At 47.1% G+C, this 123,209-nt stretch overlaps 1 protein-coding gene across 1 annotated transcript; it reads right to left on the bottom strand.

The window, feature by feature from the left end:
* Window positions 1–9,807: 9,807 nt before the first annotated feature.
* On the bottom strand, window positions 9,808–93,310 carry ADAMTS9 (ADAM metallopeptidase with thrombospondin type 1 motif 9). Its single transcript, XM_075158694.1, has 40 exons — window positions 92,858–93,310; window positions 92,355–92,737; window positions 90,915–91,077; window positions 77,520–77,806; window positions 76,462–76,545; window positions 76,239–76,360; window positions 75,789–75,829; window positions 75,563–75,668; window positions 73,437–73,583; window positions 72,430–72,571; window positions 72,106–72,210; window positions 67,314–67,459; window positions 60,434–60,615; window positions 60,202–60,338; window positions 59,458–59,575; window positions 59,099–59,194; window positions 56,181–56,347; window positions 55,943–56,072; window positions 55,240–55,366; window positions 53,278–53,488; window positions 52,358–52,522; window positions 51,042–51,206; window positions 50,048–50,167; window positions 48,487–48,591; window positions 48,177–48,344; window positions 47,697–47,981; window positions 46,875–47,036; window positions 46,105–46,281; window positions 32,272–32,439; window positions 26,979–27,152; window positions 20,894–21,064; window positions 19,212–19,406; window positions 17,104–17,236; window positions 16,764–16,858; window positions 16,511–16,605; window positions 16,283–16,416; window positions 14,701–14,792; window positions 12,621–12,725; window positions 10,424–10,518; window positions 9,808–10,090 (listed from the first exon to the last, which is right to left on the bottom strand). Exons 1-39 carry the CDS (start codon window positions 92,949–92,951, stop codon window positions 10,429–10,431), a joined length of 5,787 nt encoding a protein of 1,928 aa, XP_075014795.1. The 5' UTR covers window positions 92,952–93,310; the 3' UTR covers window positions 9,808–10,090; window positions 10,424–10,428.
* Between the last annotated feature and the right edge of the window lie 29,899 nt (window positions 93,311–123,209).

Below are 123,209 nucleotides of genomic sequence, written 5' to 3'. Positions count from 1 at the left end.
AGGGCAGGTGCTGTGGTGGCCGCAGTGTACCCAGGCTGCCCTAGCCCTCGTGGCTCAGCAGGTCTGGTCACAAGGCCTGCAGAGCATCTCAGTCCAACAAGCACATTGTGCTATGCCTCCTGGTCAGATAAATGCACTTCTTCAAGCAAATTCAGCCTCCGGCAGCAGAAGGTGGAAAGAAGAAACCCATGTTGCTGCAGAGCTGTTCTGCTTGCCCGGTCCCAGGGTACGTGCCCAACCTCGCAGCTGTGCTGAGTCTCACCTGGTAGCGTGCTCCACTGCTGTATGTGGAGGAAAGGAGATGCCATTAGGGCTCTGCTCTCCCGGTGACCTCCATCCCCTTTGGGACACCAGCTTGAGCAGTAGCAGCAGTGAAGTCACTCGTGTCCAAGCCCAGTGGGCAGTTCTCACCACCCAAGAAGAGGAGCTGCAGGTCCACAGCAGGAGCTGCAACCAGGGGATGGGAAATATGGGGACAACTTGTGCCACCAAAGACCATGGAGTCTCTGCCTCCAGCTGTTGCCCAGCACTTCTGGATGGGAGTTAGCTGGCAGACACAACACTTTTCTGTACGGAGCCAGGAAAATTTGCTACTCATTCCAGAAAAGTGCCCCCAGCTCTTCTCTCCTGCAAACCATGCCTCATGTTAGGAAATCACCTCCAGAATACCTGCAGAAAGCTCTTAGCATCCCTCCATCAGCTCTGACACACCTGTGCCTCCTATGGTCCAGCCCTGACGGTCAGCACCAGGGCAGCAGCACCAACAACAGAAAATACTGGAGTTAGGCAGAAAGCAGCTCTCTTTCTGTCTGCTGGATCCGTATCTTCTCCCCTCTGCGATGTCAAGGTGAATTTGGCTGTTACGGACCGAGTCAGTCCCTTCGCAGTTCCTCCTGCCAGCAGCCTGCGCAGGTGAATTACAGCGCAACATGAATCCTGTTGCCATCTAGTACCCTGAAGGTAAAAAATGTCCGACTGTTATTAGGCAGTTATTGTCTGAAGCCTTTCAACAGCAAAAGGAGGGCTTAAAAAATGCCTGTAAGTGCCACAGCTGCTGAAGGAGTGTGCTGGGGACCAGGCATCTATTTAACCGCATAGTTCTTCCACCAAGCCTCCTCCTTCCTGGGTAAACGTGCCCTCATGAGGGTCTTTTAGGAGGGAAACAATTCAGTGTTTCCGCTCATTCTGGCTTCGAGATTTGCAATTACTGCAGGCAGAAAAGGCTGTGCATAAACCCCAGTTTCAGGTGGGGTTATGGAATTTCAATCTGTGCATAACAGGAACCCAGGCCGGGATGAATCATGCTATGTTACTTCAGTTTTAAATTTTTTTTGCACTGCGTAGGTTTTTCTAGGGCATATTCCATCAGGCACATACCGGTCAAATTCACTTTGAACATTTATTACACTGTTAGTCTGTGGTACACACACTTCAGATGTCAGAAACTGTAACAAAGTGGGCTTAGCAACTTAACAAAACCCTTCCATCATTTCTGCAGATCGCCATACATTTTCTGAGTGCTCTTTATCACAGCCATTTGACTACTATTTTTTTTGTTAGATTTGTCAGTTCTGAGGTATTTTGATTAAAACCGCACTGAGTAATTTCACCTTTTTTCCTTCATCAATACAGTAATTTGTAAATATCCCAGGAATTTTTTTTTGTCCTCCCACCCAGGAATGCAAATGGCCATTATGTGCTCCCCAAGGTATCTCCAAATAACCCTTCTCCTCTTAACCTTAGGATTTTATTGTGTTAGTTGCTAGGTAACTGAGTAAGATTTATAGCCATCTATTGTTAATTTTGAAGGCAGTCTTCAATTTCCCCGTAAATAGCATTTGGGAGTTGGAGTCCACACCAATAAAAACTTGCAGCCCAGTCCCACTCCGTGGAGAGGAGCACCTGCTATGAAAGACGGAGCCAAGCAGAAACATAAAGCTTACGCCCTCCTCCCAAAAAAAGGGCCCAGCCCCTCTCAAAGCGGGCAGGCTGCGCACCGCTGGGGTGCTGGAGGGACCCCGGGCTCCCCCAGCCTCTGGTGCCGGCGTGGCAAAGTGTCGGCGCTGGGGCATGGGCTGTGCCGGGCACTGAGCGCATCCCGGCTGCCGCCCCGCTCTGCTCCCGGCTGCTCCTCTTCCAGCCCCCTCGTCCTCAAAATGACAGCGCTGCAGCTTTTGCCCAGAACTGGATTTCTTTGCTGTCAAGCTCAAGACTCCCCAGGCGCAGCTCTACCTCCCCTCTCTCTTAGAGGAGAGGTGGGTGGTAGATGGCCCTGGTTCATGCAGTTCCTTAACGCTTCTCAATTTGAGGCTAAACAGAGCAATCAAGTGGGGCTCTGCCAATTTGCACAAAACCTCCTTGCGCTATAGCAACAAGTCATTTTCTACTATCCCCCTTCTTAATGCCTAGAGCTCTCTTGCGATCCAGCAGAATTATTTGCTTTATGCTGTAAATTCACACTCCTTCCATGCTGCTTTTGCTTTTCAGGACCATTCCTGAAGATGAGAAAACCCAAACCTATTTGGGGTAACTCGCAGAGAGGCAAGCGGCAGCAGCCAAGGCAGGAGGTGAGTAGCCGGAGTGAAGCCATCCTGCCCTTCGCTTCCCACGGCACTGGATGTTGCTCAGTCCCTCACATTAATCATGCGTTTGCCATCCCACAGGTGGAAAGGTCCTTTTATTTATTTTCGTTAAGCTGCTTTATTGTCTCTTCTCATTGGGGAAAAAGAAAATAGCCTTTTTCTTCCCGTTTCACAGGATTGAAACCTGCTGATAAACGGGGGAGTGAGATACCTGACAAAACCAGACTGCCAGTGGTTGTGGCGGGGCGGTAGCTCAAATCAGGCAGAAGTTAGGTAGCTGCTCTAAGGGACAATTCAGAAAACTATGTCTATGGTCCTTGAGATGCCAGAAATGGTTTCTCTCCTGGCCACCAACGTTGTCAGATTTTACATTTGTGCTATTTTTACCTGCTGGAGATACTGGTTCTTTGGCCAAGGCAAACAGCCCAGGACCTACCTGCTGTCTAAAGCTTCCAATATTCCCAAGTTAAATACTTCCATACATTTAGGTTCTTGAAAGGCCCAGGCCATTAGGAATGATCAAATGGGAAAATGCCATTAGTGAAATCTGAACGCAAGTCGTATCTGGAAAGCTTCACATACCACTTGCACGACGTGGAGGAAAGCCGATGAAGAGGAGGATATACTCAGATTATCTCAGGCACCCGAGGAAGGCAGCCTCTCCCGGGGCGGGCATGCAGCTCTCGGGGGTTATTCCAGGTGAGCTACGCATCGGCACAAGGCACACCCACAGCCTTTTCCACGTAGAGTGGGATGAAGCTGTAGATGTTGACAGGAGCTGTTGGAAGGACTTTAGGACACCCCACGTAATGCAGTTCGGTCAGCAGAATTTAGGAACACCTCTAAAACACATATCTGAAGGGCAGCATCTCTCCATTTGCCCCAGCTGGATGGGGACAGCAGCTCAAGCGAAAGACAGCAGAGCGGTCGCTGTAATGCCCTTGGCTGGGGTTTCCTTAGATCATCTGTGCCACTGGTCCGGGCAGATTGTCCCCCGAGACACCTGGATTTGAAGAGACCTGGTGTGCTCAGGGATCCCCCGGGAAGAGAGCAGTGAAGGAGGGAGGAAGACAGCAAAGTCTTTCAGCAGCTGAGCCCCAGCGCAGACGAGAAGAAAGGCCGCTGGCTTCTGCTCTCACAAGGCAAGGCTCAGGCTCACCGTGTTATTCCCTGCTGCTGCCAGGCGGCAAACCTCGTGGCAACTGCTGAACTACACCTCCTTCCAGCAGCTTGGCCCGCGCCATATGCGGTTTATTATTTCAGAGCTCAGTTATTTGCCGGTTCAGCTAATGCGGGTACTTTTTATCTGTAGCTGCGTTTTCTCAAGCAGGGCTAGATTGCCACCGGTGGGTACGTGTTTGTTCTAGCTAAGCTCCGGCAAGGCGCCAGCCTCAGGGGCAAGTGCACAGCTGCATGCTCCCAACACCACAAATCTGGCCCCTACCCCAAAGGACTGGTCAAACCCGAGACCCGAAGTTGAGACAACTTCATCCGGGGAGCCCAAGCCATGCATGAGGCCAGAGCTCCAGCCCCTGGCAGCAGCTGGTACCTGCTTGCATCCTTTGCTGCAGGCAGCTTCGCTCACGCCTGCCGGGGGGATTACAGAGGCATGGGAGCAAATAAGCCCCTGCTCATATTTGCCAGTCACTGAGACCTCTACCGCAGGTCTGCCTGCACAGCGGCTAACCTGGACACGTTTGTTCTTGCCAGTTTGCAGGGAGCCATCCCCGCTTCTCGTGAGCGGGAGCAATTAAAGCATTTCACAGCAAATACTCCTTTCTGCGTGAGGGTGGGGGAAGGCAAGCAGTAAGTAGTGAATAGCTTCAAAGGGAAAGGTCAGCAAGCCAGCGAGGATGGATTAGTAAAGGACAATGCAGCAAAGACCTGATTAATTTAATTGCTCATCCGAAATGGAGTCACAGATTAAAGAAGGATGAAGAAATTATAAGCATATGAATGGAGCCAAGTAATGATTTTAAGGGAGAAAATACGCAGAGCCCTGCCTTCCCCTGCACCCTCTGCCCTGCGTACAAAGGGATTTGTATTCAGCGATTACTCCAGACTTCTGGCTCTTGTCCTCACGCTGTCTTCTCAGAGATGGAGGTACCGACTACCGATTACCAATAAATGTTTCAGTAGCTGCAGTTTGATATCGCTGCTGGTGGCTCAGATTGAGCAGGAGCATGAAAGCTAGGCATGTGCCTGCACCTGCGAGGAGATGTAATGTGGAAACCGTTTGGGCTCTTACACTCCCAGCAGAAGGTTTTCCTGGTGGAAATGGATTGACGTGCATGGCCTCAGCCTCTGCACTTCATATCCAGCCACTGCCTCGAAGGACCTGAATCAGCTTCACAAAGGAGAAATGTATTTCTACCTTCCCTCGGCTTAAAATGGTACCTACATCAGATCTCCCTGTACTTACAGTCAACAGATCATGTCTCCAAACACTTCAGAAGTAATATTTATAGCTAGAGAGAGGCAGAAGTCATTTCATGGAAAATTTCACAGGTTCGTTGTTGGTTTTTTAATTGGAACAAACAAACCAACAAACCCCCAGGAAATAAAGTATAAAAAGCATATGGGTTAGGTCAAAACACTATTCTCTTCTCATTTTGATTTTTCAAAAACTGTGCCTTATGTTTGGTAATATAAAATAGCTGAAAAATTAAGCCAACTTTGAAGTGGAAACTCAGACTCTTCTGGGAAGGCCAAAAATGACTTCTTAGCATTCTTCATCTCGCTATTGCAAAGAGAGGTCAGAAACTTGCCAACTAAATCTGCTTGTGGAAGGCTACAATTCCGATTGCCTGGATTACTCCAGCGCAGGCAAAAATACTTGGAAAATACTGGAGTGAGACCGACAGGCACCACGTTTGGCCACCGGCTCCTTCCTCCTGCACAATGCAAGCTGGAGAGCTGCCTCCAGGAATTCGTACTGCAAAAGGACTCATCCCCTCCCACTAAATGACCAACAGCTACTAAGGTTAGCGACTTCTGGATGAACTCGAATGTATTTCTTCAAAAGACTTGATCTGAAGAGTTCTCGATTTGAAGAGGTCAAGCGATGGGAGAACTTACCACGTGGGCTGAGCTGCTTCAACTGTTAACGACTCCTGGGTTTGGTTGAATTTCTGTGTCTTTGCCTGGTAGATAGAGAACTGTCTTACCTCAATGCTCTTCCCCCGGCAGAAATGCTTTCTCTAAGTCACCCTCAATTGTCTGTTTGGGAAGAGGAGTCGTGTCGGAAAGAGCCAACAGACCTGGAAGTGCCTCAGTGGACAATTGTCTTTCAAGCCCAGACTGCCCTCCTTGGCCTTTTCTGCCTCTCCCCATTTTTCAATACGATTTTCAAAGCATGGCTATGCAGGAGAAGAAGGTTTTCTAGCAAATGTCCTGAATTAGGACTAGCTCCTTGAGATGTGCGTTTCCAACAGCCTTCAATAAAATGCATTTTATTTTTCTATGGAGGAAAAAATGCCCATTATTGGGGCAGAAGGGAATGTTGAAGAGATGAAGCAATCGCCTCTGTCTCTAGCGCAATTAGTCCCGATAGGCCATACAACGAGGCTGAAGAGTGCTGTAATTTTTATAGAATAACTGATTTTAAGCATCAAAAGTGTTAAAATGACCCTTTCATTATACAGGGCTGGAAGGGTATGATTCAGGGGCTGTGCACAGACCCCCTGTTGGCTTAATTCCACAGCAGCCCATGTTTAAAGCTTTTGTAATCATTTATTAAAGATAAATGATGGAAAAGAAAGACACCTTTAAGATACCGGTCATTTAAACTAAGAGTCAAGCTTTTGAAATACCGCATGTTCTGTTTTCTGCATCTGACAGTGTTTTAGACACTGTGAGAAAGGTATCCTCTCTCCTTTTGGATTAAAAACATAGAAGCTGAAAAAAGCTGGAGCTGCCAGCTCTGAGAGATCTGCTGCATTTTCTGAGACAAAGCAAGAGGAACATACAAGGGAGGACAGAAAAATGCAACTTCTTCGCTCTTACCTGCAGCCTCTGGGGCAGAGGTGATGTAAGGCTCTGGCTGCAGTTTGTTACCTGGTGCCCTCCTGGGAGCCGGTCCCCACGTTTTCTTCCTTTTAACCCAAATTTCTTCCACCTGAATTTTCTTGTATATTTGATACTATTTTTTCAAACTTAAAATTCTAAGTTGATTTTTTTTGCGAATTTCTTTAAATAGGACTGCTAGTGGTGTGGACCAGGTCCGGCATCCCAGCTCATCCTTCAAAAACATTTGCAAAATGAACTGTTTGGCTCCCTTCTCGTCCCATGGCAAGGGGTGTCCCTGGTGCGCGGATGGCAGCACCGGTCGGTCACCAGGCACCACCGACTAGCGCATGGGCCACCTCTGAGGTAAGCTCGTGTACGTTCTGTACCTCGGGCCATTCCTCCTCCGGACAGAAGTTGGGAAGCATCAGTCTATCCGACCGGCAGGGCACGAGTGGATGGCCGTGGCCATTCTCCAGGATGGTCCCCAGACCACAGACTCCAACGCGGGCTTGGGGCAGGGCTCCATATAAACAACATTATTGCCTTCCCTCGTTCCTTTTGCATGGGACAATCAAACAAGGAACCCGAAGCTTGGAAATAAACACCAGCACAGAAAGGAATGTTTACCATTCAATGTATTATTCCCTTGTGTACAAAGTATTTTGCCTCTATAATAGCACACAGGTATTGAAATACGATGGCAAATGCAGAAAGACCATACAGACATGTCTTACAGGTCTTTTCATTTCCTTTGAGTATAAGCAGAAAGAAAAGAAACACTGTACAGGAAAGTGCTTGCAAAAAAACCCCCAGTTTGTAGAAAAATAATGGCATTGATATACAAAACCCAGAGTTGTTTCCGGAACAAGAAATTTCTAATGTCTCTGGTCCTCAAAGTCTGTTCCTATTTAATGAAGCCCATTAATGAACCACAGGATCAGTGCTCTATCATTTTCTTCCCTTATAGTTTATTTAATATTTTTTAAGGTTTCTCTTGCTCTGTTAATAGCTGCTATGAAACTATATGGTAGAAATGAATGTGTACAGGTCAAAATAATATTTCTTTTTATAAATAGCCATTCACTTCATTAGAGAAAATATAATAAGCCTGTACTTCCTAAGCACCACTGTTTCTTTCTAAAGTTCATAGTGCAATTTTCCCTTTTCCCCTACTGAAGTTATACATAAGCAATTATCATTAAAAAATCACTATTCCATTAGTACTCCTTTCCCCTTTCCCTTTTTTCTCTTTCTCTTTCCCTTTTCCCCTTTCCCTTTCCCTTCTTCCCTTTCCCTTTTTCCCTTTTCTTTTCTTTCACCTTTGAAATGGTATTTTTGGCATTTTTCTCAGAAAGGTAGAATGTATTATTGTTATGCGTAGACGTACAACATAGGTGAAATATCAGTCTTTCTAAGATAGGATCATATCTACTTATGCGCTATTAAGCCAAAAAACCCAAATTATGGGCAAGGGTCTCATTCTTTCCTCTAAGTCTGAATATTAATAAGAGCAGCAGAGGCCCACACAAAATGAGTGCAGAGCACCGGTTCTTTAGCTGCTGCACTGTAACGCAGCCCTGCTCGCCTGCGAGATGTCTCCCAGCTGACGGGAACGCGTCCATCCCCGACTGTCAGGCTGACGGGTTTCACTCTGAAGGCTGAACACAGCCCGGCGCACGCATGGGTTAGGAATCCAGGGATCGGATCGTTTATCACTATCGATCCGACTGTTTTGTTACAGACTGATTATGCATCCTTTGGGGAACTCTGCAAAAGACTCACACAAGATCCCGAGGTTGGGTTTGTTAACTGTTTGCATCCAAAATTGCAAGACTTATCTGAAGTAGCAGAGAAGCCTCTTCAGTTTTCCAAACTGCTGGCAATTTTGTGCTGAAAAGCTTCCTTTCCGTGTACTTTGTGCTCCTGGCTGCCCCGATATAAGGCGATGGGGCAGCATCTTCCTATCGCTAAGTAAAATTGTGGAGAAAGAGATAAGGGACATAGTCATAGACTACAAAAATAATCTGGTCACATCACCCCCGTTCAACGTGCTACGAAGCTCTGCGAAAACATGGCGTGCCACAAGCGGCGGGCTATGTACAGGCGGGAGCCATCGCACAGCCGCGTTCTGCGCTATGGGAGCCATCTCCTCGATGTAAAACCAACCAAAAAAAGCCAACGCTAAAGGTCTGGTTGTACACGGGATGGCGGATAGGCAAGGAGCGCAGATGCCTTACCAGGAAGATCCGAAGCAACAGAGAAGTAGGCGTAAAGCAGCCTGTTTTTGAAGGGGGGGGCAGAGTTATCTGTAAGTACAGAGCGATCTTGTTGGAACGCGGCAGAGCCGGCGCTGAAGCCTCCCTTTGCAGATGGTCTGTGAGTGAGTAGGAAGCCGGGGAAACGCTGCAGGTGCCTGCAATGGGGTCCCCCAGCCAAGAGAAAGGGGCGGCTTGGCTGGGCGTGCTGTCCCCCATCACCCGCCGCAGAGCCCACGGTCCTCGCCGGCCCCGCGGGGAGATAACACGGCGAGGACGCTTTCGGCTTCACGTTAGGATTTTGTGACAACGTCCGTAAGAAACCGCAGCGCTTCTCAGCACACAGCCCAGGGAAACATATGGCCTGATCAGCCTGGCTGGGATGAGTTAATACCCCGCTTCCAGATGGAGCCAGGAAGCACAGTGGCACATGCAATTAGGAGACAAATACATGTTTTTTTAAAAAGCGAGTTCACTTCAAAGCCCTACGAAAAAGGGGCTCGAGCTGAAGATCCGTCTGCAGGAATTTTCCTAAACCTCGGGCAGATCTTAATTTAGCTGAATCGCCTGACAATTTTTTCTGCTTTCTTCCTTTTTTCACTGATAAAGGCACTGGATTAACTAAAACTACAGAGCATTAATAAATATCATGTTAGCACCAAACCAGTGCTTTTAGCACTGGCCACAGAGGTCATGTGAAATTCAAAACATACCTAAAAGATAAAGATTGCTAATGCAACTAGCACTGTATTCATTGTCATGTTTTCCTTGAGTGCTGTCGGCCTAATCCCTAAAAATAAAATTTAAGCACATCTTGTCTATTTTCCTTACATAAAGACAGATTGAAATGCCAAAAATACCCCTATGCAGATTGTGTAGCACCGTGGAGGGCCAAAGCAGCCCGTAACTGAAGGAAAATTACTGATTGAAAGTAAACAACTGAATACAGTGACAATAAAGTATCACTTGTCATAATGCTACATATAATGTAGAGTACGCAAAATGCAGTGGTTTGACTGCAGGATTTAACAATAAAAAATAAAAATAGTAAAAGCAGCCTTAATATAATGATTTTACGTACAAAAATATTAAATCAAAATAAATAATTCCAAACATAAATATTATACTGTACATTAAGAATATGCGATCTATATACACACATAAACAGATAAAAAAAGTGGAAGGCAGAGGTATTGCATCGCTATCCTTCATCCATCTCATCTCTGCTGGCTGCTCTCGGAGAACCTGGAAAATACAGACAAGGTGCACGTTAGGGTCAGATCATCAGCTTCGCCTCTGAAACCCGTAACTAGAGACATCGGCACAAGAGCGGAGCCGAGGCGGGTGCCAGCGAGGTGGGAAGTGTGTCTCCAGTTGACGGTGTTACTCCCACAAGCGTTACTGGGGGAGGCGAGGACTGGGAGCTCTGGATCCCATCGCTCCCTGGATGCGGCGCGGGGTGGGTGGCTGTCACCGACGCACTCGGTACATGAGTGCTTTTGCAAGCGTGGCCTGATCTGCTCCTTCAGGAGGTTTTCGGGAAGATTTCCCTTCGTGCAGAAGCAGCTGCGAACTCACCATCGCTATAACACCTGAACGTCGAGGCCTGTTCCAGATGATGGAGTACATTTCCCACAGTAACCGCCACATTTTCCTACTACTTTGGTACCATCCTGCAGGCAAAATCAGAAATAACATCTCATGTAAGGGCTTAGGAACTCCACACTGTGAAAGGGCCAGATCCAGGTTATTCTAGCCAGGATTTTTAATAGAAAATGTCTTGGAAGGAAAGCAAATTATGCCTAAATCAATCTACAAAATCACCGTTATATTTAAATATATGCAAATGTAATTCCCTTTAGTGCTACCAGGTCAGATGGTGAACACAAATAAGAAAGGCTAGTTTTGATCTATTACATTGAGAGATGCCCAAGGAGAAGGCCATTTGGAGGGATATCTCAAGGGTATCTGCTTTCTCCAATTTGCCCCAGAGTGAATAACTGTAATGAGTGGAAAACTTGGATCATGCAAGAGAAAAACCACATCCAGACAACAACAGCACCTCCGTTGTGCCTGAGCACGTGAAGGGCACAGGAAGGATATTTGCAGGCAACACCAGGAAACATCCATTTGGAAAGGAAAGGCCTGGAGTGGCTCCAGAGCCAAGACGAGAGGGCAAGCGATGGGGTGAGGCTATGCCACTTGCTAAGGTGCCGTCCCCTCTCAGCTCTGCCCACAGCCAGAAGAGCCAAGGGAAGACGCGGAGTGGTCCTGGGGTTGGTCCGGTCTCCAGGAGAGCCCAGCAAGCGTGGTGCAACTCCAGTCTTGAGTCAGGAGATTAACACCTCCACCTGGCCTTCCTCATCCCACCTCTGCAGAGTCTTTCGCCTCTTGGTCATTACAATGGACAGACAGTCCTTGCAGGGAATTCAACCCTCAATTACCAGAAAATTGGACTTAAGTGCAGGACAGGCTGGCACAAAGCATTTATTTTTAAATGAGCTCCATCCTGCCCTTGACACTATTGATCTGTGATTGCAGCAGGCTGCTATCATCTCTTCTCGCTATGCCTTTCTTTCTGCAGATGCTGCAGGCAATTACACCCCTGGAACAGAGTTTGACAGATGCCACCGGGTGATGGAGGTAAGAGTTGTCTCTTAGACCCCCTGTCCCTTAAAGTCTGTTTTAATTCTGCCAACCGTGATTGTGGCCGCTCTCTGCAACCCCAAAGTCGGCTGCCCGGGCTTCTCCTTTCGGAAGGGGAGAAGAACAGCAAAGCACCTGCCAGAACACACGGATGGGGTCTGTGCTGGTCCTCTTGCACTGGAGGGTACTTTGCTGCAGCATGGTCGGACCAGTAGCATTTAATTCTCCTTTAAGAGCCCCAGCACTGACGAAGCTCATGGGCTCAAGGGGTTCCCCAGAGCCAGGGAGATTGAAAGCAGTACAGGAGAGGATATTTTGCAAATTGCTTTTTGTTAGATGATTATGGTGACCTCCTTAGGAGAGTTTTAACAGGGGCAATCGGGATGACTCACATGAAGCAACAGCCAAAAAAGCAGTCCCGAGGTTCTCCAATTTCAGAACATGACACAGGAGCAACGGTGCGAAGGCACACAATGGCAAAGGGGCAGGCAAATTAAGCCGTACAAGTTCAAATTTGGCTGTGGAGTGATTCTGAAGGCCTACCTGGCTTACCCAGAGGCCTCAGGGTCAGCAGAGCCATGGGCAGGGGACGGTGCCCCGGGGTGCAGCGTGCTGTGGGGCACCCCCAGCCCACCGGAGCTCGGGTGACTGGGGTCTCTCCAAGGAGATAAACCCAGACCAGCCCGTTGGGAAGGTCCATGTCCTCCATGCTTTATTAGCAACATTTTGGGAACAATTCCTCCTCGGGGCACTCGCCTGGCACCCGGACCCTCTCCGGCAGGTCAAGCCCCGCTCTGCAACCCTGACCCCGTGCGCCCCGGTCCTGCCTGCCGTGTGATGCACGTTCCGTGCCGGACATCTCAGACAACTAATTAAGGATACGTCTGCCCCACAGCACTCAGCGTTTTCAGCTTCATAGTTAAGCAGGCTCACTAATTAATTGCAATAACTCAAATCAAGTTAAACCTGTTAGGGCCCCCCCATCTCACATACAATTACGGGCAACACTTCATTTCTGATGTCAGATGTTAGATTTTTGTTAGCCTCTACTTGGAAGATGTTGCCATGAAAGACAACAATTAGAAACTTCTCATGAGCGGGTATAACCGTAATTAAAATTACAACTTACTGGGGATTTTTGAATTTCCGACACTGCGTAATTCCCTTGTGAGAGCCACTTTGCCGTTCCCGTTAAGGACAGGCCTGTCCCATAAAGGTCTATGCTGAAGCGACCCTAAAAAACAAGCAGATGAGCCTGGTTATCCCGAAATGCCGTGCTTTTGCCACGGTGTCACTTTTCTACCAGGATCTTGCTGGCAAAGTTTTCAATTTTCTCCATCGCTCTGATAGTGATTAGCACATACTGTACAAATCACAGCATGTCTCGGGTTAGGAATTTCCTTCTCGTTGGTGGCCGCAGGGAAGGAGGGGCTTTATCTTGGTTTTTCACTGCTTTTTCTTGGGTTTGCGCTGCTTTTTTGCAGTTTGCCGGCTGAGGGCATTCTTGGCTTTTCCATGGCAAACTGCGGAGCCTGACGTGCTCCAGCAGCTGATGGGAAAGGTATCCCAGGGCTGCAGCCACTCTCGCTGTTCCCTCCTCAACTGGAGAGGGCACACTTGTCCTTATTTTCCTTATTTTCCACTGGGCTTTTTTTTTTTTTTCCTCCCCACAGACTTCAGTAATATCAAAACTCTTTCATTTGTTTATTTCTTAAAAATGTCCTTCACTTCATTCCACCCTGTCTCAAAATGCATAAAACGGGTGGAAAATGAATGGCTATGTCTGCATCCAACGCAGAATCCCCCCAGCCTTCCCCTTACCCCCATGGCAGACCCCAGCCCTGCCTGTTTCTGGACCCAAGGAGGGATCCTGTGGCCACATCCCCGGGCTGACCCGCAGCCCAGCACGGCCGTACAGTACCAGATGGCTGTTAGCTTTGCTCCCTGCACTTGCTGCCTTGGGAATGTTGATTTTCTGCAAGGAGCAAACTGTCTGGGCCAGGTGGATGGATATTAACATTCATGAGCCCTCCCGAGGTAAGAAGTCAATCCCTAAGCCGCTGAGCTGTGCAGAAAAGTGTCAGCTCCGAAAGTAGGGAGGGAAGGAGATGGAGAGGTTTGCCCTCTGCCGTCTGTTGCTGCAACTCCCTACTTAATGCCCTTTGCAAATATGGTCTACCCAATGCCTTGGACTATCCAAACATACCATTTATCATCCCCCAGCTCCACAGAAACTCGGTGTGCTGGGGACATGGATCAAGCCACCTGTAGCACAGTGTTAATTAGTCTCCTAAAGACTTTCTTGAAAGCATATTTCTTCCAAGAGATTGGGCTAGATGTCCTACATCGCCTCCTGAAGCTACTGAGGATGCGACTTAGCACATGCCCAGCTCTGTGCTTTTGTGGCCGGGCACCTCGTGGTGCTGGGACGGGCTGGATTTGTCCAAAGGGCACTGCCTTCGTTTTGTCAGTGTTTTCCCAGCCCCAAAGTGGAGTGAGTGATGGTCCCACCGGCCTGCTGTGAAAATAAGCAGCAGGGCGTGGGGATGGTGGGACAGCGGCTGGTGGGTACCATTGCCATCTGACTGATGGAATCTGTCGGTCCACCAGCAGAAACCCGACCTGTTCCTGCCCTGCAAATGCCCTCTCCTTCTCAGGCATGTCCCCTTGAGCTGGTTTGGCAGGAGTCCTGCTGTCTTCTCCATCCAGAGAAGGTTATCCCACCCATCTTCCCACACCCTGCAAACAGCAGTTTCAGCAGATACGAGACTGCGGAAGGCAGAGGCAGGGTCCCAGGGCATCCCGATGGCCTGATTCACTACTGCTCTCCCTGCCCAGCATTTCCACCAAGCCCTGCCACGGACTGATGCCCTTACCTTCGGCTACACATGCAAAGCTCAGCCCTTCTCCCACAGCTTATTTCTTCTTCCTTTTCTCCTTTACTGTTGACAGTTTGAGCACCCGCAGGGGGCTGCGGGAGCCCTGGGGAATGTCCCTTAGCCAGTCCCGACACTGGTCTGATAATAACCCGACATTTTCCCGTGTGGAAAATGGAGAGTGCTTTCTGCACGGCAAAGGGAGAAGTTTCCGACCACTGAGATGAGAATGTGACACTCACTGGTGTTGGGCTGATGAGATCAGCAGTAATTAATAGAGGGCCTGGACAAAACAAATGGCACCAATGCCTATGAAATGCTATTGTCAAATACCTGCGGGCATTTGGCTGCACTGTAGCAGTCCCCAGCAGTGGCATAAGGAACGGGTCGTCCGTCATGTGTCCGTGCAAACTGTAAATCAGTCGCTGTGGAGAATAGTTGGTGAATAACACGGAGAGAAAGATGCAGGGAGAGAGACAAAATAAATGTAAACATGCTCTTCGCTAACGTTTAAATTCAGTAAAGCTGGCTTCATACATTAATCTTGAGAGTCAAGACTGCTGGATTCTTAATATTAAATCCCCCAATTCATCCCACATGTGACTCCCAGCACACGAGCACTCAATTTAACAGGACACTTACACGCTCAACGTCTACAGCTCCGTTTAAGTACATCGGTGATTTAGGGCCTAGGTATAAATAACAACAAAACTCGAACCCATGACTTGGGTTTTATTGCTCTATCAGAAAACTCCTCACTTTCAAGAAGGCCACGGGACCTCCTAAATCTCCCTTTTAAACGAAGGCAAGCAGCCGTCTGTGTGCTCTCCTGGCTGCCCCAGCCCAGGGGTCGGGGTTTCAAAGGGAGTTGGGGTATTTGGCTCTGGAGGGATCTGAAGTAACCCAGACTCATTTAGATGGGGCTGTGAGATAGCTCCTGCCTGACAGAGGCAGGTGCCCAGCTCCTTTTGAAATTCAAAGGGCGCTGGTATCAAATTCCCCGAGGGTGGTTCCTTTGAGATCTCTACCTAGGAGCTTTTACAGGCTATTAGTAGCTTTTTACAGATTGATAGACTGGGAGGTCTCATGGCTTGAAAATTAAGTGATTAAAAAACCTTATCAGATAAAGAGTCATTTTACAAGGAAGGGTTTTGATTTGCTAAAAAATCTCTGCTATTTACTGAATGAACCCCCAACAATATGTTGTATTTTTAAAACATTTGTTGGAAACTGATAGCATCCCTGGAGTCAGGGGGACTGAAACCATAACCCCATGGGATGCTGAGGGCTCTCCGGCGGCGGGATGGCTCCCAGCTCCCATGAATGACAAGAGAGGCAGGGCATCACTTACATTGCACAGCTACAGTCCCCTCCTCCCCTGCAAATCCAGGGCCCCAGCTCCATCACTGTCCACACAAGTTATCTGCCCGTGGTCCGGCTCTGCCAAGAGCCTCCTCCGCCCTGGCCCCGCGGGAGCCGCATCCCGACCCCAGGGGAGGCCCCCGCACTGGGATCTCCTGACACGTCTGTGTGTAAAATGGGGGGCCAGCTCCCCCTTGGTTAAGCTTTCTGCCTGAGTCCAGTCTGAAAATAGGAGACCAAATGAAATAAAATCCTTCAGAAAATACACTGGCCTGCCGGAAGCAGCAAATATTAATCCTGTATAGCAGATGCACCAGCGACTGTCTTAATATTTTCCCGTATTACAGAGAAATAAGACGAGCATCTCGGACACACTTGAGTTGCAGTCTCTAAGTGTAAAGCAGCAAACAGGTGACCAAGTTTAAAAGCAGCTTTTAAGAGGAGAGCTCAGGAATATTGCCCACGAGAGTACTACTGCTTGTTTGTAGTTACAGCTATATTTGTGTAAAATAAACAATTTTTTTTTTAATGGCAAGGCCCTGTTTTTACTCACTTATTATTTGCATAGTGTTCAGGTCCAGCCTTACTTTGCTGAAGGTGGAAAACCCAGCTGCTGTGTAATCTTTCCTACACTGGCAGTCTTCTCGTCTGCTCCCGTTATACGGACATTCAGTCGGGTTATGCAATCTAAATCAAAAGAAAACCCTTTCTACTCATGACAGGAAAATATTGCCATGGAAAACAAAAATATTGTGAAGCTCAGGATTAAGAGATTTCTTACCTGTATCCATACACTTCCGAAAAATTCTCTGCATCCCCATTTACCAGGGTCACGTACTCCTTTGGGCTGTCAGTCTGCATCCCAGAGCAATACACCTGAGAGAGAGAGGCCAGAATTTTGTCAGGCATCATGTGCAAAGGGATGGCCAAGAAAACTGAAGGTAGAAAATCCAAGAGTGGAAGCGAAGAGCACACGCAGGGTCCTCTTCACCTTCGGAAAATGCATTAACTATCGATCTGTTGCTGAAATGCACCTTTAACGTCTTTCCTTTGACTTGAAGGAAATATTCGCCATCTTCAGTGACACCTTTGAGATTTTTAACGTCTTTGCAACTCCTTGGTAATTCACCTGAAACAAAACAGAAATACTTGTAGTCACTGAGCAACTGTACATCAAAATTTCTTTTGTAACACTGCGAGGCATCCAAAGCATCAAAACACCTTGTTTATTTTTAAGAGGTCTCCCTGAGGTGCCTTAGCGCTTAGTTGGATGGCTCCCAATGCCTGGAAATACTGCACATCTCTAGGAGTTTGATGGGAACAGATGCTCAAGCCACGAGAAAGGCAAAGGAAGGTGCAAATCCGCAGACTTACAGTCATGGACGTTGTGGCATGTCCTCCTCTCTTCGGGTTTCAGATCCGCATGGCACAAGCTGCTGACCTGGTCATCGTTTGTCAAACACTGCACCGACCGGTGCATGACTCCAACTCCACAGGTGACGGAGCACTGCAAGACAGAAGGCAGAGATGCGTATTTTATCTCCAGGGCTTCTGGGCTCCAGAAGAGCAGAGACAGCCCGTTTCCCTTGTATCAAGAGACAGCAGCAAAGGCCCCAATCCTGCAAAGTGTTCAAACACAGACATAATTTTAATCAAACAAGTAATCCCTTTTATTATTAATCCTTTCATTATTATTATCGTCATCACTAATTATTTCAAGAAGACTACTGAACTTCGCTCAGCACTTAAACACTTTCCAGGATGAGGCAGTATTGGTTAAGGTGAACCATGAGCTCACGTGAAATTGTTTATTTTTCACACTAGGAAGGTCGTACAAGAGAGAAATGTTCACCAGAAGGCCTGAATGGTAGAAATCCTCTCCTGGTGGCTGGGAGACATTGCTTGGGACTGACAGGGGCCTCTGAACAAACACGACATTGTTTGTTTTCTATCCAAATTGAACCAAAAACCCCACAGTCTCCAAACCCTCTCTCCCCTCGTCCTCTGGAAAAATGGCTAAATCTGCGCAAACACTGGGTCATCCTCAAACAGCCCAAATCAAGGGCAATCTTAGGGCTGAAATTGCAAAAGTTACTGGAGCTTCGGAGCAGCAGCCGTCCACGCTGGCTGCCGCTGAGCCTGGGCGATGGGAGGTGGGAGCGTCCTGCTTCCCCCCCGTGACTTGTTCTTTCAGTACTTGAGAACTGAAAATCAGCTCTTCCTGCAGGTACCAGGTTAGGCTGCCAGGAAAATGATGTTGCTCATCTATTTAGAAATTATTAGTCTAAAGGAGCACACCATGAAGGAGAGGGTCTTCAACGGCTCATGGTATTCACAACTTGGCGTTTACTCTTTATCAGGTCCAAATCCATAAAACTTAACTAAGGAGCTGAGCAGGACTCTCTTTGTCCATCAAAGGTGATGGTAGTTTATATTAAATCCCTTTGAAAATCAGAGATGAGAAGGGTCGTGGCACTTGGTAGTCACTGGGATGTTCAGCAGCCCAAAGCGAGGAGAAAGTCTTGCTCTCTGAAATGGATACTCTTTGCAATGAAGTTGTATTAACGAGTTGGTCATTTTGAACTGAAATTCTAGGGGAAAATACCAATTAATTGAGGCTGAGCTCTTTGCTCTAACTGCTCTGCCCTGACTTGCAGGGAGGATCTGAAGCTTCCTATGGGGCAGGAGGAACTTAGGTTTCAAACAGCTCTGCCATTTACTGTGACAACTTCCACTACATTTTGCTTGACTTGACCCTTGTTGCCTTGTAAAGGTTTGACAAGTTCCTACAAATGCCTGAGCTGGGTTAATAAATCAAATTTATGGGAGAAACACCACATTTCAAAGAATGCCTGAAGCCCAACGAAGTGAAATGTTATCACCTTAACTAAAATTTGATCTTGTAGTTCAGGCCCCAGAAGAGGCTCAACACGAATAACTTTAGCAGAAAGGCTAAGTTCTTTCCCCTGCCCTGTCCCAGCATTTGTAAGAAGAAGGGGGGAGAAAAAAAAAAAAAGAAAGAAAAATCCTTTTAAGGCTGAAATTACCCGTGTTTTGGCCTTTTGGTGGTTCCCAAGTCTTGCTCATATACATGGCCAAGTGGGATCAACCCCAGTTGCCAGATATCCATGGATCCCTCTAGCACAAGGCTTTCAAACCCTTATTTTCTGGCAATGACCCCACTTTCTGACTAAGCATTCAGCATGACCATCAACACTACCCCAAATTTTGGCTATGTCCGAATTTTCATGAAGATCATGACTCTACTTGTGGCTGCTGGGACTCCCCCATATGATGGGGTTCACTCTGGAGCATGGAGCCCTACACACACCGGGGCTGCCGCTGCACGAGGGTATTCATTGCATTAATTTATGCAGCTCTTAAACATTCGCCCGCCAAACCTTCAGACTGTGTCCCCGGTGTAAAGAAAAATAAGTTTGTTCCAATTTTTTCAGTTAAAAAATGAAGTTTGCCAAACTTACGCTTCCCCAGTTGCCGACGCGCCAGGATGCCGAGACAGGGCACTCCCCAAGGTAGCAGGGCTGGATGTTGGGCGGCTGTGTGCCGGGGCAGTTGACCGTGTTCTGGTACCCGTACTCGTAGTGGTCCTTCCCGGTGTAAATCTCGCTGCAGGACACCAGGCGCTGCCTGTATCCCTTCCCGCACGTGACGGAGCACTGCGGGCAGAGGAAGCGCCTGTTACGCACGGTTTGGGAAGGCTGCCTGAAACGGGGAGGAAAAGCAGGCTTGCCAGCTTTTAACATGGCAAGCAGCTCCGAGGGATCACTAGTAACTATTTAAGCCAGCCACGAGTATTGTGAGTGGCTACAAGTGGGCTGGTGTCCGACACTGCCTTTGAGCACCCAATTCCTCCCTGTGCTGCTCCTACCGCTGCTCCAGGACCCTCTACTCCAGGTTGGCTCCTGGGCACAAGTTATCTCTCCCCAAGGGCAAAGAAAGGAGCAGAATATCCTTGGGAACTCAGAAATGCCTCTATTATTTGGGTTTTCTTTTTTTCTTTTTTTTTTTTCCTTTTTTTTTTTTTTTTGCGATGGGATGCACAGAGAAAGAAAACAGTCAAGATTGACCCGGTACTTGGCAGGAACTGGAAGAAAGGGAAGGTTTTCCTTCTAATTAGAGGACAAACAGTGCTTCTGCCCACCTCACCAAAAGGCTGAGCAGGAGCTGGGGCGAGCTGAGCTGAGCTGAGCTGAGCTCCATGTCTTGTCTTCATGGGCCCGAGTGCTCCCAGGGGGTCACAGGCGGTGGGAGCGGGTAGAGGGTGTCTGGGCAAGGGGCAGCCAGGGCTCCAGCCTCACAGGCACCCTAATATTTCTCTTAGGAAACTACGCAGGAGACCAGGCTGCTCCAAGAAATTCTCATCTCGCCGCGTTTCTCCCCCCTGCGCTATCTCGGGTGGCTTGTATCTCCTCCCCCTCAGTCCCGGCATGTTTTCTTTTTTCCCTTTTCTTGTTCTTTCTTTTTAATCAGTGCTGTGTCAGCAGCTGCCTTGTCATTTCCCTCTGCTGTTCCTCCAAGTGGAAAGTAATCCTTCACTCGCTGCAGAAGGAAACAGGCTGAGATTATCCCGGATCCTCCTGCATGCAGCGCCTGCCGCAAAGAAAACTCATCCATTTTCCTTGCCGAGCCCTCTCCCAGCCGCGAGGGCGAACCTGCTGCCCTCGCTCACGCCGGGTCCTCGCTCCTGCCAAAGATGGCACCGAGGAAGGACGTGTCCCCATGGTCACATCCAGGCTCGCCTTTCCCCCAGGATGCTCACCTGGACCCGCACACAGCTCATGGGGCCCCGGAGCTCCCTGGGAGGGCAGGGAATAAAACCAAATAAATAAATAAACGAAATAAAATGGCACAAAACCAAAGAGGGTGTCTGCTGGATACGATATGCTTTGGAAGAAAACTGCCTCTAGATATTAGCTAGGATGACTCTGCTGGCATTTACTCTTTAATATCCTGGTCTTCTCCCACAGCCCTGCTCCTTTCTCTCCAGCAGGGAAATTGCACACAGAAACAAACCAAAAAATAACAATTAAGCCACGCAGCACTGCCCTGCCACTGTCGATTTGGGTTGCAATACCTCAGCGAGGCCGGAGGCGAGAGGAGAGCGTGGCCTGGTCCCTGCGTGGGGCTGGAGATGGGGACTCACCTCCGACCACTCCCCGGTGATCCAGACGTACTCGCAGGGCGGCAGCCCGCAGCTCTCGATTTCGGGGGGGCGTTTGCTAGCGTCACAGTAGCCGCTGTTCTGCACCCGCTTGTTCTCATCCACGCAGACCACCTTGCGGTACCGAGATGCCTCCCCGCACGTCTTCATGCACTGTTTGCAAGAAACAACGGCTCATGCAATCCACGAGGGACTTCAGCAAATTAATCCGCATCCGCAAAGCGAGCGAGCCCTCCTCCCAGCAGCCCGAGTGAGCGGACGGCTCTGTGCCCCACGTTGGCATCTCTCGTTGGTATCACCTGGGGGCAAACTTGAGACCCGGACCCCGCTCTGCCAGGCGCTGCGGGAGCATCCAGTGACAAATTGCTCCCATCCTCTGGAGGTACCAAGCCAAATCTCAGGTGTAGGGAGAGAGGAGAAACCGAGGCAGCAGGTATTGGGATGGGGTGGATGTGGGGTCCAGCTGTGATGGGACCAAGACATGCAGGGGTGGGCATGCCGGGTCGGGAGATGGGGCAAGGGGGAAAGAAAGGGGCCAACCCCCATCATTTCAGCCCCTAGTAAATACAGCCGCTTGGAGAACGGCAACCCAGCCATCCCCCTTCCCAAATACACGCCGTCGCACCCTTGGCTGTGGCTGGTGTGGGGGGAGCCCCTTGCCCGGTCACTGCCAGCGGGCGAGCAGCCGAGCTCTGCCCCGGCACGGCGTGGGGGCACATCTCTGCAACCGCTGCAGCGGAGGGGGCCCTACGGATTTACTCTCTTTTAAATGTTGCCCTGCCTGATATTAAGAGCAACCTCTGCTAGCCGAGCACAACTGCTCCCCGGGGGCTTCTGGAGACTTTAAGGACTCGGTTCTTTCTCTGCTCGTCTTGGAAAAACCAGCCCGGCCGTGGTGCTGTGCTCCTGGGAGCGAGTCTGTGCTCAGAGCGCATCTTACAAAACACACAGATAAAACAAAATAAATCAGCGTAAGAGCAGCTGTCTGGATAAAGCTGTATTCTCTTAAAGTTATCGCCTGTGATGGACTTCTAACACTTTCAACTAACTGGATTAACAAGGAGAAAAAAAGCATGAAAATAATAATTTTATATAACGTGCAGGAAATGTCTTCCCCTAAGGAAAAGGATAAAACACTCAATCAGACCATCCCTATCTGTACAGAAACACCGTCTGAAGTCACCTAGGCTCGGAGGACCGTGCCAGTTTAATCTAGTTAGAGTCTCACCCTCCGAACATTGTTTCCAGCCCCCCGACGCAGCTTCTGCTCTCCTGGCTGCCCCACAATTAGCAAGATATTAGTGGGTTCAGCTAATTGTGAAACGCAGGCACTGTCAGGCCCCCGTTTCTGTAATTAGCTGTCAGAACCAAGATTGCAAATTATGTGAGAACTTTGAAAAATCAGGTCAATCCGTGGCAGGAGCAGCAAACCAGGAGAGCCGCGGCGAGCGCAACGTCATGTTGATCGTAAATATTTAGTAACCGTGCAAAATGGAGGGGGACGGGGAAGGAGAGGCAGCCCCACAAAGCAGCATTTATTCCGAAGGAATAACTTATGAGCTCTTAGGCAACAGTCAACATTGCAAAATCCGCAGTCTGCCAAAAGACCCCAAGGGCTTCGTGTGCTTTCAACCTTATTTACTCTCTTGCTTTAAGTCCTTGGAGGGGAAGCTGCTTGTAGGTCTGTGCCGAAGCACAGCGATCCTACAGGGGCTGGAGGAATTTGCTGGAGTGTGATTTCTCCAGAGAGCAAACAAACTGTGCTGTATTTGCCCTTCTCTGATACCTCCCTATTATATAAGTAAAATCCGAAAGGGGGTTATTGCACGTGAATAAGGCATCACGAGCTCCATCGTCACGTAGCTTCCCTGAGCGGCACCTTTCAGCGTGAACCCCGACCTTCCCGCTCCCTCCTAACGAGGGACTCTCCGGCAAGTTGGGAGCGGGGCTCTGGGATGTTCAAAGCTCCCCTTGTCTCTGGTTTGGAGTACACCAGCCCAGCGTACATCAGCGCAGGGTGAATCGTTCCAGTTGACGGCCAAACGAGGCACCTCGCAAGGAGTGGGAAGAAACAAGGCTGATTTCGTCTCCTTAATTAAATATTAAGTAATTAATGTATATTTAAGCCTAAATTGGCAAAGTGCATTGGCTCACGCTTAATTTTAGGAGGGTGAATAATCTCTATGCCATTGACGGGTCTTCTGACATTGGCCATGAAGAGCTATCATATCAAAAGCCCATCCTCATTTAAAATCATTAGTTGCTGATGAGACATTGACACTCTCAAACACACGCCAGCCTGCTCTGGGTTTCTCTGCAAATAATGGTCATATGGCCAAATAAACCTGAGCCAGCTCTGTGCGTTTTGTCATCATCAGTAAATTAAAGTTTGATTATTTGTATTTTTGGGGATAACTGGCAATTAAAATAATCCCACTCAGATATTAAATACGGCTCAAAGACAGTGAGACCATCATAAAACAAATCAAAGAGAAACACTGCAGAGGTTCCAATCAGCCACCCCAAGGTTATAAAACATTATTCACATAGAAAGCAGACAGCTCAGCTAGCATGAAAAGGCTATTTTTCCTTTTAATAAGGTGATAGATTTTGTATGAAATCTCATGTTCATGACCGATCTAAATCTCACATAAAACAGCAGGGCCAGGGGATAACAGCCATTGATAGCAAGAGCTGAAAACCAGGTCAGGCATTTGACAATATTTGTCTCTCTTGCCTCATTTCCCAAATTTTGAACTATTTTCCTGGCAGTTCAAATTAAGGACCATTTCAAGCACTTCTGCAACTGTTTTAGAAGAGTAATAATAATAACTAAAAAAACCCCAAAGGCATTGCTTTGCGAAAGCATTCATTGTTTTCTTTTTTTTCCTAAATCAAAATCTGAAACAGAGATGAAATGAAACCCCACGCCATGAACGCTTCAAACATGCCTTGGGTAGCTCTGCTATCCAAATCGGGCAAGAATGGCATGATTTTCCCCCAAACAGCAAATGCTGAAGATTCAAGAATCACATTGCAGCTTCCAGAGCTGTGCATTGTCCTTCCACAGACGTTCATATTAAAAAAAAAACAAACCCTTCTCTCTCCCAATTTTCCCTTTCTCTTTGTGACCCTGGTCTGGGTTTTAGTTTGACATAAGCAAGGCCTCTTCTATTGACTTTCTTCTCCCTGGTGCGGGCACTGAGAACAGCTAATTAATGGCGATACACCAACAGAGCAATAAACAGTTTCCAATAAGTTCCCTATTCCTTTTCATTGGCAAGACCAACTTTTTTCTAAACAACCACAACAATAAAAAGGAACAATAAAAAAAACCCTCTTGACAGATTCCCTTTAAAGATAAGAAATCAAGAACAAGACAGCACTGGGATGTTATTTTACATTCCACCTTTCCCTTCAATTAGGGTCCATTGCTGTTCTCTGCTCAGAATACTAATGCAATCTGTGCCTCCTCACTATAAATAACATGCGGCCAGAACTTATGGCTGGGGAGAAGGCGCTATTACTTTTTTTCACCGGGTACATCAGAACAAAATAAGAAGTGCTCAGTAGAAGAACTGCTTGGATTCAGCCACCGGGCAAGCTCACATTGGGCATCTCCGGCATGTTTCTACTAATGATTATTTATGGGTGAGGAAACTTCCAGGCCACCCCTCTAGCAAAGCTCCCCTGGGGAAAAAAAAAAAAAATCTCTGTAACATATTAAAAATTTCCCCAGTGCAATGGGGAGCCCTGGAAAACTTAGGAAAACATCAGCATCCACCTCCCACCAAGGGCTTGGCAGGGTGGGAGCAGGCAGGGGTCTCTTGCCGCTGGTTTGAAAAGTTGCAAAAATAAGGGAAAGAGGGCAAAAGGACGGGGTAGGAGCCATGGCTTTTCAGGGCTAATTACACCGTTGGGTAAGGACTGCAACTCCATGCTGTTTGGTGACCTACTTTGCCGCCTGTAAATTTATTAGCTGAAGAAATTTAACGGGCTCTGTAAAAGCAAAAGTTCATTGCAAGGAATTTGCTGGAGCCCCCTCAGCTGTTCCTATGTTTCTTTTCCAGGCTGGGATGCTTCCGTCGGGTACCATTGCGCGCTCAGCTGGGCTTTGCCTCCCGCTGCATCCCATCACACCTCGGCTCCCCGGCGGGTGGGAACGGGGCACGGTCCCCTCCGGCCTCTTGTACTCGTGGCCGCGTTACATAGGATTATAAGCTCATTACAACTTCCCAGCACCGCCGAGAGCGGGGAAGCGAAGCTAAACTTGTCTGTACCGTCCCTGTCAGGCCGAGGCACCGCGGGCGGGGGGATGTAGATAACGGCACACAGGCGGCTGCCTGCAGTCTGGGGAGCTCCGCGCAGCCGCCAGCCAAGGACGAGCTCGTGGGGAAGGAGAGATGAGAGGAAAGCACATGCTGCCTTAACCTTGAATTTTTTCGTGCTGCAGCGGAAAAGTTGCGTAGCCTCTGCATGCGTAAAACGCTTTTTCTCTCATCAGTAAATTCGCTTTTCTTATCCCCCTCCACTTTTTCTTTCCTTTTTTTCTTTTTATTTAATGACACAATAGAGGCAGGCTCTGGAAATGTCTGCGAACACCAAGACTTTGAGCAGAAAGCCGGCGGTGCCTCCCCATCTTTTGTTACCGGAGCAGGAGGCCCTGATTTGCATTTACACCACGGCCTCTTTACACTGCTTGGCAGGGGAAGGGACCTCGACCAATTTTGTCCCCGTCAAAACCCCCCTGGGCCATGCCGGAGCAATATAAACGCAGCCTGACTGCCAGTGAAAGCCGGGCCCCCGTTTGATTAATATTTCTGCTGCTCCCCGGAGCTGTGCACTGCAGGCGTCAGGGTGACCAGGATCAGGCTCTGATCATGCACCTCCAAAGTCAGTGGGATCTTTGCTATTCCAAGGGTGCAGGATCGAGCCCCTGCTGCCCTGCTACTGGGGCCAGCAATGGTTTTGCAGGGAGGCTGATGCACCTGGTGGGAGGGGTCTTCTGCCCCTCTCCATCCCCTGCATCCCCATAGAGTGCCCATGATGGGCAATTCCCTTCTCCCTATGTGACGAGGACATCCTCTCCATAGGAGCGGTGGCCGTGTGACACGGGAGCCAGCTCCCCAGAGCTGGCAGCTCCATTGCCTTTCCCATTTCCAAGGCTGGCAGTCCCTGCACCGCAGGGAAGAGCCTGGGACAGTGGGACAGGGATGGAGGAGAACTGGGGCAGGACTCTTTCACCCAGGGATGGCTAAAAACGGAACAAAACCAGAATGAAAATAATCATTTTGGTGCTTGCTCTGAAGCCTTTCTGCCAAAACCTGTTGTGCACCCAAAGCCTCCCACAGTACCCTGTGGGCAGCTGATGGGAGGGCTCCTCCTGCCCAGAGTCCCTTTGTCCTCCTGCCACCCACCAGACTCGGGCCCACCCACGCCCGCAGTGCAGGTGAGTTGGAGTCGCTCCCTGAACCACGGGCGCAGCAGCTTTATCCCCTTCTCCAGCCTAAGTGTGAACCGATGCCGGTCACTCAGAAAAGCACCATTCTCCCGTGGGAGATCTCATCTCAGCGCTGCTCGTGGCTTGGCAAAAAGCATGGACCCAGAGCTCAGCGAAAGGCGGGAGCTGTCAGAAGGAGCCGGGGTAACGGGGCAGGAAAGTGGGAATTACCGATGTTCCCCAATTCCTTCAAACCCTCACGCACGGGGCTCGCTGCCGGAGCAGCGTGGCAGGGCTGGGTCCGAGGGGAGCTCAGCCTCCGGGAACAGACCCAAACCCGCCCTCCCCAAAACCTGCTCAATATTTGCATAGGTCCCAGCCAAACGCAGGGCAGCACAAAGCAATACATCAACCCTGCAGAGGTATTTCTCAGCTCCCCCTTCCAGCCGGCACGCATGAGCGTTTCCTCTGCTTTTTTTTGGCAAGCCCGGGCTGCAACCCCCAAACCCCTCCGGCAGCGATCTCCGGCATCGGCGGCCCCCCCGTCTCCAGCATCATCCCGCGCCGCACGCTTGAAAGCACAAGTGACGTGACCCCGGGGAAGGGCGGAGGGGGGACCCCGCTTACCGCTTGCCATTCGCCGGCTGCCCAGCGGTGCGTGGGGCACGCGGGGAGGTGGCAGTCCCGCTGCGGAGGGGGCCGGCCGGCCGGGTCACACTCTGCCTCCTCGGCCGCCTTCGGGGTGCCGCTGTGGCAGTGCACGGCGCGCCGCTGGACGCCCCGGCCGCAGGACACCGAGCACTGGAGGAAGGGACAAAAGGTGAGTGGCGGTCCCCGTCGCAGCCGTCACGGTAAGTTGCCGGGGTTCGCCCTCTGCTCTGTGCTCAACGGCAGCGCTAGCAATGCTCCAACACCGGCGTTTAAACTTCCAGGTGAGGCTCTTCATTCCACGAGGGGAAAATTTTGCAAGGGCAGAGCAGACAGCTCCGCTGAAGCCAGCGGGAATTTTTGCCGTTGGCTTCAGTGGGGTCAGGATTTCCCGGAGAGGATTTATGTTGCAAAAACCTCTGGAGATAGCGGCATTGCTAAACTATCGCAAGGCTCTGCATATTACTTCTCAGGCACTCAGCTCAAAAAAGTAATAGTTCAAAATATATCAAATGCCACAAGTGTCACTGGAGTGGACTTTAATGAAACGCAAACTCAAATCATATAGAAGAAAGTCTGGAGCAATAGAGAGGTAAAGGTACGATAGAGCTGCGATTTCTTTCAGCATGCAACGAAACATGCACGTGCACACGAGCTAGGGAATACTGTTAGTTTGGGAAAATAAGTGTCTTTTTTTAAATTAACTGCATTTCACATTTCCTTCATTACACTGTGGGTACATTTCTCCCCACTCCTAGGCATAGCAAGAAAAGCCTGAATTTCTCTGTTTCTCAGACATCGTCAAATTATTATCTACACTACAATGCCTTTAACAGCTTGTTTTTTCTTCCATGCAACATTTCTTGTTGTTGTGACTGCACACTGTAAGACATTTAGCAGTACTTAACTTCTCTCTGATATGGGTTCTTCCTGGCTAGATCTTAAAGTATACGCTATAGATTTGGAATAAAAAGAATTTGCATTTATAGAAGAAAGCGTGTAAAAATCAAAGGTATGCATTTAAAACACAGCTATTACGATTAACCATTTGCTGAATTAATAACTAATGTAAGCAACCTTATTACTACATCAGGAACTAAGAAAACAAGTTTACAGCCTGTTATTGCAATACCATAAAAGCGAGCCTTCTTAAGGCAGGGAATTAAGCAGCGCCTAACGGGAAAGCAATTCTCTCTTCTGCAGAGTATTCCTCCGTAATGCTCCATTTGCTTAACTATCCGAACATCCCATAAAGCCAAGAGGACCAAAGAAAAGCTGACTGTGAATATTCGCCTGGCTTCAGATATTTGTGAGAGGGTGGGAGTTTTTTTGTGTAACTTTTGAAAGTAGGAGTGAGATTTCTGTCACTGGTGATGCAAATGCTTCCCAAATGCTGCACTGCCTCCCTGTCATTAACAGCGCTGTTTGTCCTACACATTCCATAGGGGACAGTTAAACTGAATAATGGCTACAAACTTGAAGAAACATATACACCAGGATGCATACCATGCTCTAAAACGCCTTTAGGTTTGCATCTATCACCCACCTAAAAAGCACATGCCCGGGTATGTTACAGTAAGGGAGAGCACCTCACGCCGTGGCTCTGTCACCGGGGGCTGTGCTGCATGTGACACCCGGGTAGAGCGGGTCTGGGGGGGAGGAGGCTGGTCCCTGGCCGTGCCGGGCAAAGCAGGGCACCGGGCAAAGCTTTAGACTCGTTTCATTGCGCGCTTGGGGTGAATCTTTGCCCCCATGTAAGCCCACGAGGACAAATGCTGCACCCTGACTGAATCGGTGGGAGGACGCACAGCGGGGGAGCGAGCCCCCCCAGGACCCCAGGCCAGGGCTGCCGTGTCCCAGATCGTCCCTTGGAAGAGACTTGAACTCCCCTCCTGCAAGCGAGCAAGCAAGCAAAGAGCTTTTCCTTGGGCTAATTGCAAGAGCGTACGCAGGGCAGGCTTTTCCTCGCTGAACAGGCTTCCCAAGTGCACTTGGTGCGCCAGATGCCATCCAGCCACAGCACGGGAGACAGAAACACCAGCGCGGTCCCGGCCGGAGAAGACGAAGCTGCAGGTGAGCCCAGCCCTGGGGAGGGCTGCGGTGGGGCTGACCCGGCCACCCCAGGGTATTGTTGCTGCCCGAGCACAGAGCCCTGCTGAGGAGGGGGCAACGGCTGCTCCCAGCTTGGGCGAAAGTTGGTGAGTCGGGGCCACGCGAGTTTCCCAGCGGATCGGGCATCTCCTTCTGTGGGGTGCTTCCTCCTGCTGCCTACTGCAGCAGCAGTATTGCTGTGGCTCTGGCTGGATTTATGGCTGGCTTCAAAATAACACCGTTATGCTCTATTACAGAGGCAAGAAAAGGTGAGTTTTAACACCATTTTCATCCTAGCTATTTTAATGCAGAATACTGGTCAGCCAACCTGTGTCTACCTTGGGGAAATACAGCCGGCTGATGCTGCCAGAAGATATGCAGTTTGGCGGCAGCCAACTTGTGCTGTACTTATATATTCCCATATGGGATGCCACAAGACAGGCAGCCTGTTTGTCCTTTCTATGGAGCCTATATGTTTTCCCAGGAGTGCTCCTTTCTCTGCTAAGAAAGTCAATCACCAAACTGCCGAGTGCCAGCATGGGGAAGCTCTACCTGATGCTCTACCTGTGTTTTTAAGACAAGGCTGGATTTCAGCCTGTAGCTGAAATATGAAAATACCAAACAGCAGAATAAATATTGGTATTTTTGCTAAGTGAAAGGTAAATAGCCATAATTGATACCACTTAGGAGATGGAAACACATTAAATCTGACATTTCAGTGCAGACACAAGCACATCTAAAACTTGGAGAAAAAGCCCTTTTTCTTCCCTTCTGATTAGTACAGATACGTTAAAAATGCTTTGCTGCAGGAAAGTGGATTCGTAACAATCTAGAAAAGAATTACCCAGCTTCTGAATACAAAACATCCAGAGAGAAAAAAACTTGGGAGCGGAGCACTTGGCTCAACCGGCTGGGATTAATTTTTAAACCATTCCTGTATTTTTTAATCCTGATTTTTTTAACCATTCCTTTTCCCTAAAGGAAAAGAAAAAAAACCTAAAAGAACATGCAACAGGTCCTGTGCACGTATAGCAACAAGGAGGATGCACTTTTATGGGAAAACCTTGCCTTATTTCTCATGCAGACTTTTGCTGGTTTACCCAGGACAAAAGGCACGCAGCTCACAGCAGCTCAGCTTTGGGATTATCTTTCGGAGGCAATGAGACCTTCAGAAAGCTTTTTTGATAGTATTTAAGTGCAAACTGATCATGGCTCCCTATTTTCAACAGCGGCACCGGTGACGGGGAAGGTGACGCGAAGTTTTCGTGCCCATTTAGATCCTGACCTACTGGGTATTCAGAGTGCCAAACCCCTGCCTCTTTCCTAGTCTTAACGAGAAGTTCAGCACCCAAATCCACCTCGGCTCTGAGGCGTTAAATCTTTTGCAAAGCCGCTCAAGCCCCGCACACCTGTGGCAGGGACGGCCATGGCGGTGCTCCAAACTTCTGACAGCCCCGCTTTTCATCTGTCGCAGGTGAAGAAATGCTGCCAGCACGCGTGAGGATCAGGAGGCAAGGAAGCCATGTCAGAGCATTTCATGTGGCTTTAAAAAGCCCAGTTTGATATTGCAGAATGGGTGTTTCTACCCCTTTATTTTTTCCCCAAGCAAGACGCCGGCTGGCTGAGCACACACAGCATCAGGGACCTGGGCTGAGGAGCTGCCCCGCAAGCTGGAAATGCGCTGCCTATTCTTAGTCTTATCATTAGCATACAAATATTCCTTAATTGCCTAGTCACAAGAGATTACCTCAGGCCATAAATCACCTCATCCTCCTATTAACTTGGGTTTCTTTCTCCGCTTGCATAAAATGAACTCCGTTCATGCGGTGGAATGTTGGGAATTTTAAAACGCTTAGTTTTATCAATTAACATTAGCGTATTTTAATGCAATCGACAGACCATTGCATTATTATGTTTACAATTATTAGCTGTAAAAAATTGTTCTCAGGAGCCGTCACTTTAAATAAGGTGCAAATGGGATATGACAAGACTATCTAATAGCCTCATGTTTCTTTTCAGTCTAGCTTCCTGAATAAAACAGAGGTTCCAGTCCTGCAGGTAATAAAGGTAACAATATTGACTTAATTTTCAGTATGGGAGCAGTACTGTGCACTTCACAGGGCTACGCAGGGCTACCTGGGGGCTCCCAGCCATACCTTGGGTAAAGGACCCAGACCTCAGTAACTGAACCTCCACGGTGAACGCACACTTAGCCTTTACACACATAACGGCAAATACTGCTATCCTATAAATGCAAAGGTAAGCAATAAAAAAAAAATACAAGTCTGAAAACAATCATAGAACATCAATGGGTTTATTGTCTTTTTTAATAGTTGACATTAAACAAGAGTATGCTGTCCTAGTCCTAATGTTTGTATGGGTGCCTGTAACGATGTTAATGGTTTATCTTTCAGGGAACTCACATACAGTGAGAATTGGTGTTTTGTACCTTAATTTGGAAGACAGATCACAAGAGAACATGATGTTTTACAAGTAACAGTTCATTTAGTCTGGGATTTTCAATAATTCTGCTGATTAGCACACTAATGAGGTAGAGGGAAAAGCAAGGTTCAGAGATAAAATGTGATGCAGCAGATTCAAGGTGATGACAAAGACATTATTTTCAGCAAAACAAGGATTCAAGCTATGCTTTCAGCAAACAAGATGCTTAATAACTCCAAGCACTTTCACATTTCCAGCAGCCTCTACTCTATGCATCAGTGTCTGACTTTTTAATGAAGCAAAATTAACTGATGAGCTTGTTAAGAAACAAAAGGTAGTGAAAAGCATTTTTAATCAACAGCTTTCCCAGGAAGCTGATAATAAAATTAATTTCAGATTTCTCAAAACTAAGGAAGAATTTGCTTGGGACGTGACATAGTTAAATAATAAAGATATTAAAAACATGAATAAATAGTAGATTCTCTTTAATATTATGTACAAGGGAATTTGCTTTCAGTTAGATACTAAAAGCAAGTTGCCATGTTTTCAGCTGGTACAAATCAGTGCTGCTCCACTGCTATCCATGAAGCTACACTGTTTTACTCCACCTGAGGATCTGGCCCAAAACTTTTACCCTTGAAAAATTCAAGAGGACAGAAGTGATGGGAAAAACAGCTTCTAACCAACTGGATGGAGGAACAGTATCAAAGGGTGCAAAAGGGTATACAACACATCTCACCTGTCCCCAATCTCCTGCTTTCCACTTCGGACATCTGCCCCCTCTGCATTTCTTTTGCACATTGGGCTTAGCAAGGTGCTTGCAATAATCTTCTTCTACATGCCTCCCTTCCTTTGACAAACAGTACACATTGCGGTGCTTTTGGCCCCTTCCGCAGGAGACAGAACACTGTAAATATAAAGTAACAACAGATCAGCTTTCACGCAGAGCCATCTACACGGTTAGACATGGGCCGTGGCCACCCAGGGCATTTTCTTTTAACTGGACCAAAAAGCACATCCCCAGGTCCCTGGCAGCCTACGGGGATACGGAAGGGCAGAATTTAACCTCTGGAAATGCTCCCATTTGCACTTAATATTGCATGATATTCTTGGTCAAAGCCCCCCAAAATGCCAACACCAAAATAGAGAAAGCAGCTGACATTCAGCAGGGATAACAGGCTGGATTCCTGGCATTGCTCCAGTGGTTTCAAAGGAGCAGAGTCATCTTACAGGGATCAAGGCAGGAGCCCTCAGCATCTACTTAGAAGAACTTGAAAGGAACCGTTTCCATTTACCTTGGCACAAAGGGAGGTCAAATGTTGGTAAGTCAGGAGAGTAAAGTGCGATATACACCTTCACAGAGGGAAATAACTGCACAAAGGACAAGGCAGAAGAGAAAAATGCAGTCTTTCCGTGTCCTTGCTGTTAAAGCTCATGTTTGTTTTACCAATATAGACTGATTTACTTTTTTTTTTTTTTTTTTTTTTACTAAACAGACTGAAACCAGGACATACTCATCCTTAAGATTTATGCTTTTTGAAAACAACTCGGAAGGTGGCAAGAAGGCAGAGCCCAAAGAATCAAAGCAAAAAGCAAATCAGCAGGTATGTTAGCTGTAAACTTTGTAGTAAAGCAACTAATTTCAACCTCCCTCTGCAGGTTCACTGAACTTTTTCAAATGTGACCACTTCTGGCATGCAAACCCCAAGCAACTTCACTTTGATTTCAGATTAGTCTCCTCCAAAATATTTAGGAATCAAAGGGGTCTGGAATCACGACAAGAATTTAATATGACAGTTTCGTGTAGAACAAGCCTCTTACTCAGCATGATGCACCCAGAGACTCGGCTTCAATTCTTCATTACATGTTATGCAAGTCACTACATGCGATGTCACAAGCGTCCTGGTTTAATCCTTGAGCACAAACACACTGTTTCAACCATCTCTCAATATAAAATGTTCTGCTTTTTTTTTTCCAGAGATGAGGCTTCTTCCTTTGTTTTGGAGCCACTCCATCAGTGTATTTCCTAAGAAATAAATTACAGCCCAAGCTCTTCCCAGCCTATGAATACATTTGGAACCTAAAAAACTACAATGTATATATGTAGCACCTCTGGAAGATCCATTAGAATAGAAATTTGCATATGCATTGACAGCTCTGATTATTTTAAATTACAGCACTACTTCCAACTCAATCAGCCGCTATTGTGTTAAGAGGTACACAAAGAACCAGCGAGAGAGCAGTAACTTGCTCCGAAATGGAAAAGTTCAGACCAACGTGGAGAGAAATGGATGTAACTCATAAGATCAGACATTGCTGCTTAAAAGCTTGCATAAGCGGTGTTCTGAAAAAGGTTGTTTTCCTGCTGCAAGACTATTACAGACCGATAAAAGGTAGCTGACGTCCCTTGCCATCAATAGGGTTTAAGGGCCGTTAATGATGCTCCTCTGCAGAGGCGGGAAGCCAGGCCAAAAGATAGGCCAAAAACCCCGAAGAGCAACATTCAACCTTGCACTGAGAAACAGAGGAAATGCTGTCCCTTGTCCTAAAATAAGACTTTCACGAGTTACCCATATTCATAAACTTCACGTTTTTTCTTTAGTATCAACAGCAAGAAGATTGAGTTAATGTTATTCTATTTTTAGAAGCCTTCAAATTTCATCAGAAGTTCATTTTTTCATTCTTTCTACGTCTCTCCCCGGGCAATGAATGTCAGCAGCAAGAAGGAAATGTCAAATCCAATCAAACCCAGTTATAAACTTCTAATACTTTCATCCATTTACTTCTTTGGACTAAACGCCAGCACTGACACTTTAGCAAAAATTCAAGTGCTCCTCAGGAAGCGCCTCCATGCAGGTTGATGCCACTTTACTGCGACAGCCAAAGCTAGAGAGTAAATTCAGACACTTGATCAGGACCCTCTCTTGCCCCACATCCCGAGCCGGTACAGCCAAGCGCATCTTTCTCTAATTTAAAAAAATACATTGGATCCGCTACTTATTCTAAAGGAAGAATAACCACATTGTGCAACAACGCGAGGATGTTTCTGGGGACCTGAAGTTGGTTGATAAATATTTGATCTCACAAATAACATGGTGCTAGTCATTTCCAAAATTGTTATCCCCCTTCTACAAATTGCTTAACTTTGGCGTCGAGCCTGATTCTGACATTTATCTCACCATCAAACAACAAGACTGCATGCATACCTTGGTGCACTCAGAGGCTGAGGAATAATTTGCCTAATTTTGTTACTACTTAAATGTAATTCCCAAGACACTGGAATTAATGATTTCTATGTCTGCCTTTAATATAAATCAAAGTTAGGCAGCTGTGCGTTTTTAGATCTAAGCCACTCATTTGCTTTCATGCACATGTGAGTTACGATCTCATTTGGACTGACAGAAAAGAGAGTTTGAATAATCTAATGTAACCAAGTATCAGAGACTGAAAAGTCCTTTGCAAAGAGTCTACTTCATAACTGCCTTCTAATTCATCTCAGGTATTTCCAACTTCTATTTGGCACGTAGGTTTTAAGCATATGTGAGCCACATGCAGAAAATAATTTAATAGTGGGTTTCATCTCAACGCCGCGTGACTTAGGGAAGCAATACACCTAGCTACTGCCATCAGCCCCAGCGTTTATTTCGGACCTGGAGAAACTTTGCATTTCATTAGCAGAACTCTTCATCGCCGCAAACGCTGCCGCCCGCTTACGGTATCTATCAATACCAGTGCCATCATAAGGTAAGCTTTGACCTTGCCTTCTTTAAAACATTTGAAAAGCACAGAGAAAACCACTCCTTTCATATTCTTCTTTCTTTTTCTTGATTTCTTTCCTATGCCCCACCTCCCATAGAAAATACCTCAAAGTACTGGGGATGGACGGGTGGAATAACAGCCTCATCCAAGGCTCTTTGAAGTCAACAGAAAGACTTCTACGGGTTTTAATCACTTCTGGATCCAGGCCTGAAGATGTAGCCAAGGTATTGTATTGACTTTTTCCACTCACCAGCTTCCTAAAGGCAAGAATCACATGCACTGGGGCGTGCCCGTGGTCAACCCGCCTCTGCCTCCCCTCAAGTGCTTGAAAACGTGTCTCTGAAACGCTGTTTCCAGCCTGTGGTAGAGGCACCCCTGGGTGAACCTGGGAGGATAGCCAGGCATGGAGGATGCTGCGAAAACAACACATTGTGTTGTTTCTTAAAAAACCCAAGATGATTGTGGCACATAAAATAGTAGAGAAGTACTATTTAAAAAATCAGCTATAGCCATTACACTGAAGACCCTAGTAAACCTTCCTCTTGTTATTATCTTTATTATCTCCTAAACGACCGCAGTCACACCTGGTGCTTTACAGGGAGAATAAGAACAAAAGGACTTTCCTAAAAGCATTAGGATCAAAGCATTTGAGCACAGATTTAAGGGTGTTATGTTTATTGCATGATTAGTTTTGTTAACATGCCAAGAACTGGGGATTGGCATGCTGCTGATTTTTTCAAATAAATATACTGCCTCGTTTAAATAAATGCAAGAAAAAAGTTTAAATAAATATGACAAAAATATTTCCATATCAACTGTTTCCAGAAAGGTCAGAACACGATGCTAAATCTCTCCTGCAATGCATCGCTCTGCTCCAGCGCAGCAGCAAGCCTGTGTTTTTGTTTCCACAGAAATTTGTTTTCTGTTTCAGAGTTCAGGAATAACAAAGATTATTCTATTTTACCAAGTACGTGCAAATCGCTTTAAACTAACCCTTGCTGCCTTTCCTGTTCTGATATTTTGGAAGATGAGGGTACATCTTGTTCATTAAGACCTCTCTAACATAGGAAGGCTGCTACCTCATTCACCGGGCTGGTAGCAGGAAAAAAAAACCCAAAAGCTCTTAAAAATTTGTATAAAATTCCTGGCTGGTTGGGCCCGGGTTCTGACCCTCCTGCAGGAGACCGCGACCTGCTCTTCTGCACGGAGAGCTTGTGCTGCGGCTGTGCCGCTGCCAGGCTGAGGGCTGGGAGCCAGGTCGGTCTGGCACCGAAAGGACCCAACAACCCTGGGCACAAACGAGCAAATCTTGGTGAAAAGAAAGAGGCAGCAGAGCTATGGAGCGGCTCTGCTTCTCCTTAATCTTCTGCACGGAATGGGCAAGCTCAACATGGGGCAAAAAAGCAAACCACCAGCAAGAACCTGGGGACATTCTCCCCCAAAAGTGAAAAGTTTCAGAAAATGCTGTCGGACCACTTTTCCAGGCCCCCATGCATCAGCCGGCGATTTGGGAGGTATCTGAGATAATGAATGCAAGCTGCGGTGATCACCAAATGAATTCCCAAAGATAGGTATGCTCTGATAGCTCACCAAGGGCAGGGCTGGGGGCTGGGAAGAATTAGCCTAAAAACAGCTTTATCAGATTCTGCCAGGAGCAACTTTTTTGGAGGAAATTAAAATCAATCCTTGTAGGTTTCGATTTCCACACATTAAGGATTATATGGAAAGTAAGCGCTTGTAAGTAAGCCCTCGTTCATCCTTTCCAACAATCTGAGCTGAAACATGTGCCAGATGAAATAAAACAGAAAAACAACAGAGCCCTACAACGCTTTACACCCCCTTTCCGTGAGGGGCTGTGCTCCTGGATGTCAGCAAACTTCTCCAACTACGAGCAGAGCCCAACCATGCACCCTCACAGTTACATTTCAGCATCCTATTAGTCGACATCAGCTCTTACTATAACTCGCGCCGTTGCTATCAGATGCTGAAATCACAGCCGTATGACATCTGTACCTCTGAAGTCTCTCGAGCATGAAGGACCTCAGAAGACACACCACCAAGGAAAGCCTGGATCATTTCTCGCCAGCTGAACCTTTACTAGAAGTCTTAAAATGCCTGAGCCTTTGTGTGTTATCCAGCAACAGAGGCTCTGTGCCATCCAAACCAACTTAATTAGCTTCACAACAGCAAGGTATTTTAGCAGGTAATTGGATTCGGTGAGACAAGCAATGGGCTTAAAACAAGGGTGCAGCTCCATGTTGTGGTTTCTCCAGTGGCTGTAGCACTTCAGGAGATGTTTAGGAAATATTTGTTCCTAGCTGCTTTAAAACCTTGTTCCTTCCACCTTTAGCATGGTCTCACGCCCGGCTGCATCGGCACACTAAGACCATCCCTGCAGGGTGGGAACGCGGCGCACGGGGCGGGATTCACCCAGCTGGGCTTTCCTTTCCTGCACAACTGTAAGAAGGAGCCATACCTTAACACACACAGCTGCAGAGAGCATGGGGTCATGGTGATTTTAGCTGCTAAGAGACCAGAAAATACATCTGATTTTTGTACATTTAAAAGGGAAGAGTGGGCTCTACGTTCAAGGGAGGGCAACTGGACCAGAGACCCGAGCAAAACAAACCAAAGCATTGCACTGCAGTTTGGGAGAGGCTTTAGAAATGCTTAATCCATGCTGACTTCCCAAAAAAACGGGCGGATTGAGAAAAAAGACATGAACATTAGGGATTTTGGAGTGTATGGTCGAAGCATGTGTGTGAACATTGTCCAGAACCCCTATGGAAATGTCCCAAGGAGCCCTCGGCATGCAGAAGAGCAGGCTGTGCCCCAGTGTCCCTGAGGAGCGTTCCTCGCCCTGGGCACGGGCGAGAGGGAACACCCATGCTGGCTCTCGGGGCAGTGCCCGCGGGGTCTCCGTCCTCCCGCTGCTCTGCTCTCAGCTCTGCGGCAGAGTTTCCCAAGTGATTGTTTGCAAAAGGGAGAAATAAAATGATCCACTAAACCTTCACCTTCCTGCTGCCAAACCAAGCTGCAGAGACTGGCCAGGGACCTGGGATGATGTCTCATAACAGGGTAAAAAAAAAAAAAAAAAAAAAAAAATGGAGAGGGGAGGAAGGGAGAACTTCTCAAAGAGAAGGATACAACTTGATGTGTTGCTGCAGCAGAAAGAAGACACTGGTGCGTTTGGAGCCTGTTCCTCCAGCAGCACAGACTGCCCCACAGGAAAGGATGCTCTTGGGCTCTTTAACTCCTGCAAGATTTAAGGCTCTGCACACTGAAGTCAATACGATAACTTCCCTGAGCTGGGAAACCTCACAGGATATACGTGAGAAAAGCAGCTCACTGCAGCAGGAGAAGCCATGCATCTCCTCTTCTATGGTGTCCACCTAGGAAGCAGCACCTTCTCCCCCTCTTTCCCCCGCCCTGTTGTTACATCCCCTGCAAAGGCTTCACCAGGTGCAGAAATCAGCAGGGCTGTGAACACACAAAGCTGCCTCAAAAGCTGCATCCCTGCCCTGCTCCACGCTGTATAACTTGAACAACAAACAAGCAAAAGCCCCCAAATAGCCACTGCAGGTCTCTCCAGGGAAGGAGGCGTTAGATAGCATTTCCTCAAATCAGGAGGAGATGTGTGAGCTACCCAAGGACGCTGGTATAATGGGATGTGAAAAGCACTGATGAAGCCTATTTTCCATGCTGTGGCACTTCTAAGAAAGTAGCAATTGAAGCAGCAAGCAGCCTAGGCTAACTGACACTTCATATTTTTAGTGAACAGCTGTATTATAATGCCATTTAGAAGTCCCATTCAAGAATAGGATTCCTCCGTGTCGGATGGAATGAAACACAAAGTAAAGAGCTCTCCAAGGGACGTCAGCCCTATTGCACAGGTGTGTGTCACACCGGGGGGTTTGTAGGAGCGCTGGGCGGCTTCTTGCTCCTCGGTTTTATACAGAAAAATCTTGGCTTTATGCACTAGGGATCAAATACTGTTTATCAGCCTGCATACGGGCTTGGGCATCAGACAGATTTTCATCCATGCTGCTTGCTCACTCGCCTTCCCTGTGAGTGAGTAAAAATTAAAACATGACTAGAGCATTAAGTGCCTTTGGAACAAGGTTGACTACATCGTTTTGCCTTAATGACTGCACAAATCAGTCACCAGGAAAGTTAGAAACACAGTAAATGTGCGTCGCTCATCATCACGCATCCGTTTCTAAATGCTGCAATCCCTAGGATCTGAGCAACAGCAATTATTGCAGTTTGGGGTACACAGTGTGAGTGTGGAACGTGGGCAAAAAACACACGCAGACCTCCCAGCGCCCCGCTCAGGGGTCTGCTTGAAGATGCTGAACTTCACAGCTCATCCTCGAAAGCATGTTACTGCTCTAACGTGTCTCCTGCAGTCTAACACGTTTCAATTACCGCACTCAAAGCCGGTGCTTTGGGAGACAAATGTTCCCAGCAATTGCCCTTTTATTTATTGCTTTATTTCTCCTCTGTGTGTGTGCATATGTGCGTGTATAGGAGGTCTGCAGACTTTACGAAGCCAGCAGCCACGGATGGGTCAACCAAGACTGAAGCCAGTCATCGCCCAACAGCAGTCCCACCACTTGTTGTTCAAGTTCAGGCCAGCTGTGCGCAGCCTACAGCACGCCCATCTCATTGAGAAAACCTGTAAGAGGAGGTGCAAAAGGGCAACCACACCAAACGCAGCCAAACAGCCGCTGTACTTCTTCGGGAGGAGAAAGGCAAGTATTTTACAGTAAGTCAGTATAGAAACATGGGTTGGACTGTACATGGTAAGAAACATCAGTCAATACTAATGGAGTTACCTGCTCTGACTGGCAGAACTTGGGAAAGGCTGCAACATCTGGGGGCAGGGGAAAGAGAAGAGTTTCAAGATACAAGAAAATAACCTTCCTGAGTCCGACCCCTGGTCCGGCTCGCATCTGTCCTGGCAGTGGCAGGAGAGCAGACGAGACTGGCCGTTCTCTGCAGCTCATTACCCTGGCACTCCCCCAGCGTTCCGTCATTGGATTAAGGGAGGTTAGAGGGGACACCGCTTTTACTTCTCCATCGGACTAAAAGACTTAACCACCAGGGTCAGATCGCAATGGGTGCAAAGACTAACGGGTGCCTGCAAGGGAGGAGTGTGGATTGCAACAGCTGAGCATGAAGTTGCAGGAAATCCGTCCTGCGAGGAGCTGATCCAGCAAAGCACTTAAGTGCAGGCCCAGTGTTAAGCACACAGTGCCGCAGGGTGGTCCCTCACCTCCAGCGTAGCAGATGGGCTTCGACGGTTGTGTTCCTGCTCATGGACCATCAACACTAACAAACAGGAGACAGCAGAACCGATAGCAAAGTATACCTATAAAGTTCTCCTTATTAAAGGAGAAACAGAAGTGGCAATAAATGTCCGGTGATGATAGGCAAACAACAAAAATGGAAAGGAAAATAAAAATTGGAGATTTTAGAGTAGCAAGAGAGGAATAAAGTGATGTTCCTCTGCAAGGTAACTGGGCACCACTGGCTTCACCCACCTGTAATTGGCTTAGAGCCACCAGCTGTGGCTCTGAGTCTCAGCAGGGATGGTGGGCATTGAGCCGAGGAAAGAGCCACAGAAGCATCCATCATTGCTGCCCCGGAGAAGCAATGGGTTGAAACTCTACAAAGGAAACCTCAACTGCATTTACCCTCTGGGATGAGCTCCAAGAAGGGCACGAGACAGTGAATAGGTGGATGGTAAGACAGCTGGCACGGCTCTGCCCATCCCAGCTATCAGCCAGGGATTTGCAGTTTTGGAGGGTGGCTGAAGCTGGGCACCGGCGGTGGGATGCTCTGGGTGGGTGACACACAGCAGGGAGTAGAGGACACACAGCAAACGGGTCTGGTTTGCTTTTTTTAAACAAAAGCAAAAGAGATCTGCACTGTCAAAGGCCTTTTTCTGACCGGGGAACCAAAGCAGACAACTTCTTGCCTTTCATCAGCACACCAAACGGGCAGTCCCTGGAGTCGGTTGGTCTGGGTGATCCTAGAGGGGAGACAGCCAGGAACCCAAGAGGGACAACAGCCTTGGTGGGCCAGCCTAAGCATACAGTAAACAGCTTCGAGACAGACACAGCTTCAGACAGATGGCTGGGGATATCCATAGGCTACCAAGCTCTCCTTTTGGTCTGGATCAGTTTTATTCAATCTTCACTAAGGCATCTATTTCTATCTGTTTTTCTAAAGGTATGCAAGCCACCCAGTGCATCCCTCTGCCTGGGTTATGGCTGCTGGGACCATACGTGCAGCCTTCCTCTGCTGCGGCAACATTTGTCCTTCGCCCCCAGGCTCTCGGGGTAGGATTGTTTTTACTAGTTTTCTGATAATACCTGGCACTACAGAGAAATACAGACTTGCTGTCGCAGTCTCAGAGCCTGAACCAACATCACATGAATGAAGGACGGAAAAAGCAACGTGAATCACTGAGTGACTGGCGAGTTCAGCATGCCTATCACTTCATTTTCAAGGGTGGCTTTGTTATTGCAAAAACACGTGTAAAGAATCATACAGCAGCTCAGTAATGCTGCTGTCACAGCAAATTCATTTTCTGCAGAAGAGAGGAAGAGAACAGCAGAGTTATATACACTTGCAACCAAACCTGCCCCGGGTTATCACTTCTGCCTTAGCGAGAGCTGACATCCTGCCTGCTAAGAATATTATCAGAACAACAACATGGAGAATATTGCTGTTGAACAGCCTATTTTCAGCCAGCTTCATGGGGAGGGCATGTCATAAACAACACGTTGGGGACTTTGACAGAATTAAATACAAATAACCTGAACTTTCCATTGACACCAATTTTAAGATTAAAATTCCTGAGCGCCAGCTCCCTGACACGGATGTTGGCCAGGCAGTCCTCCCGCTTCCCACCGAGTCCAGAGCCCCTTCCCCGCTACCTGCATCCCTGTGCACAGCCAAAGAGCCCTGCGAAGCCATCAATGCCAGCAGCTTCCAGCTCCAGCTAAGGGGATACAGCGTCATTGTCCTAACCCAAACCTCAATTCACATCAACAATAACAAAGTTTGGAGCTTAGCCAGCTAATATTCTAATTATTTTATGCTAAGCTTCCAATTCTTCATTGTTAGATCAAAAGGCCCTCAAAGACTAAGATACCAGCATTTCTGCCTATTCGATAAACAGCTGGGAAGCACACACCGCCGTTTTGCAAGCACGAAGAGCTACACAAGCATTGCGTTAGCAGCTAGAACCTCTGATACCCAAGAGCAGTAAGTACCTGACAAAGAAGATTATTTTAAAAATTATAATAGTCTTTAGGGGGAAAAAAAAAAAATCAAGCCCTAAAAACCACCCACCAACTGATTTTCCAGAAGTCAAATTCAAATGATTACTGTCCCACTGCAGTGAAGTCCAGATGACTCACCCGACTGAACCAGGACAGGGTGCTGCGAGATATAATTGTTTTACCTTATCTGTGCCCATTTCCTAACTCGGAAAGAATGAGAAGCCCATGACAAGTGAAGTCAGCATTATGCATAAATTGTATCAGGTTACAGCTGTATATTATGGTAAACTCTACAGCACCAAAATTTCATGGAGATTATTGCAAGGAGCAGATCTGCTCCAAGAGAAGTGGGTTCAGCCCGGGGTTTTAAGTGAAGCGATGGATAATATTCTCCGTGAGCATCTCCCTCGTTCCAGAGAACATGGCGAGATTTCCTCTCAGTATTCAAGAGCATGTATGGAGATCTGCGTTCATACCATAAGGCATTCAGAGGAGAAAAAACACTCTCTGTATCCCGGTGACAGTCTCTGCATGTTTTCTAAAGCATTATTTTAATAAAAAGGTCAGGTCTATGGCGTACAATTCTGCAGTGTTTAAATACATGTTCTTAAATAAGCAAGGAAATAAAGTGTCACCTCCTCGTAGTCCCCTGTGAACATACATTATAATGACAAGGCATCTCACCAGTCTCCTGTTATAAAATTATCGTTTACATACAGAATCTGTTTATTCATTTAATTATCTCTTTAAAAACTGGATTTAACCAGTCAGATAAAATCACTTGTTTACTGTCTAAAATCCCAGTGGAATTTCGCCTGAGGACTGAGGGTTGGACTCTTCAGATTCTCTCTGCTTTAATTTGTGTGTATTTTATAGTACTAATTTCACTGAAACTTGAGTGAAGCTAAGCCAATCAGATGCTTGCAAGAAATTAGTTATCCAAACTTCATAATTCAGACACTTTTAACTGTGTTTTTTTAATTATTGAGAATCACAGTTTCTCTTGGAGAACAAAGCAAGTAAAAGAAAAGCAAGTCAAAAGATGGGACATTGCGGTACCATTTCAGAAAATTTAGTAAAAGTTACCAAAACTACTTAATTTAGCAAAAGACTCAAGAAATCATTATACAAATTCATTTATGATTACATTCTACTTGTCTTTAATTTTCACTGTTCAACATTAACATTAAACATCGTAAATGTATGCAATATTTATATAAAATTAAATAACAATATTGGAAAAATAAATACACTTTTACATAAATACATAAATCCATACTGCTGAAAAGTTTCAGCTAATACTATACTCTTGTTTCAAAAGTGACCAAAAAAAATATGGTAGTGACACTCCATCCCAACAGATGAAGTATGTACAGCTACAGAATGATGTTTGCAACCGAGGACAGAGCTAAAGCAAATCCAGGTGATACCACACTAAAGAAAAAAATTTGGACGTTACTACCTACAGTAGTAGCACGAGGTAGACATATATGGGGAGTATTTTGCAGGAGGGACACGAAGCCCTGTTGACCCCATAGATACAATTCAGTCTTCAAACAGCTCTGGGGTCCCCTACGTCAGAGCCAAATGACACCTCGGTAGCAGACCTGAAAAATCAAGTCATTTTGTGGCAACGACTGGGGCCGAGCTCCGCAGCCCCTTCGCCTGGGGAGGCCAGGGGGCTGCGCGCCCTGCGGGCAGCCGGGGGGAGATGCCCCTGCCCTCTGCCTGTTTGCCCGCCGTCCCATACGCTTCCCAGGAGACCGAGCAAGGACAACCCACCAAGGTTAACACAACTTAGTAGAGTCAAGGGAATTTTTCCTGGGTGAAAAAACCCAACCCCAACCCAAAATCCAGGACTGCACCCTGCATTTCCAACACGGAGGAGCAGACGCAGCCCTGGAGCCTGCTCCTGAACAGCTGTGGAGGCTGAACGCTGAGCGACACCAAAATGCAACACAACTCTGTCCACACCTTTGATTCTTGCAAAAGGTCCAGCACCGGTAACAGAGGTTGGCAGCAACTCCCAGCCGGTAACTCTGCGGGGAAGCCACCGCAGGGGTTGCTAGCTCTGCTTAGCTCACCTCGCTCATTTTTAGCACCAACTATATCAGCGTACAAGTGATACATTAGCACCTCAAATGAAATATTTCGTATCACTGTCCCTTGTACTGGTGAAGCACCGTATGAAACACCAGTTCAGCAGTTTTATGGCTATTGCGTAACTCACTGAGGTATGGTAAAAATACTGAGGAGCGTTACGGAAGGCATCTGCGTTACCGAAAGCACCCGCAGAAACGAGAGTGCGGTTACGTTTTAGCGAGATGACTTTTCAAACCATGACAATTAAGGAAGTCCAATACATTACAAACAGGCCCCCTTTTTTTTTTTTCCTATAAAGTGCTTTTGAGTCAGATTAATTTTTTTTTTTTTAAATCTTCTTCAAATGCTTTTACAACAAAATACACAATAAAGGTCGACATTTGTTTGAAGGCCACTCCAAAACCGGCAGGTCCGTGGATTCCAGCACGCCCGAAGCGGCCCAGGCGGCACTCGCCTTGGCGCGGGGCTCAGCCCCGTGCTGCGCACCGGGGCCCCACGCCGAGCAGAAGGTGCTGCTCTGGGCAGGGAGAATTTCAAAGCTGTGGGATCCAAAATAGCATCCCAGCCCCCTGGCTCAGGGCTGCTCTGCCATCGCAGGAGCATCTCTGTAGCAGACTCCTCCAGCGGTAAAGGAGCAGCGTAAGGCAACTCTGCCCCAAACGCTGTTGTGTTATTAGAAAACTCCCAGGGTTTTAAGCCTTCCACCACCTTGCTGATCCCTTGCTGACTTAATGGTATCTAGAGGAGCAGCTGGAGGATCAGGCCAGGCCATAACTTTCCAGAACCAGAGAAATGCACGAGAATAGCTTACAGGTGCCTTTGCACGGTACATCACACTCGTATTATATATACCCGGGAAAAGAGATAGAACACGGGTGTGAACGCACATGTGTTTCTATATAGCTGTGTGTGGGAGCAGTAGGGACACGCACACACATCTATATGTATTTGTACATGCTTGGGAGTTGATGCAGTTTAGTACACATTTTCCCCTGTCGTCTTGCTTTCGGCAGAGAACATGAGACTGGTAAACCAGTAGGTGCACAGTGCAGTATTACCATTAAATATCAGAACAACTTCACTTCAATGGAAATGTACTGCTTAAATGCCAGGTTTAAATCCATATGCAAAGAACTCAGTCAGAACCAAGACTCACAATGCACAGCGCTCACAGAGTGTAATAAAATGGACAAAGGTGGCTACTTAGCAGAAAGTGCCTTTTAAATTAAAGGACTCGAGCTCCCCTAATGTAAGCCCTTCCTGAACAGGTGTTATTCTGAATATATTGTCAATAATCCTCTTTAAGTGCAGTTTTAAGACACGAAGCATTAGCACCTTGGTTTGAAGCAAATTAAATCTGTTGTTACGGGATATCCACAAAACTGTTCACAAAGAGAAAGAGTTTATGGTCGTACCGAGCTCCAAGGACCAGCGCTCCAGGCAGCATCTCTAGGACAGTCCTGCACATTGCACTGCTCTCTGTCCGGTGGCTTGTCAAGGATTTCACAGCTCAGATCTGTAAACCTTTCTCCATTCGGGCGCTGGCACACCACCAGCCGTGTTCTTGTCCCTGCCCCGCATGGCTTCGTGCACTGGAAGTCAGCAGAGGACAGAGCAATCACTGCCTGGGCAGCAAAAACACTGCCGACCGGTCGCTCGAAGCACTAGCACCTCTCAAGACCTGACGGTTGTTTCTGTTCCCAACCAACCCACTCCGGCCAAATCCCCCCAAACGCTGCATGAGCCTCAGATAGGGCATCAGCCGCTTCAGCTTCTCTCTTCCTAAAGCTGTTTGTGCTGCTCCACAATGATATTGCCAGACCCAACGTGATACTGGAGGTTAACGTCTCTAATTGCTCATGTCAGATGAATTTTCAGAAGGGAGCAGTGGTTTTGTTAAGAAAAAAGGCCTTCAGTTAAGCTAGACTTCTCTTAAAAAAAAAAAAAAAAATCTCAATTTTTGTAGAATTTGCTTTTGCCTGGGAAGAAAATTTTCCCATGAGAAATGGAAAGAAAAACACCATCAAGCAGTTGCAAGGGTTCACTCATTTATCAGAGGCTGCCTTTCGTGCTCCCATCTTTCTAATAAATGTCACCGCAATATCCCCTTCTTCTCCCATTTTTCAGCCACCCGCTAATGAAAGCCTTCCCCTGCGCAGGGAGCCAGGATGAACGGTGCACTCACCTCGCCCCAGTTGCCATAAGCCCACTGAGGACAGGGGCCAGATTCGCACGATCTCTGCTCCATGGGTTTGCTTTTCTCATCGCAGTTATTTGCGGTGTATCCGTTTTCATCCTGGCATACCACGACCCGCCGCTGGAACCCCCCCGCACACGTGCTAGAGCACTGGAAGACACAATTGCCCACGGCTTCATTGAGTCCAGGAATAATTCTGCATTCCCAGCTCCTTCCCAGTGCTTTGCACCGTGGGAATAAGCAGCTAGAAATTTAATACAGCTAACAGGCATTATTAACTTCAAAACCCAGCTATTACTAATAGCAGCTCAATGACTTAGGTGCTGAGTAAGCAAAGAAAATAAACATGAGCCTAGTTTTAAGCAGGTGAGTAATCCCCACTGCCTTTAATGCCGTGTTTGACATCCCATTTGTGCTTAATTCTCTTTAGGGACTTCTGTGATAAAGCGTTGCAAACTGGCTGGGGTGAGAGGAGCTGGCATCACGGCTCCGCTGTGCTTTGGCAACAGCTCTGCACAGCTGTAGATGTCCCGGGAGACGGCTCAGAAGCAGAGGTTGGCCTTTGCCTCATGGAAAATGATGCCGTCAGCTTTCTGACTGGAGAGCCTTGAAGATATGAGGTGTGAGAGGCTGAGAAGTGATGCCTGCACTTGTTCGTGTGAGCAGAGAGCAGAAAGAGGGGAAAAGGGTCCCTCTTTTCCCTACGTGGTGATGTTAAGAAAAGCCTGGATTAGCCCAGGGGAAAAAAAGAAAAAAAAAACCCACACAAAACAGAAAAACAAGCAGAAATAAAAAAATCAGGGCACTTACAGCACCCCAGGGGCCAATCCTCCACTGATTGCCTCCTGGAATATCTGCACGGTTTCGGTTCGGGCTGCCTCCGGGGTGCAGTTTCAGGCGATGATCCGGATAGAGGAAAGGGTGGATGGGCCTGCCGTAGTCATGGCTGTTTGGATGACAAGGAGACATGGAGCAGTCTTGCTCGGTGGCAGGGAGGTCGTCTGGATCGCACTCACTCCTATCCACCAGCTGGTCACTGTAATTGATGCAGATCACTTGTCGCGTTGCCTTACCTTGACCACAAGTCACCGAGCACTGCATTACAGTGGGAAAAGGAGACAGAGTCACATTTCCAGCTTTGAAAACCAGGCAGACAGCTATTGCGAATAACCAACAGCAGAAAACCTTAATCTCCCCAGTTATAAAAGGGCAAGCGAGACAGATTAATGACACACGTTTCCAGCAACAAGGTCTATAAGGCTCTCCTGCAGGAGACAGCGTGATGCTTACAGAGCTCCACTCCAAGGCCTTCCACTGCCCGCACGGCGTCACAGTGCACATTTCCGTGGCCGACGGCTTTGGGAGGTGGAAACAAGCTGACTCGTCGGCCACCGAGCCCTGGTCATCTCGACAGCTGACGTATCTCATCCGGGTACCCTTCCCGCACGTTGCGGAGCACTAGGGAAGAGCAACAAGCACTCCACTAGAAAGTTTCCTGATATATACGAGGGCTTTGGAACAAAAAGTTGGTCAAATGCACTTAAAAATAACACACTGCCTACTGTAAAATAATCCTGAAAGTATTGCAATACATGCTTACCGGTGTCCAGGATCCAAATCTCCACTGCGTCCTGTGAATGCCCGATACGGATCTCTTGGCTTCGGGACTATTTGGATGGGGAGGACATGCTGCTATTTCACAGTCCTGTACATGAAATACAGAGGGAAAAGAGGGAAATAAAGAATTTGCAGACGTTTCAGTTAAACCACTTCCTCTTTAATGTAATTATCAACCACACACAATGTCTTGAAAATCTGTGACCTGCATGCTTGTGTGTTGGCAGGCTTTGAATCAGCAAAATTTGGTATCAATACCCCAAGGGCTTCATATGCAGAACCTTGGTGGACTTTTGACTTATTAGGAACTCTACAATAGGGATCCCCATAACCATGTGCCATCTCCATGCATTAAAACCAGATGTTTTTGAGGCAAAAGATGAAAGTTCATTAAGAGAGTTCTGGTATGAACACACATCTGCAAAGCAGCAACTTTATCTCCCTTCAAAGCTCCCTTCCTTCAGCGCGAGACCTGCAGCCCACTTAATAAAGGTTACGCTGCTGAGCTGATTGCAGCCCTTTGATTCCCTGCAGCCCACCAGATATCCATGTGCTGATCTTCACCACACACTAAGCACGCAAGGTTTTGGGGACAGGCATGTCATTCTGCTCAGCATTGGCACGGTGCCTAACAGGAGGGTTCTGGTCCTGCCTGGACCTCCTGGGAGGTCTGGCAAGAGAAATGATGAATAACCATGACTTTACTCCATGAGCCTACAAGTAGTCATAGCCAAAAAGGAAATTAATACTGATCGTCACTGCAAGGGAGAGAGCGGCTCTTGACAAATGGCATAAACGATTTCCGCATTGCTGTGATTTTACTTACACTGGAGATGTGCGTGCGAAGTGATGGCTGATGACAAGTGGGTTTGTTACCCCTTGACTATAGTGCAATTGGTCTCCATACATGGGAAAAACAGCCCTTTCCTAAATGTTGTGGCCTTAGTTAAACTCCGTGAAGTCATGCGGGACTGAAGCTGGGCAGGGCATCAGCACTACGACTTCCCTAGATGTCAGATGGTAACGTTCTGCTTTATTCAACTCTTTCAGACACCATGGACACATCCTCTGCTTGAAAAGGGAATTTACACATTTGCTTCCAAGTGCCAATGAACACAGCATGGAAAGCCTCTTCAGCAAATTTGCAAAGGGTGTGCAACATTTCTCAATTTATCCAGCCAGGGGAGACGCCTCTGGAACTGTAGCTGGCACATACGCTATATTGTCACGTGCAGCAGACAAGAAATGGTGGCCCCTAATTGTCACTTGTACCACGCAGCAACGGTCCTGCAGCCAAGTGAGCCCGGACTGCAGCCAGGCATCCCAGACCCCGTGCAAGCCGAAGGAAGTGTACCCTTCTATTCTCTGGTTGTCTTCCCATGTTTATCTACTGCTACTTCTTCAGCTCATGAGCTCTTAGAGGACCAAGATACTGCTCTGCATGGGCAGAGCCTTTGCTGCAGCAAGACATCCCCTGAAGTTGCAGCCCGGATGCCTCCGTATGCACGCTGGCAAAAGATGGGGAACAGGACAGCAGGATTTACCTGGGTGTCTGTTGGCCTGGTTGCTGCATTACACTCGTTATCATCCACCACTGACACGTAGGTGCCCACGACACACTTCACCGCTCTCATCTGGTAGCCTTGGCCACAGGTCATGGTGCACTGGGAGAGAGAGACGGGAGAAAGAAGTGTTGGGTCTGAGTAGCTGCTTCAGTTAGGAAGTATTAATCAGCCCAGCCTGTGTTTAGGCACACAGCATGAGCAGCAAAAATAAAACCCAGCTTCCCTTCTGGTTTCTCTCCACTTCATGCATTTTAGCTTTAAATTAGGTCAAAGTTTTAATTCACTATGCCCACCAGAGCCTCGCACGCTTCACTTGCTTCCTCGGGAATGAAGGTGCGAGTGTTTAAATGACATACTTTGCTGCACACAGTAAATCATAGTCTGGTAGAACCTGCATCATATCCTCCTTTAAAACTGGTTGTTCAGCCCCACGGTAGCACAAGCGGCTAATGAATAATTTTGCTGATGGGAAATAAGTCTGACTGGGACAACTGGTCTGGGTTTGTTGCTTTTTTTTTTTTTTTTAAAGTCAAGAGCTAACAGCTTTGTGGAAAAGGAGATGCCAGAACACTCCGGGAGAAATAAGCAACTTGTATTTTAACAGAAAAAAACCCTCACCAACCCAGAAACTGGAAAACATTAAAAGCAACAAAAGCTATGCAATGGGAGCAGCTTTTCTGTGAAAATTAGGCCGTATATTTACGTGCTTAAATATGGATTTAGGAGTGTAACTTTGGAAACCCCTTTTTTGAAAATCACCGCCAATTTAGTACGGCGCAGACTAAATTTAGCACAAAGGGCAGGTACTGTTATTGCTGCCCATCCACTGAGAACAAATGAACAGAGAGCTGCTTTGGCATGCAAATCAATTAACACAGTTATGCCGCTGAATTTGGATGAAAGGGAAGCGCCCAGCCTCGGCCACCAGCACCCAGGTCCCACCGGTCCGAGCCCCGCGGCGGCTCTGCGGTACCTGGCCCCACGGCCCCACTTGCCACGAAGCACACTCTTGCTGCTGGCACGTCTGCACTGACTCCGGCTTCGTTTCGGGATCGCAAAACCTGTCGTTTAATCGATCTTCTCCAAACTGGCACCAGATCTGGCGGTGTTTATGCCCTTTCCCACAGGTGACCAGGCACTGCGAGGAGCAAAGCGCAAGCTCAGGCAGTGCTGGGGATGCGCTGCCAGCTCAGCACCTGCCCCGCCGCTGAAAAAGAAACCTGGAGACCCGCTGCAAATCACCAATTAAAAATGGTGCCGAGAGGCGGCTATTTAGCTAATGACCATGTGCACTGGAAAACACGCAAGTGTCTTGCAACGAGATGGGATTTTGCTCTCAGGAGATAGTCCAGAGCAGAGGCTGGAGTGTGGAGAGCACAGCCAGGCTGGGATGCTTCAGCACGGGCAAAGCAAGAACCATGAAGGCTCTTTACTTCCAGCAGCTGTGAGACGTAGGGCAAAGCCACAGCACTGCCCGATAGGGCTTCAGCTGTGCACAACTTGCAGAAAAATTTGCTCGACTCTGAGCGTATGCAATAAGGGTCTTGGCTCCTGCAAGCTGTAAGCGCCTCTTCCACTGCTCCGGCATGGCTCGGGCTGGCAGCAGCTCGACCCAGAAGACAGATATTTTGCAGAGAACAATCCCTGTTCCCATTTAATTGCTTTCATTATTTCCTAAAAGAACATGATTCACAGAAACAAGAGCTATTTGGCCACAAAGGTGAGGAGCAGCCTTTGGAGACCGTTCTCCAGCATCCCTGGTCCTGCTGCAGGGAGAAGACTGTCAAGATTCGGTTTTGTTGCATTGCGAAGGACAGCAACAGCAGTGGAAGAGGTAATGGTAATAAACAGCAGGGAGAGGGCTGAGCAAGACATTCGTAGGGTGAAATCCCGCCCTACAGCCACAGCCAGAGCTGCCGGGACTCGTGCAGATGATCCTAAGGGAAAATGAGGGCAGAAGGTATTTTCCTTCCCAAAGCTGCAGAGGAACCGTGGAAAAACTGGGGAGAAATTACTGCAGGCTTGGAGAGGCATTAACCCCCTGTGGCTCTGCAGAGAGGAAATCGGCCACTTGACCAGCGGTGACACGGCCAGTGGCTTGGCTGCCTGCCTCAAGCCTCCTGTGCACAGGCTTGGGCAGACCTTCTGCAGGAGGCACGGTGCCACCACTTGCAGGCCATGCAGACAAAACACGAGGGATGAGCAGGGACAGAGATATCTCTTTGCAGGCACCAGCCCCTCAGCGTGGAGGACCAGCAGAGCGAGCCCACCCTGGTGACCAGCACCTACCTCGGACCAGTCGCCAGTTTTCCACTGGGGGCACAAGAAGTCGCTGCATCGCTGCACCGTCAGCTTCTCCTGCTGACTGCACTTGCTGTCATCCAGGACGTCGTTGTAGGTGTTCACGCACATGGCTCGCCGCCGCCGCGTGCCCCCGCCGCAGCTCTTGGAGCACTGGGAAGGAGAGACACTGAGTAAATAATTTCTGCCATTCTATTACGAGCTGAGAGCCCATTTATTTCCTTCTCCCCCCCTTGCAGTCAGGACTGTGAAGAGACTGCAGAAAACCTCCGGAAGAACAATTTGTACTTTAAGTAACAGGCTGTTACTTTATATATTCCTTTAAAAATCCAATCTTGCTAAGCTTAATAAAATCTCGCGGCAATGAGTTTCACAAATTCATTTCGGGTTATAACCCCATTATTACTTGTACAAGTGTTGCCTTTCAGTTCTCCCAAATGGCTGTTGCTTGTTCTCATTTTAGGAGAGATTAATTCTCTCTAACCAGCCTGCCCCCCTTCACTGTGCCCTCCCGGGCTCGTCATTCTCTCGGTGCTAGGTCCGCATTCAGGAATATTCTTGGCCATGGAAAAGTATTCTGCTAAAAAGTGTAAAGGAAAAATTTCAGAAGTCCTCCACTGATGGTAACACGACCTCCTGGCTCCTGCCAGCGGGGCTGGCTGTGATGGGGGAAGACAGACAACAGGGCTCAGCCTAACGAAGACAGACCTTGGGATCCTTAAAAGTGTAAATTCATTGCAGTGGCAAACGAGGAGTACCAGGCTGATCTGGACTACAGTGTCCTCCAGAAAAAGCAATGGAAGCAGAATCACTGTGGCCGACTTCTATATGCTGTATGCAACCTAAAGAGCCTGACAGCCCCATGCGAGGAGAAGACACTGTCTGCCGTACCGCTGAGCATCCCTTACCTCGGTCCAGGCCGAGTACCGCCACCCTCCCACGTTACAGTCTCCAGTGCACTTCTCCCTCGTGCTCGGCTTGGGCTGGCTGCTGCAGAAGCGGTCGTCGACCTTCTCTATCTTCCCCTCCAGCCTGCTGTACTTGGAGCAGTAGATCTCCAGGGTGCGGTACCCCAGCCCGCACTGGGCCGTGCACTCGCTCTTCCTCGCGATGTGCCACCTGAGCCGAGGAGAGCAAACGTCAGCCCCGGTGAGGCAAAAACCCACGAGCCCACGCGAAGGCACCTGCCTTGGAGAGGGATCGGAAGAGGTGGAAAGAGCTGTGAGGCTCTGGGGCTCTGCAGGTAACGTGCTCGGGGGTGTTTGGCATACATAGGGAATATATGCTCTTGAATTGGAAGTTTTGGCTCTTTACAGTACTTCCCAAAGCTCTGTGGCTTTCACAAACATGAAGCAATTAACCCTGGCATTGCTCCTTGGGGGAAGGAACTGTCACCAGGTCCCTCTTATGGGCAGCAAAGCCACAGTGCGACCCTGCGGGACCACGCAAGGCAGCGGGGAGAGTCCGTGGCCGAGCAAGGAGTAGTGCTTTGAAGGCTTTCTGCCCCACGTTCCCCTGCAGGAGAGCCACCTCCGCCTCTAGAAACTAAAAGCTGAAAAATACAGTGTCAGAAAACGATCTGCACAGGCTTGAAAGGTGGGACAAGGCACTCCACACAGCAGGACGCCTGCAAAACAGTTTCAGCTCTCCGAACTGCGAGCGAATGACTTGCTCCAAGACACACGAGCCCCAGAGGTGTCAGCGGGGATGTGGGGTGTTCCCTGTGGACAGACAGACACCCACCCTGGTGCCTCCTTCCCGGGATGGGCAGCAAGGGCCGGTGCCGGTGGCGCTCAAGGGGATACACCCCTGTTTTACACCAGCCCCGGCCCCAGCTCTGGCAAGAGATGCTGGACACGAGGCCTGATCCAGGGAGATGTCGGAGACCCTGGAGTCCTCCGGAGCCGATTGCCCCCCGCGCCTCGCAGGGCTGGCTCCCGGGGAAGGAGGCAGCGACGTCCCCTGCGGGTCCCGGAGCCCCCGGGCTGCCAGGAGCGCCTGCGGGGGAGCGCAGAGCCCCGCTCCCAAGCCGAGAGAGCAAACTTCAGCACAGCTAGGAGAAGAATAAGATCAAGGGGATTTGGAATCAATAGCGCCTGAATGGCAGGAGCCCTCACATCCCTGCCTGCTTTTCAAACTCCTGCATTTGCCCTTCTCAAGTTTCCAACCTGTTGCAATGGCAACAGCTGTTACCGCGACAACCCAACCTACAGCCGCTATACAGCCCCTATAGAGCCCCGGGTCTAACACAGCCGGAGAAACCCCTCGGGAAACGTGGCCATCTGAATTGCTTCACCAGCAGCCGTTTAATGCCACCATATTTAAGCTCCAGAAAGGAAAACAGATTGCTTTTTAAAGGAAAGTGGGTTGTGATGATTTAGGCCATGCCCCATCAATTCCAGCTCGCCAGAAATTGTCTGGGGACAGCCCCAAACCTGCTCTACACTTAAGCCTATTCTTCGCTTTCAGTAAGTGATGGTAAATCCAAGTCTTAGTTACTCTTTCGCTTTGAGTGTATGTTTTTCCCTCTTTGCAGGCTGTTTGTAGGATGGTGCTGAGCATTTCTGATCCAGGCAGATACGAATTTCAGGCACTGTATTGCACAGGGAGATTTTTCAGCATTAGGTGAACTTTTTTTTTAGTTAATACTAATTTAATCCAACAGGAGAAAATGTAGAAAAGTGCCTCTCAAAACACAGCTGGTGGGTGTCAATCCCTCTTGGTTGACAAAGAGGCAACTGCTAATCCTTTTCTTTTTTTAAATCTAATACAGGCTGGTGAGAAAAGGAATTACGGTGAGAGGTGAAAGGAAAGAGGAGTAAACAATAAATACATGATGTAATGTATACACACGGCTGAGTAGAGTGCACCTTAATTCACATTCTGTGCTACAAGGCTCAGTGATGGGGTCAGGCTGGGGAATTTGATCACATCGCTGGTCCGACACCGTGAGCTGATCCGACTCTCTCGTACACACGGGTTTCCTTTTTCGTTCTCCTACACAGAAAAAAAATGCACATTGTTTAAGTCGTACAGGAAAGTGATCAACTCAGTTATTTCTCTTACTCCTTTTATAGCAGCAATTAAGAGACATTTAATTATGCTTTTAAATCTCTTTCAGAAAGAGGGAGGGGGTTAAGACTCTCTAAGAAGAGCAGAAGGGGTTTAAGGCAGACGAGATGGACGCAGGCAGAGCTGCAGCACGCCTGCAAGGATGGGCTCTGCACGTTTAGCAGGGGGGAATGACCCAAAGCAGACACCGATGCCTTCTGCAGCCTTAGGAAATGCCAGGTAACCTTTTCTGCGCTTGAGCTTCCTCACCTGCAGACCAGGTTGCAAGGCTTACCTGGCTGAGAGGGGGCTGTAAAGGTGCCTGCTCTGGAGCTGAGAAGCAGCAGAGCAGCGCTACACCTCGTGTGATAACAGCTACCACTACAGCCCAGGGAAACAATCACGCCCATAAGGTGAGAATCTCAAAGAAAGCAAATGGAGAGGGATTTAACAGCACTGCCCAAATCCCAGACGAATCCAGGACAAAACTGTGTCTTCTTTAAAGCCTTCCCAAGCACCCACCTTGGCAGAGCTTACTGCAGGGCTGCCACGGGCCATACGCATTCCAGTAAAACTGCTGAGGTTTGTCCTCAATGGGGATATTAAACGTGTAACGAACGTCGGGATTGTACAAATTGCCCACTGATAAAACCTGAGGGGAAAAAAGATGAAGCAGAGTAAACCAACAGACTTCGCTGCCCACTGTTTTCAGTCCAATAATGCTGGGCAGACTTTTCCACACGCACAACATATACTTCACCTGAAGCGTTATTTCTTGCTCAATCCGATCTGTAGAATTAATCCTTTCAATAGTATTATCCGATCCGCTGTATTCGATCACAGCATTCCCAACTTTGATTTCCCTTTTAAACATACTGACGACAAAGTCTCCATTTAATATAAAGTCTCCTTGACTGTTAGATAAGGCTGCATAGGTGCAAAAAACAAGAACTAAAGACGCAGAATTAACTCATACGTACACAATAACGTGGGTCATGCGCTCTCAGGGCTCCCTTTCATTGGGGTGGGAGGAAAAGCCCACTGGGACTCGCAAACAGAAAGGATGTGAAGAGAGAAGCAGAGCTCTTACAGACATTGTGCCTTCTCCTTTTTCCACCGGAGAGCCTCATTAAAACGAAGGCTGAATGCCTGAAGTTGTTGCTAAATAGTTCACCCGGGGCAGAGGGATACCCAAAAGGCATGCCGGGGTCTGTATCCCTTCGTATACCGCAGAAATAACCCTGCCCAAATCTTTTTGTTAGCCATGCGGATAGGGTGGCTTCCCTGTTGTTTCCAGGTGTGTTTTTAGGGTAAATGCATGTACCCTAATTGCCCAAACCCCGTTTTCTAGTAGATAATTACAGGGAGTTTGGTCAGTATCTCACCCTCTCCCTCCTCCCCCCGTACTTTTTATTATTCCAAATCTTAAGGTATGTGAAAGCACTGAAGGCTTAAAGCCTAAATACTTTATAAGAGGAACAGTTTCCTGAAAACAGCAGTCTGCTGCACAACTTCACACTAATGCGATTATGTAGCTAATTTCCTAAGTTAGTTTCCCCACCATTTCACCCATCACAGCTACATTACCACAAAGCCTCTGTACTGAAAAATCTAAACACCAAAACACCAAAGGGAAGGTTTTTACACCGAATGAGGAGAGATAATGAAGCAAAACACTGCTCGGTAGCAGACAGACGTAGACAGAGAAAAACTCACAAAGCAGACGCGATACTCAACCAAATTTCACACTTTGGAGGCTTTAATGTCATTAGGCAGTAGTAAAACTCATTAAAGGATTCCTTCCCGTTTACTGTATCTCCTACAACAGTAGGTACACCTCTTGGACTTGATGACAACATCAAATTCCTCCTAAATTGTTAAGGAACTACAAGGTTCACAGTACCGAGGGCCCAAGATTTCACACTCAGTGAGCTGCAAACTAAGCGGACACATGCACACTTCTCATTTGCTGCTAGTCAGGCCTAATGCGAAGAGATGCTTTCCCAGCAATATTAAAGCAACATTAAAGAAGATTTGACTTCATTGCTTCCCAAGAAGATTAAAGGCCCTCCAAGAAGAGCTGAGAAGTTCTCTGGGGCTCCTTCTGGGATGAACCAGTTTGAATAGGTACACGGGGAGGATTGTTTTTCTAGAAAAGAGGAAGAATATGAAACGTACCTCCCTCCCCCAGGACGGAAAACTATCACACCTCAGTAAGGTTTTCTTGGTACTGATGTGCATTCGTGCTGCACCACCGCATTTCATTGCTGTGAATGTGCAGAAACGATGCAAGGCGGCTGTAAGAACGGCCGGGTGCGTGCAGGGACAGACAGCCTTGCATGACCCTGGCCTGGGAGTGACGACAGGGAGGACCCGCTCAGCTTTTTGCATGAATGAAGGGTCCAGCCACACGGTTGGCACTTCAGAGCGACAGCCAAAGCTGTCAGCACCGTTTCCCTTTGGTGCACAATAGTCTCCTCTACTCGTTTCTCAAGTGAGTTCCTTTACCCTCGATGGGCTAGGAACCGCCAGCCTCGTCCCGTGTTTAACATACCCATTGCAGCGAGCGCTTAGGCTAAGCCCCATATTTTGCAAAAACACTCAACAACGCAGGGATTTTACAAGATGAAACGAGATGAAGTGCCCTGTCAGAGATGTAAATACGGGACCCCGCGCTACCGGAGCGCAGCTGGCAACGTCAGGCACGGGGTGTGCAAGAGAGGAGGAGCAGAGCTGGGAGAGCAGCCATCCCCCTGGGACTGCAAGGGGCCACAGCCCGAGTCCCTGCTCCACCAGCGGCCCGAACAGACGCTGAGGGACCCAAACAGGACTTCATGGCAAAACCAGCCTTCGACTGGCAGGTGTAATATCAGTCGTAATGTGCGTTCGTGTTATCTCCGCTATTGAACCCAAACAGAACTCTCTATGCGGTGAATTACTGATCAGCACGGTGGAAAAGAGACGCGTGGCCATGCTAAAAGCATACGTGCGTGCAGCAGACTGGTCTAACACAGCACCACAAGCATTTTCATCTGCCTCTAGAGACATACCCACAGATTAGAGAAAACAGTGACCATGAATGTTCAACAGCCAAAGGCCAAGTTATTGTTAGGTTTAAATCAAACCAACATGGTGCAGGGTATTTCTTTACAGTTACATATCACTGTCAGGCAAGGACAAGAAGGGCTCAGTCTAAGTGAAATCAGAATTATTATTCTCAGAGGAACAGAAAATAATTAATCTTTGGATTTGCTTGTACACACGTCTTTCAGGGTATGGCATATTTACTCTCCAGCCAAGGCACGGTGACAGCAGAGACGTGTTAAGCCGCGATGAGGAGACTCCAGCAGAACTCAGAAGCCTGTTTGGTTCCCAGCTTTGTGTCTCAGCTCCCACCCACGGCCCAGGCTTGATAGTCCTTCCCAGCCCCAGACGCTCTACGGGGATATTTCTTATAATCTGTGAACCTCCCAAACTTTGCATCAAGGATGGCATGAACAAAAAGAAGGAACAAGGTAAGGCTGACTGTTTGGTAGACATATGAGATAAATTCTCGATAAGAAAACATCTCCCTTAAATGAATTCTTCATCCTCCCCAGCAGAGAGCAGCCAGTAGATATATCACCACAACCAGACAATAAAGCAGACTTCTGGACTGAAACAAGGACTGCAACTCACCCAGGTAGTTGTCATCCTCTGGTTTCCCTGAGTAACTGTGCTGACGCACATCAATATTAGTTGCACCAGCTGGGATGCGGACCACAACGTTATAGCCTGGAAAAGATTTAACAGAAAGTCAAGGCTATTACACAGACATTTCATTTGCTTTTTACGGGGGGAAGGGAAATGAGCAAAATTACCTCACATTACACAAGCTGATACTTTTCATTTAGGGATAACTTAAATAGTTATAAAATGGAATATGCTATAGCTAGAAGGATTTTGCATTTTACATCAGTGCTTTTGTAGATTAAGTGTGGTAATGGCTTTTATAGACCCACATTTTTCACTATAAAGTTTTAGCAACAGATTCTTACCATAATGCACCGTGTTAAATGTGCCTGCAACAGTTTTGCATGAAGAATTATCCCCACCACAAACACCACATTTATCTCTTCTTGCTTTTGAATTCAGCACATGATCACATCCAGCTTGCTTTAAGAGAAAAATTGAAAAAACTAGATTGAGCAAATACAGACCAGAACAGCATTTACAAACCTCCCAATTAAGGCACACAAAAGCTTTGTATGCAAAAGGCTGCCGTGAAACAAATTGTTTTGCTTCCCCATATTTTTCCGCTGATTTACAGTGTGGCCATCCCACACCATTTTCAAACAAAAGGCTTTTTTACAAAGTTGAGAATCAGCACTGCCATTTGCACCAGGCGATGCCTTCGCTAGAGAAAACTTCTTGCATCAATTGTTCCCATAGAGAAAAGTGTGAAAAATAATTGTGAATGGAAATGTGAAGTGCTCCGGGGTCTGACCGGGAAGAACCGGGGCGGAGCACAGAAGGAAGCATCATTTGGATTCAGGCTTGGTCCTCCACAGCCCTCAGTAACTCAGGGCAGATGAACAGACATCCTCCACGCGTGGCTCTTCTGCAAATCTGGAGGTTGGCACAAGCTTCAGACCAGCCGGGGCTCGTGGAGCCTGCGGATGCCGCCGGCAGCCCCGGAGCGAAGAGGGCACGCCAACAACCGGGTGGATCAAAGCGCAGAAGAGCCATCCTGCCATGCAAAACTGCAATCGCCCTCGCTAAAGAGAAGGGAAAATACTTACCCGGCAAAGGCCCTGCACGCAGATGTCATTCGTGTCGGGGCCGCAGGGCGTCCCGTCGATGACGCGATCCCGCAGCTGGTAATACGCTGTGTTCCCCGCCACTCGGCAGAACAACTTGCACCGATCCTTCATCAGGACTGGGGATGGGAAGGAGGAAAACCAGAAGCACGTTATCCGAATGCCATCACCCCGACGCGGTGACGCAGGATCTGCATCCCCCCCTGCCACTTACTGCCGCTGTATTTGGGAACCCAGCGCACGTTCGTGGGCAGCCCGTTGATGTTAAAGTGCTTCCCATCGAAGTCGGCGCACTGCTCGTCCCGGAAATCCTTCTTCAGCTTTGAGCACGGTTCGGTGTTGCAGGATTTAAACTTCATGCGACGACCCACGCAATATTTCCCACCGTTTTTAGGCCTGCAGAAACAAGAAAGAGAAGCTGGCTGGGATCCGGGTGGAAACGAGATGCAATTGCTGTTCTGCAACCTGTTCAGCACAGTTGGTATTTGCAACACCATTTTGATGGCTCTGTCTACATCTTTGCATGTCTTTTAATTAATATCCCAGGCTGACAAGCAGGAAAGATTATGTAGGTGTCTAATAAAAAAAGACCATATACGCGATGCTAAAGAGGGATGAAAAAGTGAATATTTGCTCTCTGATGAATGAAGCGGTAGTGAGAGAAGCCAGAGAGGAAGAGCAACATCTTGCTCCCCATCTGAGGATTTAGTTTCACACTGAGGGATCCCATACGGGGGGACCATCCCTCCACAACCCCATTGGTCCTATGGATTTGGTGGCTGAGAGTTTGCATCTGATCTAGTGGGTGGAAATAACTAAATATCGCGGCAAAAAGGAGAAAGGGCTTCCCTGCAGAGGCTGAAAGGCCAGCCAGCACTTAGTCCTTCAGGATTTCTAGTCCAAAATGGTAGAAATGGTAATGCTAGACCCTTTTAAAACAACTTTATCTCCATGTATTCCAGAAAGCACCAAAGACAGCCAATAAATATTTCACCCCCATTTTGTAGTAGGATGACTCTGTTATAAACTGGTGAGCTTGATATCATCCAAGCCACATAAAAGCCAGCAGATAAGCCTAGGAGAAATTGTCACTTTGAATTTCCCGACTCCCAGATTCAGGGCTGTAGTCATAAAACTATTTTTGTCCTTGTATGTAGACGGAGCCTTTGCCAGATAACAACTCACTTTGGGGACCGAAAAAGCCTCTCCCACTCCAGCCGCTGTCAGCAAGGAGCGAGCTACACGTGGACGGTATCGGAGGAGCCCAGCAGAAGGCACTTTTCTGGTGAGAACTCATTTTCAGCTATGGTAATGCTGTGAGGAAAGTAGCCTTGGGATACAAGCTATCCTATTTACTGTCTGTTCAAAGAACATTTCTTCTAGGAACTCGGATAAGATTTCATATGCCCATCTACGTGCAGCCTTCTATGTATATAATGAATTGTAATAATAAAATAGAAAAGGATGCACTGTGCTTTAGATGTTCCCCCACCGTCTCTGCTGCTCTCTCCTGAAACTTCAAATGAAATTGGGAGGGCATGGTGGAGGCTTCTACAAGCTACCACCATCACATGCATAATAAAAACTGCAGCACCACCCAGGCAGCTTTGCTTTTCCCTGATGTTACAGAAGGAAAGATACTGGAATCTGGATGAAATGTTGCCAGGGTCAACTTGGGCAAAGCTGTAATTATCCAAAAAGGAAAAATTATATCAACTAAAACCTGCACGCAAGGGAGATGAAGTTAACATGCATCTCAGCCATCAGCATGGGAGAGCCTCCACCGGCTGAGGTTAGCCCCAGCCTCTCCCTTTAACAGACAATTTCAGAGGAGTCAGCGGAGGGCAAGAGCATCCTGAGTGGCCAGAGCCACCGTGTCCTGACCAGGGCAAGTGTACGGAGGCAGAGAGTGGCCCTCGAAGCTCAGGACAACATCTGTGCCCAGCTCCAGCCTCTGCTGCAAAACAACCACTGAACCTACATCTTCTACCCCACACCTGAACAAAACAAGTGCCTGCGCTAGCAAGAAGTGCAGATCAGAAAAGCAACTCGCTGGGTGCTAAGTCCTGGCACCCACATCTCCTGCCTTTCACGGCTTTCCTTCAGGATCGGCTCTGCCTCGCCCTGGGACCAGATGCCCATGGGAGCCCCAGGGATGCTGGCAGAGCGCATTCTCCCTTTGAGCCTCCTCGGGAAGGAACTCGGTTGGCACACTTGGGGACCCTCCAAAACGTGAACCGACAAGTGATAAACGGGAACCACCTCTGCCCTTAGCACGGAGATGCCCACCGTAAGCTCTCCACATTGCATGCAGCCAGCATCTCCTAACATAACAGAGACAGAAACCCCCTGCACACGTATGAGGTCTCTACACACCATGAGTCAACAAGTTCCTACAGCTGAACGCAATTTTTTTAGCATCTCTGCACATCAACCACCTAGGAAGCCCAGCAGTGCCTTTTCTCCCACAAATAATTTTCACTCTTATGTTTGAAAACTATTTGTGACTCAAGTAGCAGAGTTCCTGTGAAATAAAATGGGGAGACAGAGGCACACGGAGGGGCTTGCACTTGCCAAAAGATTACTTGCAAAGCGGGGAAGCGCAGGCAGACTTCCCACCACCCCATCAGCACCACGCTAGGGATGCTCACAGGTTTGGCAGAAGGAGTTGCCTCCTCCAGCAGCCGCGGGCGAGATGCAGAGCACCACCAGCTACACACACGGGATTTTTCTTGCCAGCATCGTCTCCTCGCTGAGATATGCGCTGCCGTGGTGCAGACCCCTCAAGTCCCACCTTAAATGCCGAGCGGTATGATTTGTCTTTAGGCACAGCCCCGGAGCCATAGCTGGTAACATCAGCTCTACCTGCTCCGAGGGCGACACTCACATGCCATCTGGAAACTAAACGTGTGTCACCTGCAAAGGTTTCTGGTGCTTGCAGTTAGGCAAGTAACAGTGCTAAAAATCCCAACCAACCGCACAGCGCCTGGTGCAGATTTCAGTTTACAGACTGATTTCACACCAGTTCCTAGTGGAGCCAAGTCTGAAGCCGGTTGCTACCGATTTAGTCTATTCTCCACCTTGGTATGACAAACAACTTGGATTAATTTAACTGATTACACTTGGGACTGCTCCAGAGCTAAGCCAGCGCAGCAGCCCCTGCGGATGCATCCCAGGCTCCTCCTGCCTCGCAGGCAAAATGGTGATTGCTGGGGTTTCCCACCGCCGGAGCCCATCCCACGGACTATTCCTAGGCAGGTACATTATCCACCCCCAGCTACAAAGGGACATAACCCGACCATCTCACTGCACAGCACCTGGGGAAACCTCTTAGCTGTGGCAGCAGCACACTCCAGACCTCGGTGAGCCCGAATCATTCATGGGGGAGTTAACAGGATTCATCATTTTCACTTCAAAAGCATTTATACCGCAGCAGGACTGTTGCAGTTCGACAAAGGCTCTAAATTATGCAAACCTCTAGCAGGGCATTTCTTTAAAAAAATTGCAATTACAACATTTTTATGGTAAACATGCTGCTTCCAATATAAATTAATTTAATTAAAGTGAGACTTTTAAATATTAAGTTAGTTAGGAATAACATGCAAGAGCCTTTTTTTTTTTAAGGGTATGTCTAACAAAATCCAAAGATCCCAAGCTACCGTATAGTTTCTTTTTCTCTAGACATGACCCATGAGATTGAGACAACATTGAACACGTGGACACACCACAAACTGAAGGATGCTAAAACTTGCCATCGTGTTGCAAACTGTCAGCTTTGTAACTGTGGCAGTAAATCTCCCCGCAGCCAGCGTTCGGGGCTGAAGCACACTCATGCTTCTGACATTTCAAAACAGCCCCAAACCACCCTGACAGTTTTAGGGTGTTTTTAAACCAGCATTACTTTTCACAGAGTCTGAGTAAACAGAAAGGGCTGACCCTGAAAAATAAGTCAGCTTCATATAACATTGATTTTCAGTGTCATGAAGAAATATGGGATACTTCACACTACGTACTATTTTTATGGATAATCATCAACGATGTACCGCAGAGGCGGAAGGGAAAGCAGTGCATGCCTAGAAACCTCCGCGTTCTCTCTTGATTTCCCTTCTCTTTGAATCATCTATTTGATCAACAAATGGCTGGTGTGGATCCGCTTTCTATCTAGCACCGTTCCCTTTACAAACTCCTGTGCACACCCCAGCTCCGCTGTGTTCCTCCCAGCACATCTTAAATGCTTAATGCATCACCTGCAATTACTAACCTTGAACATCTTCACGTACAGCACCCGACTCTCAGTGCCCCAGGAGCACCAGGCAGAGGCACCTCACTGGGAAGCGCAGTTTTGGGGGTGCTTTGCACGTGCTCAGCCCCGAGGGCAGCAGCTCTGCCCAGGGGCACTCAGGCTGCCCCAACGAAAGGACCCTGGAGACCAACTACGGGGCACGTGTGTTCACCTGCACGCCTGCCTATGTGCCTGTGCTCATGCAGTGACTGCAGAAACATCTGTGAAGCCCTAGAGTGCACAGAGCAGGTTGAGATCTCCTTCGCAGCATCCCGGGAAGCCCTGGGACCAGCAGAGTTATCTATAGACGTGTTTACATGTCAAGCTCAGATGGCTTTCAGCACAGGTGGATACTTCTGTGATGAACTAAAATGCAGACGTGATCAGACTCACATCTAGAGATAATGCTCGCTCATCCAGAAAGCCATTCCTGAAAACAGGGCTCCTGGTATCGACATCTTGGGAAATATGCCTTTTCCCCATAATTCTGCAGCTATGCCTTGCTTTGAAAACCAGGGCGTGCACCACAGACCCCCTACGTGACACACTGCAGCCGTGGGCTTTGTCTGTACCAGCCAGCCTCGAATTCCCAAGTGGGCAATCTTGGTGGGAAGGGTCTGGTCTGGTTCGCTAATACATTCCTTCAGTGTATGTCAAAACACAGTCTGCTGCCATTTCAGAGGCTTACAGCTTCCTGCAGCCCTGCAAAATGCTCGTCCGCATAGGTGTCAGAGCACATTACAAACAGAGGCAGGAGCTGCAGCCTTATTTTCTGTACCGTGGTGGTGGGGGGTTCATTTTCAATGCCAGATTTAACACAATATTTTATTGGTGTGCAAGATACCACCCCAGGGTCTTCATGCTCCAAAAAAAAATTCTTAAATAAGCTAAACCGTCTTTGAACATAAAAGACTTAATGAAAACTATTTCAGATGTTCCTCAAGGTATCTGGGTTGGTTTTCCTGCCTTCTACAACAGAGGAGAAACAGAGACTACACCTATTCTGTATATTTTTGAAGTACTTTGAAAAGTGGGAGAGGCAGGAGAGTACCCAGCAGCGTCTCATCCACTTGCATCGTCTCAGCACCCCCATGATAACGGGGATGCGGATGGTGGGAGCCCATGCTATGATGTCAAATTATGGGGACAAAACAACAGAGTCGGTGTAAAGCTCTGTGGACGGTGCTAGGACAGACGACTCCCCGTGGAGACTTCACGAGGGGTTGGAGAAGAAGCCAGGGCCAGCTACACGGCTCTTGAAAGGGGGCCTGGAAAATAACCACTATTAATGATAAGCGCAGGGGATTTCACAGGCAGCTTGGTGCCTAGCGTGTTTAGGTGCTTTTGCAAATCCCAGCCTAAGTAATATGCCTCATGAAACACCGAGATACAAAACACAAGCTATAAGAGAAGATGGAATTTAAAATCCCTTGGCTAGCCTTTAGGATAAAGGAGATTTTCTATCACAAAAAGCTATCAGTCCAAACAGATGCCTCTCTAGAAGATGGGAATACATCTCTCTGACAGCATCCAAGGGTTTGGCAGCATAGCTATTTTTGCGTGTGGAAAGATATTTTATTTTTGTATCTCCATGGCCACTAGAAGACCATATGGCATGTGCTGACTCAGCACAGCGAAACGAGAACTCCTTTGTGCTTGCGTGTTTCTCAGCATCATTTTAATTAACGTGTGGTGTCTGACTCCCTTAGCCTCAACCCTTCTCTCTCGACACTTGCCCAGCCGCCCTGAGCCAGCCTCTTCTGTCACTTCAGCACCGGTGCCGCACGCACAAGCTCTCCCTTCTCCCATTAGCAGCGATGAAACCCTCACTGGCGCATCACTAATGGCAATTTCCTTGGCAATAAGCTGTCCAACACCAATGACGAGAAAGTGGAACGAGCCTGCTCAATCTTGCTAAGACCCCTTGGTCCAACCAGCTCCGCAGACCCCTCTCCTCTCCGTGTCTCAGTCCCAGATGAGAGCCTGGAAAGCACCCTGCCCCCCCCTTCTTGGGTTGAGAGGAGGCAGTTAAATAGAAACCAGCACAGTTCACAATTTATGTAAACAGGCTGTTTTCATACCAGTTGCCCAAACTATTACTAATATTTTGCTGGCCACACATTCATCTTCCTGAAAGCCCACGGCAAAATTCCCTGCCATTGCAAGGGGTGCAGGATTTTGCATTCCAGGCTGACGGCAAACATTTTTGAGTGCCACTTTTTAATGGGGCACAGATTTCTGCTGAGGTTTGGCTAGTCTGCACCAGCTGACGTGTAACCGTATAAAGGATCAGCTGCAAAAGCAGTCAAAAGCTGCAAAAACCAGCTAAAGCAGGAGTAAAATGGTAGAAAACTCTATAAAGGATCTGGCCTGTAGGAACAGCTGCAAAAGCAGCCAAAGCAGGGGGAAAATGGTAAAAAATGGATAAAAACATGGCTCCTTCCCTTCTCCCTCCTTTCTGATCCACAACTTTGGAGGAAGAAAAACACCTTTGGGAGTGGGACCCCAGCTGTGCCTCCCGAGGAAAACAGGAGGCAATAAACCCACGCAGAGAGTAGCTTTTTCCTTCTCTCTCCGTTGAACGGATCCCTTTTTAGTGCACTTTACCCACAAACGAAATCTGTGACCGGCTCCTCCTGGGTTCCCGTGCTGCCTCATCCCTGCCAGGCAAAGCCACCCGTCCCTGGGGCAAAGCCACTGGTCCCCGGAGCACATGTGGGCTGGGGACAGCCGAAGGGGATTTCAGCCCATGTGGGCAACCCACCTGCTTTTCCCCATTTCACCCACCGGCGCTTCCCCTCCGTGCACTTACTCAGGCCTGTTGCACTCTCGTATCGCCGTCTTTATGCCACCACCACAGGTTCTCGAGCAGGTCCCAAAAGGGCTCCACGTCCCCCACGCTCCGTCTATCACCGGTGCCTCTCGCTCTTTGGGCACGCACATCCCAAAGCGGCAGTGCTGCATGCAACGGAGAGAGACGGGAAAGGTGGGTTTGCGTTGCTTTTGCATTACGAGCCGACCAACAGTGACCAGCCTGGACGACAAGACTCAAGCTTACTTATTTCTCAACCACACGCAAAATGCAGCAAAGATTTTGCAATCAAATAAAATTGGACTTCTTTACTTTTTGTCTGTCAGCCCCATATTTTTCTTTCTCTGCACCCTTAAATGGAGAAGCGAAGGCAAGGTGCTGAGCCCACAGGAGTGATTTATGGGAAGACGACTGAGGACAACAGCAACCACCAAATATTCCCTGTTTACTGGTGCCGAACAGCACGGCAACGCTCGCGGCACTGGCTTTTCAAAAAGCTGCTTATCTGATTTCCTGGAGAGCAGCAGGAACCGCACTGTGTCAGGGGAGGAGACGGGCCAGGGAGAAAACACCAGGGAAAACGCAAACCTCCCCACAGCTGTACAAAGCAGGAAAGGAAACTTCCAAATCCAAAGGGCAAATAAAATAGAAAAATGAATTCCTCAATCCAAAGTATTTTTTTTTCACTCAGCCATAACATGGGACTTGCCAAGGCCTGGCCTACACTTCTGTTTTCCAGCTATAACTCTCGTTTTCTTTTGTTTGGAAAACTGGCTTAAATTATCTTTCCAAGCCCCTGTCCCCCATTTTTATGGTATAAATTGTGTCCCTTTGGGGTATGTTTGCTAGTTCGACTACACAGACTTCTGGAGAGGTGAGATCTAGGGGACAGTCACCTTCTGGCCCCCCCAGAGGGGATGGAAAAGAGTCCCCAAGACCCGCGAGAGCAGGGCTTCCCTCTCACCGAGCAGCGCTCGCTAAAGCAGACTTAAACCCAGAGTCATGCTCCTCTGCTGGCGGATGCCTAAATCTTTGCAATTATAGGAAGTCCAAACATTGCTGATTGCTCACAGATTAGAAGAGGTTACAGGCTTAAAGAAGAAAACATGTAGTGCATCCTTAAAATATTCCCTTGCAATATTTCTCTGCACCAGATGCTGTTCAGGCAGGGAAACAGCTGACGATCTTTACGGCAACGGGGTCGAATTTGCTGATGTGCCGTGTTTTTCCAGCCCTTTCACTAATACCGGAACAAGGTTGTATCGAGACACACCGTAAGTTCACCCCCTTTTTTAGACATCCTTATGAATCACCTTAGAGAAAGCGATCTAGGAAAACAGAGCAAAGTCAAGCTATCATGGGGGTTGTGCATCCAGCTCGTAGGACACCGGCTCCACAGCACGTTTAATGCCTTTTGCCCACGATGGCCAGCTTGCCACGTTGCTTTGCTGATGAAGAACGCTGATCTCGGATGCATTTGCCTATGGGCATGGTTTTCAGGACGGCTGAACAACTCGTAGGTTGGGCCTTAAATGTGGTGTTTGCTCAGAGATGAGCGTGGTCTCTAGGCTGCAATGTGCCCTGGGTTTGCTTTCATCGGAAGATTTGATTCCCCGGATAGAAACTGGCTGAAAAATATCTGCTACAGTAAAGGACAGGAATAAAATAAGCTGAAATGCCTGTTCCTTTGCTGCAGGACAAACCCTTATGATGCACAACTCCTCCTGGCATTTAGAGAGTTCAAAAACTACAGGATGGGGACCTCTATGCCAGTCCTGTACAGGGACAAAGAGGTCCAACAGCTATCATTAACGTCCAAAAATACATGACACCAATCCAACAGTGCTGTCCCGGTGGAGAACTTCTTGCAGCAATGTTGATGCTCACAGCTAAATATATAACCACAGTCATGCCTGGCACCACTGACCCAGAGAAGACGACTGAATAGCTAACTAGTGAATGTACACAGCTAACAGACCGTGACATGACCTATATGTCTCCCATCCGATGGTTGAGAATTAACCAGGAAATCACCTACGTCCCTTGATTTTATTAAAAATTGGGGGTTTGGAGTTGATGGTAAATCAAAGGGGGGGGGGGGGAAGAGCAGCTCTTTTAAATAAACAGCAAGATTATCTTATGGAAACGCAATGGTGCTTCTTGGAACCACACTGTGAATAGTCTGGCTGTGCAACCTTCGTGCCTTTTGTATTTTAAAAATAATTTCTATGTTGAGTTACAACAGAAAAACTAAAAAGCCTGCCAGGGTTCTCTTTCCTATGAGCTTACAGATCAGAGAATGAAGAGAATAAAAGAGGTTTTGTCTGGAGCGAGTTCAAAATAACTTAGACACACAGTTGAGCAGGAGAGCAATGGCAGGGACGGGAGACACTACAACAGACTTTCCTTTCCTTTGTCTTGCTACTGGAGTCCCAGATAATTCACCAAATCCAGCTCCCATCCTTGGGCTGACTTTGGCTGAATAGATTAGCAGGGGGCAGACAAGTGCTGTGAAGCTTCATGCATGCATAACATATAGGCTACCTGCTGCCATACGGCAGGAGACAGAAATGATTACTATTCGTCTACTCTTCTTTTACCATTCTTTAAACAACCCTGAAAACCACAAGAGATAGAGCCCAAGTTTATGACCCTCTTTATTTTCTTTCAGTGATTTATTTCCACCTGACAATGCACTGTTTTACACAAAACACTGTAAACCACCACTACTGGTGCTCACCCAAGCAAAGGCCAAACTGTGGGCTGGGCTTATTACTTGATTTAGCGATATCAAATTCGGTGTCCTCACATGCAAAATATGCATAAGCTAATACTCCCATGTTGGTTTAGTGTCCTTGATTTAAGAATAAATTTAGAGCCTGATTAAATCTACATCCCAGTAGTTTTAGCTAGATTTTTCTTAGCTATTCAGGCTCCTCATTTCCAAAGATATCTCCATAAAAAATGGCATGGTATTTTCTCCATCTGCCAACCCATATATCACGGGCTTTAAACATGCAGACTTGAGGCAAGGCATTAGTCAGCGAGCAGCAGTTTGATGGGGCTCCTGGCCACAGCAGAGTATCAAAGTAGTGATTTATTCAATGACAAGCACTCCAGACTCGCACCTCAGCACTTCATAAGCCCAAGTAAACACTGAGGAGAAGAGAGTTTTTGATGATCCAAACCTTAAGCTTGAATTAGACCAACACACAGATACAAGAATTACTCTGTAAAGCCTTTTTGTGAGAATACATTCAAATGCCTGAGCACGAGTGGACTGCATTAGCTTTTCTTAAGAGCCCATCTGCTCTCAGCTGAGAAGTCCGGGTCACACTTGTCTAACTTGTCTAAACTTGTCAAATTCTCTAAATTTGTGGACTGAAATGTTTTTCCTTACACGGTCGTTATTAAGAGCCATGCAGCTGGACACTGCCTCTGGGATGACATGGCAGCTCTGAGGAGGTGCTAATCTGCTCATTGCAGTTGTTTGCACATCACTCTGGCCATATCCAAGGGGAACGGCAGGTTTGTCGGAACAAAATTGCAGCCCAAATTTTGGGAATTTCAAGAAAACAGTTATTTCTGAGCTTCTAACGGTGAGCAGACCCCAAGCTCACAAATGGAGAAGTTGAAGACACAAGGTCTCAAGTCAAGGGGACTCCACAGATGCCTAAGCTTTATCCTGAGTCTCAAAAAAGGGGGGATTTTACATAAAAACATTAAATATTGGTGCACTACTGGCTCCAAAGAGTAGCACAGGAACAGGATTTCCAACCACATCTCTAATGCACATTCTCAACAATAAACACAAATGTGTTGACTGCGCTTTTCCCTAAGAAAGGAAGGCAAATTGATACATTATGCCTATTATCTTGAAGGAAATCAGTCAAGTGTCATTGAACAATTGATTTTTAGACACATGCAACAAAAGACTAATTACCAAGCCTTTACGGAAAATTATATCTCAAATAGCATCCAGATATTTTTATTAAAATACATTTGAAAGACTATGAATTAAAATGTTGACACTTTTTAAAGAAAATTTTAACTGTTGATCATTAATAGTCAGAAAAGCAAATTTTTAAGCTATACCTTGTAGAATTAACATCACACTTTTTTTACTAGACATAGATGGAGAATATTTTTGTTCAGACAAAAATTCTGAAAACTAGTTAGCATTTCTCTTCAAAAGCTTCAATAAAGTATCACAGTAAAATAAAAAGAAAAATCCTCTCAACTATTTTTCTCCAGATCTGGACAACTAAAAACTAAATACTTATTCTAGAAACCACAATACTAGCTGCAAACTAACATTGCACATGGAAGCTGAAAGTTTCTATGAATTACTGCCAAAATTGTTCCATACAGAAAATGTCAACTAGTTCTATATTTTATTCTGAAGTTGTCAAGATGAGAAGCCAGTTGGCAAGTTTATGTTACACAAAATTACTAATTGCTCACATCACATAGGAAATTTCTAATAAAAGCCTAAGGAAGCTTTGCAAAAGTTTTGCTCAGGAGTTCACTCGAGGGCATTAATTTAAAAACATAAGCACTCCAGAAGGAATACCTGCTTTAAACAATGTTATGCCAAGCAGTCAATTTTAATCACATTATCTGGTGTAGAGTTGACCCATGCATAGCAGGCTTAAAGCACACAGAGCTGCTTTGGGCTTCCACCCTTGCAGTCAGAAGCTGTGCCCCATACAACTGGCCATTGGGATAGGATGATTTTGCCTGAGCCCGGGGAGACATAGCTACGAGGCACGAACCACCAGGTATTACAGACCTTTCCGGGCTCACATTCTGTCCCATCAGCCCAAGGTGTGTGCTGGGTACGACATCCCTTGTGCGCGCCATCAATGTTAATACACCAAAGTCGCCGACACTGCATCTGCTTAAGTTATTGAAAAGATCAAAATATTAAATAAATATGTGCTACATGCCTTACCAGATAGATGATCCTTTATGAAATTATCCCCCTAAGACTTATCATTAATTCACAAGCTTGACAATAATTTGACGGCTTATGAGCTTCCCATTCATCCAACCCCAGGAGGCCTTATTTTGCCCTGGCAACACCAGAAAAACCAAGGTGTGGAATTTCACTTACCATATACGGGCACACTTGAGAGCCGGGTCCAAAAATTAACTCACATTGTTTGTTGACGTCATAAATCAGCCCCGGGAGCTGCTGAGGCAACGTGTAAGTTCTTGATGAAGGTTCATCAAGCAAACACTCCCCATAACCAGTGCTAGAACACAAAGCAGAAAAATGGTGTTAAACAGGAGGCGATGAGACTAGAACCCGTTGGTGTGTACCCGAGTCAGCCCTAGATGCACACCACATTTGCCATATTTAACCAGCACTACAACAGCCACTGCAGACTCAAGCAGAGGAGCGCAGGAGGCTGCGTTACCCATTCACCACCCCCCCCGTGCTGTGCTAACAACCATCCACCACAGTGCAGTCAGCTACCCTGGTAAAAGCATTTCTGAGCACGCATGACCTGCATTTCGTTGCTGAGCATGCTCCGGTATATATTTAGAAAGAAAATCATTGATTAGCAGAAGAACCGCCTGAGGGACTGAGTTCCTGGATTTGCCAAGACACCATCGTGGTTCTCATTCTGCTCCCCATCACAACACGTGGGAAGGCATCATGGCAAAATGGGTGATCACTGTGCATCAAACTGACCCGCGGGCTCCTGGAGCAGTGTTCCCACCATGGACTAGTGCCAGGGCTTTATCTTGACCTGTGGAGCAGAAAGGCAGATTCAATCTGCCTCCTAAAACACAGCTCCGAATCTGGGCCACAGGGCTTGGAAAACTCACTCTTCAGGTTCGAGGAGAACATACATTCCTTAAAAGCAATGTCCATGGGGACAGACTTATTCCTCCCCATAGAGAGGCTGGTCCTTGCCAGCTTATCACGAGGCTGAACTGGCAGGAACTGGATGCCAGGGGTGCATTCCTGCTCGATGTAAAGGATGCGGGCACGCACAAATCCCTCTGATTTCCTCCAAACGCTGCACACTAGGATTTCAGATTAACTGATGAACCCCATGGGACGCATGCACATGTCAAAACAGCCTGACACATGCACATGCAAGGCCTTACTCTAGAAATTCAGTGATGTATTTCCTACTGCATTTTGACCACATCCAGGGATTGGTGTAGAAGTTCAGTGTTGGTGCCATGACATGCTGTTGATTTTTACCTCCATCTTCTTTGCACTTATGATTGTCATCGTGTGGCATGTTAAATCTAAGGGAAAAACAGCAGCAAAAAGTACAGATAGTTAAGAGGCAAACGTCAAGTATTTAGTATAGCAAGAGCAACAGTCAGAACTAAACATAAGCAAACCCAAGAATTTTTCCCAGATATGCTACTGACAGATATCACAGACTAAAAGTATTAATATGCACATATTCATAAGTGTCAACAAGCATTGCTCAAATTGGGTTCCTAGCACTTGTCTGCAATAAGCTACGCAGGACCCCGGTAAGCTCTCCGCACCACGACTGCATATATTTAGCCAGGCAAGTCCTTGAGGGAGCCTGGAATAAGATGCAATTTCAGCTGCAGTTTCCTTTTCAGCTGACAGTCGCTGTCCTGCAGGCAGGCTGGAGTTTAGCCCCGCCTTCATAAAAATGGCAAGTTCTCTGGAATTAAGCCAAAAAGCCAAGAGTTGATCTGGGGGAATAAGATTCTGAAGGAGACAAATGACTTGAGCTCACCGACCACCGCTGCCTGAAGTCCCTCGTGTACGTAGGCAGCACCCTACGCTGGCTGCAAAATGTTTTCCAATGCAGCTGAATACCTTGGGCCACGCTGATCCCTCATGCTGGTGCCTAAACCCTATTTAGGGATAGACTTGGCTCCTGTACTTCACGTGGTAGGTTCACAAAATGCCATCAAGCATCAATATCAGCAGAAACCCACGTAAAGTTTGCAGCACATGACATATTGAAGAATGTGGCAAATACGCTAACAGAGAGAGAACAGCTTAAAGCGCTTTGCTGTTTGAAGTGGAGAAGGGGAAATGACCCGGTGTGATCCTGCGTGGAAGGCTGAGGAGTTTATATCCCATTAAGATTACCTCCAGTGAACCACCTTTTCACTCTGCTCCCTGTAAAAGAGCAAAGAGGCATTTCTTGCTCGGGAGCGCCGCTAACCCTCCGGCAGCGCTGGGGCAGCATTAGCGAAGGAATTAGCACAGGTTAGGTGTGAGGAAGGCCAAACCTTCGGGGACTTTCTGTCAGGAAATCTCATTTAAACTAATACTACTGTGGTTAAAAATAGACCATCTCAGCCAGCTCTCCGTGAAGAAAAAGGGAGTTTAAAACAATGAGAGATCTGTGCCCGAGTACTCATCCATCCCACACCTAGAGACCTCCACTGCAAGCCAGGCGTGAGGTGGTTTGGGACTGAACCGGCTGCCTAAGAGTTGTAGCCGGGGGGTAAAGGATTATGTGATCTAAGATGATTTTTCTCACTACCACTCTCAAAAAAAGTCAAAATCAGTTAAAAGAAATTTCCACTGGAGGAGGTGCATCTTGAATGACAGTATCTCTTCTGGGGATGTTCAGCAGCATGAGATTTTCCCTCGTGAAATAGTTCAGGAGGTGGGCCAGGCTCCCTTATACACCCCGACCACCAGCCATTCGCCCTGGGTACGATCCTCCCTTCGCACGCAGCTGCCGCGCTGCCTTCAGTAGCACCACGCGTGGCGGTGGGACAAGCTGTGGCAGGCTGAGGACCTGCTCTCGGAGGAGACTTCTGTCCCAAAGGCCAGGTGAGATGTGCCCGTGCCCCTTGCCCTGGTCCTCCCCGAGGCACCCAGCACCTCCCAGCTCCAGCCAAAATCCTGGCTTGGCCAGGATATCATGGCTGCTAGGGCAGGTCCTACTCACAACTCCGGATGTCAGAAGATGCAGTAATAACGGACATTTTTGTTAGCTCTCCTCCCTTGCTTGGGTGTTGCTTGGGGTACCCTGTCACTCATCCTCCCCAAAATGTGGGTGTGCTGGTATTCTGCTCTCAGATAGGCTCCGGAGCACCCCCCTACCTCCCAGAGTCACACCACCGCTTAATCTTCCTCAGTGATGCATCTTCTACCCAAGTATATTTATCTCCTCTCAAATAATGAGGCTCAGCAGGACCAAGTCCTAGCCTGGCTGGCAAGCCCTAGCTAGCATAAATCTTGGGCAATTTAAATGTAAATGTATTTACATAGAACATACACATGGCCAAGTTCATGTGCTATTGTGAAAGCAGTGCTCAGTCCGTTATCTTCACTAATTGAGCAGCTCCTGTATGGGTCACAGACTGTGCCCAGCTCTGCCAGACCTAGGAGAGAGCAAAGAGGTTTACGATAGAAAAAGAAATGTCGCCCACGGTTCAGCACAGACAACTAAAATTGTCACTACAAAAAAAGTTATTAAAAGACGAAGAAAATGTTTTCCTTACCCAGAGTATCACATTTGTCGTGCGCTCTACAAATATCCTGTCTGAAAGCAGAACAGACCTGACACATTAATTTTCAATGCAGCAGTGAGCTAAGGTACAAGCACAATAAAAACAACATCCAAAAGCAATTCTTGGTCCTCCAACGGACCTTCTCATGCTGGTTTGCCACATCGTCCAGTCAGAGTCTGAACCAACTTCCTACCATAGTCAGAGTTTTTCATCTTATGTTGAACCATGGGCAGACCTTGGACAGTCCTGAACCTCTCAAAGTCATCTACTGCTATGGTGGACACATTATCCCAATTCTGCTCACAGTTACGCTGCGCCCACAATTGCAAACATCATTACGCCCACATCAAAACCCAAACATTTCCCATAGCTGCATATATTACATGCTGACAACCTCTGACACAGGACTGGCTACAGTCTTCATGAGAATATTCACCATACCTGGTAACAAGCACGGCTGTATCGTGTTGAAGGTGACTTCCTTCAGGGTGGTTCTGGGATTGCTGCCATTGGCAGAAGTTTTTTAATGTTGTCTGGGCATTGTAAGATATTGCAGGACCATCCTAACAAGCAACACACATAAAGCAGGTATTTTAATTATTCATCACAAGGCTCGCTACAAGTGCCACCATCAAACAGAAGGAGAAGAAAACCACTTCATTACCTGTTCATTATGTATCACGACCAATTTCACAATAACAATATTAATTAAATTTCCAATGCTTGGGTCTTTGTAGATAGAAGCCACCTGTTTAAAAAATATTCAGATTATTGCTAACATTCAAGGAAACAAACAATTAAGACAACACGCATGTTTTCTATTTTGCAACCGTTTTTCTCCTGAGCTGCTCTTCTGCCCCTCTCGGTGCTCTGATGCTACTTGGAAAGACCTCCTGGCAAAAGCACAATTTTAGAATGAAACAAACCTGCTGGTATCACAGAAGCTCAACATTTCCTTTTGCTTTAACACACACTTCACCAAATTACAGGATCATTCTGCTCTGAGACACAATGACCACCAGCCAAGACTGTCAAAAGCAACTTATTCTCTCAAGTGCCTCATTTTGACATGGACAGTTTTAGACCACATAGTCACTGCTACCCTCTAATAGGATGAAAATCACTCCAGTGACACAACTATGCTGGACACACACTTCCCGGCACTCTGCATCTACAGAGCTGCCTGTTTGGGGACTGCACTACTGCATCCTAGTACCAGCAGCTACTAAAATGCTTGTCCTCAGCCTGGAAAGCCAACCCTAGCACTACGCTAAGGACCAAGGTGACCACAGGCGGCTTCTCCTTTCAACAGCAAGGGAAGTCAGGCAACTGCATAACCTACTAGCATCAGTCCCTTGGAAGGCGCAGTCCCCGAAATACCTTTTTAATTCAGCTGCTATTTCACATGGGCTTAAATAAAAAGAAGAATACAGAGCGTGTGGATTAAAGGGCCAGTGATACTTCTTGTGCTGCCTGGGATTTGGAAAGCTGGAAGGGAGAGGTTTGGGAAGGCTTAGGAAACGTGATGGGTTTGGGAAGGAAGACGACTACAACCGGTGTTCCCCAGCCAATTTTACCAAGCTTTACCCTAATCCCAGCACTACCTCCACGCCTAGCTGAGGCAAACTGATGGTATTGCATAGGAACGCAGCAGAAAGGAGGCTCTGTGACCACTAGAAAATGATCCGTGGGTGAATCTACTCCCCTTAGTGGAATACTCACTATTGACATTAACGTTAAGACATAGTGCTGTAGGTTAGCTCCGTGGTAGGCGACCATCCTGCTGTCAGCCACCACCATCACTTCCACAAACCGAGGGTAGGAGAGAAACCGCTTTGTTCGTCTGTGACTCTTCTTTTCACTGATGTTCCCAGTCTTGTTGCTATCTGCAGAAAATGAATTCACTTCCAGGCTGTGTTTTAATGTCTCCATGTCAGATAATATGCTGCTTTCTGCCCACTGTCTTCTCCAGTGTTTCCGTTTGTTCTTTTTGTGACTGTGTTCGTGATCTATGATTAAAAAGCAGACAAAAACATCAAGTACATTCTGGAGTAGAATTAATACCACATGCACGTTATGTCAAAATACCTATTTATTTCAACCAAGAGTTAGCAGCCTTGTTCCAAACAGCTCACCAAAACAGAAGGACTATGTGGAAGCCCACCATGTAAGCCAATATCTAAGGCTTTTCTTAATTTTTAAAGGCTTAGGTAATCTTACTGAAGCCAATGGCACTTAAAGGCGGACGTTCACGTAAAGGCTTTCCTGCAGCAGAGCCGTCTCCTTGCTGGCGCAGGAGGGATGGAGCCTGGGCTGCAGTTCCGTTTAACGCGACGTGAGCCCGGTGATGGTAATTAGCCACCGCAGCGGCAGCGTGAGGATTCTGGGCACGTCCAAGGTGGCCAGGAAATCGCAGGAAACAAAGGTCCAAATCCTGTATTTCTAACTCAGGCATGAAGGACGGCAGGATTTGGCCTTCATAGCGAAGCAATTATATATGATTTATTTCTGTCTCTAACAATAACATGGCTGGGCTTCAATTCCCCCCCTCCCTTTATTATTCTGTGCTACGGGAATGGTAAAGGTCATCTAATAGCACAGCTGCCACTGGGTAAAGAATAGAATTCAGGAAGTTTCACATATACTGCTTTTGATATTCAATTAGGCCAAACATAAAAGCAGCCTGAAAATATACTCCATGCTAATACAAAGACGACAAAGTGAAGGGGGAGAACAGGCAAATAAAACATATGGAACGTGTACAATTAAGATTTACCATCTGATTAGTATGTAATTATAGCATTATTTAAATGTAAGAGCAAAATCAGTCTTATTTGATGCCACTTAATTTTTAATCAGTTCATCATAGGAAGTAGCTAATTGAATGTGATTCATCCACAAGAGACTGTTCGCTTCTGCATTTAATATAAAGCTAGATCTGAACTACTCATCTAAGACTCCAGGCTACAACCCTCACGCTCTTTGTAGCTTTAGTTTAATTTCGTCATGGTGGTGAAAAATATCACATTTCCTTATCTGACCCACTGAGTAGGTTAGAGGAAGCATAATATTAGGGAACAAAGGAATAGTCAATGCTCAAACAAGATTGAAATGATAGGAAACTTCTTAGCTATTTTTCCTGTGTAGTTTCCTTTTAGGATATTTTGTAATAACGTCCAAAAAAAGAAATATAAAATACATTCTCTAATATCAAGGCAGGCAAAGGGGTTCGGCCAGCTTCTACCTATCTGAAAAATACTATCCTTTTGCCCTATGTGTAAATAGGCAATAGAGTATTTAAGAATTAAATCCTCTTTACTCTGCACTACCTAAATCCTACAAATTCCCCTTTCTCGATATAGCCCAGACCACCTTAATACAGCAGAGAGTCCGCAGTTATTTGAGTAAGAATTCGAGAAAGCCAATGGCATTTGTGGTTATAATTGGATTGCCCTAGTTCCTCTGCACTAATCAATGCCCTTGTGTTGGCAAGGTTCTGCTCTCATGCTGGCACGGCTTCGTGGGCAACCGTGACATTATCCCGACTCGTTCAGTGCCAATCAGCGCGGGAAGCCAACTATGCATACAAATAACTTAAAGGTGAGAAGACGACCAGACCGAGGAGAAAGCGCTAACCTCAGGCCTTCAGTCAGTTCCCCTCCTCTCTGCACCCTCAGCCAGTCACTTAAATTTCTCTTTTAAACAACTAACTTCGAAAAGAAGCAGGTGCTCAAGGAAAAATGCGTTAAGGATGGGGAGATGCTCAACAGGGCTCGCGCGAGGCTGAAGGCAAGGCTGCGGTGCGAAGGCAGAGCTCTGCACCATCCACTGCCGCAGCTCTGCAGAGCCCCAAATGGGACCACGGGGCTCAAGCGTCTTCTCCTCCGACCAGCCTGGTAGAGGGAGGTTAGATGGCAAAAGAAGAGGGAAATGCAAAGGATTCTTTGAAGAGACACCTGTTATACAGGAGGTGTTTAAAAGAAATTAATTGATATCCACCAGGCTTGCACTGAAATCCTGCAGCCAGTGTTGTCACACGCTCAAAAAAACAAACCCACCCAAAAACCAGAGAGGTCCACGTGAAATGCCAGGTCTGGTTCCGAGAGCCCCGACCTGACCCACCACGCTGGAGAACCAGAGCCCAACACAGCCAGGTATGCCCAGCACAGCGGAAAAACTACCTTTCTTTCTGTTGCAGAAATCTGGCACGGTGTCAGAGAATCATTTAGGTTGGAAAAGACCCTTAAGATCATCAAGTCCAATCGTTAACCTTACACTGCCAAGTGTCGGTACCGTATCAGTGTACTTCCCCCGTCCAGCACACAAATCAAGTCAGCCACATCATCCCTTCAAAAACCAATGTATTTTTTTCCAGGTATGAAGTCACTCCAACGCTTACAGCACGCTATTTGGACAAGTCACATATAATATGTCGGCCAACCTAGTTGCTGTAAAACCAAGCACAAGTGCGTGGGGATACACTGCATGTAAAGCCACTCCTGGACTTTGATAGTAGTGAACCGTTATCTTCACCCATCTTTCTTGCATAGAACTACACTCAGAGATGGTGCACATTCAACTGTAAGAAATTAAACACTAATGGCAGCGTGCCGCTCTCAACTCATCCATAAAACCCTGACCAGTATTAACGGGAGTTGCACACAGGCACTGCCAGAACTCCACGTGCCCGATGCTGTTGATGTCTCACTCCGTTACGATGGCCACAACAGAAATGCTCTTACTGAACGGTGCAGCATGCTGCCATTTAACCAAGCAGAAGTGAAAATCTCTCACGTTACACAAGAAAACTGCAATTGTACAGCGACAGCTTCCTACTGCCACACACAACACCAAAGAAGGGTGTGATATTTTTCCACCTGGTTTTGCTTTTTTTTCTATTGTGTTAATATATTAACAGAAATCAGGAAGGAAAATGGTTTGCTTGGCAAGCTTTCAATCTCTACAAATGACCTGAAAAACATCTGCCTACACATGGCAGTAATTGGATGGGTTTAAGTAACAAAACATTTTCTTTAATTTGCAGAAAAAACAAAACGCCAATGAGTAGACAAACAGTTTAAAACCACGCAAGCTACAGATCAATAATTCAAGTACTAGGCAAACCTATGCACTGATTCAACAGTTAATATTCATTTAAGAGGTGGCTAAAAGGCTGCTGGAATAATGTCCATTTACTGCTTGTTTTACTAAGACAGCCTGAGGTGTTTGCACTGTCTTTAGACAAACCTGGAGGTGTATGTTCATTTTTTTTCCGCTTGGTTTCTTCTTTGTTACGTGGGACTTGAAAAGGAGACCCAATCCTGTGACAGGGATATTCCTTCCTGATGGCATCTTCCCACCCGTGCCATTGATTTTCGCTTGCGCAAGAAGCCTCAGCCCAGAGCCCATTGAGCTGACTTATGGATGATTCCTGCTGATTAATGGACTTGGGATCTATCCCCAAGGGAGAAGGCAGGGGAGACTCAGGCCCTACACGAGTACTTTGCCTGCATGAGAGGGTGACAGGGCAGAGCCAGGGACTGCTTTTGAAATAGTAGCTATTGTTATGCTAAAACCGAAAATGAAAAGAAAGAGCGATCGCTTATCCCAACGGTTCTAATCCTTTCCATTTCTACATTAACCTGTCCTTGGAATAGGAAGCAATTTGCACAATTAAATAAGACATGTGGCAATGCAAGCAGTTCCAGTTCAGCTCCAAGTTCATGAGAGCTGCACATAGCAGAGGAAAAAAAAAAAAAAAAAGAGGTGAGAGACAGCAAGGGGGGGGGGAGGCGGGGAAAAAATCTATTTCCCGAGCTAATAACATTAACATTCTTCCTGCTAGAAAAGGAGCATGGTCCTTTCAAACCAACTTACTATCATACCTTTTGTGAATGTGTGACCTAGGATTTTTAACACAAAGTTTGCGGCTCAGCGGTTGGCCCATGACACTCCTAGACCTGCTCTGATCCAGCTGCGCAGATGATAAAACCATCGTTTGGAAGTTAATTATTTATTGCACACCTCCATAAAGCAGATCAAAATTCAGCCGAGCTGCAGCCAGTCGGCGTGTGACCTGCCTCCCTCGACACGGGCAGGAGCCGCGGCAGCAAACCCTGCCCAAACGGTTTGGTACGAGCTCTGGCTACAGCTGGCTGGCCTGAATTTGCTGCCTGTGGCTGGTACAACAGCAGCCACTGAAGCGACTGCCATCGCTTGGAAAAGAGAGGCAAGAGGCAAAATGGATTTTCTTCATGCAGAGGACAGACTGGTTGAAATCAAACCACATTTTTAGGCTCTTCTTGCCAGGAAATGGGATGGAAGCCGGCTCCTCTTTAGGACCAAAACAGGTCCTAAGCTGGACCAAAGGATTTTTCTAGCCCTGGGTCTGTATTAATTCTATATCGATACGTTTTATATCTCTATCTATCTTCCAATGTAGATATATCTCAGATGAATTTGCATGAGGGCAAAGTCTCCTCTCTCTTACCGTTGGTGTGTTGTTGTGGCCAGCATAGCCCAGAGCTGAATGCTCCTTCGCTGCCGGCAGCTTCTCGCCCTGCTCGGACAACAGCCAGGGAAGGTAACGCAATGGGGGAGCAGCGACTGCCTTGCTCTGCACCACACTGAGATGACCAGTCCTATGAGCAGGATCAGTCCTGCCTTCCCTCTGGATAGCTCCTTGACTGTGCAATTGGAGCTGCTGCTATAGCTAGGAAGGGAAAATTGTCTTTATTGATAGAGGCAAGATCAATGACCTACATCAGAAGGGAAATGAAAGATCCAGGCCAGCGAGGATCTAAAGAGAAAGGTATTCTGCACTAAGGGTAAAAATGAAAGTTTGCTCGATTTATCTAATCTACAAACTGTCCAAAGTGTTCAAATGCAAATCAATCTGATCCCACTTAACAGATCAACTGGAGTTTCAACTTTCATGGGCAAGAGCTGGACAAAACCGCATAGATCAAATTTTCATGGTTGGAACTGTTGAAAATGCAGTAAAATATCAGACCTTTCACAGGTGCCACTATGAGAGCAATATGAAGGAACGAAACTTTAAATTTCCACGTTGTTCATACTTCCCTTTGAATTAGGAAACAATCTGGGCTCACAGGAGTTCCCTCCCAAACTGTTCCAGGAGAATCAAAATATTGGGCTTCTATAAAAAAATTTTCTTTGCTACTAAGAGAAATGTTTGCACGAACAAATCATAAGCCCTTATGACCCAGGCACACCTGCTCATTAATTTTCTTGCCTTCCTCCACTTTGAATTTTGCACATACACTTTACTAAGTAGCTTCCTAGATGTCCGACTGGAGCAACGTTCAGATCCTCAGAAAGGTCCATGTCCAGGAGCACCTGCTGCTGAAGTCAGCTGAAGCACAGAACCTGCGATTTGTGTTTGTAATATGTGAAAATACTCTAAAGCCAGCAAGCAACACTATAGAGGCATGAGCAGTTTAGACTGGCATGAAGCATCACTGATACCAAAATCAGCAGTCCCACCTTCATTCACCCACTGCAGCCTGTGCACCAGAGCAAGCAGGGTGGTGGCTTTGGCTATGGAGACTCCCTCCTTGGAGTGCTCAGGGTGATGCTGAATCCACCTATGTCTTTTGGGGTCATCCTGCCTTTCTTCCTGCTGCTTGAACCAGAGTGCTCGAGAATCACAGACTTGCAGTTAGCACCAATCAACTTCCCTTAGCAAGATAATATTCTGTTTTTATACCATGCAAACACCAAAGACCACACATACTCTAGACGTTTCCTTTCCTGATGATGTATGTGAGAATGCATTCCAGCTTTAAAGAATTTTTTTCTGCCTAAGGTAAAAAGTTGTATGTGAAACCTATCAATTTTGCACAGTAGACAGAAACTAGACTAATGAACAAACCAATAAATTGCCTCTTTAAGAGAGCAGATAGCAACACGTGAGCCGAGCGTGTGGCGGAAAATGATTCAAAATCATCTTACAGCCAAAATAACTAAATAACTGCATCTCACAACCGCAAGGCACAAAAGCACCATTGAACTGATACAAAATCAGTTTAAGGTATGGCTGACAAAGTTACAGTGCTGAAAAGTCACTGATACCAGTTCCATAATCCACTGGTTCAGGAAGAAAAATAAACTAGCCCTGTAAAATGACGGAAAAAGCCATGGCAAAATACCCTTGAAAACCATCCTGACACTACAAGGGGCTGGGCAGTTTGCTAAAATACATCCCAGTGTTTCACCTATGAGTAGACACACATCTGAGCCAGGTTGTGGGTCAAACCAGCAGGAATATACCCCAGGCACACTGACATACACCGGTGGCATTTCTGCACATCAGGAAAACAGCCAGGGCTGCTGCCTTCTGTGCTGCCTGGGCTAACTGAACCTATTTGCCTGCAGAGCTCTAGAGGTTGCGCTTGCTGAACCTGACTTCTGCCTTGCAAGCCACCTGAGCACCCAAACTCCTGTGCTTGTTTGCTTGCTCTTAACGCAACTTTCAATGCATAACAGTCGCAAGTACACCAACACATTATATGCACTCATATCTAGTGATACCTATAAGGTACCATGCCAACAAGAACAACACTGAGCTCACCACATCTTTGCACTGACACTCAGTAAAAGAGAAAAAATATCCATTAGAAAGAAAGAAACTTTGCCTAGCAATTGGCCACAGGGATGCTGGTAATGACAACAGAGGCACGGGGGAAGAGAAGTCCCAGAATAGTCAGCCTTTTTATTTTCAGTAGTATATGGCATAGGGTACAGATGAAAAGTACCAAAGTGATACCTCCCTGCTTCTCCCACCTGCCCTTCTTCAGCAGACGTCCACACAGACAATGTAAAAGTAGATGCAAAACTGCAAGTACATCTATTTTGATTCTAGGAGAATAATTAAACTCTAAGTTATATGTCTAAGTTATAAAACAATAACCAATCAATAATAATTTTGTTAGTCACAATCTTGGTCTTCCACTGTTAGGGAATTAAACTCTCTTACCAGATAGATGCTTGATACAACAAAATGCATGCACCTTGCTTATATCTCACATCGAGAAATTTTCACACCAAACCGCAATTACGGAATCTGTATCATTGGCTGCGATCAGTTTTTTTAACTGAAGTCAATCTAATACCTTATTTCACTTGCCAACACCACAGCAAGATAGCACAAACATGACAGCCAGATCCCTTTCCCAACTCAGTATGGGAAAAGCTCATGTTTGACATCCCAGGCCCATTTGACCAAGTACTAGCTGGCTGTTACTCTGCTATGACCTCAATAGGAAGCCAGAAATAGAATTAATTACATTAGCATATGGGTCTTGTGATGTAACTCTCTCGTTTGCTGGTTTTGGGAGGGAAGGAAACCTGAAATAATTACTATCTGACTATAAATTACATTTCCCTTCCTTAAAATAAGAAACTTTTCTGAGGGAAAGAACGAAGTCAATGTTTTACCCTGAGGCCAAAAGCAAAGCTGACAGCTTAAACAGACTTTTGAAAGAGCTCAAGGATTGCTCAACCTGGAAGCAAAGGCTTAGGAAAACCTCCCTGCAGATCTGCAACCCCACGGTTACGTGAGACCCAGCAGCACAGAATTTGCCTGAAGACCTGCCTGGAAACTAGACACCTAGAATGTGAAATACTGCTGGATGAAGGACTTGAAAACCAAAATAAGGTCACAGTTGGAAGCAAGACAAACAGTGCAAAAGAACTAGCAAAAATACAAAAGGGCTCTAGACCAACAGCTTGACTGCAAAGGATCAGGGATTTCACCATGGACCACTCACACGAGTACAAACATTGAGTCCTGTGGGAAAGGCATTCAAAGTTTCTGCCTCAAAACTGCTATAAAATAAGAATGTAACACGCATAAATGGTCTGTAGAATGAGTATGATATTTTCCACCTCTGGCCTGTTTGGCCCTGTTCCCCACCATTGCCAATGCTAACACTTCAAACCACAGCTCAGGCAGCAGCCAGAGCTCATCACCCACCTTGCACCAAGGGACAAAGTCAGGCTTCAGCCACGGTGCCAGACCCTCAACACCTTCCCCCAGGTCACCTCCCCGGTCACGATCTTGATAACACATTAACAATTCCATACCCTAGCAACCCCAACTCGGCCACCCCTTCCCATGCACGTGGGAACGCGGTGGCAGGACCATCTCCTGCTTGTGCCATGGGTTCACCAATGACTTTCCGTGCAGCTGGGTGGCACTGGGAGAGAGATGACAACCATCTGTAAGGGCTGAGCAGGCTGGTGCTAATTATCACGCAGGAACAGGATTGCAGTCATCGAGCTGGCAGCACCTCAAGACAGAGGGCAGCACTCCTCTGCTCTGGTGGCTCCCCAGTGTCACGTTCTGTGGGAAGGGTTGTTAAAGTTACTACGAAAGGGTAATCTATTACAAATTACTCATTAATGCAACTGAAAAAATCAGTATGCCTGTGTCACGCTAGCTCGGCAGCAAGACTCGGTTCATGCTGCCAGTTGGTCTTGTGCTTTTTCTTCTAACCTTCTCAACACGACTTACACACACAGAGCTTCTTTTCTCCTCCTCACCCGGAGGAGTACATGAGCTTTGCCTTTTTGGAGCTGCTGTGCCCGGCTGCACACATGCTGCCTCCCGAGTAGTCGAACTGCTTTAACACCTTGCAACTAAATACCCAGTTGCAAATTTGAGACCCTTTTGCGTCCGTTTCTGGCAGGTACTGGGACGCGCTGAGCCTCCGGGCTGTGCCCAGCGGCCATCTGTGCTGGTAACGCTTGGTGGTTTTTGGAAAGCAACCTCGGCAGCTGTGTCACCGGGCCTTCCCACCTCCGCCGGCAATGGTGGGGACGCAGCCGGCTCCGCACAGGTAAGGTCTGCTCCGTCCCGCACTCCTCTGAGCCCGCTTCCAAAATCGCACCACCGCAGCGCAAATTGCTGGAAGGCCTCTTTGCTGGCTACGGCCCCTTTGGCTCTCCTCCAGAAACAGAAAAAGCTCTAATCGTCTTCCTACTAGCTTGGCACCATCGGAGTGTTATTGCTGCTTCCGCATGAGGAGTTTTGCCCGCGGTGGATATTCCCGCTTTAAGCGCTCTCATTAAGGAGGCAGGACTTTGGGCAAGGTCCTCACAGGCAGCCCCAGAGCCCGCGTCTAGCACCAGCCTCAGGACGGGCACGGCTGACCAGCCACAAGTCACGGGACCAGCTAGCGCTCGCTACATATTCAGCCCTTGATTTATTCATCTCAGCCACAGACAGGCCTTGAATATAAAAGAATTATGAAAAATGAGGCAAGAGCAGGGAGGGATTTAACTAATGAAGCTGGGAAGGAAACGGAAAGCACAGAGCAGGAGAGCAGAAAAGCGAACGCAGTGGGAACAAAGAAGGAGCTGCCCAAGAGTTCGTTCGGGAGTCCTGCACTGGGGTCCCAGTCAAAGCTGCAAGGAATTTGCAAAGTTTGGAGCAATTAAATAGCTGAGCATGCAGCAGAAGCGGGGAGATGAGAAAGCCCAACTCCTGCATTTATACTCATGGCCAGAGGGCAATTGTGGCTCCGAGCCACCAGGCAGGTGGAGGCCACATTTGTCTCAGAACAAGGGTGGCCACAGACAGAATGATTGGGTAAGATTCAGTAAAAGGCTAAAGCTCTTACAAAACCAAACAAAACTGGAAAAGAAGAGCTCCAGAGAAGACAACAACCAAAATATACGTATAAACATATCAATGACAAAAAATGCGGGAAACGTGAGAGAAAGGAGAGGCAGCAGAAAGGGACGCGAGACGCAGAGCAAGAGGTGGCCTGAAGGGGTTTATTTAGAGGCCCTGTTGGTATCTGGAGCTGACATCTCTCTGCAAGACCAAACCTTCGGGGTTTCACATGGAAACGGGTGGGTAGGGCTCGCTGGTCTGCTCCTGGCGGGAGGTCAGACTGGACGGGGGGGCTGGAGAGCTGCTGCCGGCCTCCCGAAGCCCAGCAGGATGCAGCTACACGCCTTTTATCATCGGGGTCAGATTGTTCCTCCACGGGACGCAGGAAAGCTCCGCTCTCCAGCTTCCAATGAGCCACTTCCTTTTCTTCTTTTTTTAGGATCAGAATTTCTTTTCTCTTCCTCTTCCACCTCAAAAAAAGTGGACATTTCATAATTTGGATCGGAAGAGCTTGCTATCGTGAAGCAATGGGTGGTAGCGGCGCTGCACCTAGTGACATCATGCCGTCAGCCTTGCCAAGTCTTCATCCCGTCAGGGCTATTCAGTAAAACACAACTAATTATTCTGCCAGATCCTGGACCAGATGACAAATTGATTCACGGTACTAACTAAAAGAAGGGAAGGAGGAGAAATTGCACCATTTCCTATGACTGAAACTACATTAACCCGTTACCCCAAGGAAAACTTTGTCAAAAGTTTTTATTGCGGCAGTTGAGCTATACGCCAGACGGCTGAAGTGCATTGCCAGGAGACCCCGGTGTTGGGCTATGAAAGTTCATATGCAGAGCAAGGTTTGCATTCGATATCCATCAGGATTCAGAGGAGAAAGATCTTTTTTCAGAACATCTGCAGAGTATCTCATATGTCAGAGGACTTAAAATTGTTATCAGAAACTGCTAATTAAAACTTAACAAAATCAAATACCTGTTTTTCTAAGCTGATCTGAGGATGCTGAAAACTAAAAGTAACACCAGGGAGACCGCTGGAAATGAAAGCTTTTACTCAATCTGTCAGTCAACTCACAAGGGAAACTTTTCCTGGATACTGCGAGAAGTCTGTAATTACATCATCATGGCAAGGGCACACCAGTATGTTGCTTATTAATCATTTCCAGGAAGACAACTATCAGAAAGCCATTCTTAATAGCACCACCGCCCGGCAACGCAGGCTCCCTTGCTCACTGCAGGGTGGGTACTTCAGATTTCCCTCGCATGAATTTCCTCTTTGAGCAAATTTCAATCCCTGCCAGAAGCCTGCGATGCAAACGCACCTTTTCACACGTTCTTCTGACAAAACGCTAGATTCACACAACGCCCTACAGCTATAACAAACTCTCGAATTCTCATGAAACTATTCTTCTCTGGTAGGAGTGACAGATGCACCCCACCCAAAACAGTGAGTGCTCCTAGATTTTGCTCCAAAGACACGTGAGATACCATCTCTCCACCGGACGTAACCCCAGGGGGAACACCAAGGTTCAGCATTGCCCAAGCTGCCCTGCACTTGCTCCTTAAATGAAGTGACCAAGACTTGTTCACCAAACACGTATGACCAAAGCATCGTTCCCTTTCAAAAACTTGGACAACAGTGAAAGGGAGAGGGAGAGGTGGAGGGGAAGAGGACAGGAGGACAAGTAAGACTGTCATACCTATCTGGAACCCTTATGCATGTATTTGAGAGGCTAGACCTCCTCTCTCCACTATATGAAGTAACTAAGAAGAGCAAGGAAACAAAGACAAGCAAGAAGCAAAGCATGTTGGAAAAGAGGAGAAAGAGATATACACCATGTAGGTAACATCATGGATGGGGTATTATTCTTGTGAATCATGATCCAGAAGAATAATACCCTAAATGGAAGCTACGATACACGTAAGTGGGGTGAAATACAGCAGACTGTTACAACAGCGCGCAGTAAAGTCCACAAGCGAATGTCAGAGCCCTCCCAGCTACCTTTGATTCAATGAGTCCTGTGATCTGCTGCTCCGTTCCTCCAAGGGCTACTGATGCAATGTGCCAGATTCCATGTTTCTTTCCAACTGTTCTGAGTCTCCTGCATCTGATCTCAAAGAAGGGAGCAGAAACAGCTGGAAGAGAGAAACCAGAATGGCATAGTCCAGCAGCAACCCTTGGAAGAACAAACAACGACAGCCTTGTGAGAGGTACCATTGTCCCCCAGCACACTTGTTTGCATGTAGACATGTATCCACATGTCTTCTAGAAGAAGAAACACGTGTCGCTAGTGCATCAGCTCTGGCCGGTCACAGAGCACCAGAGCATCTTCTGACTTAGTGCGATCAGTGCAAGCTGAACAGACCGACAGCTCAACAGCACAGCCGCGATCCGCAGTCATGGGTGCCAAACAAGTCACGCGTGCTAAATGCAGTTTAAGTTTGGCACCATGCTTCTCCTCCAGTGGTACCTTTATTCCCTGAGCAACTCCACCTACTTTGCAGCACATGAGCAGCTTGCAGCCCACGCAAGGGAAGCCAGTCAAGGTCTACTCTGTTTAGGCTTTACAGCTCCTGTAGATCTAGCTGCAGGCCAAAGGAGGAGGGCAAAACAGCAGGTGAAACAGGAGACCGAAGAAATAAGCTTCTTCAGAGAGAACTTAGGTATTTGCTGCCAAAGGAGAGGATTAGTTGTGAAAATCAGGAAGTCAACGAAGCAGAGAGCAGCAGGAGGCCACTGCAGATAATAGGGACAGTAGGAGCAAGGCTATAGCTCACCAAGGCACGCGAAGGGGAGATAAAAAGGCTTGTGCTCTTTCATATGTGCAAAGACTAGAAAGAGGGAGCGAGGAGGTCAGGGAGATGGTGCTGGTGGAGGAAGGGCCACGAGTTAAAAAAAGCCTTTGAAAATGAACCACAGAAAAGTGATTAATAAGGGAAGAACTGTCAGGGTTGGTGTTAGGACCTTCTCATTTCCACTAGAAAGAAATAAGACATTGTAACTCACAACCAGATTTGGGGAGAAAAGACCAGAAGCACAGCAAGACCAAGACAGAAGGAAGTCATTTAAAGGACAGAAACAGAATTTCAGACAGAAAGCAAATCAGATTAGGATGGTTAGGAATTACACGCAGGAGAGGACAGAAAGCAAGTTTAAAGGCTCATGGGATATTTAGGGCAAGACAGCCCAAAGGATCTCTTGCCAGCCTTACAGCAGGGATGAAATGGAAACCGTAACATTTTTCCTGACCGCAACTTCCTTATAACCGATTACTAGAGAGCACAGGCACACCACGTCTCTCCAGGACAGCAGTACCACCGCCAGCCCGGTCCTAGCGCACGCGGTGCCATTTCTAGAGGGATCCCTCAACTCCACATCCCTTCTGCCCCACACAAACCTACTAATTACTACAAATTAGTTCCCTTTCGTAAGTGCCGAGTCATCAAGGACAGTAACAAGACGAGTACCTGGAGTATCGCAAGTCTGCCTGTCCCCTGAAGAGCTGGTTGGAGGTGTCCGGTGTCGGTAGACTAGATGTGGTTTATTGTGCTCTTCTTCATACTCCTGTTCTTCAAGCGATAGCAGCGGCTCTACGAAATAGTCCCCATCGTCAGATTTGAATGTGCCTAGCTGAGAGGGACCAGAGAGGAACAGGCGGTCAGCTTCGGGCGATGACAAACCACGGAGCAGGACTACCCAACAAAATGAGTGGTTAACGAGGGCAGTGCACGAATGCCCGGTTCTGCAGCGACCCCTGCGAAGGCAGGGGCTGGAACTCCAGCTCCCGTCACACCGCTCGCACCCACACCGGGCTGCACTGCTCCCTGCAGTCATCCTGCTGGAACGCACGGAAAGCGAATTACTAATCCATAGACAGGGAGTATGGGAGGGGGATGTCTGCCAGACCCCATCCCCATACCAGTGACATTTACCAAGCCACCCCTGCCAAAGGGGAGATGGTGCTGCAGCGTGCTGCAGGCCTCAATGCAACCCCATCATGTTGTGCTGGTTTTCATACAGCAGCTCTCCCTGAAACAAGCTTTAAACCCATGTGTAAGGACCAGAGGGAGGTGTCCAGCCAGTGAAATCCCTGCTTATGAGAAGACACCGACACTCCTAGCTGCACGTGACTATAATTTGGCGGGTAAATAAAAGATATCCAAGACAAAAAACATCCTGCAGCCATCCTAGACTGGGAAGCATAACCGGTAACCAGGAGGGAGGCCTGCCTGGTCACACACACATGCACTAGCCTGGGTGAACATGCTCACCCAGGAGAGCTCCTGGACCAGATGGAGGCCAGCAGAGACCTCACAAGGGAGCACCTGGGACAGGCACCCCGGGGTGCTGGAAGGCACCAGGGCAGATGGAAGGGTCAGCTCTGCTCCTCCCTTTGCCAATATCCCCCTGCACAGAAGGGCCCCCGGACGGCAGGAAAGGCAGCCGGGAAGCCTGCCTTCACCTCTGCTCGGGCCGTGCCCCCGCCCCGGGGGGCAGGACGGCTCTGGGGTCAGCGCTGCTGGGGAGCCCCCAGTCATCCCTCTGCAGCCCTCGCCGGCACCCCGCGGGCAGGAGGGTGTCCATGCCCGGGGTCTGCGGCCGCTGCCCTCCCCCCCGGGGTGCCGCTGGGTGGCAGTTTTTCTCCCAAAACCCGCGGAGCAGGAGGGGTCCTCCCCGCTGCCGGAACCCGACGGAATAATAAAAGCGGGGTGGGAGAAACCCCCGATCGGGGCGAGCCGGAGCCGCCAGCCCCATCCCGGAGCCGGGGGGCGGGGGGAAGGGGCCGTCCCCATCCCTCTGCCCACCCTCCCTCGCCCTGCTCCTCCTCCTCGCTTCCGCCCCGGCGCGCCGCGGCTGGGCGCCCGGCGGGGCCGGGGCCGGAGCCGGGAGCGGGACGCGGGTCTCACCATCCCGGAGCAGAGGCTGATGACGGCGGTGTGCCGCGGGCGGGCGTTGACGTGCCCCCGGTAGAAGCAGTGCTTCACGTCGGCGTCGGCCGCCTCGGCGTAGAGACGCCGCTGGTCGGCGGCGGGCTCTCCCAGGAGGCTGACGGTGAAGAGCGGGGCGATGAAGGCCGAGCTGGCCGTCAGGTTGAAGAGGAACTGCTGCCCGAAGGCGGAGAGCCTGTAGTGCGCCTTGGGGGAGGCGGCGGCCGTCCAGGCGTCGGGGGCAGCGCTGGTGCTCCGCCGCCGCCGCCTGAAGTGGACATCGGTGGGGAAGGGCTCGCCAAACTCATTCACCCGGGTAGGAGTGACGATCTCGTACTCGCTGAGCTTCTCCAGCAGCTTGGCTGCAAGGGAAGAGAAGCACATGCCGCTGAGCGGGGAGGCCGAGCCTCCCCACCCTCCCGGGGGGCAGCAGCCCAGAACCCCCCGCCGGCTCCCCCACCCCTCCCCGAGAACCCCCTTACCTTGCCTGGGGTGCAGCTTCTGCCTCCTCGCTCCTATCCTCAAGCCGTCGATGAAGAGCGTGGTGAGTGCCAGCGCCAGCGGCGCCAGCTGCATGGTGCTGCGCGCTGTCCTCAGAGGAGAGCAGCCTTCCCCCGCTTTCCTCGGGCTCTTCTTTTCCTCCTGCTTTTTCCTCCCTTTCCCTTTTTTTTCCTTTTTCTTTTTCGCCCCCTTTCTCCCCCCTCCCCGCCCCCCGGTGCGCTGCCGGGGGGAAGGCGCTGGAGCCGGGCGGTGTTAGGGGCGGGCGGGCCGGCGGGGCGCGGGGCGCCGGGGGCCGCGCATGGTGCGCGGGGGCGGACGGGCCGGGACCGACGGGCCGGGACGGGGGAGCCGGCCGCCCGCCCGCCTGCCTGCTCTCCCTCGCTTTCCGCCTCTCCCCCCGTCGGGCTGGTGGACGGGGCGCTCCCGGGAGCCAATTTAAGGGGGCGGGCTCCATAGATCAAGCAGGAGAAAAGATCCCGCCCTGCAGGAGCAGGGACAGCCCTTCCTCCTCTCCCCCCCTTCCCACCCTTCCAACATGTCACTTTCTTTCATTCCCGAGGAACGCCGGAATCGCAGGTTTTCGCCAAGAAAAGCCCTCGCTGTGGCTGGACGGGGCGGGCGGGGGGGGGCCGAGCCGCGGCCCCGCAGCCCCGGCCCGGGCGGCCGCAGCCGCTCCCCGCCGGCTCCTTGGCAAAGTGGTTTTAAAAACGCGAAGTGGCCCGGGCAGAGCGGCACCGGCTGCTGCCTGCGCTGCCAGGGCCCGGGGGGAAGAGGCACTTTGTTACTCACCGGGAGGAGAGCCGAGTTTTCGTGCATAATTGATGATTTTCCCTCTTTTTTTTTTTTTTTTCAAGACAGCTCAAAGAAGCGTACCAACAATCGAAGAATCCCCCGTGTGACACTTCTTACAGCAGTTGTTTTCATCTGCATTTCTCAGATATGAGGCACTTGAAGCAACTTTAGAGTTATTTTTATGTTGTGCAGTTTTCAGGCATCATGGGGGAAAAGAAAGATTATTTCCTTATCTGAGTTTATTTTGGTTTTGTTTGGAAGTTTTCTATAAAAATTTAAAGCTAAACCTAATTAAGCATTGTCTTCTACCCTTCCTCAAACCAAAACCTAAACCCTTGGTTTTGTTTTGTTTGTTTTTTTTTTTCCAAAATGAGGAAAAATGCAATGAACTTTAAAGCCTGTAGGCAAGGCAAAAGAAAATAGATGGTTGATAGTTCAGATTTGCACTTCCATAGAAAATTTCAAGGTTCTGTACTTTCCTCACTCAACTTTGGGACAAAGAACAGAAATACCAGTATTTTCTGCAGAAAGGCAAAGCTTTTAAAAAAAAAAAATCATTTCAGAATCCACTTCTGGGTAGAAGAGCACCTCCTGGCTCTTCTAAGCTAACTGATGAAGCCTTACAAACCTCAACCGTTAGCAGTAAATTATTAATTTCGTGCAATGAATATAAAACTCAAAGTAAGCAAAGCATCGCCTGCAAAGCCATGCGTCTGACTCTGCGGCCAGCTGGCCAGGGCTGGGAGGGCTGCTGGGCAGGCCCTCAGCTGAGCACATGCAGGAATCTCGACGTTGGTGGAGACCCAAGTCAGCACACCTTTAGGGCAAGGTGTAATGGCACATAACCTCCCAGCATGACATTATGCCCACACTTATAAACCATGTTTAAGTCTAGGATGCTTACAGTAAGATAACTCACCCATATTGGCTTCAGGGGCTTGGCAAAGCCAGGCTGCTTCCAGACTTGAGTTGCCTCGTGCGCAGTCAGCTCCGACAGCGGCGTTGGGTCGTCTTAGCCTTAGAAGCCTTAGGGCTGGCGTGAGCACGGCCACGGCTGCCTGATGTCCCCCAGTTCTGGGGAGCAGAGGTGTCTCCCTGCTTCCATTGTGGGTGTGTAGGAGCAGTGACGTGCCCATTCTGGTAGGTGTCATCTACTGCCAGGAGCAGCTCTTCCCAATAACCAAATGTGGTTGTATCTTCATGCACTCACCTGTTTACGAGCGAGCCTGGACCAGATTTGCTTTTAATGCTGCAAAGGGCCTGCAGAGTAACATCTTCCTATCTTAGCAGCTAATTGCTTGCTCATGCACGCACATTAAGAAAGAAATCCTCAGAAGAGGAGAAAGACCAAACTATTCTAAAATAACTTCAATCTGCAAAGCTTGCTGGGGTTTCCACGCATCCCCCCCCGGTCCCACACTGAACTGTGTCCTGACTGAGTTGGAAAAGCCACCGAGGTCCTTGGGCTGCTGGATAAACAAAAAGAGGAATCTCCTAACATCATCACATAGCAGCCCAGGCTTCCCTCCAGGTGCGTTTTCTTGCTCCGATTCTTTTCTTCGGGCTTTCTCTGTCTCATCGTCAAATAAATGACCTAAGTCATAGCAGGAGTAATATCTGCTCCCTGAGCTGTGGTGCGGCTCCGCAGGGCAAGTGGGAGCACCCTGTACGTTACTGAACCCCTGACAGTCTTCCAGCGCCTTTCCACAACTTCCACATGCGCCCCAAACCTTTGGGACTTCATGAGGAGAGGGATACAGGGTGCTCGAGCTGGGGATACGGCTCCAGAAGTCATAGCAGGGGAGGGGGAGGCCGTATCGTCCACTCAGGTGGGTGCGGACACGTATCCCAGGAGTGCCGGGGCGAGCCGGCACTGCCAGTTGGGTGTGTTGAGCGATATGAAGCTGCCGGTCAGCAAAGGGGGAGTGAAGAAAAGTGAACTGAGTTGCCTGAGGAAGGAGAGAGTGAAAAGCTGAGCATAGCATTAGAGCTGACTCAGAGGGGAGCGGAGGAGGCTCTCGTGGAGCTAGTCCTGCCGGTGTCCTGGGGGAGAGGGGTGCAGCCTTCGCTCATCTCCTCGTCCTCAGATCAGGATGGTGTTGGGAAACAGGTCTGCTGCTGGTTTATCTGGGTTGCAGAGTGCCCCAGGGCAGCCGCCGTCCCCGTTTCACAAGCGTCCCGCACCCCACCGCTCCCAGCCTCAGCATCTCCTTGTGCCAGGTCCGGTGCTGGTGGGAGCTGCCTTGCTCCTCTTCAGCTCACTGACACAGCAAAACCTATCAAAGCTTTGCGTTTTTTGCTTACTTAGTTTTCTACAAGGTAACCAGTTCATTTGGCTCTGGGGTGGGGTTCAAAGATGCTCAGGAGCCGGCACGGGGTGAGAAGTGGCAGCACACACCCGTGACTTGGGTGGGTTGGACCCTTTTCTTTTTGGCACTGAGCTGAATGGAGTGAGGCCGTCTTGTAGAAGAGCATCCGCACGGGCTCGCTCACTCATCTGAAACCTTGGCACGTACAGACATGAGGGCAGGCAAGAAACAAAACCCCTCCATCTTTCAGAAGAGGGAAGCTGACCCATGGGGGGACTAATTAGGTCTCAATTACGGGGCAGAGTTGGGAGTGGACTGAAGTGCTCCTGGGACCAAATCCTGGCTTTCCAACAGCACTAAATATGTTCTAGGAGCATGGCATTACTTACTTACAATACCATTTCCATTGATATACAGAGAAGTTGTATGTTGTGCAGCATTTTGAGTCTTTACAGCTGGAGATTAGGAAGTGCAGAAGGAAAGCTCTAGCGTAAGTAAATAGATTATGTGGAGTTTAAAGAAACTAAGCCACAATCTTAAATTCAAATAACTTTCCTATTAGGAAGGATCTATTAATACTTACGGTATGGTAATTGTGCAGACTCCAAGTCCTCACCCAGTCAAAAGTAACCCATACCTACCCATGGAAAAATCCTTTTAAAACACTGGGAATTTTGCCTACATAAATACTGCAAAAGTTGAGCTGGGAATGCCTCTTCTATAAACTACAAAATGAGAACTTGATCACAACAGCAAAACTTCAGTGGGAAATCCAAGGCAGCGCACGCTGCTGCAAGAATACGCTCAGGGAACCCAAATTTCCTGCGGTTTTTGCACTGCTTTTCACCCTCGTTACCATTTCCTTTTCCCCATAGGTGAGGGCAATCCCCAGTCACTGATCTTTGTTCTTTGCCGCTCAGCTCGGCCTCTCCGGGTAAGCATCATCTTCCTTTATCTGCTGCATCCACTCGCTTGCCCAATGATTATCCCAGAAGGCAGACTGTTTCCCTTTGATGGTTGCTCTTCAATGCCACAAGATAACCAAAGACAGCAAACATTTTCTCCTCCTGTCTAATCTGTGTGGTCAGAAAGTGAAAGATTTCATTCCCTTCAAACAGACGACTGCTGCTTGGCTGGATTTCTTGCTGGTACCTATGCTGGTAACAAGGATACTGCTCTGTGCTGCCTTTCTCTCAGTTTAGGAAGCTGTTCTGCTCACATAAAGGCTTCTCTTTAAAGGAACGTTTTCAGCAATTGTGTCAAGGCTGGATTTTTAAGTTGTTTCAGGCCTTTCCCATTTGTTTGGAGGGGCTGAGACTTGCAGCTTCTTAGCGTATACTTAATTTTCAAACTTGTTATCTGTGCCAAGCCAACTCTTTTTGATCCTGGTTAAAAGGATTTAAATATGCAGTTTAACTCATCTACAGTAGCTATTTAAGCTTCCTCTGTGGGGCTTTCTGGTCTTACCCGAGCCGTGCCCTGCATAGCGTCCTGCTGCCATCGAGGTCCGAAGTGCTTTGGAGTTTGCTCCTCCAACCCACAGAGGAAAGTGGTACCTGCGATTCACCAGCAATACCAGCACAGCACCTCCATCACTGCTGTCACAGCTTGCCCTCTGCGGGCCCGCATCCCGGTCCCCATTTTAGGGTCGGTGGCAGAGGGAGATGTGAAATGATGTGCCTGGATCAGCTGCAGAGCAGAGTTCAACTCTCGGTCCCATCCTGGTCCCCTGAATAATGAGATGTGCACGTTGAAGTGACTAATCCAAGGTTACCCAAGCAAGTAAGACCCAAATGCCCTTCAGCTTGGTCCTGGTCAAACTGTGCAACTCAAATGTCTTCCCACCCAGGGCCTTGCAGCAGGAGCTGTGTCCTGTGGGAGCCATCCCTCCGCAGAGAGGCGCAAGCTGGGTGCAGTGGAAATGCAAGTATAACCCTGTCCTTGCAGACATCATCCCTGCTCCTTGCCTGGGCGGGGAACCACCATTTGGGAACAGAAGGTGAAAGAGGAAAAGCAAACAAGTCTCTCGTATTGCTCCACTCACATGCAAGGAAACTGGCTCTCAGTTTGCCTTAGAAACAACTTTGACCCTGGAAAACAGATACATGAGTAGGAACGAGGGACTGGGTGGGAGGAACAGCAAAGCCCACGTAGACGCTGCAAATGTGTGGGATTTTCAGCTTCAGGTCAGCACGGATGGTCATAATGATCCCTTGAGGCTGTCCACTTAAAACTGCTGGTTCCAGCTCACCCCTCCCCTGCTCCCAGCATTGCCGCAGACCGTTCGCACACTGCGCCTTTGGCTTACACCTCTTATCTGCCTTGTGGAAAATGCACGCTCAGAGTAGCCCAACTTCTAGGTCTCACTGCAGTCTGGCAGTTCCTTTGGCCTGACAAGCATTTATAGACTTCATCCCCTACCCTTTTTACTACAGGTAGCAATCTGGGACAGGTCCTAAAGTAGCTGAGAAACACTGAATTCTGGATCTTCCCATTTTTGTGCAAGTTAAGCCATCAAACTAAACATTATATTGGTTTATCTTTTGTGTTTGACACGCTATAAATCAAACAAGGCCTGAATACACTCCTTTTGACTTGTGATATTATGTACATGTGCATCTATGCTGTGTTCCAGGTGCCTTTGCCAAAACGTTAACAGTAATACTAGGAGGACTAAACAGAGCAGATGTTCTGTAATCCCACACCAAAAGGCAACCTGGGAATGTTGGAAGTTCTGCAGGTACAAAAAGCTTTACCCCTCAAGCCATGTACTTTTATTCATATAAGCTAATTATCATAACCGCTCTGCGAGGTATCACTATCACCTTCTGAAGAGGAGACTGAGATGGTTGTTTTTGCAAAGGACACGGAGTCGTGGGGCTCTACCCCCCCCACTCAAGCCTGCATGCAGCATAAGCGTACAATGTGATATTGCAGTGCAGGGATCATTAAACTGTAAAACTCTATTTTAGGAGGGTTGTTTTCATTCTTTCCCCAAATAGTAGATTGTCTCCAGAGATAATAAAATACAAATATCCATTAGAGTAGGAAAAAAGCTAAGCAGCTTTACAAATGCCACGTTATTTTTCCCTAAACTGTTTGATTTCCCTAGGGATATCACAAGGTAGCCAGCTAAAAGCAGAGACATCTCCCTGGGGGAAGTCTTTGCCATGTTGTTGTATTTGTAAAGCGATAGAAAGTCTGTACCGGTTATAAAACCATCAAAAAAATTGTCAATAGCTAAAAAATGTGAATGTTTTAGGCCTAAATCTGGCTCCTGTCAAAATTCATCAACAAAACTTCCACTGACTTGGAAAAGTGCAGAATCGGGGCCTCTGTGTCATTTCCAGGAGCTAGTCTACAGCATCACATCATGCTCATTAATATTCACCCGACAAGCACGTATACCACCCAGTATTTCATTACCAAGATGCAACAGCTTGAAAAAACATTTCTGTCTAACTTTGAAAAATGGCTCTGCTCCCTAAAGTGCATCACCAAAAACCAGAGCGTTTTAAAATGCTGCCCAGGTAACTGAGGGTTGCCAGCACAGACTGGCACGGGGAAGGAGAAGATAATCTAATGGTAGCTCCATCACTCAGTACAACTGCTGGCATCACATCATTACTGCAGCTGGAACGTGCACCAGACCAGAGCAGCGATGTGGGATTGCTCCCCCGGATGCTAAAGGAGTAAGAGACACGCTGTTTAAATGTGATGGTGCAGATGCAACTTCCAGCAAGTCTCCAACTTGCTGAGTGCAGGATATGCTGAGGAAGGAGCTCTCCTCCTACACGCTTGCACCCAGTTTCTTCATTTCCTCTGAAAGCAGCATTGATAAGGAACAGACTAGGGATGCTTAGGTGGTGGAGCGTCAGCATATAAACATGTGACAAAAATCTAAAAAGGGGTTTGGTCTCTTCCCAAATATGTTGTGTTTGCCCTGGATGAGTGAGTGGTAAGCATGTTCTGTTTTCAGCCACACACTCTGCAACAACCTGCCTGTTTCTCACGATGCTATCGCCCTGCCTGAGCTGTTGGGCACAGCTAGCGCAGGATCCCTCACTCCAGGTTTGTACCTGGGTCATTGCTTTGCTGTCCGGTGCCTGCAGCCTTGGCTTTGTTGCTGAACTTCACTGTGCAACCAAAGTGGGGCACTTAACAGTAGGAATTCAGTGTTTTTTACATGATGGAGTTTAGGCAAGATGTTAAGGAACAGGCTCAGAAGTAGTGGGATGCAACCAAAGGAGAGCAAACTCTGGATGATCTGCAAAGCTGAAACAGAGTTGTCCTCTCCTTCCCAGCTGTTTCCATCAGCCATCTCTGCTCCACGCCTTCCTGCCTTCTCGCTCACTAAATACCTTTTTTTGATGGGAAAGGCTGTGTAAGAGCAAACCTGGAATCCATACGTTCCCCTCGCAGGTGCAGGGGGAGCTACACGAATGATGTGAAATTGGCTGCAGCCTTCGTAACCACATTCATGTCATGCCACTCAGACTGGGCCGCTGTAGAGAGAATTAATGGAGTGTAAATCCCTGTTTGGAAGTACACAGCGTCTCCAGCTTCTCCCTGTAACTCCTTCACTCCCTTCGCAAACCACATGAGGAAGGGATCTCCCCCAAGAACCACAGCTGGACATTTTGCGTCATGATGGAAAGAAGGGGAGTATTCACACAGCCAGAGCTGCCTGGCTGACAGGTTCAGAGCTAGCTGTGATACTTCCAAGGGAATCTGTAAGTCCTGAGACTAAAGCCTGCTAGCAACAATCCTCTTTTAAAGTTATTGTATGGCTTGGCTACAAAGATAAGGCACCAGATGGCTTGGGAAGAATTTTTAGGAGAGAGTTGTGCTGGTATGCCTGGAAGGATCTTGAGAGTTTACGTTTACAATAGACTATTTCTTTGGAAGCGAACGTTTGTCAGGACCATCAGTTTTAATTACTTAAAATGTAGGTTGTTTCTAAATGCAGGCAGTGTTAAGAGGAGGGGTTTTTTTGTCTTCGTTTTTTTTCCTGAAGAGAGGACAGCCAGCAGGAATCCCTTCCTTTAGCTTCATAGGTAGCAGATTGACTCATAGAGACTAACATTAAGCAGTTTTCATTCCAAATAGTATCCTGCAACTCTTTCTTTCACTGATGCATTATTCATTGCAGAAGCAGGTATTTCTTTCTATCTGTTTTCAGTCAATGAAGTAAGCAGCTAATTTTGTCAACTCTAAGCACACAAAAGCATGGATCAGTTCTCAAAATTCCCAAGACTTTTAAACCAAGCCTTACTTTGTCTTTTGGTTGCAAGGAGGGATGAGCTAGGATAGGATTCATAAGGATGCTGGGATAGGATTCATAAGCAGTATGGCTGAAAGAGTTAGCTAGCAACCTGCCAGAAACATAGATGTTGCTTTCATAGACCCAACTTACTTCTAAACCAAAGTGTGACCAGTTTGCAATAAGGATTATAGCACTATTACCTACAATGTCAGGGGCTGAATTTGATGACACCAGGAATAGAGCTCCCATATACCCAATTTGAGGGCATGACATTTTTTTTTCCAGCCAGAAGTATTACCCAGACATATTTAGAGGATTTGGACCATTTGGGCCTTCCTGATAGCCATGACCCCGCTGGAGCTCTTCATCACCTGCAGGTGCATGGCAGACCCGAGGAGATGTGCACGTGGACAGCACATCTTGTACGCCTGAAGATATGGCAGCTCTGCTAAGGAGGTAATTTTTCCTGTCCTATGATGCATGTATAATGGGATATACATGACATATTTTTCAGGCCTTTCTACTTTCTGTATAAACTAGAATATAAATAACATTACTGAATGTTGGTGATGGGAATCAGGCTCACGTTTCAGAGCCAGCTGTTTCCACATTTTCTCCCCATGTTTTATCAGCTTAATTCTTAAATATCCCTAACATTTCCATCCAGAATTTTTAAAGGGAGGAAGCATGACTTGGAAATGACTGTAACATGAATGGATTTGTTGACTTAACTGACATTGTTTTGACATGACAGGGCCTACCGAGGGACCAAGACCCCTTTGTGCTAACTGCAGAACAAACACAGGACTGAAAATGGAGCTGGTATCAGAGTTCCCCTGCCTTATCACACTCAGTTAATGCGTTACTCCACGCTAGCCGGCCAGCTAAGAGTGGCATTTGTTACAGGGAGAGGGAAAACTGGTGCATAACAGCAGCGTTGTTTCTCTATACTGTTTTCATACCAGGTTCCTGCCCACAGCCCTTTGTAACTGAAAGCCTGTCTTCAAAATGAAGAATTGTCCAAATCTCAGCCATTTCATCTACCAACAAGGTGGACGTTTGTGTTCATGCAGCACCAGGACAGGGAGATGCTGGCCCATGACCGAGACCCGTTGTAGCTTGTGAGCTATGCTGGCATCTCCCAGCACCCACAAGTCAACCAAACACCCCAAGAGCCAAAAGGGCACCCCTCCCCGGTACTGGGCTCATTAAAACAAACGCATGCTTATCCTGTTTGATTCTGTGAGTTAATTAACCCCTCTGAACAGTGAGAATGTAATTTTATAGCCCTGGTTATGCATATATAAAACCACCTGGGTTTAGAGCAGCAGTATCTAATTGACTGCACGACGTTTTTTTGAACACTGGTATGAATAGAAAAAAGGCCTCTGGGCCAGGAGTCAGCAGTTTTCAAGATCTGACATGCTTCTACCAAGAGCACCAGGAGGGATCCAGAGTTACCACCTCTCTGCTGCTTTGGCAGCCTCGTAACAGCTCTGACCAAAAACTGTCCCCATGGCCCTTCTCTCTTGCAGCTCTCCCTGAATCACTCTCCTGCAACCCGCTGCACAGCACAAGGAATGAAAGAAGAGCTTCTGCATTGCTTAAACATGTAAGAACTGCTGCCCTCTTGGGCCATTTCATGCCATCTCCAGGGCATGCCAATGGTGACCGTTCAATGGTGGCAGGGTAAGAACAAGGTAAGCTTACAGCAGTGCCTCACCTGAGCACCAGTCCGTCTTCCAGGGATCTGCCGTTGGGTGACCCGCACCAGAGGTGATGTCCTTGTGCCCCTCTGCTGAGCCGCTCCAGGAGGAGAGGGACCCGAGCCCTGCCTGGGCAGATACAAACATCACCATAACTCTCACTCTTTTGCAAATGCAGTGTCGGTGTTGAAAAGCTCAACCTTGCACTGCCCTACCGTCTGATATTGATACCAAGCGTGATAGCTTCCACCGAGCACCCAGAACAGACATGGCTGTGGAAATCCCAGATTAACAAATTCTGATTTGTTAATAATAATCCCACCACAGTCTCAATGGCATGCACGTGCAGCTGGACTACGATTGCCAATGGCTGTGAGCTTTTAGCAGAAAGGGCTGTGAGATCTTTCAGTGCATGGAGCTGTAATTACAGCTGTCAAGGACAGAAGTCCCTTCCACTTTTCTGCCCTGTTCCCTAAGACTTTTCTCATGCCCCAGCCCTCTCCTTGTCTCCTTCCTTCAGGCCATGTGTCATCTGACCAGGTCACCAAGGAGTTGGGTTCCTGTGCCTAGAAACCAGCCTTTGTCTTATCAACAAATCTCTCTCTTTCTGCATCCATTGGTGTCTATAAAAATAAGACAATGCATGAGTAGCTTTTTAATCTAATTATACTTGCATTTGCTTGGCAGAATCTTAGATATTTTGCAACCAGTTTATTTGACCCAGCAAAGAGTGATACAGTGACATGGATGTCTGCTGTCAGTTAGTCTGAAATGCGGCACAAGCGTGCACTTCTCTATCCAAACCCTTTGGCAAAAGTGCATGTAGCTCTTTTCTTGATTTCAGGAAATACGTGCAAACGCAACAGCCTCACCCTGCGGTTGGGGGTGTCTGGAGTCCCCTGCAAGTGAGGGTAGAGCAGTGTCTGGCCTTCGTGCCACAACTATGAGTCCCCTGGCCCCGGGTGGCACATGAATAGCAGAGCAGTTGGAAAAATTCACGCTGATGATTTTGCAAGCACATTTGCTGCTTGAAACTTTGTCCTAGAGGCTGGAGTCTCCTGCAACTGTGAGAAAGGAGGCTCCTTGTCGTTTATAGCTGAGGTCAGTGGAGGGCCAGAGCAAGGAAGTTTGTATTGCAGCAATTTGTACCTTATCTTGTTTATAGATGTAAACAGAAGGTTTACGCTTCCGTTACTGAACTCTCCTACACCAAAAAAGTTCAGTGCATAGCGGAGGAGAGGGATAGGCAATGTATGTGCACACATATTTCTTGAGCATATTTCGAGAAGTACAGTTAAAGAATATGGTGTTTCTGAAGTGTTTGGAAATGAGGACTCCCTTGCGCTGATTGGAAAAACCAATCCCTTTGCAGACTACAGGGGTCATTCCAGGATCTCCATAAGGTCTGGATGTAACTCTTAAGTCTCTTATGGACTTGGGTCAACATCCATTGAAGCCAAGAGTCCTTTCATGAGCTTTAGGTCACTCCCAACTGCTTCTGAAGTCATTGCCCAGGCTTTTCTCATTTTAGTCACAGAGTTTTGTATCATTTGAAAAGCTCCAAGGCGAGGGACATATGGAGCCTACAAAAGCATAGTTATTGTGCTAGCTAGCTCCAGTCCCATGCCAAGCAAATTATTCATGCACACTCTGTGGATAGGAGGCACGAGCTTTCATGTGGTTATATGGATAAAGGGAGGAGAATTTGGGCCACTGACTCAGCCTGTCAGCAATGTTTCCCCCTAAATACAGCCATGGAGCTGCAAAGCAGATTTCTCACAGCACTGACGGTGGGGCAGTACTCTCTTTGGAAAATGTGACCCCTTATTTACATGCCACTTGGAAACCAGTATCGTATAAGGGAGCCAAACTCTTCCAAAAGTCTGGCCTTTTGATTATAACCTTTCATGAAAGTAAGGAATTGAACAAAAGCAGCTTAGAGATAGCATTTCAAATGAGAATCAGTCGGCTTGCCTGGAACAGGAGCAATAGCAAACTGCCCAGCCTGTTAGAGACATGACCATGCTATATGATGCTGCGCTTCTGCATCCAAAAAGAAACCTGACATTCAACAGGTGTTCTGCTTTATGGGTAGTCTCACGGAGGGAGAAGGAGTTTGAGGAGACACACTACAAAAAGGTCCTTTAAAGGCACTGACTTTTCCATTTCAGCTCCATATCCAAAGTGCCTTCTTTTTTTCCTTTGCTTTCAGTGGATTTTATTCAATTACCGTTGCAGTGGCCACTGCAGAGTGCAGGGTACATTCCTGCTTCAGTTGTCTTTGTGCCCACTTGGCAGCAATCCTGAACACCCAGAAAAGCAGACAGTTGCTATTTTCCTCCATTTTTACTTTCCCCTTAGAATTATTTCTTATTTGGCCTCACCACACTGAAAAAAAAAAAAAATTCTTATGATCCTTTCATAAAGGCATTAAAATTACTCTATTATTTTAGTTAGTGGAAATAGAAAAGCCAATCAGCTGACTGTAATAGTACAATAAAGCCAAGAGTAGTTCATTTCAATCCTTGTTCCATAATACTTATATAATTCAGACCTGGAGACAAAAGCACTGAGGTCATGGATTAACAGTGGCTTAAAGTTGAAAATAGCCTGAGGAAGTAAGGATGACAAAGTAATTACTAGTGGGCAAATCATATGTTAATGGGTATGGGAATTATTTAGTGTATGACATTTAATCAATGTAAATGGAAGAAATATAAAAGCAAATTCAACTTTTAAGATCTCCATGAATATATATATATATGACTAGTCTCTATAATTGAAATAGATCTACAAAACATTAAATTTGAAATGACAATATATTAAAATAAATGATTTTGTAACAATTAAAACAGTTGTTGAAATACAGAGATAGTTCTCATGAACACTGCTTTGTAAGTTTGCTTTTTTCAGTGATGTATAAAACTAAAACCTGTGCCATTCAACTGAGGTGCCAAGCAATTGAAAAACACGCTGTGTAGAAACTCATCCCTAAACACCTGCCATAAACTGCACTTTTCTAGATAAAAGACAACAGTTCAGAGGTAAATAATTTTGGCAACTCACTTTGCTATAGCATGTGAGGTAAATCACATCTAAGCCTTCATGTGCATACCCAAACAAATCAGTAAAAGTCCATAATAAAAGCTCTGGTGGGGTCTATACTAACCAGTGCTGGAATTTCACAAGACACCTAGCAATGTTTTGTTAGGATCACCTATTGCAAGAATTACAGCTGGTACAACAATAATTGCTGTGCCAAAGATAATTGCAGAAATTGCAAGAGCGCAGAACACAGGAAAACTAGAAAAGGAATTCTGTGACAAGAATGCCATGCAATTTTTCCCACAACAAATAAGGGAAGAAAATTAGATTTCTAAACAGAGGGTGAACACTTATTTGCCAGGGTAACAGCTACTGCCTGCACAGAAACCATCCCGCAGAGCCTGTGGGATGTTCAGAACAAGGAGCAGCTGAACACATCCAAGGAAAACAGCGGCAATTAATTTTTTTAGTGCTTCTGTGCTAAAAGAAATTACCCCTGCACACATTATCATTGGGTGAAAAAAACATACATCTGTAAAAATGCATATGAACTAGCTCTGTTATCAATCAGCCCACCTTCAGCCTTATTGCCCAGGACACCTCTTGAAGGCGAGTGCCTTGTCTCAGTGATTGGGACTTACTGGGAGAAGTTCACCTTGGCCTTAATTCATAGCTCAGTCAGAGCAGAAAGTTTACAGAGACTTTTGGGGTCTTTGTAACACTGTGTTAGTAATAGCAGAATAAAACCACTGTCTTGGGATAATGCAGCTTCTTTTATACAAACGTTTCATCTCAAAGTCTTAAATAGATAATAAAAGAATATTTAGTCTTATTAAGCTGTCTTTGTTTAGGTTCATAATGTACCAACCTACCACATACATTCCCCACGTTCAGAACACCTAGAAATCTCTATTTATTAGTAACCTACCCCAAAGTAAATGTACCATTTGAGTCAAAGATTAGCTATTCTGAAGAAGGCTGCCAGCCAGGTCCTGTGGATACAGGAGGGTAAGGTGCTCTTAATTACTTAACAAACAAACAACAAAAAAAAAAAAAGAAAGAGAGAAATTAAAAAAGGAAGTCTCTTCCATTTCAGAAGTGCATTTTTTTGCACACCCTTATTCAAAGCCATGTCTTCTTCATTCAGATATAGGTTGCATCCTCAAGAAAATAACCACTGACACCTTTCTTACTCCCAGCCCTTGGATGCCAACATCAGGAAGACGATGAGGCATCGCATCCTGTGCCCGTGCACACAACGCAGCATCTCACACTTTCACGGTGTTTTACTTGTCCTTCAATTGCCCCATGCAGAAGCAAAACGATTGTTACATATATGTAGTACAACTTAAAGACTGCTTAACAGGCTGGTTCTGATTCTCTGTCTTATAAGCCATGTAATCCTATTTAGTGTTTTAGCTGTTTCATACATGAATTGGTGGCTCTGTGCTGTTCCTTGACCAGTGATGGTAGATAATAATGCCTTTGGCATGCAGCACTCAGCTAAGGCAAGCATTGAAAGCGTTAACTCAAGGGCAGGATAATGTCCTATTTGGTTGAAGTAAAAAGTAAATAAATACAGGATTTACTGTAATTTAAGGCTTAAGATGAGATCAGATGCCTGTCATCTCCAAACACCTCTCAATCAGCAAAAAATAATCCTTCACAAAATAGATTGCTTTTTTTTGGTGCAAATTTTTCTGGAGAAAATGGAGCCATATATTATTCATCTGTAGAGTGGAGGGAGGTGAAGTATAAACTCAGCTGAAAACTTATCCAGGGCTTCTGGCAAGTGCAGGACAGAAACGTGCGATTTGTGCTGCTTACCAGATCTCCGCATTTCATGAATCCCAGATGATGTGCAGGGGGATCTCTTTAAAAGGATGCAGGAAGTTAGAACTATCATCAGCTAATGAAGAGGGCAGGGAAATGAAAATGGAGCGAAAGGGAGAGTGGGCTCAGAGCTCTGCTCCTGCCGTGCACGAGGGAGGACTCACTCGTGTTCCTGGGAATTAGTGCCTTAGAGCCACCTGCCTACAGGGTTAACTTTCTTCCCCTCTTTATTTCAAATGAGGGGAGTCAACCCGACCTTTACTTTCAGATCTGAGAGAAGCCTTGAAAACGAGAACAGTGAAGCCGTCCAAATGCAAACACTGGCTACAGTAGACCTATTTATAAATAGTTTAGAAGAACACCATGAACTGCAGAAGGAGGGGAATTTTCTTCCCCCTCCCTCCAAGTTTGCTGCCTCAGTGAACACAGTGGCATGCTTGAATTTGCTTTCTTACATACCAGGAGGCCCGCAGCAGAAAGTGAAGTTAAATCCACAAACGCAGGACCCGATTCACTCAAGTGGCACCAGCTCCAGTTTTGCTGCAGTGCACGAAGGGGCTGTTCTGCAAAGCAAGTCCCTGGTCCCAACACAGTCCTCCAGGCTTTTGTTAGGGATCCTGCCTCACCACCCTTCTCTTCCAGCTCTCTCCAACCGAAAAAGGTTTTCCTTTATAGGATTCATGAAGAATAAATAAACAAACCACTCAACTGGACTGACTACAACAGTAAGTAACATTAAACATTCAGAAAGTGAGAAAATAACCCAAAATAGGTGACACCCAAGCCCTCACAGACTCTCGTAAGAGTTCAGATACATCATAGCCCCTGACTTGCTACCCAGCTCTCCCTCACGTCTGCTATTAGCACACTTCTGCCAGGCTGTTACTTTCAGTTTTGAACCTTAGCCCTACAAGGACTTGTCTGACCAGAGGGTTAACCTTTGTTTTAAAGGACGTCATAAGTAAAAACAAACTCTAGCCTTGCAAAGACCTATTTGTATTTTCCCCCCAATTACTTGGAAAAGTAATCCAATAGATTAAATTTCCCTTTCTGAGAAGTGCTATCTAATGGCAAACCACTGCTGATGTCACTGTGCGGATGATAGAGTCACTAAAGTGCAGCTACTTGGTCAGCAGAGATGGCTCAGATGCTTGAAAAAACATCGCAGAATGAGCATTTAATCCCTTTTCTGTCTGCCCCACACACATAAACACAGGATCAAGGCAGCTTTCTGGTGCCTGACAAAGTTAGAGCAGATCACAGAGAGAGTCAGCTGGCTGTATTCTGGGTTATTTCAGAATAATACCTAGCTACCTGTAATTATTGACATGTCTTGGTTCCTCCTATCTGCAGACATCACAGGCTTTCTCACCCTGATTTGAATCACATCACAGGTGCCACTGGAGCATTCGAGGACTGGGAACAGAAGTCAATTAAAGGTGAGATGCAAAGAAAAAAAATGCACGTCTTTGGCACATCTCTATAAACAAAGGTTAACCCACCTTCCCGTCTTTTGCAGGTCACTGAAAGTGGGGTGAATTTTACCAAACCAGCCATTCCCAGCTACCTTTATCTTCTGTTTCCCATCTCATTTCTCCTGAAGCCTCTCTAACAAACTTCGTGGGTGATTTCAGGAGTCAGGGTGGTGTCTTTGTATTTGTATTTCATAGCCCTCAGTAGAATAATTTTCCATGAACTCATTTGGTTACTCCTGAACTCGGGAGGCTCACAGAGAGCCAGCCATAGAAAGGACTGAAAATGAGATCTTTTTTTTTTTTTTGCTATGGGTTATAGTCACAGACAGGCTCCACTCTCCAGCCTGAAACATCCCACTCCATTTCATAGGAAATGATCTCGTACATGGGTTAGCTTGAAGGGTCATTGAGCAAGTTGCTGGCTATGTCGATGACAGACTTACTCTTCTAGGATAGCCATGGCTAAGTTACTTTAATTTCTCACAGGTCCACTTCTGAATTCAAGGAGAATAAGAAAGAAGTAAAGAGGAGAGGTAGGCCCACTGTGTTGGCCAGGCATGGTAGCCCCCACCTTGGACAACCTGCTGGTGAAGAGGCAGAGTCCTCAGAAGTTCAAGCACGTCTCAGGGCCTCTGCAAGTCAGCTCCAACAGAACCTGGTAACAGCCAGGGCGATGAGGGAAGGAGCCCTGAAAGGGCTTGTGCCTGCACCAAAGTCCCTGACATTACTGGCAAAGCACCCATTGAATTTATTGGTTTTGGATTAGATAAACAGCTGGAAAGGTGTCTTAAATTAAATGGACAATAAGTTATGAATTACATTGGATGCCTCATGGTAAAAAATAAACTGTTTATTAATAATGGTTTTAAGGCTCAGTTCCTGTTTTAAGCAAAATAAATTTAAGTAAGCAGTCCCAGCTGAGCTTCTGGTGGGAGGGAGTTTACTGGAAAAATCAAACAAGTTAAAAAAAAAAAAAAAGCTACTCAGAATTTACTAGTGTTCATCTGCCACCTTTAAGTTTTAGGAGGAATGTAGTGCAACTTAGCACTTACACTTCAGATGTTTTCATGAGCCACTAGCAACACAGTTAATTCTCCTCTGGAGGAGAATCGGGAATCTCAGAAGCTCCCTCATTTGTTATTTTCTTGATACTGTACTGTAAATATATTTTGTATACACACACATGCATACACACACACAACGTATTTTTGTTTTATATATATACACACACACTTATATATACTTATTTATATACACTTATTCCTGATGCAAAGCAGTTTGGGAGTTTCCCTCAACAAGGAATTTGGCAGCTGAAATGCACCCAATTCAAGCTGGCAAACTCTCTAGAATGCATCACACGAGATGGAAAGGGCAGCAATCAAACACTATTTTTGTTGCTGAAGAAGGATCCCTGTGATATTTCAAATTCCTTCTGTAACCATGGGTAAATGATTTTGTGCCAGACATTCAGAGGGACTTAGGTTTGCAAAGATGCAAACAGAAAACTTATAGGAATTTCATTAATGCCTGGTGCCAAGGGGAGCTGGACATCTGGGGAGAATTTTGGGAATTGCCCTGTGTGCCTCTTTTTCTCCTAATTTGCTTCAAGAGATGTAGTTTTCCCTGCCTCAGCTCTTCCTGTTTAGAAAATGGAAAAACCAGTGATTTCCTCCCTCGTCAGGAAGGATCAGGAGAGTGAGGTGCTCCACCAAACAAGTCAGCTGAAAAAAGGAGATAGAGGAAGGAATATGATAAGTTAAATGTATTGCTTCTCACCTTTACCAGACGTGAATGACCTATGAAATATTTATCATCAGAACTGTTGTCCTCATGTTAGGCAATGCTACCTAGAGCCTATACGGCATCATTGCTTCCTAAACATTGCTTTCCTTCTTTTACACATAGCAACAAATGCTCACGTAGACTTGGAGAAAAGCTTCAGACCTGAAAGTGGGGTTCAGCTCCAACACCTCTTCTGAGCAATGTTAGGCTGTGCAGTTGGTCATGAGGGTCTACCAGAACCACAGAGCTGAAAAACAGCCCCCGTTTGTTCCCTGCCATGCAACACGCCTGTCGTCTGGCAGAAACCCACCGTTTTATCAGCATCCATCAGAGGACTATTATGGTCAAAACGTCAATGTCCCAGGCAGAGTTCTGGGATCATGGAGACATTGCACCATGTCATATGAATCTGGCATGTTTGCATTTTCATCTTAAACAAGCCTCTGTCCCACACCAGAGATGTTCTCAGGTTGCCATCCTATCTAATGCAATAAAGCTTTCTGTGCCCTCTGCCCTCAGGTTCTGTCTCCCTCCTGTCCTCAAGAATTATTAGTAAAGAAGGTACTGGAAATGTACCTCCCAGGACGGTTGCACAATATTTAATGGAAAAACCATCTTTGTATATTTAAAACAAAAACCCAAACGCTGACACACATCTCTGACGGTGAAGTTAGGAAAGCATTTACAAGAAGCCAATCTGTAAGCACAGAAGCTGCAAAGCCTTGTTTCCTTTGGCTCCCTGGCTCAGGGTTGGGCCAGTCTCTGGGTAGCAAGACACAAAATCAAATCAGAACATCTTCTATAGCGGAAATACTTTTCCTATCAGTAGTTTGTGGGATCTGGAGATTTACTTGAGATTACAGGGCAACTTTTGTTCCTGATTGGGGGGCATAAATTTAATTTCTCCTTTCCTCAGTTGCTTAGCTTGCTACTGCTGCCATATCTAGCCGTCTGTCAAATTTGGATGAAAATTAGCAACATATTCAGATGTACAGTCTGACTTACAGTGTGATGGTGGAAATCTTCTCTTTAGGAAGCCAGGCTTAAAAAAACCCAACAAAACTACGTAATTGTAGTTTGACTTGTCTATTTCAGCTGTGTCAACTCTACTGATGACTCATGGGAAGTTACTGAAGCAAGTTCACGAACCATCACTGATGCACAGCATGGGAACCCTGCTGATTGTAATTACTAGGAGGATTGGTTGGAGCATTAAATGACAGCCATTTATTGGACTAATAAACACAGAGCTTAGCGTTCCTGTAGGAAACGCCAGCAACTTTTGATACAAGACGAGCGACCATGGAAGGTCTTTCCTTGTGGATGTAGTACATGCAAAGCAGCAGCTATATTTGTTCCATCAGAGTCATAACATGTTTCTGAGTAACATTTCCAAGTGAAGGACCATCAAGAAATCCAGACAGTCTATTTTCTCCCCAGGATACATCCTGCTGGGTTTTCTTACAGGCCATTAATATGTTATCTGCTGACCCATGAGACAACAAGCAAAGCCAGAGAAATGCAGTCTAGTGAAATCTGACATGAGCAGAGGATGCATCAGTTTGCTACTTAAATGAATAAATGTTTAAATATTTAAACAAAAATTTTGGTTTAAAAGGAAAAGCTCCGTGCGAGGGAGAGGACAGATGAAAGCTGACATTTTCTGGACCTACAACAGATACAACTACTGATCCAAAAAAAATGGAATACAGAAAGCACTGCCAGGTTCCATTTGGATGGATAATGAATGGCTGGAGTAGTTAAGTGAAAAGAGATGTTGTGGGATGCTAATACGTAAAGCTCCAGAAGGATGTAATTTGACTGCTTTGATCAAGTGAAGAAAGAAGAAATTCCCACCTTGGCTCTCCACAACAGAGATGGTTGTCTTGGCAAAGCTGAGGGGGAGAAATGGTTGGGCTTACTCTGCATTAGTGTCAGCAGTCTCCTGATGGCTCTCCATCTGACCTTGCCGTACAGGAAAGCCACGAGGCAGAGGAGAGCAGTAGCCGGAGTAGGAAGAATTTGGTGAAGTTGTCCGGGCAGCGTTATTCCCCTGCACCCCTGGGGACAAGTCTCAGTGGTTTACACCACAATGGCAAGGGGAGCCCCTGTTCACCCCACACAGTGGTGCGTGTCCAACAGACAACCCCAGGTATCTCCTCTGAAGGTGAGTATCAAACAGGACCGTTTCGCTTTCTAGACTTCAGTAAAAAAAGCTTCATCTGCTGGCAAAAAAACTTTCAACTAGGATACAATTCTGCTCTGAACTTTAGCAACCAAATGAACAAAATATGCATTATTTCACAACTGTCTCACAGGGAGGGTGATGCCCAGAGCTCCAGGAACTCTGTGTCTTTCCTTCCTTCATATACTCACTAGCAGAACATCTCACCTACCTCAGTTTTACAGTTTTTACCTCCCACACCCCTTTCTTCTCTCCAGCTGTTTACCAAATCCCAGCCACTTTATTAGGCAGAACTAGAAGAATAAGCGATTGTGAGAATATCTTGAGGGAGTGTAATCAGTGACTGCAAATACCAAACAAAAGTTATTCAGCTATTGTTCATTCAGCACCATGCTAGAGAGAAAACGAAGTTCTGACCTTCGGCTATTTCGTAACCTAAAAACTGCTGCTAATATTAAGACAAACATTTTGTTACATACTTGTGGGAGACATCTGCTGAAGTCAAAGGAAAGGTTCCCACTACTTTAGAGTTTAGGGCTTCAGAGCAACCAAACTTTTCAGAATGCCTTGCAGGTGTCCAGTGCATCACCATTAAAAGGTGCGCTCCCATTTCATGGAGTTGCACGTACAGTGCTTGCCAAAAATCAGGCATCTTCAGCGTGAGCAGAAGATACGTGTGCTCGGTGGAGCAGGCCAGAGGGGGTTCAGGCACAACGTGATATGAGCCTTCCCCCTCCCTTTGGAGAGCTCTGTACACACAAGTTTACTTTCTGGTATTGATTCAGCACCATTAGCAGCAAGAGCCCTGGCCCACATCCCTAGCTTCACATTGAACTGCTTGATGCCGGACTGCAGACCCGAGTTTGCAAAAGCATTAACAGCCACGTCCTGTCTTCACAAATCCAAACATCAATTTTTTTTAAGTTTGTAAGACATCTTCAAACTGCGCAGATTTTACAGTCTGCAGTTTCGGACTATCTCAGTGCTGGTACATCCATAGATTAGGCTGGAATATTAACTCAATAACTGTATTACACAAATTCTGAAAGCTGTGTAAGTCTAGCTATCTTCTAAACCCAAGAGCTTCTCAGAAAGTTCTTATTCTCTTGCAGCAATATGCACTTCCTTAAATAACATAGTGCTCAAAATGCCGATATAGTTTAAAATGATATAAAACCTTTCACATGTCAAATTAGAAGTTACACAGAAAACTTCGCATGGACCATCTGTGTTTGACCACTCAGTTAATATTAATTTCTGGAGTTCTGGGTCACAAAATTCTATTCATTTCAAAAGCTGGCTAAAAGATCACTTGGATTTTATCCTGTTGGCTTGACTCTTGTATATCTTGTACAACTTCCTGGCTGTGTAGATGACATGTTGCAGCAGTAAGCACAGAACACTTAGAGGAATAAAACTGAGCAGTCTTTGGACACTGGGACAGTTTTCAAAGGCCATTGCAAATACACTCAATCTGTCATTTGTTTTACATTGCTCTAAACCACATATATTCCCTGGGAAATATAAGTAAATTTTGGTGGGGGAGGGAATGGAAGAGGGCAAGGGAGGGAAAGCAAGTAAATGTAAATACTTGAAGTGGAAATTAATATTGAAGAAATAGTTATTTGTGCTAAACAACTATTCTCAGGCTGAATATTAAACATTTTCTATTTAAATATAAACCAAGCTATCTGTGTAACATAAGCATCATTGAGAAACGGGAGTTTATTTCAAGTAAATATATATTTTTTCAATTAAAATAATCACTCAAGCTAGTGAAATACCTCAACCAATTTTACAACAATTTAATCAAGGCTCTGCATGACTGCTGGGATTTTGCACAGAAGCCAAGCCTTTGGTACACATTGAAGCATCAGAGGATAGAGACTGTCCTAGTGCCCAAGACTGCTCCTAGAAACGAGATCTCTTGAGCCAGTCTCTGAAGTCCTGCACGTGCTTTTTCCTCCAGCATCCCCTTCTTGCAAAATAGAGACAAATATGAGAAACAGAACTTTGCTGACACAGCCTGTCCTCATGCTGTGAGCTCCATCACATGGTGCCTGTAACTCCTTGCCCAACATCAATGGGATAGAACAGGAGTATTCAATTCACCTCTCTGCTCTTCTCTCGGCCTGGGAAAGCCCCCCACTTCCTTTCTCTTCCCCCTCCCCAATTCATGTAACCTATAGTTTATTTCATATAGTTTTCTTCTTCCTTCAGTCCTTTCTCTCTTGGGAAAACTTTTAATGTTTTGTCTGGCCCTAAATGAAATTGAGTAGAAACAGTAGGCAGGACCCAGCTCAGGGAAAGAACCTAGACAGGAAGACAAGCATGGTCTGTTCCTCCCGCCATCCTCCCAGTTTCTAGAAATCTTGGTCCCAAGGTTGCGTCTGAGCCATCGTTCAAAAGCCATTCATGAGCCATTTCCCATGGATTTGTGTAGTTCCTTTTGATCCCATTCATGCTTTGTCTTCCTCAACTTCCAGCAGCAAGGGGCTCCACGACGGAATCGTGCTTTTCTGGACAACAGCACAATAAACCAAACAATGCCAGGGACAGATGGCATTTTGGCTTTCCTCCCTGCTCCCCCTCAGTCCACCCACAGCTACAGACATCCATGCAAGAGCTGCAAATCCTATCCGTGCAAGCACAGACACCCCGAGCGGAGCATGTGCTCAGAGGACACGTCAAGACCCTTAATCCAACCAGCCACTTTATGTTAGTTCTGTCCACAGCTCCCTCCTCTTTTATTGTGAACATAAATCAGAGAATCGAGCAGGAAGGTCATCCAGTTCATGCCTTTGCTCTGCGGTGGAGCACGTTACCGCCAAGACCTTCCCAGCAGATGTTTTACCTGCTCTCAGACACTACCAGTGACAGAGGCTCATACCCTCCAGAAGCAAACTATTTCCATTCTCAAAACCATTGCAGTTACAAAGCTTACCCCAATGCCAACTTTGAGTCTCCCGCACCACACTTTAAGCCCAACCCTCCTTGCAGTGTTTCCTGTAATGACTTCTGGTTCCCTTCCCTGCTTCTGGAACAGAAAAGGATAAAAGCAGAACATGCAAACTGCAAGATGCTTGAGCAGGGGAGAAACTCTCCCTGGTGGCCTTTACAGAGCAGGCTGATTGTCTTTCGAACTACGGTTGTGTTCAAGCCTCACTGAGCCTTTCCATACCCACAAATTCCTCACATCTCTGTTAGTCCTTCACGGTGGACGGGAAGCAGAGATAATCTCACTCAGTTCCTTTGAGGTGGTGCTCAGGAGCAGGAGAGCATTTCGTAAAGCAGTTGGAGGTGGAAGGCCAAGGTTTCACTCCTTGGTCCTTCCCTAACATGGGACACACATTCAGCTCACTAGTACTGCAAAACATCCCATGGACCTACTGACGTATAGCATCAAATGTCGGCAAGACGAAACAGCAACAGTGGGTGCAGATCAAGGACTAGCCAGAAAAGCCTCCCTAGAACAAAATAATTTCCAAACTGAAGAGCTCAGGGAACATTATCTTCAGAGAAGTGGGTTTCTGAGTTGTTTTGATCAAATGAGTTTCAAAGGTGATAACAGCCCCATAAGCGTTTCTCTAAGCAGTGTCCTGTGGGATGGGGAAGGCCAGAATTCAGGCAGAAGCTTTCTCCTGTACAAAAGCCTTGCCACTGACATTGTCAAGGGATCTGTTGCATGCCATTGTGTCCATAATCTTCAAATTAAAGCTCCCTAAATCCACAATAGTCTAATAAACCACAAGCCTGTAACAGCCCCTTCAATTTTCCACGTTAATAATCCATGGATTAAGAGTCCCTCTGCTGCTACAATAGACAGAACTGATCTTCTCTACTGTGTCAATGACCCATGAATTATAGGGCTGTGTCTCAAATGGTTAGGTAATACTTCACTCATGTCCCCGCGATAGATTTTTCTAACAGGGCAAATTCAAGACTCGGTTTTGGAGTAAAAGCACATTGTGGCATTCTCATTTTTGGGACTGCTCTTCTTATTCCTTTTGGCAGTATCCCCACACAAAAGCACAACCCCCTTTTTATCATATCAATCCGTTTGTTTTGCACTAAATGGCCTAGGCGCTTTTCATTTACAACTGTACATTTAATATGTCATATGAAAGTTTAATAAGAAGCACAGTTTCATAAGTGGTTAATCAACTGATGCAAAATCCTTCAATTTTCTTGTAATAGGGTCTTATAATAATATATTTTACAATATTTTGTAATATTACAATTTACAACAATATATTTTACCATATTTACAATACCTTGCAATATTTTATACTGATCTGTGGATAGCACTTCTTAACACGCTTGTATCACTTAATAACCCTTTATTAAATCTTTTACTATGAAGTACATACAGCATCCACAGCAGTCAAATCAGAGGGCAAAAGGAAGCAGAGTGGCGTCACTTCAGAAGAACTGCCCAAACCCATCATCCATAAAATGCTCATCGACTTTTCTGATCAGGAGCAAGCAAGCTTCTGTAACAGCTACCCGATTTCACCTTTGCAAATACCACTGCAGTCGGCAGCCTGGGTTTTGCGTACGGATGGAAGTGCCCTGCCAGCCACTGGCATGGAAAGAAATGTGATGGGCAAGAGCAGACAGATTGTCTCTATGGCATTTCCACTAGAGAGCATGGTCCCAATGGCACTTTATCTGCTAGAACAGAATGCCAATGCAATTTTTTTTTCCTTTACTTTTTAAAGCAGAAACCTTCATATTGAACTCAGCGCCACACAAATCATTGCACATTGTAGCAGGGTTGTTAAAGCCAAGGAATGCCTGTTAGGTTAGCCAGCCGTGTCTCCATCAAAGCCTAGCTGTTCCATACCATATCTTTTACAACTTTTGATTCAGACTCCTATTACTTGGGACATTTCAAACTACACAGTCAGCTCAGCTAGACATGGGAAGAGGCTCTGCATTGCAAGTAATCAGCTATTTCCATCTTTGCTGCCGCATCTTAAAGTGTATGGAACAACAAGTTTGGTTTATTTTGCCTTTCACAGGGCAATAAATCATCTGGTTAAAAGTTAGAGCAGTAACACTTTGGGGCAGGTAAAGTTGTGACCATGACTTAGGGGCCAGGGTGATTCCCAATAAGGAAGGATCCATTACTTGCTGAAGAAATGTATTTGCTGATTCTCTGGTTTTCCAGACAGTCAGTGAAGGTCAGTTTTGTAAATCACCCCTAGTAGCTATGAGAGTCCATTAAATAAAATAGTCCCAAATAAAGACTTGTTAACATCGATTCTGGAGCTTAACACCACTGCTAAATCTTTCAGTGTCAGAAAGAAGATCAGTGCAGCATCTATAGGCAATTAAAATTATAGTCAAAGTAATAGTGGCAACAACCACTGCGGTGGCTAATAGAGAGTGAAGATAAATCTCATCTGATGCAATAAAAAGAGAGTGATAGGAGGGTGGAACAGTATAGATGATGAATTTTCATTGTTTGTATAGCAATTGTGAAAACAAGCGTCAAGCCAAAGTGAAGTAAGTTTTGTGCTGCTGGCTACCACGTGTGACGTGTTCCTGCAGCAAAAACCTGCAATGCCACAAATAACTGGATTCACCTTAGCTGGCTGCCTGGTTTACAACTATCAGAATCTCATCTCTTATTTCACCCTGGTAGAGATTTTCATGACTTAGTTTATCGTCCTTCAGAAGATGATAAAACAAGGCTCTGAATTGCCTATATATATCTTGGGCTGCAGCTCAGATTTGTGAGACCAGATGTACTGCACTAAATGGCAAAAAAAAAAAAAAAAAGAAACCTGACCCATTTGCCTCATGGAGAGGCACTAAAATTCTGTCATCAGTTCATTTCCCTTTGCAAACAGGTGTAAGAACAATAACTGTATTGTCATTACCCAGCATATAGAATAAATAAAAGGAACAAGCCCATGCTAGCTGACCCACGTGCGATAGAAAGTGCTGCTTTACCTCCCGCGACTGCCAGGACCTGTGTGATGAGTCTCCCCTGATTTTGACACAAAGTCGGCATTGTCTTCTGAACCCATCTCAGCCTTTAAGTTGACCTTGCAGTATTTTTCTTGGTTGCCATGCTGAGCGCAATGTTTATCTTGTTATGCTATTTATACAGAGCAAACTATTTTTCCATAAGGGAAATACCGAGTGTTGAAAGTCCAGAGGGCTGTATACTTGGGCCAGGCTCCCTGCTCCAGAGATGGGGTGACCCTGTTGTACCCCAGTGGGACCACCATGCCAAGTCCTGAGCTCCCAGTACCCAGCACGATGGCCCTTGGACCTTTCTGTGATACAAACAGTAGGGGTATCTAATGCATTCACTCATTCAGCCCACACTAGAAGAGTAATTGCTACTGTGAGACCTATGACAGCTTTTCAGGTAGGACAATACTATTATTCCCATTTAATGCTAAAACACTAAGCCCAGAGAAGCAAGAACAGCACAACACATGCAATTGCCACACAAATAGCAGAGCCTGTTGCTCCTCTCATGCGGAAACGGTTCCCCGGGTGGATGGGGCCAGGAGAAGCACCACTAACGTGCTGCCCAGCCGGGCACGGGTTGTTGGAGATGAGGGCAGGAGGGACACCTAAAGGACAGCTCAGGATAACCCCAAGCCCATGGCACTGAAAGGCACTGCCCACGCTTTGGGTTACGTGAGCTTGCACACCCCTTGGTCCCCCCTGCCTCCAACAGATTCCTACGTGCTCTCAATATCCACACAGCTTGTTAACAGCTCCGCAGGGTTCCCAGGAGCAGTGAATGAACAGAAACCGGGATTGTAAGATCATAACAACCAGCTCAGTTTCTTCTGCCTGCTAAGCTCCCCTCCCTCAGCACAGGAGGAGTGGCTCCCGAGGAAAGGCCATGAATTTTTTATTTCCCTGACCAGAAGGTGATTTTACTTTGTCAAAGCTATATACATTGTTCCTCGTTACTAAGGCAACAGGTACCTTACAAATGCTGATAATACATAAACTAATACAAGTCTGGAGTTTGCTCTTTCTTTCCACTGCAGGTTAATAACCCGTGTGGATGCTGCTAGCCGCCTCCCTCCCGCTGGGCTAAATGAGCACTTCAGGAAGTATTATCTCCCTTCCCGCGCCGACTCCGTGGTGCCTGCACAAAGACGAGGCACTGAACTGGGGAGCTGGGCCACTATCAAAAGGCAGAGGGGTTTCAGAAAGCTCCAGGGAGGAGTGGGAACGGCTGGGGGAGCACCACACAAATCTGCCGCAGCACTGCCGCCTTCCTAAAGGCAGCAAAGGATCCTTAACGCTTGCCGTCCAGAGGGAGCACGTCGTTTTTACAGTCCCATAAAGGAAATCCTGGAGCACAAACTCTTTAGTTCCAAGTTGTTTAGTTCCCGTCATCAGCATCAAGAGCTAACTGGATTAAGGGCTGTTAAACTCCGCCTCGCTCCCCCTCTCATCCACCAGCCTCTTTGATACACATGCCCGGTTATTAAGTGAACATGCCAGGTCCCCACCGCTCTTGCGGTGAGAGCAGGGTTAAAATGCTTCGCTGGTCTCCTTAATCCCTCTCACATGATTTAGTCAACACCAGTGGGGGAGAAGGACCCGCAGGTTTTTGCCTCCACGGCTTCCCCCTCTTCAGAGGTCAGGGAGAAGAGATGAATTCGGCATTGCCCTTGGGCTGGATGCGGTGGGAGCTGCCAGAAAGTTGCAGAAACTGTGAACACCGAGTGCACCCAACAGGTACCGGGGGCTGCACTTGCAGAACTCACGGGCTTGAGACCTCCTCCTGCCTGGCCTCCGAGCTTGCTTTTTTCATTACTCAACACCGTTTAAATCTTGACATGGAAAAAGGCAAATAGAAAGTTAAAATAGGGATTTGTGCTCCTGTCCAGAGCTGCTGTAGCATTAGCTCAGTGATGGGGAGATGGTCACTGTGCAGTAGCAGAAGGAAAAGCCACAAGGAAAGAGGAGCAATTGCGCACTAGTGCGCTGGATGTGCTCCTCTTCAGCGGACCTGATATACCAGTGATCTATCTGCAGAATTTCCTTTTCAAGAACAATTGTTCTATTAGAGAAACCAAGTAAGTGGCCTTATTTCTGGGGACCGGAGATAGCCTGAGATGCACTAGGCTAGTAGGAGCTCAGAAGAAAAAAGGCAACCCAGAAACCAAAGCAGCTCAAAACCTAATGACTGATCTTAATTTTTTTTTTTCTTTTCCTGTTTTGGTGGTTTGTTTTCTCTTGATTTTTTTTGGAAAAGGAATCAGAGGCATATATTTCAACTCTTTTATGTTTGCTACCAGTCATCCCCTTCATCCTGATGATCTAACAATAACACAAATAACTTAAATAATTTATGTTTATCTTCCTTCCAACAACAAAACACAGGATGGGTAGCGCACTGTCTCTCAAAGAGCTTTACAAGCACAAAACAAGGACAGTTTTACAGACCCCATTCTTGTGCTGGATGACTTGCTGCTGCTGCAAGACAAGTGTCTTCTATTGAAATCCCAGCAGAAAAGTAAACATTTGAAATAAAGCTAAGCAAGAGTTTAGTTGTTGAGGAAGAGACAGTCATTCCTCAGCATTTGGCAAACAAGATCTTCTTAAGAGTGGCCTACTGCAGTGCTGGACTGGGACCCCAGCACTTGGGTTTAACCACCATAGTCCGAATCCCTTCTACCTAGTGAGAGGGCTCCCCGCTGTACCAAATTTGCAGCACTGTTGGCTGCTGGAAACATCATTCATTTGCCAACTAGATCTTAGGAAAACAAACCTGGGTTCCAAGTCTCAGGAATGCTGAAATATGCTACTGAAGGAGATTTCCCCAAGAGAAAACACTGTGAGCACACCATCTCCCATTGAAAGCCATTAGCAAATGGTGCCTGTCCTCTAGTTGTGAATTCACTACCTTCCCATTTTATCTCCCCAGACCTTGCCTGCACTATCCTCTACCCAAGCCAGCCTTTCAGGGGACACATGGAGATGTATGGAACAAACGGGTGGGCTGCCAGGCCCAGAGAGTAGTGGTCAGTGACTTGACGCTCAACCAGTGGCTGATCATCAGCGGAGATCCTCACAGTTTGATCCTGGGGCTCACTGTGTTTAGCCACATTAACCTGGCCAATGGGGTGGAGTGCACTTTCAGCATGTTCACATAAGATACTAAATTGGTGGGAATGGCTGATATGCCAGAGGGCAGGGCTCTGTTCAGCCACACCTTGACGGGCAGGTGAAGTCAACTGACAGAAACCTCGTGAAATTCAACAAAATCCGATACAAAACTCCTGCACCTGAAGCAATAATCCCCACACGTGCTGCAGATTAACTAAATAGAAAGCAGCTTTGCTGAGAAGGAAGTGGGGACTAGGTGGACAGGAATTGAGTGTGGGCCAGTAGTGCACCGAAGAAGGTCAACCACCTACTGCACGGAACTCACAAGAACTTAGCCAGCAGGTCAGGGGAAGCGATTATTACCCATAGGAAGGCTACCTCTGAAGTACTGCAGTCAAGACAGACATGAACATGCTGTAGCCAAGGCAGACAAGGGCTGAAGCACAGGACAGGCTGAGAACAGCCTTTGTTCAGCCTGGAAAAGAGAGAGCTGAGGATGGGTGCATCTAATTGCTTTCTCCAGCTACCTCATGCGTGGCTATGATGAAGACAAAGGCAGATGGTCCTGCTTTGTGCAGGGATTGGTCTAGATGACCTGCAATTTTTCTTTCCAACTTCAATTGTTCCATGATTCTGTGAAACTATTCCAGTGAGGATCGTTTGCAGAACATGACATTTGGAGTAACTGACTCCTGGAGAAAATGTAAAGCTCTGTTTCACCATAAACTCAACGAGAAAAAGAAAAAAAAGTCTCAGATGCTTCTCATCTACCAAGTCCTTCCCTTGCCTCTGGGTGACTTGCCAACCCAAACACCTGTTTCATATGGGTAGAATGCAACAA

The sequence above is a fragment of the Calonectris borealis genome, chromosome 10, assembly GCF_964195595.1.
Source record: "Calonectris borealis chromosome 10, bCalBor7.hap1.2, whole genome shotgun sequence".
NCBI classification, from domain to species: Eukaryota; Metazoa; Chordata; class Aves; order Procellariiformes; family Procellariidae; genus Calonectris; species Calonectris borealis.
Note: the sequence above shows the minus strand (reverse complement) of the source record. Positions and strands in the feature narration are given on the sequence as shown.

Coding starts and splice junctions, on each gene's coding strand:
- ADAMTS9 (XM_075158694.1), bottom strand. CDS start 92,951: ATGCAGCTGGCGCCGCTGGCGCTGGCACTCACCACGCTCTTCATCGAC. Junction 91,078..92,354: donor TCAGCCTCTGCTCCGGGATG/GTGAGACCCGCG, acceptor GGTCCCTCTCAG/CTAGGCACATTCAAATCTGA. Junction 47,037..47,696: donor GGATTGGCCCCTGGGGTGCT/GTAAGTGCCCTG, acceptor TGTGTCTTCCAG/TGCTCTAGCACGTGTGCGGG.